The 144,179-nt window shown below is 40.3% G+C and overlaps 1 pseudogene; it reads right to left on the bottom strand.

Annotated features, from left to right (window-relative positions):
* Nucleotides 1-40,817: 40,817 nt before the first annotated feature.
* Nucleotides 40,818-44,959, bottom strand: LOC101097976 (annotated as a pseudogene).
* Nucleotides 44,960-144,179: the final 99,220 nt, after the last annotated feature.

Here is a 144,179-nt window from a genome sequence, read left to right as displayed (position 1 = left end):
ATCTGATAGTTTTTCATCTAGGATGCTCACGTCTCCTTTTTAAGTATGAGAAAAGTATAAGAATTAAATAGGCAACACTTGGACAAATTTGGGATTTATTATTCATAGTCAAATCATTAAGATCTTGTCTGCCCTTTTCTTCTTAAAGAACATTTCATATTTTGCTTAGATTTCTAGATAGTGTATGTGTTGTTTTGCCTCTATTAAACTGATCATGGGGTGCCTGGGTGGCTCAGTCAGTTAAGTGTCTGACTCTTGGTTTTGGCTCAGGTCCTGATCTCACAGTTCCCGAGTTCAAGTCCCGCATCAGGCTGTGCTCTAACAGCGTGGAGGCTGTTTGAGATTCTGCACTCTCTGTCTCTCTCTCAAAGATATATAAAGAAACATTAAAAAAATTAAATGATCATATAACTTTTTAAATCATTAATGTGGTGAATTGCACTAATGGATGTTAACATTAACAGATGGTAACATTAGTTAAACAAACATTGTTCACCTTGGAAAAAAATTCTTATCATAAGGTATTATCTTTTTTATGCATTGCTAGATTAAGATTGTTAATATTTGTTTAGAATTTTTGCTTCAGTTTGCATATGAGAGACTAGTCAATAATTATTTCCTTCTAATATCATCTTTTGTAAAGATTTTGGTAACAAGGTTATCATAGTTTCAAAAAATGTCTTAGGAGACACTTCTTTTAACATGTTCATGGTAGACTTTCCTCTTGAAACAATGTGGGCTAGAATTTCCTTTCTTGGAGACTTTTAATCTCTTTGTTTTTTATGTTTTGCAGTTTCATTATGATCTTTTTAAGTGGTGTGGATTTCTTTGTATTTATTTCCTCTGTCTTGGATCTTAGGGCTTCCTGATTCTGAGGGTTAGTATTTTCTTTATTCCTTATATTCTCTCCCTGCCACACTCCGAGTATATTTTTGTTATTCCTTCTTAAACTATCCTCTGTGTTTCTCACCTGGTCTTTTATATTTTCCAAATTCTTGCCTTTCTGTGCTGTAATTCGAAATTTTTCTTTTAACCTATCTTTCAGTTTTCTGGTTCCCTCTTCAGCTGTGTCTAATCCTCTGCTGATTTTAGTTTCACTCATTGTTTACTGTTTTATTTCTAGAAGTTCTATTTAGTTCTTTTTCAAATAGCCTTGCTTATTTTTCTGTCTTTTGCTGCCGGCACATACTTTCATTTCCATATTTTATTTCGTTAAACATATTAAACATATTCATTTTATATTTTATTTCTGATAACCCCAGCCTCTAAAGTCTTGCTTACAAGAGTCTTATTTGCTTGTGTGCTTAGGTTTTCCACTGTAAGCTCATGACACATGAGAAATGTCCATAATATTTCTCTGAAGGCTAGCTTGCAGGTGGGTTTCCATATAGGATTTGCATCTCTCTCTGTAAAGTTACTGACGGAATCTTCAAATCAGGATTACTGTAAAGTGCATTCCGCACTTGAAGTTTAGAAATGACTGGAAAGTGTGAATTTGGTTGGTAAACGCATCTGATGTCTGATGTTGGTATGGATTTTCAGGGAAAATGTTTTCTTCCCAGTGCCAATTTTCCTGTTGTACCCAGAAAGGCAGTTTTCTTTGCTTCTCCTAGGATATGGATGAATGTTGAAGCGCTAGGTTTTTTCTCATTTGCCTTCACACTTTGTGCTAGGAGATACTCTTATTAGATTCACCATCCTGGGGGAGACTCCCTTAGTCTGTAATTCCTGTTCACCTTGAGATCATAAAGTTCAAGATCAACTTGAGCAAACACCTTCAGGGTAAATGCTGCCTTCAGTAATCAGTTCACATCTCTGGTTCCTTCTTTGAGTAGTTTCTGGTATCTGTGAATTTTTAACATTTCTACTATCTCATACAAGCATTTAAAGTCTTTTAGGGGTGTCTGGGTGGCTCAGTCAGTTAAGCATCTGACTCTTGGTTTTAGCTCAGGTCATGATCTTGCAGTTCATGAGTTTGAGCCCGGCACTGGGATTCATGCTGACAGTGCAGAACCTGCTTGGGATTCTCTCTCTCCCTCTCTCTCTGCCCCTCCCTTGCTTGCTCTCTCTGTTTTTCTGTCTCTCTCTAAATAAATAAATAAGTAAATAAATAAATAAATAAATAAATAAATAAATAAATAAATAAATAAATAAATAAACAACAATAAAAAAACCTTAAAGCCTTTTACAAATTCCATTATTTTCAGTTCTTCTCAGAGACAGTGTCTATTCAGAGTTATAGCCTGTGGTCATCTGTGGTATTTCCAGAAACAAAACCTGGGAGTTCTTTTGAAGATTGGAAAAACCATATCTGGGGTTGATGTTAGTTGTTTAGCCGAGTTGACATATTAAAATAATTATAAGATTCAGAAACAGCAAAGCATATATTTGCTGCTAATGTCATTCTGTGGCTGGGGTCTTAATTATACAAGAATGCCAATTTTGATTTGTAGAAGAATGGGAAATAATGATTATTTGATCATTTAGTTCTTTGGATTTTTAATGAATAGGCTCATTATATAACTTCTTTTCGAAAACCTAAAGCAAGCAAGATTTTAAAGACATTGCCTGTGTCTAATCTGGAACTTGTAGAAACTTAGAAACTAATTAATGGGGAAAATGTTAGAAATTTAAAGACTGGCGTATGTATTTTAAAATGAATTCTTTTTCCTTTCCTAGTATGTAAAAAAAATCAAGAGTTTACTGTGCTTGAAATTTATAAGTTATCACAAACATTCCATTTCCACATGCTGACATAAGAATAAAATAACTAAAAAGCAACAGTCATCTCTTAAGGGGTCACAGGTCTAGCAAGGAAATGGGAAAGAAGACTTTCAGTCTAACATTTAAAAGGCTCATATAAAGGACCTGAGGCTTTGGAGAGTTTTTTTTTTTTTTACTGAGACAATGCCTGTCTCAAGTGGAGGCTTTGGTGTGAAAGATCACAAGACATCATTTCTTCAGTTTAATAATCCATTTAATACTATCTTTCAATCCCATTTCATGCTCAGTAAAGCAAGAATAAGTGAACTTTTTGCTGACATTGGTTTTGTCGAAGAGCTTTTGTTTATAAAGCGATGGTGACACGATCTTATCGTGGTCCATCATTATTGGGTTGCTTCTGTCCCCCATCCAAGTAATGCTTTCCTGTGATGTGTGCAATTGTTTTCATAGCGATAACTCCTGTCTTATGCTAAAGTGCTTTGACAGTGCTTGCTCACTTTTAGAAGAGAGACACATTCCAACTTTCTGCCACGAAAATCTATTTAAGTGTTCACCTTTACTCAACCATCTCTGGATTTTGAGGAGGAAATATGAATTCAACTGCTTGAAAGTGGACAATGGCAAAGAACCTCTGGACTGCTGACCAAAACTGGGGGGGTGTTACGGAGTGGGCACTTCATGACTTTATGCTGAATCTAATTTCTTCTGTGAGCCGTGCTTACCTATAAAACACAGGCTGACAGTTAAATTACTGAGGAAAGGAGTCAGGAGGAGTTGAACAAAGAAAACTCAGCTCTTAGCGTTATGTCTACTTAAGATCTGTGAGTGTTATGTATAGTACTGTATCTCTCTATTTCTCCTGTCTGAGATTTATAATAGTAACCAGAATATGATACGAGTCTAGGCTAAAAGATGTTTACACGGGGTATGTTTTAAAAGACTGATTCAGTATTTGCCAAGGAAATAAATTATGATGGTTTTCATAAAAGTTGTATAGTATTGCAATTTTATCTTAAATATCTATAGCACTTCATGGGCTGCTCTCACACAGTCAGTAACATTGATCTTTCTTTTTCAGATGAAAGAATGGAAATTTAGAGACCAAATGAATGACCTCATCAAAGCCCCACAATACAGTGTTAGCGAAGCTACGTCTAGAACCCAGGTCTTCTGACTCATAAACCAGTGCTTTCTCTGCCACAGCAGCCACGCATCAGCAGGTCCCTGACGTCCCTTTGGTTATCCTCTATCATATCTAGAAGGGCACACAAAAATCACACAAATTGACAGTTGACTTAGGCTCTCACCACGACTCTAATCTCTGGTTTGGGAGAGTCTTTCTACCATACCCCAAAATAAACATCAATTTCCAAGCACAGCCATGATCTATTATGGATTTATTAAAGTTGACAAATGGACAAACACACCACTAAATAACTATAGAGAAAGCTTAGAAAAATATTTATAAATGATAGCTCCCAGAAAGGTTTCACATTGACATCATGAAGAAACACTTACAAAATGCCCACTGTGTGTGGAAACTTCCTGATAACAGCGCTTTCCCAGAAGGGTCTGAAATGAGGTGGAAAGACAGGGCATGTGTCTAAGGGAATATCAGATTCCAGCCACCATCAGCATAAAGGTAGACAGAGTGATGCAGGATGCCTTACTGGCTCTGATGTGTACAGAAACGTTCGGAGAATAAATAGAGACAAATCTTACACGTGGAACTAGGGAGCTGCATTTTCGGGAAAAGAGGTAGAGACTGAAGTCAATGACTGGGGTCAGCCCCCACACTGCCATGAGAAGTGGGAGTCCTGGGGTGAGTTTCCCCGAACCTTGGCGTTCTCTGTCAATGTGAGACAATGACTTATACCCCAAAGCGGTTTAGAGGAGCAAATTAGGTTAAGTGTGAAAGTGCCTTGCAGATCATAAGGCAATGCATGAGGTAGGGAAGTGAGAAGGACAGGTTGTCAATATGGCCGTAAAACTTGGCTGTGGGTTTTGTCCTGGCGGTAACAACCACCTGAACTGCTTTGAACACTTTACAAAGACCTTCCCCCTAGACCCCCAGCCCCCACCCCATGGCCGTTCTTCGACTTGATGCTCCAATTCATGAAGCCTTGTGGCAAATGCCAGAGGTGGCATTTGGGAAATGGTCAAGTACGGTTTGTGCTTCGCTATGGCATCACTGAGTGTTCTTTACGCTTTGGGTAATCCAACGGTAACACACTGCTACGAGCTGTGTTCATGTGATAACTACCATTCACACTTGAGGTGCCATGCTTTGATTTCTAAACATAAATGAAAGAATATATTCATTAAAATTTTTCAGGGAAGCACATCATTCTTCCTTTCCCTCTCCTGGCTCTTTGTTTCCTTTTCTGAATTCCTAGAACTGGGCGTTACACCCCACAAAATTATCATGCCAACCGTGACTGGCTTCAATTTGCTTAGATGCATCTGCCTCAGTCATGGGCGACAAAATGATAAAGGATGGACTTCTATAACACACAGCCCTTCTCACCTCCATTGGCGATACTGTCACAGCAAGTCTAGGTGAGTTTTTAAGTCGTCTGTGAAGTCAACCGGAAATCAAAAGGCACTAAAAACAGAGTCAGTTTGAATTGACCAGGGGGTCAGTAGGAAAAAAATAAATAAATAAGAGGAAGATTTCCTGCATCTAAAGAGTTCAGAGTCATATGCCACGTATTAATCACACTCCCACATAATTAATGTTGTGCTTGTGTTTTGACAGACAGCTTGATACAAATTAGAAACCACCTTAAATCCTATTCAAGATTCTTTTTTTTTAAATGTCAGCATTGCATTTTACACAGCCTAACATAAGAGCATGTGTATAAGATGTAGAAACGGGCTGCAAAGAAGCCCCAGCAGGTATTAAGAACTATGTAAACCAGTCTGGATTTGGGGAGCACTACACGACTGTCTTTGCTCCAACTCTATCAGTATCTGGGGTTGAGACAAAGAAGGGAGCTGATCAAATGCACCAATGAAACAAAGATGGGCAGGATAATGAACAACCATGACAGAATCAAACTTAACAGGGAAAAAATCCAGCGTTTAGAGTCGATTTACAGTAAATCGTTAGTAAGAACTGAAGATCAAACCTGAAGGCTTCAGTTTCACCAGAGGTGATATGGTTGCATTGAATAAAAAGGCTTAAAGATAGTCCGTGTTAATAGAAGGAAATGTTGAAAGACACTTTTTGCATCTAATCATAGGGTACGTCCTTCCTCAAAGGCTGTACATTGGAATCACTGAGGAAGATTTAACATAAATCAGGTTCCCTGGACTTTCCACAATTTGTCTGCCTTCTTTTTCTAGACCTCTGTGGCTACCTCTTCTAGCATGTGTTGTGAATGCTATATTCTTCTAGTTCTAAAATCTTTATTCTATCCTATGATATCTTTGTATACCTAGGTCAGTATCTTCAAAAATTAACTTCGACATTTTGCTGAGATTACCTCCATTCTGTCAAGAGCTGGAAAAACTTGGCTTTATCTAGTATTGGTACTCCTGTAAAACACGACTGTTCTTGGCACAATTCCTCACAACTGCCTCCCTAAGTAGTTTCTCTCATATTTCATGATTTAGTTAAAAACCCAATATGGTTAGGAGAAAGATGTGCATAAGTGAAGCATAATTATATTGATTCATGTTCAGCTGATAAAGATTTATATGTCCTCAAGGCATAATAATGGCCAAGATTTGCCCATGATCAATAGCTCTTGAGCCAATAAATCTTGATATCGGCAACAAAAGCCAATATCTACTTAAACTTTTTTCAAAGTGTTGTTATAATATGCTGATGGCATGAAACGTGTGAACACATAAAACACAATCTCTTGAGCTTTGTGTTGACACTATGTTTGTATTCCCTAAGAGTTAATGTTCTATATTCCAGTGACATAGGAGCAACCTGATGATCGAGGGGGAAGTTAATAATGAGGACTGATAGTTAATAAGTTTTCAGAAGAGCAACTAAGATTCGAGTATGTGTAAACACTTCGTGGAAACATTGAAAACATCGTGGAAACATCGTGGAAATCACTGAAGAGATGTAAAATATAACAGAGTTTGCCTATGGATTCTAAGTTTGCACAACATACAAAAATAAAAACATTTTTTTTTTTTGTAAAGGAGAAGGAATAGAAGCAAGATATGAGAAGGAATGAGGCAAAAGGGACAGTGATAACATTGCATTGGGTCCTTGGCATGTGCCAAGACCTGATGTGTATTTTTCTGTTCCGTTCTCATAATTCTATTAGGTGCGAGGCAAAACTCAAGCACAACTCAAATTGCTACAGAACGGGGGTGCAGGCTAAGGAACTGGCTCCACCGTTTTAATTAGCGGAGCTGGTATTTAAGTCCATGTCTGTCTAAACCCAATGATCCTGTTCTTTCCAGGCTGCTATGAACAGAGAGCTTCAATGGTTACCTTTTCCGTCATTTGGGATTTGTGAGGGGCATGGCAAGTCTTCTCCTTAGACTGGCCAATAGGCCATGCTCTTCTTCCCTTTCTCCTCCAGAATTATTTTCTCTGCTACACTAACCTGCCTCAGATGAACCTATGCCATGATACTAAATATTGGTGGCTGATAATCATAAAAAGACAGGTCATGTAGGTGGTTCCTTGGGAGAGTGAAAAGGCTTGGTGAGACAGAAGGATGCTGGATTGTCTTTGGCCTTCAGGAACACGAAGTGTCCTTCCCCCACCATCTGGTCAGCTGCCATTACACAATGCCATATCCTGGGGGCCTTAAATGATAGAAATTTATTTTCTTACAGATCTGGAGGCTGGGAAGTCTAAGATCAAGGTGTCAGCTGACTTGGTTCCTGGTGGGAGCTCTCCTCCTAGCTTATACATGTCCACTGTGTCCTCATATGGCAGAGAGAGAGAGAGAGAGAGAGAGAGAGAGAGAGAGAGAGAGAGAGAGAGATGGAGAGAGATTTTGATCTTCCTCTTTATATAAGGACACCAGGTCAATCAGATCAGGGCTCCACCCTTATGACCTTCTTTAACCTTAATCACCTCCCTAAAGACTTTGTCTACAACATAGTCACAGGGGGGTGGGGTGGGGTGGGGTAGGACTTCAATATACGAATGTTGGGGGAACACATTCAATCCATAGCAACAAGTACAGCCCATTGAACCTGTACCCACAGAAGTGCTCGTGCGATGGCCGTGTGAACTTGGGCAAATTTCTTATAAACGTTCTTGAGTTTCAGTGTCATGACTAATAACACGGAAATCATTACGCTTGCCCAGTGAACACTGCTGGGTTGTGAGGAGGATGAAACTTCACAACGTGTGGGTAGTTTTTGTGCATAAGTTTTCCTGAGAAAATGTAAGTGGGACTAACACCCCAAAGATAGACTAGAGTGTTAGAAGGGACTTCTATTTTCTGGACTATAAAAAGTGTTCTAAAATCTCCAAACATCACCTGGTAGGTAGAAATTTTGGCAATATACATCAAGCTTTTTATATGTTCGCTTTTAGTCATTTACTGATTACTGTTTTTTAAATTTCCCAACATACAAATACATATTGCAAAAATACAGATGGTATTGAAATAAAAAGCAAAAATCTCTCTCTACCTTTTTTTATTTTTCATAAATCCCACTCCAAGCCCCAAAGATAACCACTATTGTCAGTCTGGTGTGTTCCAGTCCATGTATTGACAAGGATGTATGTATATTTCCATATATGTTTACATACACATGTAGAGACACTGACTTTTGTGGAAGGTTGTTTAAAATATGAAAATAGCCTGTTTCCATGTTTGTTCTTTTCCTTCTCATTGAAGGCGTATTTGTCTTACGTTCAACAATTATTTTGTTTTTGAGCTAAGGATTTGCTATTTCAGAATGTGTTGAGATTTCTGCCCTTGTCTGGATTATAGGTTGAAAAGACTATACTTTTTGCGATATCAAACCAGTAATTTTCTCCAATTTTCTACTAATTTTTAGAAAACAATGAAGCAAAACATGCAATTATTTCAATATCTTGGTGCAAATAAACATTGCTGTGCAGACAAAGAGGAAAACACGACTGAAGCAGAACTTCCAGCTATAAGGCAGTTTAAAATATTTACTCGCTGGAGACATCGAACTCCGGTAGAGCAAAGGTAGCTTAAGGATGTACATGTATATTTCATAAAAGTGCAAGTTGTTTTAAATTCAACCTTATAAAATTTGAGCTTACATGCGAAAGTCATTTGTGTGGCCATACAAGTGTGTTTGTGCCAAGGAAGAAAGGGCGGTCTCATTTTGTTAAAAGGCCCTTCTTCTAAAAGTACTTAGAAATTTTCTCATATTCAGCCCTGTGTGTGTGTGTGTGTGTGTGTGTGTGTGTGTGTCAGCTTTTGTCATCTGCCTGAAAGCCTTGTCTCTCTTGCATTTAATAAACAAGTCTTATTTTACAATTCATTACAATTTCACTTAGTCTCTATGCTTCGCATTAGTCTTTCTAAAGCAACTTGTGCATTTACTCTTAGAAAAGATAATAGGCTTGAGATGATTTTTTTTTTTTAAAGTCACCAACAAAACACCAAAGGTAGTCCAACGCAGCTAACAATTTAACTCTGTCCTACATACCCAGAGCAATACCGGCCGGTGAAAGGCAATGTCTTGATGGATCATTCATGGAAAACTAAACTAATTACCATCATTCTAATATTCCTATTTAAATGCATGAAAAACTGATTAGCTGAAGGCAGCCCTATATATAGCAGAATGGCATCTTCTTAATATTTATGCTAATGTAAAAGACATTTTACACAAAGGTTAGAGGTGACAAATGGGTAAGAAATGATCTGAACGTACACATTTGTTTACTTACAAGAATGCATGACATGACTATTACTCCTTGAGAGGGATTTAATTGGCACAGAGGACAAGGTGTGGAGAAATAGATCAGTGTGAAAATACATACACGTTCGCGGGCACATATAGACGTACACACTTATAAGACGCATTTACACAGAATCACCAACCACTAACAGAGAAGTAGAACACCCACACCTCCAAGCTAGTTTTACAAGTAGATTTCAGTTCACATTCACCCCGAGGTTGTCACATTTTTTTTTAGTCCAAAGAGAATTTTAATGGAAATGAGAAAAGGTTTAATAATTTAGCTGACTCTGAGCATTATATACTTGTGATATAAAAAAAAAAAACACGAAAACATGTTAAAATGATGGCATTTCCAATTGCAGTTACTATCTTCAGCGAGGAATGGAGAAGTGGGCTTATAAATTCAATTTGATTTTTACACTGTCATTTCCACATGACTAATCCACAGACTGAGTTCTGTCTCCTGCCAGCTCTCTAAGCACGCTCCAAGGTGAGACTCCCCAGAAACGGTGCATAACAATGAGCACATCACACAAGCAGTGCATGAAGAACAAATAAAACATGAAATTACACATGAACTCGAGAGGCACATAAGCAGGCTAAGAATGGGTTACTGTCAATAACGGATTTCAAATAAGCCTCTGATTTAATGACAACAGAAAGCCAGAGTCTGATTGAGGGCAATCAAACACTTCTCTTTTTCCCCCACTTCTAACTCGCGTTTTATATGGAAAGAAAAACTGTGCCATTACAACATCAGCAATGGAAAGCTACACAAAAATCCGAAAATAGAAGGGCTGTTTCCACCAGCAATTATAATACAACACACATCCGCGTCTACAGTGTGGTCAAGTGAACAAGCGACCAAGAGCAACTTTTTTTTTTTTTTAATTTTTTTCAACGTTTATTTATTTTTGGGACAGAGAGAGACAGAGCATGAACGGGGGAGGGGCAGAGAGAGAGGGAGACACAGAATCGGAAACAGGCTCCAGGCTCCTCCGAGCCATCAGCCCAGAGCCCGACGCGGGGCTCGAACTCACGGACCGCGAGATCGTGACCTGGCTGAAGTCGGACGCCTAACCGACTGCGCCACCCAGGCGCCCCAAGAGCAACTTCTTACTCAGCATATTGGTGGACATTCCCTGGAAAGCGTGTATCTGCTTTTCCCTTAAGCTTTCTAATTATGATTGTCATTGCCAGCACAATATGGCTGAGGAGGAACATGGCTTCCACACTTCAAAACTGAACATGCCGCCAGGTGACTGACCAGGGGGAAAGGAAGCCACGTGGGAAACTACCCCTACTTTGGTCCCTAAGACAGGTACATCTTTTTAGAGCTTACAGGGGAGAACGCGTTACCCTCCCTGATTATCTCCTCCTAATCGCACCCCCGAATCCCAGCCCCCACAACACTACCTGAAACTTTTATTTGTACACATGAATGTATTCCTTGGCATTTTCACTATTCACTATCTAGTAGAGTTTTCTAGATTTTCGAGTCTAAATGTTTCTGAGATGCTTTCTGTCTTTTCCCCAAAGCAGTCTAGTTCTTGCCAGGGAGGTCCTGGTATGACAAAACCTTGTGGAATTAATATTGTACCGGAAATGGGAAGGAAGTGAAGAAGTTATTGACCAGAGTCAAAAGAGTCTAATTTCTAGATAAGAGACTAACCAATTGCAGATCAAGAGTTTGGAACCCAAAACTTTTTTTCTCCCTAACACACAGATTTGGATATTTTCACTATGTGCCCTCTACACATTATTGTAGAGACTGGGGTTTTCGCATTTGGAAAACGCTTGCAGTCAGATAATACGAGCTGCATATGGAAAAAAACTGGGTTGCATGGTTGAATGCAGTGTGTGTGTGTGTGTGTGCGTGTGTGTGTGTGTGTGTGTGTTTATGTGACTTGGAACCAGAGGTAGGCTGTAGAACTTTGATCCATGCTGATCCACTTCCAACTTGCCTGGAAGGACCTTGTCTGTCCAGTCCATTTCATAGCTGGGAGTGGAAATCAAAGTAAAGAAATGCACCCATCTTTTGTGTACCCCAATTCCCACAAGGGGAGGGAGCAAAATGGTCTTGACCCTTGGTGATACCCTGAAGCTAGATCTGGGGCGGTAGCTGTTGTCCTTTGACCCTACCCCTCTTCTCCAGCCTTCCGGATCTCCCCATGACACTAACCTTTCTCACAGAGAGGACCCCACTTCAATGTCAAGAATATGCATTTGCAAGAAACACGTTAGAACCCTGTTTCCTTGGTAACTTGGGCAGGAAAGGAATATTTGAGAAGATGGGAAATGTTCCTTCTGATCAGAATATATCCATTCTCCTCATCCTAAGGCTTCATCTGCAACACAAGGCAGGTCCCAAGTTGCTCTGTGCAGCTGTACATTTAAAGTTAAATGGAAAGTGAAGTCTGCCGCTAAGTTTAGCTCTCCTGCTGAAATCCTTGGGAGAGTATTACTTCCTTCTGGCTATATCAGCACCACCCCCCCCCTTCTCCCATACCTATCAAACAGCTTTGAAGTTTCACTTCATTTGAAATATTCTACAGTACACGCACACAGTGTGCTAACGGGCTGCCTGGATTAACGGAGCAAATAGTTGCTTAAATTTAATTTAAAAGTAGTTCAGATAAAGACCTAGAGAATTAGGACTGGGGTTAAGGTTGGATCCTAGTGAGGGATGCCTGGCTGGAGGGGAAAATCCAGGGAGGAGGGGTGGCTTCCCCCTGCCCCTCCACCTCCTATGAGGAGAGGATTTTGTTTAGTGCCTTTGTGCAGTCAAAGGGGCTCCTGGTTGAAGGATGAATATGTATGAGTGACTCTCAGATGAATCGGGTTTAGCCCTAACAGGTTGATGTGGAGCAGTGGCTACCCTCTGCTCTTGATTCTGTGTTGTGAGGTGGGCAATGGCTGCTCAGAAAACCAATGGACTTCTATTACAAACAAAGAAAAACGTTATCAAAGCTATGCCATGAGTCTTGGAAAAAGCTCACATTTTTTTTTCTTTTTTTCTTTTTTTTTTTTTTTTGCCATACACAGATGTATCTATCAACTGTTCCTTACTTAGCCCTGTCACTGGATTTCAGTGACCCACCTGCAACTCATTACCCTTTTTACAACACTCTGCAGCAAATTCTTATTCATAATCAGACATCTTATCCAATTCTAGTCGCAAAAATCACTTAAGCAGTCTTAATGAATACGGCATCCTCGGGATTTATGGTTAGTAAAAATTGAGAGAAAAATATTTCTAAAAAGAGACAGCCAGCCTAACATTCCCATCCATAATGCAAGTCTATAAAACCATAGCTAAGACAGTGCGGCCCCACTGGATTTTTTTCTTTCCTCTGCTCTTTTTCTGCTGTGTTTAGGCTCCTACAGTGGTTCTAGTGAAATCAGATTTCCCCCAGTATACATAAGTATACTTTTCTCCATTCATAAGTAGAAGTGAAGGCTGCAGTATCTTGAACGATTTTCCACCCTAGTGTCCAGAATGAATGTGACAAGAATGAATCTAAAATCGAATTCTAATTTAGATTTAGAACAATGAAGGAAGAGGACAGAGTAGTGCATTCTTTTTTCTTTCCTTTCCTTTCCTTTCCTTTCCTTTCCTTTCCTTTCCTTTCCTTTCCTTTCCTTTCCTTTCCTTTCCTTTCACATTTATTTATTTTTGAGAGAGACAGAGACAGAATGCAAGTGGGTTGGGGCAGAGAGGGATGGAGGCACAGAAGCTGAAGCAGGCTCCAGGCTCCGAGCTGTCAGCACAGAGCCCGAAGCGGGGCTCGAACTCACGAACCGCGAGATCATGACCTGAACCGAAGTCAGACGCCCAACCGACTGAGACACCCAGGCGCCCCAGTGCATTATTTTCTTAAGAAACAAGGAGTCACTGTAGAGTAAGAGCTCTCCCATCACTGCTTCGCTTCTACTCCCAGGGTGATGGAGCTTGCGGAATAATGAGGGAGGCATGTCTGGGAGCGCACAAAGCAACAAAAGGGAAGACCTCACTCTCCCCATACTCTCCCTTCTTCTAGATGAACTGGAGGCAGTTGATATACTGAAACACAGTGCAAAGTGAGACATGGCTGTGGGGAATCCACCAGAAGGGAACAGAAGAAGATGCTTCCAGACTCTTGCATTGAGATTCTCAAATAGCTATCATTGCTAGATGGTCCTTACGGCACTACAATGTCCTTTTTGAGTTTGTTTTCTACTAACCAAAGCCAACCAGACCAATCAAACCCAACTAAACCAACCAACCAGCCAACTGACCACCCGACCGACCGACCAACCATAACCATTTCCACCATAATTTAGGAAAACAATTTTTTCTTGGACTGTACTCATGCAGAGAATTATTGCATAGTCCTTATTAAAGGGCATGTGGGGTATCAGAAGAGTGTGACCTCTGCTTTCCTCCCTTCTGGAATTCTGTATCTAGAGCAGCGCCTGGCCCATGGTAGGTACTCAATAAATGTTTGTTGAGTGGAGGAATGAGAAAGGAATAACAAATTTAGTTAAATAATTCAACTTGAGTTTTATAAAAAAGACATGCGTTTTAACTGGCAATCCTCATATGGAGAAATAGATCATTCCCTATAATAGCAAGAACCACAGGATAAATTGTAATTTCTATTTGATTTGATTATGGAACACTACAACTATGGAATAAAAGGAAAACAAATTGAGGCTCTGTTCATTTTGATTTTCTGTTATTTCTGTGGCTCGCTAATAAGCCAATCAATAATATGAATAAATCCCTGCAGTCATTAGTGACTCTCTTTGGTGAATTTACCAATTTCTTTTTAAGGAAAGCAATTACAGCATATAAAACCCATTCCGTCTTTCACAGAATTCCCCCCTACTATATTGAAAATCTAAATGGTCCATGCAAGTAGAGGTGACTGCATTTTGAGTGTTAGTAGCATTTTTTTCAGTTACAATTTTATTTTTAGATAATGGTAGATTCAGATGCAGTTGTGAGAAATAATACAGGGAAATGCTGGCTATCCTTTACCCAGTTTTTCCCCAATGGTAACAACCTGTAAAACCACATGTAGTACAATATCACAACTTAGATATTGACAGTGATACAGGCAAGACCCACAGCATGTCTATACCGCAGGGATAATCAGGTTGCCCTTTTTATAGTCACACCCACCTCCCTCCCACTTCCAGTCTACCTTAACTCCAGAGATCAGTAATATACTCTCCATTTCTGTAATTTTGTCATTTCAGTGATGTTACCTACATACATCATACAGTATGTAATCTTTTAGGATTGACTTTTTTCCCCTCAGCCTAAGTCCCTGGAGATTTACCCATATTATTGTTTTTACCAGTAGGTTGCTCCTTTTTATTTTTAGGAATTACTTCATGGTATGCATGGACTGCCGTTTCTTTTTTTTTTTCATGTTTATTTTATTTTGACGGATGGACAGAGAGAGAGAGTGCGCGCAAGCGAGTGCGAACAGGGGAGGGGCAGAGAGAGAAGGAGAGAGAAAATCCCAAGCAGGCTCCACGCTGTCAGCGCAGAGCCTGACATGGGGCTCCATCGCACAAACCGTGAGATCACGACCTAAGCCAAAATCAAGAGTCGGTCGCTTAACCAACTGGGCCATCCAAGAGCCCTTGCAGTTTGTTTTACTTTTTGCCTGGTGATGGACATTTGGTTGCTTCCAGCTTTGGGTTATTCTGAATAAAGTTGCTATAATCACTCACGTACAGGTTTTTGTGTGAATATAAGTTTTTAGTTCTCTGGAATAAAATTCCCAGGAGGTCGATTCCCAGGAATGGGAGTGTAGTTGTGTGTTTAGCTTTTTAAGACCCTTGCAAAAATATTTCTAGAGTGACTGTAATATTATGCATTCTCTCCAGCAGTTTATGAGTGATCTAGTTTCTCTGCATCCTTGCCAGCATTTGGGGTTTTCACTAGTTGTGTTTGTTTGTTTGTTTGTGTTAGCCTTTCTGCTAATGTGTATAGATAGCCCAATGTAGTTTTAATTTGCACTTACCTAATGGTGGTCAACATCATTTCATGTGCATATGTGGCATCTGGATATCCTCTTGGAGGGAAATGTCTCTCCCTGTCCTTGACCATTTTCTAGTTGAGTTGTTTTTCATGTTGATTTTTTCAGGATCCTTTTTTTTTTAATTTTTTTTTAATGTTTATTTATTTTTGAGACAGAGAGAGACAGAGCATGAACGGGGGAGGGTCAGAGAGAGGGAGACACAGAATCTGAAACAGGCTTCAGGCTCTGAGCTGTCAGCACAGAGCCCGACACGGGGCTCGAACTCACGGACCGCGAGATCATGACCTGAGCCGAAGTCAGCCGCTTAACTGACTGAGCCACCCAGGCGCCCCAGGATTCTTTATATATTCTAGGTAGTAATCCTTTCTTGTATATATGGTTTGTAAATATTGTCTCCCACTCTAGCTTATTTTTCCATCTCATTAACAAGGTCTCTCACAGAACATAAGTTGTTTATGTTGATGAGGCCCAATTTATCCATTTTTCCTTTTAAATATTCTATCTGCTATTAGAGTTTCCTATGTGAGAGTTTTATTTTTCTGCTCCCTGGGGCTAATGACACAGACACAATATCAGGGTTTTTGAACCAGTTTTAAGGTAAAGTCTGTTGAACTCTATCCATTTTTCCACCCAAGGAAATGAGGAGAGAGCTGTAAACATTTCTGCCTGTCAATATGCTTTTTTAAAAGATTCAGTATCTTTCTTCTCCTTGGCTTTATTGAGATATAATTGACATATGCTATCATGTCAACTTTAAGGTATACAATATGATGATTGGAAACCATTTATATTGTGAATGATTACCAAAATTGGGCTAGTTAACACTTCTAACACCTCCCATAATTACCATTGGTTTTCCAATGATGATAATATTTAAAATCTACCTACCAACTTCCAAGTATATAATACAGTAATCGCTAACTACAGCCACCATACTGTACATTATATATCCCAAACTTATTTATCTTTTAACTCTTAAGTTTGTACACTTTGGCCACTGTCTCTTCATTTTCCCTACCTCCCAAGGCCTGGCAGCCACCATTCTACTCTATTTCTATGAGGTTGGCTTTTTTAGATTCCACGTATAAGTGATATCGTGCAGTATTTGTCTTTCTCTGTCTGACTTATTTCACTTAACCCTCAAGGTCCAACCACATTATTGCAAGAGAGCAGAATTTCTTTCTTTCTTAGAGCTGAATAATATTCCAGTGTGTGTCAGTGTGTGTGTGTGTGTGTGTGTGTGTGTGTATGTGTGTGTGTGTCTGTGTGTGTATGTGTGTGTGTGTCTGTGTGTGTGTGTGTGTGTATCACTGGACACTTAGGTTGTTTTCATATCTTGACTATTGTGAACAATGTTCCAATGAACACGGTGGGGGGTGCAGATATTTCTTTGGGATACTGATTTCATGTACCAAAAAGTGGGATTGCTCAATCATATGTTAGTTCTATGTTTAAATTTTTGAAGAATGTCCATACTGTTTTCCCTAGTGGCTGGACCACTATGCATTCCTACCAAAAGCGCACAAATGTTCTTCTTTCTCCACATCCTCAAGAATACTTGTTATCTCTTGTCTTTTTGATATAGCCATCCTAGGAGGTATGAGTTGATATCTCATTGTAATTTTGATTTGATTTCCCCAATGATTAGCTGCACACCTATTTGTGTACCTGTTGGCCATTTGTATGTCTTCTTTGGCAAAGTGTCTTTTCAGGTCCTCTGCCCATTTTTAATCAAATTATTTGTTTTTACTATTGAATTATATAAATTCCTTATATATTTATGATGTTAACTTTCTATCAGATATATGGTTTATAAATATTTTCTCCCATTCTGTAGGTAGCTTTTTAATTTTGTCAGTTGTTCCTTTTGCTGTGCAGAAGCTTTTTAGTTTGGTATGGTCTCCCTGATTAATTTTTACTTTTGTTGCTTGTGCTTTTAGTGACACATGCAGAAAATTGTTGCCAAGACCAAGGAGGTTTTACCTTATGTATTCTACTAGGAGTTTTATTGTTTTAAGTCTTACATTTAAATCTATTCTGAGTTAATTTTTGTGTGTGGTGTAAGATAGGGGTCCAATTTCATTCTTTTGCATGTGATTATTTTGTTTTCCCTGGACCATTTATTAAAGAGACTATCCTGTCTCTATTGAGTATTCTTGGGTCCCTTGTCAAATATTAGTTGACTGCATATATGTGGGTTTATTTCTGGGCTCTCAATTTTGGTCTATTGATCTATATATCTGATTATCTTCCAGTATCATATTGTTTTATTATAGGATTGTAATAGGGGTTGAAACCAGTAAGTATGATGACTCCAGCTTAGTTATTCTTTCTCAGGGTTTCTTTGGCTATTCAGGATCTTTTGTGGTTCCATATACAACTTAGGATTGTTTGTTCTATGTCATTACAAAGTGCCATTGGGGTTTTGATAGGGATTGCTTTAATGCTATAGATCACTTTGGGTAGTATGAACATTTAAATAATCAATTCTTCTAATCCATGGACATGGGATACATTTCCATATATTTGTGTTTTCTTTATTTTCTTTCATCGATATCCTGTAATTTTCAGTGTATGGATATTTCTCTTTCCTGGTTAAATTTATTCCTAAGCATTTTATTGTTTTGATGCTATTATAAATGGGATTATTTTCTTTATTTCTTTTACAGATAGTTTGTTGTTAGTGTATGAAAATGCAATGGATTTTTGTATGTTGATTTTGTATCCTGCATCATAACTGAATTTGTTTATTAGTTCTAATAGACTTTTGGTGGAATCTCTAGGATTTTCTATATATTAGGTCATCATCTGAAAACTTCTTCCTTTCCAATTTGGATGTCATTTATTTCTTTTCTTGCTTAATTGCTTTGGTTAGGACTTCCAGCACTATGCCAAATAGGAATAGTGAGAGTGGGCACTCTTATCTTATTCCTGATCTCATAGGGAAAGCTTTCAACCTTTCACTATTAAGTAATATGATGTTAACTGTGGACTTTTCATATGTGGCCTTTTTTAATGTTATGGTACATTCCTTCTATGCCCAGTTTGTTTAGAATTTTTGTAATCATAAAAGGAAGCTGAATTTTGTCAAATGCTTTTTGGCCATCTATATCATATAATTTTTATCTTTCATTACATTAATGTGGTATATTACATTTATTGATATGTGTATGTCAAATTATCTTTGCATTCCAGGGATAAATCCCATTTGATCATAGTGTATGATCCTTCTAATGTACTGTTGGATTTGGTTTGCTAGTATATTGTCGGGAATTTTTGCACTTATATTCATTAGGGATTTTGGCTTGTAGTATTATTTTCTTGGGGTGTCCTTTTTTGGCTTTGATATAAAGGTAATTCTGGCCTCACAAAATGAGTTTGGGGGTGTCCCATTCTCTTAAATGTTTTTTTCAGAATAAGAGAAGTATTGGTGTTAATTCTTCTTTAAACGTTTGGTAGAATTCACTAGTAAAAAGTAGTGAATTTCTTTTTCTTCCTCAAGGAGCTATAAAAAGAACAAACTAAGCCCAAGTTAGTAAAAGAAGGGAATAGCAAATATCAGAGTGGAAATAAATGAAATAGAGACTAAATGAGTGTGAAGCAAATGAAGCAAGAGCTGGTGTTTTGAAAATACAAACAAAATAGACAAAATTTTAGCTAGACTTATCAAGAAAAAAGGAGAGAGAACTCAAGTAAATAAAATCATAAATGAAAGAGGAGGCATTATAACTGAGACCACAGAAAAAGACCACAAGAGATCACTATCAAAAATTATTACCAACAAATTAGACAACCTATAAACCCTAAGGTGGGCAGTTCTGATGCCTGGATCCAGAGGGGTGGGCCAGCAGCCTACGTTCATTGGGGTGGGCCTGGCACTTGAATATGTGCTGGTGGCCATTCACAAAAATAAACTCAAAATGGATGAAGGACCTGAATGTGAGACAGGAAACCATCAAAACCCTAGAGGAAAAAGCAGGAAAAAACCTCTCTGACCTTAGCTGCAGCAATTTCTTATTTGACACATCTCCAAAGGCAAGGGAATTAAAAGCAAAAATGAACTATTGGGACCTCATCAAGATAAAAAGCTTCTGCACTGCAAAGGAAACAATCAACAAAACTAAAAGGCAACCGATGGAATGGGAAAAGATATTTGCAAAGGACATATCAGATAAAGGGCTAGCATCCAAAATCTATAAAGAACTCACCAAATTCCACACCCAAAAAACAAATAATCCAGTGAAGAAATGGGCAGAAGACATGAATAGACACTTTTCTAAAGAAGACATCCAGATGGTCAACAGGCACATGAAAAGATGCTCAATGTCACTCCTCATCAGGGAAATACAAATCAAAACCACACTCAGATACCACCTCATGCCGGTCAGAGTAGCTAAGATGAACAAATCAGGAGACTATAGATGCTGGAGAAGATGTAGAGAAACATGAACCCTCTTGTACTGTTGGTGGGAATGCAAACTGGTATAGCTGCTCTGGAAAACAGTGTGGAGGTTCCTCAAAAAATTAAGAATAGATCTACCCTTTCACTTAGCATAACACTCTCCAGTTCCATCCACGTTGCTACAAAAGGTCATATTTCATTCTTTCTCACTGTCAAGTAGTATTCCATTTTGTATATAAACCACAGTTTCTTCATCCATTCATCACTTGATGGACATTCAGGCTCTTTCCATAATTTGGACAGATACCATGTTTTCATCCTTATGTGGATCCTGAGAAACTTAACAGAAGACCATGTGGAGGGGAAGGAAAAAAAAGTTAGAGAGAGAGTGAGCCAAACCATAAGAGACTCTTAAAAACTGAGAATAAACTAACTGAGGGTTGATGGGGGGGTGGGAGGGAGGGGATGGGGGGGTGATGGGCATTGAGGAGGGCACCTGTTGGGATGAGCACTGGGTGTTGTATGGAAACCAATTTGACAATAAATTTCATATTAAAAAAATAGATCTACCCTATGACCCAGCAATAGCACTGCTAGGAATTTATCCAAGTGATACAGGAGTGCTGATGCATAGGGGCACTTGTACCCCAATGTTCATAGCAGCACTTTCAACAATAGCCAAATTATGGAAAGAGCCTAAATGTCCATCAACTGATGAATGGATAAAGAAATTGTGGTTTATATACACAATGGAATACTACTTGGCAATGAGAAAGAATGAAATATGGCCTTTTGTAGCAACGTGGATGGAACTGGAGAGTGTTATGCTAAGTGAAATAAGTCACACAGAGAAAGACAGATACCATATGTTTTCACTCATATGTGGATCCTGAGAAACTTAACAGAAGACCAGTGGGGAGGGGAAGCGGGCGGGAGAAAGAAAGTTACATAGAGGGAAGGAGGCAAACCATAAGAGACTCTTAAATACTGAGAACAAACTGAGGGTTGATGGGGGATGGGAGAGAGGGGAAAATGGGTGATGAGCATTGAGGAGGGCACCTGTTGGGATGGCCACTGGGTGTTGTATGGAAACCAATTTGACAATAAATTTTATATATATATATATATAGATATATATATATATAGACTAGATTTCAAGGCATCCTGAAAATAAAAAACCTAAAACCAAGTACCAAAAAAACCCCAAACAAAACAAAAAACAAAACAACAACAAAACCAGATACAAATAAAATATCTGAAAAGGTACACAAGAAACTGGCGGTAATGGTAGTTGCTTCAGGGAAATGGAAGTGCCTCAATAAAATAAATAATTACTTAAAAAAAATGAATATGTGCTGGTGGGCCTGGGACCTGGGTGCATGTGTTTGGGCCTGGATCCAGGGTCCATGGGAGATAACTCAATGGTGGGGCAGGATGGGAGTCTCAATTCACAAGACTCAGCCTGGAGCCTGGGGCTTTGGGAGGACTGCCTGAAGGTTGAGTTTGTGGGAGCCAGCCTGGAGGCTAAGACCACTACGGTCAGCCTGGAATTAGGCAGACCAGAAACCTTGGTCTACAGGATCCCTACTGCCTGGAAGCGAAGGAGCTGGAAGCCTGGGCTCTAGAGGCTGCACCCATGGATAATGGCCTGGCACTAGGGAGGCCAGGGGCTTGGATTCATGGGATTGGTGCTGGTGTGGGACTCATGTAGGGTCAATAGTGAAGTAAGATGCTCACTTCAGTCTCCTTCCCCCATAGAAGGGTGGTTCTCTCCATGCTGAGCTGCCTGGGCTTGGAGAAATGACAGGGATAATATGTCTTTTTATTTCTATGCTCCACTCAAGTGCTATAATTCCTACCTCTTATGGAGGTATTTTTGTGCATAGATATTGTTCAAATTGATATTTCATGGAGGAGATATATACTAGAAGTTCCTATACTGTCATCTTGCTGATATCACTTTCCCCTATTTTTCCTTTTACAGATTGTACTTTTGGTGTCAAATCTAAGAATTTTTGCCTAGATTTGGTTGTCAAAGATATATCTCCTTTTTTTTTCTACTTAAAAATTTAGTTACATTTTACATTTAAGTTGTAATGTATTTTGAGTTAACTTTTTATAAGGTGTGAGTCTTCAGTCTAGGTTCACTTTGTTGCCGATGGATATCCACTTGCCCAGCACCATTTCTTGAAAGGGCTGCCCTTCCTGTGTTGAAATGCCTTTTTATCTTGTCAAAATCAGTGGGGCATATTTGTGTGAGTCCTATTTCTGGATTCTCAGTTCTGATCCATTGATCTACGTGTCTGTGAAAAGACATCTTTGCCTTATTCCTGATCTTATGAGAAAAATATTCAGTTTTTCACCAGTAAGTAAAATTTTAGCAATAAGTTTTTTTGTAGGTGTTTTTGATCAAGTTGGGGAAACTGTGGAAGTTTCTTTCTATTCCTCTTTATCCTCCTTTTTTCTAATCATGAATAGGTGTTCAATTTTGTCGAATGCTTTTTTGTATTAATGACAGTTTTTATTTTCATGCAAATTTTCCTCTTTAACCTGCTGATATGATGGATTATATTGAACTAGTCTGATATCTATGGAATAAACCCTAATTCACCATGGAGTATAATTAGTTTATATTGCTAAATTCTTTTTGTTAATATTTTGTTATTTTTTTACATCTATATTTATGATTAATATTGGTCTGTAATTTTCTTTCTTGAATTATCTTAGTCTGTTTTGGGTATCAAGATAATACTAGGTTCATAAAGTTAATTGAGAAATGTTCCTCCTCTTATATTCTCTGGAAGAGATTGTGAGGAATTAATGTCTGGTATATTCCCCACTTAACCCCCTGGACCTGGGCTGGCTCATGCCAGCCTGCCTTCCTTCTTTCCTTCCTTCCTTCCTTCCTTCCTTCCTTCCTTCCTTCCTTCCTTGGAGGAAGAGTTGGCCTATTTTGTCTAAATTGTCATTTTTAGGTGTACAGAGTCTTTGGAGACATTTCCTTGTTGTCCTTTTGTTGTCGGCAGGGTGCTACAGCTTGAATTGTCTCATAGAATCCATTTGTTGAAGTCCTACCTCCAGTACCTCAGAAAGTGACCTGGTTGGAGACAGGGCCTTTAAACAGGTAATAAAGTGAAGTCATTAGGCTAACCTTAATCCAATATGACTGGTATCCTTATAAAAAGGAGGTTTAGACACAGAGGTATGCACAGAGGGAAGACAGCTATCTATAAGCACGGAAAGAAGCCTGGAACAGATTTTTCCTTCCAAGCCTTCAGAAAGAATCAATCATGCCAACACCTTGATTTTGGACTTCCAGCCACCAGCGCCATGAGGCAATGTCTCTAATGCTTAAGCCCCTCAGTCTGTGGTACTTTGTTATAGTAGCCCTAGCAAACGAATACACAGGGTCTTTATTGATATCCACATTTTCATTCCTGATACTAATCATTCATGCACTCTTTTTTCTTTGTCAATTTTTATCAATTTTATGTTTGCAAAGAATAGCTCTTTATTTTATTGATTTTTTATGCTGGGTTTCTGCTTTCAACTTCATTGGCTTTTGGCTTTATTCTTTTCTTCTATTTGCTTTGAATTTATTTTGCTCTTTTTTTCTCCCTAATAGAGAGGGGGAGGGATTCTTGAGGAGGGATTCTAGAATACAGATTTAAAACTTTTCTTCTTTTGTATTGTATACATTTAGTGGTATACGTTTGCCTTTTAGTACTGCTTTAGCTGCTTTCCACAAATTTTGATATATTGCATTTTCATTTTCATTCAGTTCAGTGTATTTTTTAAAATTTCCTTCTTTCATTCAGATTTACAAGTATATTGTTAAGTTTCCAAGTGTTTGGGGATTTTCCTATTTTCTGTATGCCATCTACTTCTAGTTTGACTTCAGTGTGGTCAGAGAAAACACTGTATAATTTGAATTATTTTAAGTTTGTTGAGGTTTCTTTTGTGGTCCATGATAAGATCTATCTTGGTATCTATCTTGGTTCTGTGGACACATGAAAAGAATGGTTATTCTGCTATTCTGAGTGGAATGTCCTATAAATATAAATTAGATTATGTTAACTGCTGGTGTTGTTGAGTTCTTTTATATCCTTGCTAATTTTCCTTTTTTAAAATATTTATTTATTTATTTTGACAGGGAGTGTGCATGTGAGTAGGGGAGGGGCAAAGAGAGCGGGAGAGAGAAGATCCCAAGCAGGTTCCTCTGTGTCGGTGCAGAACCCAACGCAGGGCTTGATCCTATGAACCGTGAGATCATGATGTGAGCTGAAACCAAGAGTCGGAGGCTTAACTGACTGAGCCACCATGGTGCCCCTTTGCTAATTTTCTTTCTAGCTCTTCTAGCATTTGTTAAGAGAATGGTGGTAAAGTCTCCAAATCTAACCATAGCTTTGTTGATTTCTCCTTTCGGTTCTATCAGTTTTATCTCCACATATTTTGCATCTTGCGGATCTTTTAGCTGTAAGCTACTGTTATTATACTCGCTGTTATTACACCCTGTTGGGGTGGTGGTAAGGTATGGGGAAGAGTAAGTTTTCTATAACCTTATGATTAAATCTCGGTCTTTCGGTGGGCCAGTGTCCCTGGGCTGTGACTCTCACAAGTGTTTCTCATCTCCCCTCTTCCCCAAGCCTTAGGTGAGATAGGAAGTAGAGGAGGCTGCTCTTGTCTGATACACCCGAGAACAGAATAGAGCAACTGTTTTCTGAAAGAGTTTTGTCCCTTTCTTAGTCCTTTGGCAACAAAGAGCAGGCTTTTGGGGGGCTGCTTTTATCTGCACCCGCTGGTGTTTCTCGATTGCTGGCTTCTTCAACAATAAATCTTGGACGTGTGGGGAGGGGGAATTCAGCAAACTCATTGCTACATTGTTCCTCTGGGTCCCCAAATCCATGGCTGTGTTTTGGTTTGGTTTTTCTACCTTTCAGACTCTTCTCGTGTTTGTTTTATACACGTGTCTGGAGTTCTTAGTTGCATTTAGCAGAAGGAAAAAGGAAAAGTACATCTATTTCATCTTTCCATATATGGAACTCCTCCTATCGTTAATTTTTTTTTAAGATCTTAAATATCCATGCCCTGCCTGAAAACAGATTAGATGTCTCTTCTGGTACTTTAATATTATGATGAAGAGCCTATTTGGGAAAATGAAAGTTTTAAAGTTTATTTTTTTATACAATAATATCACCGTCCTCCTAATTGACTTGTTTATTTAGTAGCCTATTGCTTAAAGTAAGGCACACTTCTATTGTAGAGTAATTCTCTACCTTTTAAGTTAGCATGTAAGTTAATTTCAACTTGACCATTCCCCTCCCCAAGAAGTTGATAGTACTGTACACAGTTCATATTTCATTATGTTTTATAATGTTATCAATACACAAATTTGGAAAGGCATTTAACCAATAAAGACCTAATTACAGCTTATTTTGATCCTTAAGAAATAAGGAAATATATAAACTATAGAGAAGGTAGTTCTTGAACTTACCATATAGACTGCATCTAGTACAGTGCCTGGCATACAATATACGCTGAATAAATGAGTGAATTAATGAATAAATGAAGATGGCACTGGGAAGTTAATAAAGGTATCCTTTCCTCTGAAATACCAAAATATTCGTAACGAAGATGTATCTATAAGATCTAAAAGCATTTAAGGGGAATTTATAATTGCATGTAGAGATGTAGTTTATGCACCCACACATAAAGTATTTTGATTATTCTTTCAACGATAGATATACAGAAATTTTGAAGTTTTTTTTTTAAAGAATCTTTTCTTCTTTTAATAGCATCCAAAACTTGAGAAAATCAACAATCACAAAGCTAGCTCTCCTCTACCTACAATAAAAGTTAGTTAATGGTTAAACTTCCTGAGCTCCCTGAGAATGCTTTTATTTCAAAAGATGTTCAAGGGTATGGCCATTGTCGGAAAACTTGCTTTTTCAAGTAAACAAATGGCTTTTCTCCTGTTCTGCTTTCCAGGTCTCAGGATAAAGTGTTTCCAAGTGCTGCAGATCTCAAGCTGGGCTTCATCTGAGCCCTGTGGATTAAGCCTAATTGATGGGCAGAGAAAAAGTAGAAAAGCAGGCCTTGGCCCAGTCGATCCAAATCCAGTTTTTCTTGCCCAGCTCTCAATTTACATTCTTCATGGGCAGAGCCATAGTTGCTAAAATCTCTTACCTCTAGATGTGCAACATAAAAGAAACCCCTCTGATTGCTGCCAACGTTCTGGATAAAAGAAAGAACTCTGACTTGAGGATGTTCATCTGGTTGAGTTGACCACTTACAGAAGATGAAGGAGAGATGTATGGAAACTCTTGGCTTTCTTCCCTATGGACAAAGTCAAGATTTTTCAGTCATGCAGGAAGTGGATGGCAATGGCTCTCTACTGACTTCCACCTTTGATCTCTTTTTTTCTGTGGATATCTTTTCTGGCTACACTGCCTAAGATTTTAGCCATCATTTCCCCCTAAACACAATAATATGAATTAATTGCAAGTTTCTTTCCCTGTCTAAGTTTTGTTCATAACACTTATCATTATTTTGCATGCTACACGTTTTGCCCATTTATAATGTTTATCATCTGTCTCACTCCACTGGAATGCTGACCCTCTGAAGGCAGGGTTCTGTTTTCTTTGTCTGCTGCTGTGTCCTCAACAGTCCACATGCATAGTAGGCACCCAATCAATATCATAAAATAATGGTTGGATGAATTATCAAGGAAAACGACAAGGTCGCAAATCGTTTAACCATCAAAATGATGACTGCCAATTGTACAGCAATGTGGTTTTAATCACAAAGGAAGCTTAGACAGAGAGAAGGAGCACTAGATTTAGGATGAGGCAAATCTAGGATGTCACTCTGTTATCTGAGCAGGTCACCTGGCCTCTCTGGGTATCAGTTTCTCATCTTTAAGCAAGGAGACCAGGATAGAAGATCTCTAAAGCACCTTCCAACTCTATCATTCAGGCATTCATTTTTTTTTTTTTATCTCATGCTCTGGGAGAGACCCTAAGTCCAGAGTCTCAGTGAAAATAAATATGGTTTCATTAAGGTATTTTGTACCTATCATACATCATAGAGTATGGTGACACAAGTTAAATCACAAAAGATAGCCCCCCCCCCAAAAAAAAAGCATAAGGTAGTTTAAGATAAAGCCAAAAATAAAATAGAGGAACAAAATAGAGCAAAGAAAAAACAGAAAAGAAAAGTGGAGGTGGGACTATTCTGTTGCATAAAAGGAACCACATAGAAAGGACTATATCGTCAAGGAAGACAGATTTCTAACAGTGTATGTTGGTCACAATCATATAATGAGTCATGATTTACAACATGAGTTTTGTAAATAGGCTTGGTGCATTGAAGTGTTCTAACAGGTCGAGTTTAAAAAAAATTTTTTTTAATGTTTATTTATTTTTGAGAGAGAGAGAGAGAGCAAGGGAGGGGCAGAGAGAGACAGAAATACAGAATCCGATGCAGGCTCCAGGCTCTGTGCTGTCAGCACAGAGCCCTACGTGGGGCTCGAACTCATGAGCCGTGAGATCATGCCCTGAGCCAATGCTCGACCCTCAACTGACTGAGCCACCCAGGCGCCCCCTAACAGGTCATATTTTTAAATGACTTCTGCATCTTTAATAATAATAATTAAAAAAAAAAACTTAACATGTGGACCTTGAGATTACTGCTTTGCCATAAAACAAGGTGATTTCACTTCCTTAAAATGAGTTATTCTCTGGGAGCCACTGCAAGGCCTATGGAGCACTGTTCACACCAATTCTTTCTCTTTACACACTTTTTGCTCTTCTCCAATCAGAAGTCATTGCACCAATGGAATTCCCACTTGCATATAAAGTGACTGGTGCCATGGACATATTTATTGTCACTTTTTATAAAAAGACTATATGTTTTCAGCCATGACAAGAGACCAGCTGGCTAATTTAGAGTGCCGGCTGAACATTTGAGGAAAAGTAATCATTTTATTTTTCACTGGCATATTTAGAAGGCACATGCTGAATATGAATGATTGGAAATACAAAAATTGTACAGATGTATGGGGGGGTATCCAAATGTTTTAATAGGAAATGCACAGCAACCCTCTTCATGACTGTGTGGTGTTTTTGACTAATGCAAGGCAGAATACTTATTTTTTAAGCAACAGATAAAGATTGGTTGAAACTGATTATATGGTATTTTACATTTTTAAAGGACGGTTTTACCGTCAATAATTCATTGTGTCTTCCGAAAAATTGTATTAATTGGTATGCGTTCTAAATGTAATAGTTTATTTATTAGTAAACATGGTCCCTCTATTGATTATTCAGCAATCCAATGTGTGAAATTTCATTATTTAACAGTCACCCACCAGCGTTTAATTTCAGAATCCAATTTAAAACCTAAGAATCCTATATCATGTCTCCAAGTACAAAATCACAATAGGATTTCAGTGCAAAATGAAAATATTACATTTTATTTAAATTTACTTTTTTTCACTCTGTTTTCAATTTCTATTTTTAATGTCATAAGTAAAAGATAGTACTGCAGTGACATATGCATATACTCTGTCAATAAACAAATATCCAGACATCGGAGAGCACATGATCAAAAGTATACAGCAGTAAAAAAGCAAGTCTACTGCTCTAGAAAATAGTAAGTCTGAAACACTGTCGTTTCTCTTTGCTGCCAAATCACCAAAACATATGTAATTTACCAAGTACTTTTTATGAGACAGGCATTATGCTAGACATACTGTAAAGAATTACTAATGGTAAAATAGATGCCTGGAATTTAACAAACTATACTCCATAAAACGAACTCAAATGAAATAATACACTACAGGAACTAGCGTGTCACTTCTCCAGAGATCCTATTATGTGGCTGTCTGAAATATATGAGAATCTTAAAGCCAGCAAAATCAGGCTGCTCTGTTGCCAAAATAGATGCCTTCAATCCCCATGCATTTTAAAATAGCTTTCTCTTAGATTCTGGTGCATAATGTCTTCTAATGAGCTTGATTGTCTAGCTTCCCAGAATACTAGAGAAGTCAGAAGAGGTTAGAGGATATAAAAAATATAATACGAGGAAGTAGTGACAGCTGAAAAGTAAAGGAAAATTTAAAAATAAACCCCAACTGTCATCTCACATCATATTAAAAAATTAACTAGAAATAGAGCATATCTGTATGTGAAAGCTAAAACTATAAAAGCTTTAGATGAAAACATAAGACAAAAAGTTTTTGCACCCTTGGTATACGCAACTATTTTTTAGATGTGACACAAAAGCATGAACCATAAAAGAAAACTTTGATATGTTAGACTTAATCAAAATGTAAAACGTTGCTCTTTGAAAGACATCATTAAGAAAATGAAAAAGCAAACCCCAGGAGAGAAAATTCATCACACGTATATTTAAAACGTTATTAGTTATTAAAAAACTCTCATAGCTCAATAATAAGAAGGCAAAACCCAGCGAAAATGACAAAAGATTTGAGCAGACACTTTACAATAGAAGATACAGGAATGGCCAATAAGCACATGAAAAGCTGCTCAATATCATTTGTTATCAGGAGAGTACAAATGAAAACTGCCATGATATATTAATGCACGTCCGCAGAATGGCCAGACTTTTTTTTTAAAAAAAAGACTAATCATACCAAGTGTTGGGGAGGATGTGGAACAACCAGAACTCTCATCAGTGCTAGTGGGAATGTGAAATGGTACAGCTATTTAAACAAAAGTTAAACGTACAATTACCGGACAATCCAGCAATTCCACTCCTAGATGTTTGCCCCAAAGGAATAAATGACATGTCCATTCCAACTCAGTTAGAAGTTCCATGAAGCAAGGTGTACAAGCAACATGGAACTGTTAGGACCTGACAGGAGTCATGAAGGAGTGTCAGGAAACCGGGCAACTCACAAGGGAAACGGAAAGACTGATGAGAGAATGAATTACATATGGGGCAAGGGGGCAAATCCTGGGTACATGGAATGAGGTTTGATGGAAGAGGGTTTTCCAAACATACGTCTTGACTTCCTGCTTCATCTTTAGGTATTATTCCTACCCCCCTAAAAATTCCCCCTAGCACTTCTCTGAGCCCTCTGACTCTACCAAGAAGAGGAAATTTATGCTGATTTCATGCTTTCATGGCACTACTGTCCTTCATCAAAGCAAAAAAAAATGTCATAAATTGTAAGACACACCATTATTTTATTTTGTTTTATGCAGCACTAAAAAAAAAATGTTGCTAATTAAGGTATGGCATACTTCTCTCTTGTCACTTAGAATTCTTATTTTAACTTACCAAATGAGCTCTTCTAGGGTCATTTATACATAGTAGACCTGTGACTGGTGATCATGATTTTGACCTCTTTAATGTCTTTAGCACTGAAAACTTATTTCAAGACCACCACGGTTTAATTAACATAACATCCTAGTTTCATCTTTTCCCCCGATTGAATCTCACGTTGCAGGAAGTTAGATGGCTTCTGTTCAGAGTCTGCTGGAAGTCCGATGGAAGTCCAATGCTTTAACGCTAAGTCCTACAACAATTGAATCAGCAATGCCAGCCTCTTGTTGCTTTGACATTTCTTCCATCTTGTCACAGATTGCATTTTTCAAATACAGCTGCAACAGTGTCTCCCAGCCCATATGCTCTTCTAGGATTTTGCTCCCCCATCAAAGGTAAAGTTAACACCCCTCCCCTTGAGTCTGGGCAGTCTTCTGACTTGCTTGTAGCCAACAGAATGCCTCAGAAGTGATGCCACACAACTTCTGAAGCGAGGTTGTGAGGGTGACTCCGATTTTATCTTGCTCACCGGACTATCTCTGAAAGCCTCCAGCTGCCATGTAAACAATCCAACCGCCTCAGGGCCATCAAAACATTTCAAAGGCCGAAGCAGCCCACATAGACACAGGGAGAGGTTCTGAGACCAGGTGAAGGAAGATGCCTGACCAGCCTCCAGGTGTTTCCGCCCCCTGCTAGCCCAGCTCTAGTTTCCTTCTGACTGCAACTGCCTGCCAGACCTTGAGCCAGACCACCCAGGCAAACCCTTTCAGAATTCCTGTCCCACTGAGACTGTGAGAGATAATAAAGTGATCAGTGTTGTTTTAAGCCACTTGGTTAGGGGAATGATTTGCTATACAGCAAGAGATGACTAGAATACATCTATTCCTAGGAATCTGGCAATTTCTCCTGCCCTTAGTTGAATTGCTTGATTTGTGCTCTGCATTCCTTTTTTAGGTAGCTCAGTAACAAAACATAAGTAGCTGCGTCTACTGGTGGGTATAGTTTACGTAAAGCCACTTGAGCTACTGCCTTACAAAAAAGTATGGACTTGTGGTCATATTGATTTTATTAACATAAATATTTGCGTCACTAACATATATGCCTCCTGACACTATATCCATGCTTCTAGGTGTATGGTTGTTAAATATATATATACGCACAATATACATATTTGCAAAATGATAGGGTACTTTTTTTAGAAGATACTTTAAATGGCATATACAAATCACTATCTGTAGTATCCACAATGAACACAACCCAGCTGAAGTGAAGGCAATTTGAATCCCCCTGACCAAGTTCAAGATTGTGCAATCACAACCAAATCATGACAACTACTTGGTCGTAGGTGAAAAAATGTCACTCATTTTAAGATACATCTGAATTTTAAGATGTTGAAAGGTGAAATTTTGGAATGAAAATAAATGAAGCATGGCATTCTCTGTTCCTCTTCCATGGCAGGTGACATAGATAATCGTTTTGTTTTGTATTCGAAGTATTTTTGTATACCAGTGTTATGGATCAGTCCATTTACCTCCATATCTCTAACAGCTCCAAACTTCATGTCATATATACTGCTTTGCTATAGCGAATCAAATAATCATCCAGAAAGACTCTATTTTAATATCACAGTTTGGGACTTCAAGTCCTCATATCTGGTTCTGAGGCTTGCTGGACAATTTTTGCTTATTTCTGTCTGGCTGTGAGTTTCACTTCCCACCATGACTCTTACAAATATGTCCCTGTTCTTAATTTCCCAAGCTCATTCCCCACCAACTTGAGAAATGAGAAGTAACATGGCACGGGAGAAAGAACCAAGATTTGTTGGCAAACAGTGTTGAGTTTGCAGACTGTGTGGCCTTTGCTAAGCAACTTAACTTCTCAAATCTCTAGATGGTTTATTATTATTATTATTATTATTATTATTATATGGGAGTAATATTGTCTTCTTGGAAGGGCTATAGCTAGGGAAAAGTTTTATGTAAGTACCTAATATCAGAGTACCAAACCATAATAACCTTAGTTCTGTCTTTGATCCATTGTATCACCATCTCCCCTGATTGCCTTTTATTTTGTAGAGAAGAGAAACATCATTTTTTCAATTGCCCTCCACTTCATTAAGAAAAATTACCTATATCTTTACCCCACCTGTCTTCATGGCTCTTATCTCATTGAGAATATCCCTATTCCTTCAGAGAATGTGAACATAAAACATGGTAGTATCTCAGTTTCTTCACAGATAGATAAGGGATAATAAAAGTGGCCACTCACAGGGTTGTTTATTAGGATTTAATCAATCAATGCATCTTAAAACCTTAGGTCATTTCCTGGCACATAGTAAGTGCTATAACAATTAGTCTTGGTATCTTGATTTTCTCATACCTTGCCTGTGGCAGTGAGCATCCAAATGACTTGAGGTGGAGAATCAGAAGGGAGATGATGAGCTAAGCTCGAGTACGTGTATTAGAAAGAACTAGAAATGGTTATCAAAGAGGCTAAAATGACTTCTCTGTCACAAAGTTATTGCCAGATCTTTCCTTCAGTCGGTTAGCCCGATCATTGTTGTTCTTCCCTAGTCTCTGTCTTGTAAAACCGAATGAAAATTGTGTTTGTAATGAACATTCAATAGATATTTGTTGTTGAACTGAATATAACTCTTGTTTTCAAGTAAGAGTCAATGAAAAATGTAATTTACATACAGAATTTTACTTTAATCAACTTCGACAGGTACATTTTTTAAACTTATAGAACCTACTTCATGCACAGCAGGACTTGGCCCATTTTGGCCAAGACTATGTGCATCCATTGGCCTAGAGACACCCAACATCACTTGGTGTTAATTCTAGGGCAAACCATCAACTGTACCTGCTCTAGTGACTATATATATTGCTAAAGTTTTTAAGGTACCACCTTCACCTCGAAGGATACAAAATGCAAAGGTTAGATTTTATTTTATTCCAAATAATGATGAACTTTATAAAAGTTTTTTAAAAAAGATCTTTCACTATTGAATTTTGCAATTCATTAGCACTGTTTATTCATTTCTCCTATAACTTTAGACTTGACTAACATGGGTTTAAACCCATTGTTACTACCTTGTAGAAGTTATTTTGCCTAACTTTATAATTGCTTTCTTCATATATAAAATATTATTGAGGAGGTAGTTCTGAAGATTACATGAGATAAGGCTGAAGTCAGGTAAAAGGGCACCTTGAGTATAAGAGGTGATTTAACAAAGCCAAATTTCATGGCCGACCTTTCCCATTCCCCTGACCTTTTTTCTCCCCTTAAAGTACATGGGCAGGACTGTAGGGAGAATTTTAGAATGCTGTCAACAGTGCATTTTACCTTCTTCTTTCTGAGCTTTAGAGCATTAAAAGTAAAAAAAAAAAATTGCTGACATTTCTTGGATCAGATTTGAACCCCTTATCTATTTAATCTTTAACAATCCATATATGTGTATAAATACTTCTCTCCTTCTTTTTTGCACAGAATTTTCCTCAGGTTACTCACCATTAAAAGATATGCTTTGGATGATATTCTCTGATAATCTAAGAAGGAATATAGAAACCATACCCAAGCCTATATAAACTTGATTAACAAAGCCTTTGAGATTATTATAAAGTACTCTCTAAATTTATATCCTAAGCTCCTGAGGTATCTAAGGCATAATCTACATTTATTTTAAATAAAAACCCTTCTGGGTCTATGTAAGAAAATGAGTACATTTATTAACAAAACACAACCCAAGGCCTCCAAGATGACAGTGGAGGGATAATACCCACACTGTGAAGACCAAAGGCAGTGTAGACAATAGTCCCAAATGTTATCTCCAAAATTCACCAGTGCCTTGACCATCTCTTTTTCTTTCTTTTTTTTTCGATATAAGAAATTTATTATCAAATTGGTTTCCATACAACACCCAGTGCTCATCCCAAAAGGTGCCCTCCTCAATACCCATCTGACCATCTCTTTTTCATCACTCTTGCCATCTTTCTGCTGACTCCCAGGGAGTGAAACTCTGCATCTCACTTAAAATGCTAGCCCAGGTGAGGCCAGTAGTACAGTAGTAACTTCCTTCCTGCCCTATGGCTCAGTTCAGACTTTTTTCTGGACCTCATTAGCTATAGAATAACAAAAGCCTATACACTAAACACACACATGCGCGCGCACACACACACACACACACACACACACACCAGGATAAATGTATGAAATATCTATCTCCTGATGTTGGATGTACCACCTAGGGACAAAGTTAAGGCTCCCCAATTTCCTGAGTTCTATATCCAAGAGTTCTATATCCAAGAAGTTCTATATCCAAGAATACAAACTCCATCTCCTTCACATAAGGCCCATTTTCTCTGCTCATCAATTCATCTGTGTCTACCTCTTCTTCACTATTGACACTAGAACCTTTACCTACTGTGTGCCCAGAATAAATTCTGAACACAGTCTATGAGCTCTATCTTCTGGGTCACATTTATTCCTATTCTCATTTGTTCTGCGGCTCAAGGAATTAACTAACTCCATGGTTAATATATTTAAGAGTCATTAATATATACTTATCATATTCATACAGAAGAGTATTCAGCTTTAAAAAATCCAGCTACCGTGACATCCTTCTGTGTGCAACAAGAGTAAAAAAATTGTCTCTAAACAGAGAAAATGTGATTTAAATAAAATTCCTGGAATCCACAGTTAGGCACGCCAATAAACAAATCGCCAATGGCACCAAAAAGGCACTGACTTTAAGCACTGGTCTTGTCACTATGCAGCCCACAGGTGTGGAATAAGTCATGCAACCTCACTAGAAATTAATTTCTTCATATGTAATGTAACAGGTTCGCTACATGACCTCTCTGGACTTCACTCTAAAATTTGATTCTGCCATGTATCTCATTGCTAAATATGTTTTGCTGTTTATCCTGTAAAATAAGAGATGATAGTTTTAGAGATAGCAATTGGCTGCTGAGCCAGTAGGTCACATTTATCAATCTCATGCTATATGCTTCACATAGAGTTCAACACTAGTGGGGATTAGCATGTGCCTTAGTTTGGGTTCCCCAGAGAAAGACTCCAAGCGAGGATCTGTGTTCAAGTCATCTGTTAAGGAAGTGCTCCCAGCAGAAATGGGGAAGTGAGTAGGACATGTTGGATAAGGAATGGAAGAAGCCCAGCAAAGGAAAAGATCCCAAACCATGCTATGAAGAAAGAATATGCCTCAGGGTTTGTCCAACTCCAGGCAAGGAAACTGGGCTTCATGCTCACGTACTTGGAGGTGGCCTGCCCTGGGGAGGATACAAATCTAAGGCACTTCTGGCCCTCTGAGCAAATAGCAAAGCAGCTCCAGTAGCCTGAGAACAGTCTTCTGAGGAGTGTCATAGATACAGGCCATTGGATGCAAATGGAGCATGTGCAATGGTGGGGTGGGGGAGGGATGGGGAGGAGGATGGAAATGGAATCCCAAGGCTCTTAGCAGAGCACTGACTATGTCCACTGCAGAGTCTATCCGTTAGGATGCTTTCAGTTACATGCAAGAGAAAACCCAATTCCAACGTACTAATCAATAAAAGGAATTTACCCACTTCATTCAGAGGTAGGGTAGCTTTCACATATGGCATATTCTGGGCCCCAGCACCCCTTTCCTGCAGTTTTTCAAGGTCTTGTATCCTCTGGAAGTTGATTTGTTCAGGGACAGTCCATATTAATATTTTTACTTCATATTTTCCCTTTCCCAACCATAAATCAAAAGTCCAGAGCTTTCCTCTCATTGGAACATATTAGGTCAAATGTCCTCTTCTGAATCAATGTCTGTAGCAAGGTATGTGTGTTCCCATGACCGACTAAAGCCAGAATGAGGCCAATCAAGGCTCTTACTCAAAAAGAGAGGAGTAAAATGACTTGCGGAACGAGCGAGAAGATCCACTGCAATTTCTGCTACCCTGGCATCCATACATCTTCCTCCCCACGTCTAGGTTGCCCAAATCTCCACCACTAAATGGAAGCACTTGTTCTCAACCAAGCTGCATCTTGGGCCACTTGATAGCCTGTTTCTCCCCTAGAGACTCTGATTCAATTAATCTAGGTGCGACTTGGCCACAGGAAGTTCCTAGTGGTTCTGAGTAGCAACCAAAGTTAAGAACCACCAGTCTAAAGGAAGACAATGAAGTCTCTTCCAGTTACTCGCATCTCCAGGGCAGGATTTCTAGGTGAAGTCCTTTTAAAAAAAAAAATTAAATAAAATACTGATATAACTTGTAATGGTCAGTAATAAGTCAACAAACCTAAATTACACATCCCCTGCACTCCCCAGCATACATATGATGGAGAGAAGGTGGTAAGCTACAATAGAGATTTCATTTGTAAAAAGAAAAGGAAGCAGCATGGAGTGGTTATCGGTTCATATCCTCCTGGACAGGAACACTGAGAAATCCTTGCCTTGTATGAGGAGTGAATGATTTAGTTGCTTATCTTGTAGAACCTACTCCTATTCTCTGGGACTATCTTACCTATCCTTTGTCTTTTGGGTTATGACAAAGATGGACAGTGGGGACAACTCTCTTTTGGGGCCTGTATCACCTTGGGAGCCTATCTCTGATATTAGAAGAGCCTAGAGATTGCCCCAGGTTTGAATAAGAGCCCAACCTTTGGCTTGGGGCTTATTTGGAAATTCTGGTTACTGGGAGAGGGTTAAGGATTAGGTTTCCCTCAGATATCAGCTTTGTCTCCAGTGATGGCTTCTCCATTCTGCATCCTACCCTAGGGCAGAGAATTTGATTTTTAAAAATCTGATCAGTGTTTTTTTTTAATACTTTTTTTAAAATGTTTATTTACTTTTGAGAGAGAGAGGAGAGAGAGTGTGAGTGGGGGAAGGGCAGAGAGGGAGACACAGAATCTGAAGCAGGCTCCAGGCTCCGAGCTGTCAGCACAGAGCCTGATGCAGAGCTCAAACTCATGAACCTTGAGTTCATGACCTGAGCCGAAGTTGGATGCTTAACCAACTGAGCCACCCAGGCGCCCCCCAATCTCCTCAGTCTTAATCAGGCTTTTACCAGTCTAGGAAGGAAAACCACTTACAGAGAGGGTTTCTTTTCAAAAAAGCTATATTTCTTAAATTTTGTTTTTTCAGATTGGTTAATTTTAGGCCAATCTTGTCTCTCTCCTGAGGGACTTTAATGAAAGTTGAACATTTCCTACTAAATCACTGAATATTGCAATTTTGGTTAGCACTTGAACTCTGCTGTAAGCTACAACAGGCAATCATTTAACCAGCTATTTTGAGACTCTATAATAAGATTTACCAACTTCAGCCGTAGAAAAATGAGATTTTTTCCTCATCGCTCTGCTTTCCCAGATGCAGTTCGTTCACTATTTTAGGACCTATCATGTATATGGCACCACTCCTAGCACTAAATTCTGTATCTGGTAGGATGCTTTTGGTTACAAATAATAGAATATCACTACAGTCTGGCTTAAATCATGATGGGAATAGATTGGCTCAGGTCACTGAGAGTGAAGAGGTGGGGCTTCGGGGGCAGTTCAGCTAGACGTCTCGCTTGGTCTTGTAGTTCTTCTTGTCCCTTCATCCTTATGGATCAGCCTCATGCTCGGGCTGGCTTCCCTTGTGGCCATAAGGTGGCTGCAGCTAAAACTCAATATGCACACGCCTGTCTCCAGGTCACGTGTGCTGGGATTAGGACAGTGGGCAGATTTTTCCCTTTATCGTTACACGAAATTCAGAGTTTCGCTCCAAGGGGATAGAATTAGATCACATAATCACCTCTGGTTAATAACTGTGGTTTGAAGGGTGGGTCTGTCTTGACAGACCCCGGCCAATGGTTTCTCACCCAGTAGCTGGGGCAGAATAACCCCAACGGACGCCGCCCGGCTGCTTGTCAATGCCTGAAGAGGTGGCCAGAAAAGAATACATTCCATAAAGAGAAAAATAATAATTGGCATTGATTCATATTTTAGATGTAGCTGAAATTACATACGATGTAAATGAAGCCCTTCTATTTTCAAGGGATTCCAAATGAAAATAAAAAATGTATGAAAGTGATAATCTCCCCCCAACCCCGCCCCGTCCCGCCCCTTTCAGGTCTTAGTGAGTATTTTTGTTTGTTTAAGCACGTAATAGTGTTAAAATGCGTGAATCTGATTTTTTGAGCTTTTCTGGTCTCCAGTAGGTAAACAAATAACACTTTCAACTTTACAGATGTTGCTGTTTAACAGTATTTCTATACTTTTAAAAATAGCCGACAATCCGAGTAGTGAATTCACACAACTGCTAAATCCCTAAGACCTTAGCGAGCACATCATTCTTGTATGATTGCATTACTGTACTAGTGCTCATGCTGTCGTCACAACACGTGGCAAAATCCTGGGAACCAAAAGGTTAACTCTGGGGAATGAAAGTGCCTTTGACAGCTCCGTATTCACCAGAGCGATCTTGGGTTACCATTTTCAATGCTTCCCCTCTCTCTGCTTCTTTTTATTCCTAAATGATACAGCCTCAGCATGATAATCTACATAAAGCCCCCCCCCCATAATCATATTAAGATTAAGGAAAATAGGTATGAAACGTTTTATTTACGGTTAGCGACGGTGAGCAAAGAGGAAATAGGCAGGAGAATTTTTGTGACAGTTTACATGCCAACAAATAATCACACGGTTTAAAGTGTACTCCCAAAGCAGATTATACATTTTACGCATTTAATTATAATCATACTTTCCTCTTATCTGATATGAATATCTCCAATTTAAATATCAGCTTAATTGATGCCTATCACTTAATAATCATACTATGATCCAGGCCAATTATAACAATTCTTTCCTGTGAAACTACAGTTAGAAGAATGTCGAGTAGGAAAATGTTTAAATCCTGACATAAAAATGGCTGTGATAAAACCAGGGGCTTTGAATTTCATGGTCCTTTAATACTGCCTTTGAAGTAATGAAAAACCCATTTTCCACCACTTGCTTCAAGGACTTCACTAATAACATCTTCCACAAAAGGCCGATCTTTTTTAAAGAAGGATATTGTGACGTTATTTTAAAGCATTTAAAATTATATAACAAACTTTTAGTGGAATTTCTTAGTCTACCTTTTTCATTCAGCCTAATGAAATACTTGTTAAACAGGTTACTCCATCTTAACCTTATGGAAATGCTGATGACAGAGCATCCATTATTCAATTCAGTTCCAGAACTAAAGGATAACAAGTAGGGAGGAAGAATGTTATAAATAATCTAAAGAACTAGGAAAAAGGCTTTTCTTTTGGTCTAAACCTCAGGTTCACCTTAGGTGGCAGATTAATGGGGAGTTGATAGCCTGGTCGTCATCGCTGGTGGACACGTGACCTTCACACCGACCTCCCCTGTAGTGTGGCTGGCTGTGAACTCAGAAAGAGACCCGGTGGCGGGGAAATCACCAGGGCTTAAATGGGTCAACAGAATTGGCAGCAATCTTTGCAGACGTCTCTGCGTTAAGCTCTGTGCGTCCTGAATAAAGTCAGCCACATCAAGAAGTGGGATTTCGGAGCCTCCTGGAACAGGGCTGTCTAATTAAAAAATGGTTCAAGATGAAGTTTCCCAGGAGCACGGAAATCCAAGGAGAAAATGAGCTTCTTCTTTTAACTTCAGATGAGATCTTTGGCTAGGAAACTGCAAAGGGTAATTATGCAAAATACACATGAGGACGCCACAGACTGTCTGGGCTGAGGGAAAAGTGACTTGTGACAGGCTTTGGGTCTGGGTGGCTCCTTTTCCTGGGAGGATCAGGTGCTGGAATGGGGTGTGATTCTAGTAAGTAACCAGTGGGGAATCAGGGGGCACCTACCCAGTCAGTGCTATGGATGAATGAATGAATGAATGAATGAACTAAGTAAAATTCCATCTCTAACAAAAGACTTTCCTGTAGTAATGGCGGAGGGCAGAGCTATCTCCCCCTTTATCACACACGCTTCTCTCCCGGTTCCCTTCCTTTTCATGGGAAGAAGAATAATACCCAGTTGTGAACCACACGGTCAGGACCTCAGAATAGTGCCTGGAAGATTCTTAGGCTAGCTAACCTCCTTATTGTTAGAACCTGATTTTATCCATGTACAGATGCTGATGGTATTTTTTTTTTAACATTTTCATTTATTTTTGAGAGACAGACAGAGACAGAGCACGAGCGGGGGAGGGGCAGAGAGAGAGGGAGACACAGAATCCAAAGCAGGCTCCAGGCTCCGAGCTGTCAGCACAGAGCCCGACGTGGGGCTCGAACCCACAAACTGTGAGATCATGATCTGAGCTGAAGTTGGACACTCAACCGACTGAGCCACCCAGGCGCCCCCGATGGTATTTCTTAGAATGTCCAAATGGGGCGCCTGGGTGGCTCAGTTAAGCGTCTGACTCTTGATTTTGGCTCAGGTCATGATCTCACAATCTGTGGGACTGAGCCCCAGGTTGGGCTCTGTGCTGACAGTGTGGAGCCTGCCTCGGATTCTCTCTGTCCCTCTCTCCCCCTGCCCCTCCCCTACTCATACACGCACTTGTGCTCACACGCTCTCTCTCTTAAAATAAACTTAAAAAAATGTCCAAATGGATGAACCAGCATAATATTTGTATCAATATAAGTGTTAAGAACTGTTTCCTAAATATTTCATGGCATTATTATTTCCTTGGAATCATTACATTACACAAGACTGCCTTGGTCAGACCTAGTTTTATAATAAAATATAGAGTCTTATGTTCTAGACCAAACTAGATGAAACTTCAGCTTGAACCATTTTTTAAATTAGCTGGCATGTAGCATTTCATGGCACAACAAATGACATAAAATGAGTCTTTGGAAAATGCCTCACATCTCTTCAAGGCAGGAATGTCTTTGAAAAGTCATTCTCTTCGGCTGAAATTTGACTTGATTTCGTACTATGGTCTTCATTTTGCGACATTTGTAAAAGACGAACTACCTACAAACTATTTTAGACTTTTCCTGTTGGGAGTGAGGGAGTGGTTACATCTGAGTTAGCAGGTGGGCACATATAAAAGACAAGATGGCCAGTTCATCTCGTGGAACACAAAATCATAAAATTTTAGGGCTGAAATGGGCCTCACAGAACATCTAACCCAAGTACCTCATTTAAAACATGAGAACAAAGAAGCCACCTAGGCCATATGCTTGTGAATTAGAAATGTGGTCATTAATAGAATACAGTAATAGACACTATTTATATAGCTATATAACATATAAAGCTTATATATAGCTAAAATAGTGGATACTATTTCAGTACCTATGATGTAGAAGAGGCATTGAGCTGGCAATCTTGGCTGGTGACTTCCTGCTCAATTACACTAAGAATTGGAACCACGATGTTTTCCAAGTGTTAGCCACTCTTTTCACAAACATATGAAGGATCTAATCTTAGCTGCAATCACCCCATTTAATTTAAAGGGGGGAGGAATTCTGAAAATATTTTTTAAGTCAGAGAGTTTCTTTGAAGTTATATTCAAGACACAATTTTTTTTCCAAGGCACATTTAATTTACTATCAGGAAGGCGATACAAAAGGCCCAAACACAACGGAAGGAAACACACTCCCCCATTAACACCAAGCAGTGTGTGCCTGTTGAATGCCATGGGGACTTAATTTCAGTACCGAAAAAATGCAGTGATTCTCAGCACAGCCAACATCCTTATATAACCTAGTAGTGAAATGAATGTTTATGACACCTCAGTTTCAACCTGAAGTTTCATAGAACACCTTTCTGTCTGCAGTCTTTAATAAGATTATCTACAGCACTAACAACCATTCAAAGAACAAACCATTGATTAAAACCACACTGACTTTAGGCTCAATCAAGTAATATAGAGCTCCAAACTAAATGGCTAAATATATGAACTGCTTATACGGACATCTATTATTTGATTCTCTCATAATATTAAGTTGGTTCTTAGCAAATAAACTCTTTAAAGGCAAAATTCACCTCACTTGGGTTTTGACCCAATAGTTTAACAATCATCATGAAATCCACAGTCTTATGGGCAAAACGGATCTACAGTGTCTCTAGATCACTATGCTCAAGGTTAAGAGCGAGGCATATTCCATTTTTCACATTTTATGGAATTTTATATGTTCAATTCATGATTTTTAATCTAGGTTTACATTCCTCCCAACTGTCTGAAGACACAGGGTGCCGCAGACTTAAGGCTTCTGTTTGTCCGTCTATTTTCTTCAAACAGAAACATTTCTCAAGTGTCCCCATGTTCTAGAAGGGGAATTTTTTGGAGGCGGCCACTTCTTAGGAATAGTCCGACACCGTCAGGCCTCTGAAGCAAACGCTGAAACACAAGGTTCATCTGATAAGTTTTACGTGAACCGTTACAGGCTGGATAGTATAAGAATGCGATTTTTTTTTGGCTCAAAAAGTCTGAGTCGGGGTGTGGAAACGAGTATTTGGCTGTCCTGCCACTGCTTCCTCCCTGGGGGGACTGTCATGGAGGTCTTGACTGGGGAGTATGACTTGTTTACCTACTAGGAGTAAACTTCCAGGCACTCAGTTCATTTGGGGCTTGCTCTGGTTTGCCTTTAGTCTGTTCTGGTTCACCCTTCATTTTTAGGAAAAACAAGCTGATCACTGGGTCCACCATTGTTGATCTCAGTTGGGCAGCACTCTGCTGCTGGACTCGCCCGAGTTAATAGACTTGAGTGCTACATGCTACCTCCTGCTCCTTGCTTGTCAGTCGTATTACAAGGATGTCTTCCCTGTGAGCAGAGTCTTGTTTCTTTAGTTTTTCTTCAGACTCCCTTAACCCCAGTTACCTCACCGGAACTGAGGTCTGTGTGTTCGCCCTCCAGAGCTTGGACATATGCTTCCGATTGGCTCCACTGGAGAATTAACTCATCTCAGGCCGTAACTTTGAAGTGTGTTTCACTCAAACCTTTTTGGGAAGAGATTCCTCGTTGGTCATCTTGAATCCTCTCTAGACAGAGTCCCCACGGGTACCACTGGTCACACAGGCCAAGGCAGCCCTTCCCACTCACCCAGGCCACCAGCCCATGCTACCGCTACCCCTACAATGCCCCTCGCGCCACAGCCCCGGTGCTCCCCTTTATTTGCTAAGATGTAATTGCTGAGAAGGAAGATTATTTATAGTCTTAAGGCTAATAATTGTTATCCTCAAATTTTTCCTGTAGTGGAACTCAAAAATATACTTAGCTATTCTGCTTTTGTCTAAGGATATGGAGAATACAAGGAGTAGAGGAAGCCTGAGTTCACCTAAATAGTATTTGAGGTTCTCTAAGTAAAAATGCTCTGTGGAATATAACTGGCTAAGTTTTCATGACTGGGCTCAGAGGTGGTGGTTGGGGAGGTAACAGGTATTTTAATCAAGAGACATGGTGCCTAGTTTAACACAGTTTACTTCCTTCATCTCATTATTACACTTTGCTTCCTTATAAACTCTTTTGAACACATAGTTTTTGAATGGTGATAACTGATTAAAGCAATTTGGCAATAAATGCTATAATTCAGTGTAATAAGGACATGCATGTCTAGACAAAATAATATCATAAAATGTGTAGAAAAAAAATCATGGCCTTGAATGGGGTTCTGCATAACCAATGCAGCATTTCACACTATCAAACCCTGAATTTTCCACACTGGCAAATGGGAAGTGACATTCATTAAAGTGAATAAAGATTGTCTGGCTAAGTCCTGAAACAACAAGGAAAATTTAGAGGCAATGTCTTGACATGATATGCTGAAACCTGGCTCTATATTTGCAGGTGATTTAAAGCTCTTTCTTTCATAAAGTTCTAACAAAAGTGCTGTCTTTTCTTTTTTCTAGCATGTTCCACAGAGAATATTCCAGTATATAGATTACCAAGGGGAAAAAAATACACACCTGGACTAAATAACAAGACTAATTAAAGGTCAATATACAACCCCAAGCCTCAAATCCTTATTGACCATGTGGACTTGGATATAAACCTTCAACTGCAAATCATAGCAGCTGCTAAGGGAGGAAAAAGCCGGTAAGAATAGAAAAGAAACATACAGGCATACATTTCTGGGAGGCTCTTTCTGGTTTTTAATGCTGGCTGTAGAAAGATCACATGAAGCTACCTGAGTCTGTATGGTGTCTAATTTGTTTTCCTTTCTCTTACAGCTCTGATGAGTCCTTGGGGAATTAGCTCAAATAGCCAATGCCCAAGTGTCTAGAAGATGCTTGGGTAGGACTGCAGTGGTCCAGTCATGCTAGGAAGAGCCCCCTCCCTGGTGAGAAACAGGGGGTTCCATCAGCACTTTGATTCTTGAACTACACGGTAAAGAATTCTCAATAATCAAGGTCATCAGACAGCAGGGGATATGAACTGTCAGACCATTTGAGGAATCCATTCCAATTGATCTGATACCGAAGAGTAAATTTTCCTTCAGAATCAGTTTTCAGTATCTGGGAGTCAGAAAGCAAAGCACTGGGTTTACCCTCTGTAGCATGAGCAGTAAGGGGTATTATTTGTTCAGATCAGCAGACATTCCTATCCATGCAATCTTTCATTCTCCTAACCATTTCTTCTTCTTTTTTTTTTTTAATGTTTATTTATTTTGGGGACAGAGAGAGACAGAGCATGAACGGGGGAGGGGCAGAGAGAGAGGGAGACACAGAATCGGAAACAGGCTCCAGGCTCTGAGCCATCAGCCATCGCGGGGCTCGAACTCACGGACCGTGAGACCGTGACCTGAGCTGAAGTCAGACGCCCAACCGACTGAGCCACCCAGGCGCCCCATCTCCTAACCATTTCTAAAATGGGTATCTACTGTGCCATGAAAAGCATATAGATTAGAAACTGCTTCTTTACATCTTGCAACAGAGAATGATGCAGACTTAGAGTCTTTTTACATCTCTATAGAAACATCAGATAGGTTGAAGCCAAGATGTATTTTTCAAGGGCCACGCTGGGCTCTCTGCACATAGGACAATTCTTTAACACGGCCTCCAGTAAAGCCCCCTGGGTTTCCCCATGAGAAAGATGAACAGGTATGAAGAAAAATCTTAGCAGATTTTTCATGCCATTTGTGAAATTTCAATTTATAAATAAAAATGGACAGTAAATCAAGGAACATCAACAGAAATAAGACACATCCATCAAGTACCTTACCTTACAAGCGTCTAGGGAAAGAGTCAGGGAACACAAACCATGAAAAGCCTGGTAACCATTGATTCAAGGCTTATGTGTTTTTTAGACTCAATTGTATATTGATAAATACAAATATATAAAATCATATATAATAAAATATAAAAATATACAATCTATAAATAAAAATATCTTCCCCTCCAAATAAATATGTAGAGTTCCAGGAAGTAGTCCCAGGAACTCAATCTGCCTTCAGAGCGAGTAGACGTAGGCACCAAATTATATGTATAATTTTCACCTGTGTATCTATGGCATCTATATTCCTCACGGTTATTGCCGGCTACTCCATTCTTCCCTCCTTCCCTTCTCTCCTGCCACCCTTTCTTTCCTTTCTCTCACAGGAGACTCTCCTCATCACCAGAAGAGATGTGTTAGGAAAAACAAAATGGCGAAGAACCAACAGCGCATGTGACAAAACGGAAATGCTTAGTTGCCACCAAATTGCTCTGGGTTAACCCCATCCTCTTTCCACAGGAAACAACTTTTCGGAGTTTGCAAAGGAACAAAATGAAGGGTGTCTAGTCCCATCCTCTCATTTGGGGGACATAGAGAACAAGGGGGTGAAACTGGCTTGCTGAAGTCCCACTGTGCAACTGATGACGAAATCTCCCTGAGAGACAGATTTGATTAAAGGTCTCCAAGAACATTTACTCAATGACAGAAAGTTTAAGAAAAGATGCAATAGTCACGGTCATCATCACATCACCTTTACCTGGAATGAAAAGAAGCAACGGACAAAATATAGATGTTTTCCTGACGTTTTACGTGGAAAGGCCAAAGAGACTAGCTTTATATCACGCGTTAAAACAACAGCAACAATGACCACAAAACAAGAGAGAGTGTAACACTTTTCAGTCTGTGAAAGAGGAGTGTGAAATTACGGTGGGAGGTTTTTCCCTTCCCCCCAAGGACAGACAGCTTGGATTAAGAACTCAGAAAGATTTCTCTTGAAAGATTTTAAGGCCTGAAACACACAAGTGCCAAGGGATGCTGTGAAATTTCTTTTGCTAGCAGCCTTTAAGATTGTATCTTTCAGGGTTGGTTTACATGTAATGTGGCTGTGACCCTGCATTACCCTTCAAAGCCTCTAAGAAGCTACGATTGCATCATTTAGGGTCTGACTTTAAAGCCTGTGCACCTGTGATTACAGTGTATTAAATTCAAAACTTGGAAAGAATTAAGCATTATCCAAGTGTTGAATTTAATGACACCAATTTGCATTTACAAAGCAGCCTCATGATTATTTTGCTTTATATTCAACCTGTCCAGGTGGTAGAAAGGTTCTGCTTCCCTCTTACCCCCCTCCCCGCCCCCCCCCCCCCCCCAATTTGGAAGGGAGGAAAAAAGAGATCCAGGCAGGACAGTGACTCAGTAAAGTCACCTCTGAGTCCCAAGGAGGGGTGGCCTCCAAAGAGTCCCAGTGTGCATACTTTCCACAGTGTATCTGCCTTTGGTTCTTGAGGAATCAGGACTCTAGTCACACCCCTTTATTATAAAAATAAATTATATAGGAAAATGGTTCCTCTTTTATATTTTCTGTAAAGCTTATTTTTATTTCTTTAATTTTTATCTCTTTTAAAGTTATAATTTTTAATAGTGTTTTTCTTTCTGAGGACCACCCAAATCAGAATCTTTTATGCTTGTTGGAAAAAAAAAATAGATTTCCAGGCTCTGCTGATTATGTACCCGATTTGAATCATAGGGGACAGCATCCCCCAAATCTGCATTTTAAACTAATACCCCAGATGCTTCTTATGCATTGTTCTAATTCTTAAGTATTACTTAAATCAATTCTATAGACTTGCCCTAAAAATCACAACTATCTAATTGCTTTCAAAGAGCAACAACGATAACAAAAGTATAAGCTATAATGTTGGAATAAAAACATATCATTAGACAAACAACACGGTAAGCTCTACTAAAAAGAAATTCACAAGAAGAATCCTGCCTAAAATCTTTTTCCTCGTGTGTAAATCCTCTCTTTGCTTCATTTTCACAGGACACATTGATATTTATGAGTCTGTGCGCCATTTCATAGCAAATTAAAGGTAATCATCTGCCTCCTTTCCTGACTCGGTTTTTATGGGATTGACCCTGCATATATTCAATATTCTTCTTATTGTTGGACTCAAATCCTCAAGGAAAATCAACATAAAAGCCTTCACTGTAACCAAGCGAATAACACAAACAACCAGAAAAAAATCCATCAGTGTCTGAGAAAAGTTAAGCTCTGATATGGTTGGTGTATACTTCAAACTTGCCCCACATCCAAATTTCCCAACCTTGACTCAGAAAAGGGGCTTCCGTGCAGTTGCCAACTATTTACAGTTTTCAAATGCTACCTTAAATTTGAGCCTCTCTTTAGTATTCAAGCCCCCTCTTCTCTTTGCAACAAAGCTTAGAACCTGAACAGCCTTGGTGACAGAAGTTTGCCAGCAGAAGTATCATGAATGGGTTTTGACTCCCAGCTGATGAAATTGTGCACAGTATGACCGACAGATGTTTGCTTATGAAGGAGTTACACATGCCTAAAATACCTTTCCATGCATGGTGAGAAAGAAATAGCCATTTCAGATGTACCGTTGCCCCTGGCCACAAGCTCTTTATGTAGAAATGCCATTTTGCACAGCGTAATCTCAAAAGCAGGAACAGGAAGACAGGAGGGTCTCACCAGGGACAGCAAGAGATCTAATGAACAGCAGTCTTGTCTCCTATTAAGTGACAACAAACTTAAAGCTATGCCAGGTAGCCCGGTGCCTGTTTACTTTGTAAGATCAATCTTTCAACATTATCTGTGAGAAATCATAACGCAAGATTATCAGGTGACCAAATCCAAGGAGAATTGGTACCAAAAAGCTATATCTCTTGCCAATTGACATGAGTTACAGGGGACTCACCAGTGGGTCTGTGGACAGACAAGGAGATAACAATAGGAAAATCGTCCGTTCATTTATTGTGGCACTATTTGGTTCTAATTAATTATGAAATACCACAGGCTACTAGTCAGCATGTGACAGCTGGGGTTTTGTCAAAGCAAAGAAATGTCAGTAATTTGAGAAACTGCAATAACTCTGATATTAAATTTTTACAAAGAACCAAAAGGGGAGGGATGCCGGGATATTTTGTAAGATCTTTAAGTAAGCATAATATCGAGTGTGCTTTTAGACTAGAGACGGAGCCAGATGAAAAATCTGATGAAATTATTTTTTTATTAGAGATCAGTCAGAAGATTAGCTCTGAATGTATCACCTTTAACAAGCCAACCGCTGTCGCTGCGCCTCCATGGGCCACTCGTGGGAGGGAATTGGCGTAAGTCCTCTGGACGGCACTAGGGCAACATATACGGAGCCTTCAAAAGATGCATGCCGTAGGACCTCACAATTTAAGTGCTGGAAATTTAATCTAAGCAAATAATTGTAAGTATTAAGTAAAGATGGATTACAGGGTCATTCATAATGGCTCAGTTTGTAAAAGCCAGGAGTGAGAAGCCACACAAGTGTGCTAAAAATGAAACACAGGTCAGACTACGGTACAACCGTTCAAGGGATAATGCACATTTGTAAAGGCAGTGCGGCATGGGACATCCTCAAGATATGTTATTTAATTGTTATTTATGTTATTTAGTGCTTTGGATATATTATTCAAAAAGAAGTCTAACCAAATATTATAATTGGTAGAATCCAAATGCATGTGCAGTAACTGAGCTTTGGTGACTTTCCCAGACCAAGGGTTAATCTTAAGAATGTACCCAGAATGAAGGCTGGGTCTGAGTGTTTCCAGGGAAAAAAAGGCTATATGGGGAAAGTGGTGTCTCTACATGTCCAGGAAGGTTAGGGACAAACTGCTGTTCCAGGGCACTAAATCCCAGCCACAGGAAGCACTATGACAGGTGTCAGAAGTGAGCAAAATGGCTCTGGTATTCCTATACCTATTTCCTTATATTTTATCCTAAATGACAAAGGACATATTATGTTAGGCCAATGATTTCCTAGCTTTTTATTTTAAAAATTTCTTAAAATAAAATAATACATAAACATATACAATATATAGAAATTTATAGAGTTGGTTAAAATGTATGCAGGGGACTTCTAGAAATCTCTAGCAGTGTGGACGACCAAATATCTAGACTGATCATCTTGCTGAAAACAAGTAGAAATTCCTAGACAAAATACTAAAAGTAGTTTATGACTGGAAGGCCAAAACCCAGTGAAAGCAGGAATCTGAAGAGGTAAGGTACATGCTGAAGGCAACAGGGCTTTGAGGGCTTTGATGTCAAAGTGAACTTGAACATGGGCTTTCATGGTCCTATGAAACACACAGGGTGGGAGACAAAGAAAACCAGTGTCCATCCAAGGTCTCTAACATGAGGTCCTATAAAAGGAGGCATGTGAATGGCCTACAGGCTAAGTGTCAGGGAGGACCAGAAATCACATCCCCTCGTGAGACTGAGCGAAAAAAAAAAATCATAAAATAGAGAACATGAAGGGCACAAGTGCTCAGGAAGAAGAGGCAGTAATGAGTAGACTGGCAAGTTTTTTGATGTTATAACTGTCAAGTGCAGCATAAAAAGGCATTATATTTAGTATGTATTTTAAAATGTGGCAAGTGTGAAAACATGAGTAAAATGAGCAACCAACTTACAAAAAAAAAGGCCAAACATTGAAAAAACGCTAAATAAAACTTTCAGGAATTATATGACGTGTCTTCAGAATTAAAAATTTGGTTGCTACGCCTTTTTCCACATAGCTCAGGGAGACTTAGGAAATTTGAAACTAGATCTGTAGAAATTACTGAGAATGAAACACAGAGAGACAGAGAGATGAGAAATATGAAAGATGAGTCATGTAATACGGATAAGAGAGTGAGAGGTCAAACATGTATCTTATTGGAAATCCAGAGGGAGAGGAGAACGGGGGCAGAGGCAACAAGTGGAGATCTAATGGCTATGAGTTTCCCTACTTTTATAGTATTTATGGTATAATTACTCTTTTGTACTTTTTATATCGAATAGCATAAATAAATGAACCTAAAACATGGAAGCAAATTGCTCAACACCAAAGACAAAGAGGTCTTAAAAACATGGGGGTGGGTCCAATTACCTACAAAATGTAACCATTTAACCATGAGTTTACTTCCTCAAATTAACAACAGAAGAGTAACAACAGTGGAGTATCTCCAATGTTCACAGAGAAAGAGATGTCAAACTACATTTGCAGCCTTAATGACATTATCGTTCAAAAACAAACACAAAGGAATATTCAGATAAAGAAAACCTGGAGTCAGCTAGTGAGGCATGGAATTAGAATCTAAGATCAGGGTGCTGGGTGTGCTCATGGCTACCAGGGTATCTTTGCTACCTGACCTTTTCAGTGAATTGCATCCCCACACATATACGTATGCACATGCACATATTACATGCAATATACACATGTATGTGTGTTGTAGAAATAATGAATGTACACTGATAGTCCCAATTCCAATCCATTTCCAGATGATTCTTTCTTGCCCTCTTTCTATAGGTGTATGTCAAACCTGGCTCCCAGCAACACATTTAGTCACTTGTTGGACCCTATCATAGACCTAAATTGTTTCAGAACTGTTTCACCTACATTACAACAAAACCCCAAATTTACTCAAATGGTTCCCAGATTTGTTTATAGTACTTGCCTCACAATCTTGCCCAAGAAAGAGAGTATACAGTCAGATACTGTGTTCATAAATTACTTCAATTAGTGTTTTTTCTCCTTTTGGAATTCATTTAAAATACAATTATGTTCATTTGGTTCAGTCTGCCTTCAGTTTTAGCTTTTCCTATCTTCCCAACCTTGTTGATTTATTTTTTTTGAAACGTAGAACATTAACATGCTTTCAAAAGTAAAACTATATAAAAAGATAAATTCAGAGAAAAGACACTCTTCCCCAAATTTCTTCCTCTTTTTTTTAATGTTTATTTATTTTGAGAGAGAGAGAGAGAGAGAGAGAGAGAGAGAGGGAGAGAGAGCGAGCAGTGCAGGGGCAGAGAGAGAGGAAAAGAGAGAATTCCAAGCAGGTCCTACATTGGCAGTATAGAGCTCCACATGGGGCTCAAACTCACAAATTGTGAGATCATGACTTGAGCTGAAGTCAAGAGTTGGAGGCTTGGCCATCTGAGCCACCCAGGTACCCCTCTTGTTTCCTTTTCTTACACAAGAGTCAGCAGGCTAACTATGGAGGCGTTTTGCTTCTAAAAACTTCAAGACTTAGAGTTAAATAACAGATCAAGATAAAAATTAAAAATATTTATGGAAAAATTGCAATGACGACACTGAATATCATAATATATAGATGCAGCTAAGGTAATACTTAGTGAATGAATTAAGTGTCCATCTTAGGAAGTCAGCATAAGAGCATCAGAATAAAGCAAGCAAGACAGAAGGAAGGAAGTGAGAAGAGATGAGAGGAATAAAACCAACCATACAACGAAGAGTCTTAAGACAGACAAAAGTTATTCTTGAATAGCAAATCAAATTTACAAAACTGTTTAGAAACAAATAGAAAAGAAAAACAGAACATACCATTAAATTATACTCAGAAGGAAAGGATGAAATAAATTCACACATAGCAAAGTAAAAATATAGTAAGAGATGTTATTTTTAGTCACTGTATGCTAATAGACAAATGACTTTTAAAACTTCCCCAAAGGTTGACTCAAGAAGAAATAGAAAGTCTGAAAAGTACTGTATCTATTGAATAGTTGGAATCTTTAAGTAAAAGTATTTCTAAAAGAAAATACTAGGTTGTATTTCTAACAAAAGTTCTAATAAAAATTTTTTTTAAGTTATAAATGTACCCAAATTATACTAAAGGGTAGAAAAACAGAGAATATTTACAAAATAGTTTTGTGTGTGTGTGTGTGTGTGTGTGTGTGTGTGTGTGTGTTTCTTTTGTTTTTGGAAGCTAATTTGATCTTGATGTCAAAACCTGAGACAAGGATTGTACAAAACAGAAAACCACAGTCCACTCTTTCTCATGACCATATGTATTTGGAGACTGTTAATTGCTTCTAGCTTCAAGTCCCCTTTTGCTTCTTTTAGTAACAGATATTCACATTGAACTTCATATAACCTGGGCTCATGGCCACCCAGCCATAGGAAAAATAGTTCTTTTCCCTTGCAGCTATGTGTAGCCATGGGATTAACTTTGGGTGAATGAGATGTGAATGGATCTGAGAAGGGCAATTTCTTGGTCACCTTTCTAAGAGACCTATTCAGGACTCTGTCTGTCTTTCAAGTAGCCTAGAAGGGCTGTAACTTGGAAGCCAAGTACAGAATACATAAATCTGCCCTACCAGCCATGAACACACTAAACTACTCCAGACTATTATCGGAAAGAAAAGTAGATGTCTATCTTATATACGCTGCTGTGTGATGAGTTTCTTTGTTACTGCAGCTTGGTTTCTAGCCTAATAATAGATACAAAATAGATATAAGAATTATAAGTAAACTAGGGCGCCTGGGTGGCTCAGTTGGTTAAGCGTCCGACTTCCACTCAGGTCATGATCTTAAGGTTTGTGAGTCTGAGCCCCACGTCGGGCTCTGTGCTGACAGCTCGGAGCCTGGAGCCTGCTTCAGTTTCTGTGTCTCCTTCTCTCTCTGCCCCTGTCCCGCTCACACTCTCTCAAAAATAAACAAAAAAAAAATTTTTTTTAAATCATTAGTAAACTGAATTCAGCAAAGAATATTAAAAATGACCAAATTGCATTTATCCCATGTGTACAAACAAGGGTGGTTTAACATAAAACAATCTATTAATATGTTATATCACATTAGCAGATCAAAGAAGAAAAACAGCATGATGATCTCCATAATTTCATTAAAAAACATTGGGTAACAATGTTTTGTATAGCTACAAAAATGTAATACCAAACTCAATGTGATACATTAAAAATATTCTTTTTAAGTTAAGAAGGTCACAAAGTGCTCTTAGAACTAACTTCTCTTAAGAGTGGTGTTGGAAGAAGAAGCAGCACAGTAAGGTAAGAAAAGAAATAAAATAATTAGAAAGAAATAAAATTGTCATTATAGACTGATGATAAAATTGTCTATATCAAAAATCCCAAGGAATTACAAATAAAGTATTATAGTTACTAAAAAAGTTTAGGGGCACCTGGGTGGCTCAGTCGGTTAAGTGTCCAACTCTTGATTTTGGTTCAGGTCATGATCTCTCTGGTTCATTGGGGTTGAGCTGTGTTGGGCTCCACGCTGACAGCACAGAGCCTGCTTAGGATTCTCTTTTTCCCTCTCTCTCTTCTCCCCCACTCACTCATGCACACGCATGCTCTTTCTCAAAGAAAAAAAAATATTTAAAAAGATATTACTTTTAATGGTATCAAAATATGTATTTCACAAGAATAAATCTAGCTACTTTCCTACTTTATGGGAAAAATTTTATTAAAAATTTTTAAAGTCTTCCCTACCCACCAAAAGATAAACTCTGTTCAGAGACAGCATGACTTAAAATCATTATGAGGGTAATTCTTAACAAATTGACCTATTGTTTCAATTTCAATCAAAATTCCCATCTAAACCCAATCCGGGATTTCTTTTCATGTATATGGAATAAAATAATAAAATAAACTGATTTTAAAATGTATATGGAGGAACACAGGGTCAAGAATAGCCAATATATTTCTTAAAACAGAGAAAACAAAGAGTGGGGAACTCAAGTTCATGAGGATTCAGGAATTGTTATTAAATATACTAAGACTGGGTGGTTTGAGAGCATACATCTGGGAGACATTGGGTCTATTTCACAGCTGGTGCTGTCGATTAGTGAGTAGAACATGACTTTTTATTAAACGTCATTAGTCATCTAAAAAAAAAACTGAAGTAGATCCTAACCTCACACCATAAACACACATCAATTTGGGGTGGATTAAAAATACAATGGAACACACAATTATAGAACTTTTGGAAGATGACGTAGAAACTATTTTATGACCTGGGGTGGGGAAGGACTTTTTATCCAACACACGATAAACTTCTGCAGACAAATTGGGAGACATTGAAAGGCAACATTTAGGGCTCAGTTTCTGCAAGTAAACACTTCACGTGGGAGAAAGGGATGCCCAATATCTAATTCGGGCAAATTGCAGTATTTGTGGAAAGCATGAGAAATTAACCCACCAACACAGGCTTCTCCTGCATATTTCCTTCTTATACTGCAGTGGACTGACCACACCGCCCGACAGCAGCCAGGCAGTGTTAGTAAGGCAAAGCAATGAAAAATACCATCGACACGCACCAATAGGACACGTAGTTCATTGAAATATCTTGCACAAGCAATAAGATAAATATTAAAGGTTAATATTGAGTCACGAGGGACATACTTTCCTATCAATATTAACAGATGTAGTACATTAGCACCTGAAAGCTACACTTAACATTTTCATCTGTAAAATAGAAAGAAGTAATTCCTAGAGTATATAAAAATGATACATAGCTAGAGACCTTTGCCATGAACTACCCCCAAAATTATTTGGTTATAAGACAATGAATCATGGAAGCACCCCTGAAAGCTGAGGCTATAGAACATAAGACTTTTTCCTCTAGGCCAGTCCTCACAAGCTGGTGACCCTATACTCATTGCTATAAATATTTTAATCCCATTCCCTCCCGTAAGCTACCTGCTCATAGATCTATAAAATCCAGTTAACTGTAAAGAATGTCTTCTCCTTTTCTCCCTTCCTTCTCCCTTCCCTCCCCCCTTTCTTTCTCTCCTTCTCTTCTTTTACCTTCTTCTCCTTCTTCTTCTCCCTTATTTTGTAATAAACAGAAATTACTGACAACTGAAGACAATTGAGGAAAAGATATTTTCTTTATAAAGAGGAGAGAGAGGGCTAAAAACTGAATTTGAGCATATTTTAAACTGATTTTAATAAATGAAAAATATAACCCTAATGTGTTTCCAATATCAGATGCTTATTATATTTTCAGGAGTCTAGGACAATTTTTCTCTGTATGCTAGAAACAGAAGAGAGCCCTATTTTCCTTATCTAAATAATTTCAGGCACATATCAGATCAATAAACTAGAGCTGGCATAAAACAATGATTATTTCATAAGGACAAGTCCTTGTGAAATAGTCATAAATGTCTAGACTTGTAGCTGTGACTTCTTTTACAATGACAGTAGATCTGAAACATGAATTACTTTCCTTCCTACAAAAACAACTTTGTAATACTGGATAGGCAAACACTGAAAAAGCAATTTTAATAACTGTCCTGAGAACACATTGGCCTCTATTTTCAAGTTTCTAATTTATGTACTCAATTCCAGTGAAAGAACGTGGATATTGCACTGTTCCCATCCATGGCTCCCTCTTTTCTTCAGCCTGTGTCTTCAAGCTAACTTGGCTCAATGCTGTCATGCAGCTGAGGGTACTCTGTCCCGCGATTAGTGAGTTCTGAAGATGTGAGTCAAGGTCATCAGCTGGCATTAAGGTTAAAGTGCTCTTTTGGTACTAGGAATTCACCAAGGCTAATTGGGATGTCATATCTGCTGATACTCACTCTGATCTGCATGATATGTTTAATGATATGCATTAAACATAAATATTGCTAAAAAAAAAAATATGTCAAAGACATGTTGAAAAGAAAACCAGAGGCCTAAAATGGTGTCACTTAGGTCAGGTGAGCAAGGTCTTAATACCTAACCTGCTTGCAGTCTCGAATTCCCCCAGAAATGCAATTCAGTCGGGACTATCTTGCTAAGCACCAATGTAGTAATCTGTTACTTGGGCCCCTCTCCCTCCCCCAAAGGAACAGGAGATAATAGACTCTCCCCTTCCACCTCAGGGAAGGTGACCTGGCCTTTTCATTTGCTAATAACTTTCTTGCTCCACCCTCCTTCTTACAAAAACTTTCCATTCTATATGACTTCTCAGAGCTCTTCTCTACTTGCTAGACGGAATGCTGCCTGTTTCATGAATTGCTAAATAAGGCCAATTAGATCTTCAAATTTACTCCGTTGATTCCTTTTTTTTTTTTTTTGAAACGTAGTCTTTATAAACTTGATTTCCCTTCTGGCTGCCCTTCCCTCTCATGTCTTTTGGACTTCCACTCATGTGGTGCTGTCTTTCCATTCCCAGGCTGGCATCAGCAATGAGGCCAGAGCTTGGCATCCTTGGGCTGACTCTTAATGTGCCCTACACACAGCTCATGCTCAAGGGTTTTGCTCTCGGTAGTCCCTGCCACTGCCTTGGCCCTGCTGTGGCCTCTTCAGAAAAGGGATTATGCCATCTTTGGACAATGGCTGGAGGAAAATGGATTTAGGTCACCTAGTCGCCTGAGACGTTACAGTACTTACTCTGTTGAAAACTTTTGCAAGATTCCCGCCTTGGCATGTGTTTTAGGTGTTCTTCATCTTATACCTCTTTGCTTATATCTTCAGGGTTTCCCGCCTAGCTGGGGTTGAAATTGGAGCCACAGGAAAATTAAATTTGTGGTAGTCAGAATTTTGACTCCTGCACCCCTGCTCTCTGGTGACACACCATGGTTATGCTATATTACGTGACAAAAGAACTGCTGATGTAATTAAAGTGATGGGCCTTAAAGTGATGGGCCTTAAACATGGATTATTGGATGGGTCCAATCTCACAGCAGAGACTTTCTCCATTTGCAAGCAGAGAATGGATCAGAAGAGGAAGTAAAGAAATTCAAAATGTGGGAGGGACTAGACCCAGGACTGCTGGCTTTGCAGACGAAGAGGGTCATGAGCTAGGGGATATGAACTGCTTCTAGAAGCTGACAGCAGGGAAGGAAAGGGGAACTATAGCCACATGGAACTGATTTGTGCCCAACAGAGTATATGAGTCTAGGAGCAAACAACCACCCATCCCACCCGCAGGGCTTCCACGTAAGAGCCCAGGATGCCAACACCTTGATTCTGGCCTTGTGAGGCTCAGAGCAGAACCAGCTAAACCCACCAGTACTTCTGACCTACAGATCTGTGAGATACTAAGTTTGTGCTGTTTTAAGCCATTTAGTGTGGGGTGTTTTGTTACAGAAGTAATAGAACACCAAGAAGAGTTACCATTTTTCTCATAATTTCCCATCTCTCTTTTCTCCATTCAAACAGAAAGTTGGTTCTGTGTTCTAGTTTGGGGGAGCCATGAGGTATGGAGTGTGCCCAGAATTAGTTGGCACATTGTCCTGACCGTTGTTTATAGAAATATAAGGCTGAAGGGAAAAACGGGGTCCTGGGCTTGGATAGGAGGACGTCCAAGCAGAGGGAATGGGGGAGAATGTCTGCTGATCCTGAGCTCTCCCTGGGTTTGTGGGCAGGAGACTGGAAAGGAGGATGTGGGGGGATCACCAGAAGTGTCCTCAGGAACTAGTAACCCAAGAAAGGATCCACTGCCTGGCATGACCTCCGTGGCTGGACCAGGTGAAGGGTCACCACTGGGAGCATTGTTGAAAAGCCCACGAATGATGTGAAGCCTGCCCACTGCTGCTAAGCTACTCCTACATCGTGCATGACTCTATGTTCACCTGAAGAGTACGAGGGCCTCCTGAGCCAGGACAACAGTCCCACCCACCATCTTACCACAACAAAACCACGGTTCTCTGCCTTTCGCTACATCCAGGGGGGTTGTAGGGTGTGCTTTTCCAACACCTTTCAGTCACGCCTACCATCACCAGTCTTCTTGGCTCCCCATCCTCCAAGTATGGCGCTACTCCTGGTGCTGCCCCTCCTGGGGCTGCCCCGCCCTCCCAGCCACACCACTCTAGTCCCTGCTGCACCTGTTTCAGGGCTCTGCAGCCGCCTGGGTGTGGAGGGGGTGAGAAAGTTCCTCCATTCCCCCCCCCCCCAGGAGCTATGGTCACATGCTCAAAAAGCAGCCCCACTCCCTGGCTTTCTGCAATCTCCAGAAATCTCGGCACTGAGCAGGTGACCACATACTTCTACATCCAGCCCGGGGCACTTTTGATGGTGAAAGGAAGAGCAATTGACAATTACACAAGGACAGCACGTAAACTGAGATCGCCTCAGACAAATTGGTGGTGGGGTCACCTTAGCAAAAAGGATCTTTCCTTTGTTTTTTGTTTTTTGTTTTTTGTTTTTGGCCACAGTCTCTGTTCTCTGCTGTGCCGGGACAGTCCTAGTATGCACTGGATATGTCAGGGGGAAGGTCATGTTCTAATTGATACACTGTGCTGTGCTCCAGGTCTCTCTGCCTTGTCAACCTTTTATTCCTTGGGCCACACTGAGTTCATTTTCCCTTCTTGTAGGCTCAGCTCTTTGCTGGGAAGTTCCTTGTCCCTCAAGCAGATAGGTTCACGTCAGATTGTCCCTTCGTCCTTCAGGCAGACCTGGGCTTGGACTAAAGGATACACACGGTTCATACGTGAAGCCATCCATTTGCAAGTTAAGGGCTTATGATCACACAGCGAGAAACTATTTGAGCTGGAACCGGATTCCAAGGCTTTCACGTTACATTCCCAAGCTGTTTTTATTTTTTATTTTTTATTATATTAAATACCATGAAGTTCCAGGTAGCTAGACGGTAGGCTCCTTGAGGGCAAAACCTATCATTCTTGGCGGGGCCAGAACTAGGCTCTTAAAGTTTCTTCATCAGGCACTTCACTCCTTTCCTCACGTATCCCAAGAGAACTTTCCAAAAGGTACACATCCAGAAAACTAAAACGTAGCCGCTTTAGAAATTACTGTGAACCAGGAGCACAGAAGGAAAATTTCACCTAAGCTAAAGTTCATCCAATGAGAAACTTTAATAGCAACTGAGCCTGAATACCCATGTCATGGGTCACAGGGGAGGCAACATTCCCTCCATAGCAGGTAGAAGAAAAGAGTTTAGAACCAATACCTTAAGAATTCTTTGTCTGAGTGGTTGTATCTCCATAGAGACTTACTTGGTTCTCACTCCCACAGAGTGTGAGGATTCTAATGTTTGCATAGCCTTCCGAAAGACTCACACATTTAGATTTTATTGCTATAAAATGATCAGGTATAATTTTGTGAGGTGAGGTCAGAAAATATTGTAGCCTCTTACGCTCCCCTTTTAGAGCTAATTTATTAAGTTGAAAAAAAAAAGGGAAGAAATGTGCCTTCAAACAAACAGACTAAATTAGACCTTTCAAAACACTTGTCATTAAAAGATGGTTTGTTGAAACTTCAGACAGGTTAAGCGTACGCCACAATTTGAGTGAAAAAATTAGCTTTCCAGGGTTGCAATTACAATCCTACTTAGTTGCCATGGTGATCACACAGCATATGGATTTTGTCAGATAAAGACATCAGGGGTGGTGAGAAGGGACAGTGTAGTTTTTGAATTACCACATGCCAAGTGTCAACTCTTTTGCAGTCCTCTTGCAAAATATATATATATATATATATATATATATATATATATATATATATATATGTGTGTGTGTGTGTGTGTGTGTGTGTGTGTGTGTGTGTATGTGTGTGTCTTGATTTGGAGGGGGGTTGGGAAGAAGAACAAGGCTTTGGAAAAGCTAACAAGGGAAGATTACTAGAAATGTTTAAAGAATATCTGAATTTAAAATAACTTGAATATTAGGGCACCTGGGTGGCTCAGTCAGTTAAGCGTCCAACTTCGGCTCAGGTCATGATCTTGTAGTTTGTGGGTTTGAGCCCTGTGTCAGGATCTGTGCTGACAGCTCACAGCCTGGAGCCTGCTTTGGATTCTGTGTCTCCCTCTCTCTCTGCCCCTCCCCTGCTCTCTCTCTCTCTCTCTCTCTTGCTCGCTCTCACTCTCTAAAAAATAAACACTAAGAAAAAAATTTAAAAACACAAAATAACTTGAACATTAATGTCAAATTGTATAATAAGTGTTCCTCGGGGTTCCAGAGTTAGAAGCACCTACTATTTAACAAATACATTCCAATAATAGGTGGCCGGTATGTTCTAGTTCCTCCTCTATTATGGTTTCTCTTATATTTATATGCCCTATCATTTGAATGTTCTTTTCCCTGTTTTATCTAGAGTTAGTTTTGTTAATGATCTTGTCGATGTGCTGGGCCAGTATAAACACTGTAATGTAGAATCAGAATGTCCCTGGGTTGAAGACACAGGACTAAAAGATGAGAAGTGACCCCAAATGAATGTCTTCTTGTTATAAGAAGAAGAAAAAAAGAGTAAATACTCTGTGAACTCTAATAAAACTTGGAATCCTTTATAGCTATCTTCACGTGTCATTCGGAACTTATACACTCATGATGATTACATAGTTTCTGCCAGCATGGAAGTGAAATTGAAAGGTTGTGCCACAACCCTGTCTGCTGTGGTGTGGTCGAGAGTCCCAGAAGTTGGCTAGCCTGTGTTTAATTGATGGTACCAACTCATCAGCAACCATAGCAACCATTAGCTGGTGACCTGATGGACTTTACATTTTAGTTGGCAAAGAGGAATAATCAACAAACAATAAATAATACATAGGATATTTGTAGAGTATGATAAAGACTGGCAAGTAGGGAAACCGTGGTTTTGTAATGGAAAGTCCAACGTGGGGGAGGAGGGATGTAGGTGGTGGGACAGGAACCTACCCCAGATGGAGTGTCCTGGGAAGATCACTCAAGGAAGCGATCTATGAGTTGGGATCTGACAAAAGAGACATTGGCAGCCGAGCCAAGATCTGGGAAAAGATCAGAGTAAAACCACAACACAGGTACTTGGCACAGTCAAGAATTTAGCTGAAGCAGAATGAGGAGCAGAGCAGAATACAAGAAGGATCAGACAAGGGCGTTCACGAAGGGTCTGGTGGTCCAGGATATGGAGTTTTGCTTTTACCCGATGTCCTCTATAGAAGTTATAAGACTACATCAAATTGCTTCAGATTTACGAAAATCCTAGTATTAGCCATCTTGGAAGGGGTGCCTAGGAAAAGAAACACATAGGGTTGGATGGAGTGCTTTTAGGATCTTTTGTAGACGTCCAAGCCAGTGTCTGGGGCTGACTTCACTGATGAAGGGATGGAAGTCCTCCCTCCTGGCCCTCCACTCCCCTCAAGATTAAGTGATGCAGTGGTGGTATCCAAGCCTTGACGATCATCATAATAACTTGGGGAGCTTGTTAAAACTGAACCCTCTCCCAGGCTTGCTTAATCAAAATCACATTGTAGGAGCCAGAGAGCTTCTCTGTCCTGATGACTCAGGTCATCAGCCATGTTGAGATGGATCAGAGCAGGCCAATTCTACTGGTGCCAGCAAGATCAGGAAATGCTAGGGGAAATTACTTCTCTACCTTCACAAATCGGGAAGTCAGAAGGGGCTAAGGTCACCTGTGGCCAAGGCAGTCAGGCTGACTCTCTTCCTTTGTCTCTTGTTTACCCAATAAGACTCCTCTGGTGAGAGCTTTTGAATCTAGGCTCCCCTTATAGCCTCAAATTGCCAGTCTGTTTTACTGGCTTGGTGCTTCCCATTGCTGAAATGGAGATGATTTCTCAGAACTGCAAACTTGTCTGGGTATGTAAATAGTGTGTCTGTGTCTTTAAATAGAAAGACATTAGGGGATATTAGCCCAGGCTAATTATACAGATCAGTTATAGCTAATAATTAAAATTTGCCTTAGGCTTTGTGGGAGGGTCGCTCTTAGGGACTAAGGGTTGGTTCTCTCTCCCTTGTTGTTTTATATATTTACAAATTAATTTAAATGTGATAATCTGCAACACTGATAATGATAAATGCTTAACTAAACAGAAATGTGTTAGTCTTGAGACAGGCTCCTTACGAGATGACTGAGACATAATCACTGATCTAAAAAAATCTCCCTACAAATACTCCATTGCAGTCATGGAGGGCTATCTACGCAAGGGGAAAACACAAAAACAAAGCAAAAAAAAATTCCTCTCCGATTTCATTCAGCCTAGTTTCTTGGAAGCCAGTGTGGGGCTCAGAAAATGTCCACTGTGTAGACATGCATTTGAAGCTGGACCCAGATCAACATCCAATTTAATACAGGTCAGCGAACAAGTGTTAAAAAGCAAGGTCACTCGCCTGCTTCCAATCTATACTGGATTAAAAACAATGATTTAGAGGTGAAAGGCTCTGTGTACTGTGCTATGAGCTCAGTGCCACTCAGCACTTTGGCTATTCTTCAGCGCTGAAATCCATGGTGCCATATTTTCCTGAGGTCATCTTCATGAGACAGGACGTTGCTTGGTCTCATCCTGCCAGAGAATTTATTATATCGATTTAGGGAATAAGGTTAATTGAAATGAACTTTGGGTTTTAAAGGTAGGTTTGGTGCAAGCCTTAACAATTAAAATGGAATTCTTCTCCTTTAAATGACTTGGGCTCATTGGACTGCACGGGCGGGACTGTTTAGCACAGAGGCGGGCATAATTTTACAATGTGAAATGCTCATTTACTTTTCTCCTGTTGCTATAACAACTCACTTTTGAACCAGACATGGTGATAGAAAGCCTTGGCTTTGCAATGAATTTCACATTGGTTTTGTTTAGATTTTTCAATCATTTCACTTGGAACTACAGCTGGAAGTACAGGAATAGATTTTACTCTTTCCTTTTTTAGAAACCTTGCTTAGGACTGAGGCTTTGTGTTTCCATCTCGTCTGGAGGCTTGCAAACAAAACAAAACAAAACAAAACATCAAAACAAAAATGAAAACTTACACCCCATGCACAGTTTATGATTTCCCTGGCATAAATCATGTTTCAAATTCAGATTATGTGCTATCTTTCCCTTAAAGGGAACACCTGGGTTGTTGCTGCTTCCGACAGAGAAATACAACTGTCAAGTCATTCTGTCTTTCAATCTTCTTCTGTTCAAATACTACCAGCAAGACCCATGTCTCTGCAGGATTTTGGGACCTGTAAACCTCAAAATCTTGTTAAGCCTCAAACAGCACAGCAACATGCTTTGTTTCTTAATGACTCCAAGAAAAAGGCAAATAGATTTGGCAAAGATCGAATAGACAAATGTTTGCAGAGAAACACAAAAGAGTACATGTGCACCCAACAGGATTCCAATTCTGCTTCCGTCCCCTTCTTAATAATCCCACCCATAACAGATGCTGACATAGGCCTAAAACGTATGCCCTTGCTTTTGGAGCATTAGTCTCTCAAAGGCCAATTTAGATGCAGGTGGAATTAAGCACTGAATTGAGGAGTAATGTCACCACGATGGTGACACAAATCATTCCTGACTTTGCTCCCTCTCGGAAGAACAACTAACATCTATTCAAAAACGAGATGTCACTATGACAGTCCTAAAACACAGGGACAGGAATGAGGCAGAAGCACCCTCTGCACCTCAAGATGAAGACAGGCTGCATTAGAAGGATAAGAGTCTACGCTGACTACGTTGCCCCTCCCCCAGACCAGTGCAGTACCATGCATGGAGGTCTCCCCTGGGCCTCCAGTTCCTCCAGTGAGAAAAGAGAATTCGGGGGCAAGTAACCTCCCCCAGCACTGTGGGTCACTTTTTGGAGCTCCTACTCTGATCATTCCTCATATGGATTGCAGGGGAACCTGCAGGGCCCAGCCCCAGTGGTGGGGGTGAGGGTGTGGGGTAAGGGGAGGAGGGACTTACAGAGATCTTGGCAGATTGAATTCATGCCTCTGGTGCCCAAGTAGTAATTCTAACTGGTGGCTTGCTCATCTGCAGAACCACACTGGGGGTGCACTCTGACCAGAGAACTCAGTGGGGTGCAGATTTGCCTGACTGAGATCCTTTAACAAGGAGTTTTGCTGGTCCTGGAGCCAGTTCGCCCATACCCACGCAAGATGCTGAGTCACAGCCCCACCCACTGTAGATATGCCTTCCAGGCCCATTTGATGAAAAGGGCTGGTGATAACTCCTGGAAGCTGTGTGGCCAAGTAGCACTCTAGACCATAGGTGGATAAGTGGAGCTGACAGTCCCCAGAGGAAAGCCATTACCAGGCTTGGAGTCTTCTTGTGCTGGACACAGGCAGGGATTAATTCATAACCAAGGCTTAGTACACCTCTTAGCCCATCCTAACCAGAGAGTCTGCTTGAGAAATTGAGTAGCCTGCAGCAGCCCAGCCCCCTCCTACCCAGCCAAGGAAGCTGAGACCTAGCCCCATCCACTGTGAAGGTTGTCTTCTGGCCCCACTTAACTAGAAGGGCTGGTGAAAACAACTGAAATCTGTGTAGTCCTTCTCAATACAAGAGAAGGACAGACAGAGCTAACAGTTCTCAGAGAAAAGCTAGTGGCCCTGTTTGGCCAGGGAACTTGGGGTGCAGGTCAACTTGAGATAACAAATAAAGAGCTTTGTTGGTTTTAGATCTGTTTCTCCCACTGCACCCAGGCAGGGAATCTAATTCATAGCCTTACTCATTGCTGAATACTGCCTTCAGCCTGTCTGACCAGGGAATGTAACCAGAGCACATGGAACATTGCATAGTCGATTCAATAGTCCTATGTACAGTGGTGCTTGAACAGGGAGCAGCCCATGGCTTACCTCATTTGCAGGACAAGATTAGTGGCCTTACCTGACCAGAAAATTCAGTTTACACTCAGGCCTGATTCGGGTCCCCAGATAATGAAGCCCTAGTTAAGGCCCTGAGCCCTGGCCTGCTTTCCTGATGGAACAGGGAAACAAATTCATAGCCCTACCCATTACTAAATACAGTATCAGTCCTAGTGATTTAGTAAGCTTACCCAGAGAATTCAGGCAGTCATGGTACCCGTTCTACTGCCACATTTGGGGAAAAGGACCAAGAGCCAGCAGTTCTGTCCAACTGTTAGTGGCAAATCACCCCCCCCCACCCCATCCCTGTTCTCAGAGCTTTGCCTTGTCTAAAAATGGACCATAATAGCAGGCCCCACCTACCCAATGACTGGCAGGTACACCCAGAAACACAAACTGAGCTAACAGGTGAAGAACTGTCTCCACCAAAGCAATCCTATAAAGTCTGGAAGAGAAACCCCATTACTTAAATGCACAGACACCAATGTAAAGAATTAAGGACACACACACACACACAAATCAAGTAAATATGGCACTATTAAAGGAAATGGATAAGGTTCCAATAACTGACCCTAAAGAGCTGGATATCTATACACTATCAAACAATTCAGAATAATTCTCTTAAGAAAGTTTAGTGAACTAAAAGAAAACAGATTACTAAACAAAATTAGGAAAACAATGCTTCAACAAAATGAGAAGTTTGACAAAGAAATACAATCATCAAAAAAACAAAGCAAAACAAAACATAAATCCTAGAGTTGAAAAATAAATAACTAAACAGAAGAATTCAACAGAGAATTTCAAAAGTATATTTGACCATGCAGAAAAAAGAATCAGAGACATGGAGAATAGGACACAGGACATTAGAAATTACCAAGAGGATCAAAAAGATATTTTTTAAAAAATGAGAAAGAGTAAAGAAAGACTATAGGAATTATAGAACATAATAAAGAGAAACAATATTCACCTTATGGGAATTCTAGAAAGAAAGAGAAAGAGAAAGAGAAAAAAAAGTATATTTAAAGCAATAATGGCTGAAAACTTCCCTAACCTGGGGAGGTGAATGGACCTCAAGATCCAAGAGGCCCAAAGGATCCCAAACAAGTTGAACCCCAAAAGGGCTACATTGAGACACATTATAATTAAATTGTCAAAGTAAAACACAAAAAATTTAAGAGCAAATAGCAAGAGAAAAGCGAGAAGTTATATACAAGGGAAGCCCCATAAGACTATCAGTGATTTCTGAACAGAAACTTTTCAGGCCAGGAGAGAATGGGATCACATATTCAAAATATTAAAAGAAAACAGTAGTCAACCAAGAATTCTATAGCTTGTGAAGGTATCCTTCAGAAACAAAGGAGGGATAAATACTTTCCTTTACAAACAAAAGCTGAGGGAGGTTATGACCACCAGACCTGCCTTACATAAAAAGCTAAAAGGAATTCTTGGAGTGGAGGTAAAAGAACATTAATTAACATCATAAAAACACAAAAAGATAGCATAAATCTCACTGGTAATGGTAACTATATAGTCTTAGTTATTTTCTGCAATATAGTAATAGTGATGCGTAACTTACAACTCTAGTTTAGAAGTTAAAAAAATGAATGTAGCAAAAATAACCACAAATATAATGTTATTAGTTGGGTAATATAAAATACATGTAAATTATAACAGCAATTACCTAAAATATTAGGGGGAGAAGAAATAAAAATATAAAATATATGACTTCTACTGAAGTTATGTTGCTATTGGTTTAAAATACAGTGTTAATAAATTCAAAGTATTTTATATGACTCCTATGGTAACCACTAGGGAAAATCTTGTAGTAATCACACAAAAAAACTCGATACAGCAAAGCATAAGGATACCAAAAGGCATCAAAACACAAGGACAGCAGGATAAGAAACAAAGAATCATGGATTTACAAAACAACCAAAAAAAAAAAAAAAACAAATAAAATGGCAATAGTAAGTCCTTACTTATTAATACTTTAAATGTAAATGGATTAAATTCTCCAGTCAAAAGATTAGAATGGCTAAATGGAAACAACCAAGGTCCAACAATATGCTGCCGACAAGAAATTCACTTTAGCCTTAAAGACACACATAGACTGGGAGTGAAGGGATGGAAAAAGACATTTCAAATAAATGGCAACAACAACAACAAAAAGGCAGGGGGAGCTATACTTATATCAGAGAAAAGACTTTAAACTAAAAATGGTAATAAGAGATAAGGAAGATCATGTAATGATAAAGGGGCTAATACCTCAAGAAGATACCCCTGTAAATATGTATGTGCTCAACATTAGAGCACCTAAATATATAAAGCAAAAACTAACAGAGCCAAAAGGAGAAATAAGCAGTAATGAATAATAGTTGGGGACTTTAATACGCCCACTCTCCGCAATGAACAGATAATCCAGACAGAAGATCAAAAAAGAAACAGTTTTAAAAACACTACAGATCAGGGGCGCCTGGGTGCCTCAGTCAGTTAATTGTCTGACTTTTGATTTCAGTTCAGGTCATGATCTCACAGTTTGTGAGATTGAACCCTGCGCTGGGCTCTGCACTGACAGTGTGGAGCTTGCTTGGGATTCTCTCTCTCTCTCTTTCTCTCTTTGCCCTTCCCTCCCTTCTTTCTCTCAAAATAAATAAACAAATAAATATTAAAACAACAACAACAAAACCCTACAGACCAAATGAGCCTAACAGACACATACAGAACATTCTATCTGATAACAGCAGACTACACATTCTTCTCAAGTACACATGGAACATTTTTTAAGATAGACCACATGTTAGGCCACAAAGTGTGGCTTAGCAAACTAAAAAATACTGAAATCAACCCAAATATCTTCTCTTATACCAATGGCATTAAAGTAGAAATCAATAACAAGAGGGAAACTGAAAAATTCAAGAACACAAGGAAATTAAACAACACTGTTCTGAAAAACCAATGGATCAAAGAAGAAATTAAAGGGGAAATTTAAAAAGTTTCTTAAGACAAACAAAAATGGAAATACAACATACCAGAACTTAGGTAACGCAGCAAAAGCAGTTCTAAGGACATTTATAGCAATAAACACCTACATTAAGAAGCAAAATAGATTCCAAATAAACAACCTAACTCTATGGCTTATGTAACTAGAAAAAGAAGAAGAAACTGAGCCCAAAGTTAACAGAAGAAGGAAAATAATAAAGATTAGAGCAGGAATAAGTGAAATAAAGTACAGGAAAACAAGAGAATAAATTAACCAAACTAAGAGTCAGTTATTTTGGAAGGATAAACAAAATTGACCAACCCTCAGATAGATTAACAAAGGAAAACAGAAAAAAATGAACCAAATCAACAAAATTATAAATGAAAAAGGAGACATTACAACATATATCACAGAAATATAAAGGATCAAAAGAGGCTACTATGAACAGCTCTATGCCAACAAACCGGGTCGCCTAAAAGAAAAGGAAAAATTCTTAGAAACATGTTATTTACCAGAACTGAATCAGGAGAAACCAGAAAATTTGTATAAATCAATTAAAAACATGGAGATTAAATCAATAATCAAAAGTCTCCCTATGAAAACAAGCCCAGGACTGGATGGATTTTATCAAACATTTAAGGCAGAATCAACACCAATCCTTCTCAAACTTGTCCAGAATAACTGAATAGGAGGGAGCACTTCCAAACTCATTTTATGAGGCCAGAATTATCCTGACAGAAAAACCAGAAAAAAGACATTACCATAAAACAAAAACAAAAATAGAAACAGAAACTGCAGGCCAATATTCCTGATGCGTATAGATGCAAAAATTCTCGATAAAATACCAGCAAACTGAATTCAGCAGCACATTAAAAGGGTCAGTCACCATGATCAAGTGGGATTTATCCCTGGAATGCAAGCACGACTAAACATACACAAATCATTCAACATGATACATCACATTAATAGAATAAAAGAAAAAAGTCATCTGATCATCTCAATAGATTCAGAAAAGGCACTTGACAAAATTCAAACATCCACTCATGATTAAAGTCTTAACAAGTTAGGCAAAGAAGAACTATCTCAACCCAGTAAAGGCCATATATGATAGGCTCTCAGCTAACATTATACTCAATGGTAAAGGATGAAAGCTTTTCCTTTAAAATCAGGAACAAGACAAGGGTGACCACTCTCAACACTTCTATTCAACATAATATTGGAAATCCTAAGTTAGAGCAATCAGGCAAGAAAAATAAATAAAAAAAGTATCAGAATTGGAAAAGAAGAAGTAAAATTGTCTCCATTTGCAGACAATGTGATTTTATATAGAGACAATCCTAGACCCCACCCAAAAAGCATCTGATCTAACCAATGGATTCAGGAAAGTTGTGGGATTTTATAGAGACAATCCTAGACTCAACCCAAAAAGTGTCTGATCTAATCAATGGATTCACTAATGGATCAACTTATTCACTAAAGTTGCGGGATATAAAGTTAACATACAAAAATCAGCAGCATTTCCAAACACTAACAACAAAATTTCTGAAAAAAATAAATTATCCCATTTATAATAACGTTGAAAACAATAAAACGCTTAGCAAATTTAACTAAGTGAAAGATCTCTATGCTAAAAACTATAAGACATTGATGAAATAAATGGAAGAAGACAGAAATAAATGGAAAACTATCCTGTGTTCATGGATTGGAAGAATTAATATTGTTAAAATGTCAATACTCCCCAAAACGATCTATAGATTTAGTACAATCCCTATCAAGATTCCAAAAGCATTTTTTACAGACACTGAAAAAATGCTCTTAAAATTTATGTTGAATGATCAAAGACCTCCAACAGCCAAAAAATACTGAGAAAGAAGAATAAAGCAGGAGGTATCACACTTTCTGATTTCAAGCTATACTGTAAAACAATGAGCATCAAAACAGTGTGGTGTTGGCATAAAAACAGACAAATAGACAAATGGAACAAAATCAAGAGCCCAGAAATAAACACAAGCATATATGGTCAACTAATTTGACAAGAGAGCTGAGAACACTCAATGGAAAAAAGATAATCCTGTCAATGCACGCTGCTGGTATAATCGGATATTCACGTGTAAAAGAACGAAACTGGACCCATATCTTATGCCACTCACAAAAATTATTTCAAAATTGATTAAAGACTTACATGTAAGTCTTTTTTTCTCCTAGAAGAAAACAGGAACAAAATTCCTTGACATGGGTCTTGATAATAATTTTCTGGATGACATGTAAAGGGCAAGTAACGATATCAAAGAGAAACAAGTTGGGGGAGCCCGGATGGCTCAGTCAGTTGAGTGTCTGACTCTTGATTTTAGCTCAGATCATGATCTCACAGTTGTGAGATCAAGCCCGCACTGGGCTCAGTGCTGATGGCACAGAGCCTGGCCGGGATTCTCTCTCTCTTCCTCTTCCTCTGCCCCTCCCCCCTCAAAATAAACAAGTAAACATTAAGAAAAAAAGAAAGAAGTGAGACTACATTAAACTAAAATGTTTCTGCACAGCAAAGAAGCCATCAACAAAGTGAAAAGACAACCTGCAGAATGGGAAAAATATTTGAAAACCATTCATCTGACAAGATATTAATTCCAAACCAGAGAAGAGCTCAGACTATTCAAAGCAAAAAACCCCAAATAATGCAATTAGAAAATGGTCAAAGGACCTGACTAGACATTTCTCCAAAAGATGTATGAAAGGCAACTGGCACATGAAAAGATGCTTAAAGTCACTAGTCCTTAGGTAAGTGCAACTTAAACCCATCATTAGCTATTGCCTCATGCCTCTTAGAATGGCCAGCATCAAAAAGACAAGAGATAAATGCTGGTGAGCCTGTAGAGAAAAGGGAACCCTCATGCACTGCTGGTGGGAATGCAAACTGGTGCAGCCACTATGGAAAACAGTATGGAGGGTCCTCAAAAAACTAAAAATGGAACTACCCTACGATCCAACAATTCCATTTCTGGGAATATATCCAAAAGTAACAAAAACGCTAACTCAGAAAGGTATCTGCACATCCATGTTCATAGCAGCATTATTTACAATAGCCAAGACATGGAAACAGCCTAAGCATTCATCAATGGATGAACGGGTAAGGAAGATGTGAGATATGCACACGCGCGTGCGCACACACACACACACACACACACACACACAGGAATATTATACTGACATCAAAAATGAGGAGATCCTACCATTTGCAACAACATGGATGGACCTTGAAGGCATTATGCTAAGTGAAATAAGTCAGATAGAAAAAGACAAATACTGCATGATTTCACTTGTATGTAGAATCTAAAGAAGAAAAGCAAAATACTCAACAACATAGAAAAAGAGATCAGACTTGTGGTTACCAGAGTGGAGGGTGGGGGATGGGGATTGGAGGAAGGTGATGAAAAGGTACAGACTTTCAGTTATAAGTAAGCATTAGGGATGTAATGTATAACATGATGACTATAGCTAACACTGGTGGATGACATATAGGAAAATTATCAAGAGAGTAACTCCTGAGAGTTCTCATCACAAAAATTTCCCTCCTCCATTCTTTTCTTTCTTTTCTTTTTATAAGAAAAAAGGAAGTTAGCTGAACCTATTGTAATCATTTCACAGTCTATGTAAATCAAACCATCGCGCTCTGTACCTTAAGTATGCACAGTAATATATGTCAACTATTTCTCAATAAGACTGGGGGGGGGGAAAGAAGTGAATTGAAAACTGGACTCAAATGTTTGGAATGAAACAAATGCTTTCTGGTCAATATCTATACCTTCCCTGTTGGGGAAGATAAACTACAGAATGGTTTTCATGTCTTGATAAAACTTTTAAAAACCAGATTTCTGCAGGCTAAGAAATAAGACGTGAACAACAATGTCAGGAAATAGAACTGCCCTCTCCCTCATCTCTAGTAAGATGAGAAGTGGCTATTTGCGGTTCTGGCCCCTTAGACATTGTTACCTCTTCTTGTCTGTAGGTCTTATCAGGAAGTAGAGCTGGAATGATGGGCTAAGAATTGTTCATCAATAGCCTCTATTCCTTAAATATTAAGCTAAATATACAGAGATCAACATGGTACAAGTGTTCAAAATGTCAAGGTATCATGTGAATGTCAACAAAATAGTGCCACATGGAACCATGACAGCATTTTGGTCCATTTTTCATAGTCTGTTTTTCTCTTGATCATCCAGTTAATTCCATGACCCATGATCACAAACATGGTTAGAAGCTATGTTTTGTGGCAGAAATGTAGACAATACATTTGTTCCCTATGGCATTACAAAAAGTGTGACCTATTTGGAAACATAATAATGATGACCTTTAGGTAAGGATATTTGTTTTCAATTCTGGTGGATCTATTAAAAGTAATCTTCAAGCACAGAATTAAAAAGGACAAACCTAGTAATGGGCCTGACTTCCTCCTCTCCCCTCCCTCTTTCACCTACCAGTAGGGTGAGAAATGTCAAAGTCAATCGTAGGGGCTTGAAATCCACAGGGAGAATGTGAATTTCTGTTCTGCAGAAACTGAGCAGAACCCAGGGTGCAGCCCAGCCTCTTTGCCAGGCAGGCTGTCTGGAGTCTGTCTGATAACCAGCTATTCATGAGTATAAATTTGGAGGCATCTAAACTTGCAGCTTCTAGTTAACTTTATAAATGCTGTGCAGAAGAAGGAGAATCAGTATTTGGGGACCTTGAAATGCTAGGTGCTCATTTTATTTAAAATAAATCACATCCTAAGCAGTTTTTTAATCGCCTATGTGAAAATTGGGTTAAATCAATTTAGGAAAGCCTATGGACATGTTATTTGGCCAACGCCAAGAGCCCCTATCAGTCCATATATTCACTAGCCCTGATTTTCAAGCCTGGTTTGACAAACAAGTAATTTTTAAATATTTTTATATTGTATTTATCTATTTGATTCAAAAAATTTTTAATTTATTTTTGAGGCAGGGGCGGGGCAGAGAGACAGGGAGAGAGACAGAATCCCAAGCAGGCTCTGCATGGTCAGAGCCCGACTCTGGGGGCTCGAACTCACAAACCCTGAGATCGTGACCTGAGCCGAAATCGGGAGTTGAACACTTAACCAACGGAGCCACACGGGTGCCCCGATATTTTTATATTTTAGAGTTATGAGAGGAGGGCAAGATACATGATCATAACATTAGCAAGTATCTTCATTCTTTCTCCATCATTTCCTTATAATGAATGACATATCTGTTTCCCACGAGGACTGAAGAAGCCCTGTTTCCTTCTTCTTGATGTACATGGACTAAAAATTGCCTGGATACGTTCGCAGTTCAGAGGGAAACAGGTCACGGGAGAACGCTCTTAAAGAACATGATTAATATTTTAATAGCAACCCAAGCGGACATAGCTGGGCTGGCACTGAGCCCTCCGAGGCCTTCCTTAATCACCTGAGCACTGCCTTCTCTTCCACATGACTTGGGCAAGGTTCCCTACCACCTTGACCGCTAGAGAAGTTGTCACAAGTAACTTGCCCCTAACAGAGTCACGTGTGCGGGGCCCAGGATGCGAGCCCCTAACACTAGGCCCGTGCCCTGAAATACGACGAGACCCTACCTCCTAAACAGCTTTGCTCAGAAATGAACAACTTTACAAAAGGACGTTTTGAGAGAGGAAGAGCAGAAACAAATGCAAGGTGTTTTGAAAGAACTACCTGGCCAGGTGCAGGGAGCCTGAAAACCACCTTGAGTGAAAAACGCACCTACTGTTCCCTACCACACACAGCTGCGAGGAAAGTGCTGGGGAGAAATGAGACCAGAATAGGGTGAAGACATTCATCTGCTCGCCGGATCCTTTTTTAAAAACGTACTTTGAGCGTTTATTGCATGCCCGTCACTGTGCCAACCGCTTGGGAAACACAGGTGAATAAACGGCACCTTGCTTTCACATAACTGAGAGGCTAGTGAGCAGAGATGTAAATGAACACAGTCATCACATAATACTAAGCGCTGAAATAAAGCACACGGGCAGAGGACCCGGGCAGGGTACAGCAAAGGACGTGACGTGTGAACCAGGGCTTGAAGGAAAGAGGAATTTTCCAGATACGGATAAGGAAACGGCAGGGAGAGAGAAAAGATCGGGCGTTGGGATCATGATTATTACGTGTGTGTTTATTCACTAGCGAAAGGTCTTAAAGGTCAAGCTCGAGGTTTGAGGCTACACCACATCACGCCGGATTTTTTTTTTTTTTTTTTTTTTTTTTTTAGCAGGGTCATAGGTCTGTGTTTAGGTCTGTGTTTGGGGAAGGGCTCCCACAGCAGGTGCAGTGAACGGCAGAAGGTTGCAGACACCCAGAGGTGGGTCAGCATTTCAGGAGACAAAGGCATCATCTAGGGAGTCGCAGCTGAAGCCTGAATTAAGTCAGGGAACAGGGTCCTGAAAGCGTATTCCGAGCATCCTAATTTGCATCACGATTTCCTAACCGAGTACAGCCCTGCATAGCTGTATGGTAGAAAGAAAAAAAAAAATTGCCAAAGAAAGAGGTTTAAGCTGACATGCTTGCGTGTTTTTAGATCCCAGATACAGTTTCTCAGTGCTGTTCCGAGAAGCATGCATTCCTTCTTTCCTTTCTACTGTACTTTTCTGAGCTCAAGCTCTCATCTGCAAAATGGTGGTAATCACAGCATCTTCCTGATGAGAAAGCAACGGCATAATGCCTTCAGGGGCTAAAGCGCTTAGCACTGTGGAAGGCACACCTCAGCCACTCAATAAATGTCAGCTGTGGTTGTGTTACCTGCACATTTACTGTGTATGTGTGTCTGTGTGGTGGGAGTGAGTACCGTGCTATGCGTGTGCACATGCACATGTGTGTGCTGGGCTTCCAGAATGTCTTGTTCTTAACTCCATTCATTGCATTCCTTATTTTCAAAAATTTTCTACAGCATCTTTTATTGGACCATTTCTACTAGCCAAGCCACTTAACGGATGAAATCTTGACTTCCTGCAGGACTAAATTAAAAAAATAAAGAACAGCTACAAAAAAGGGGAGAATGCCATATTCCAACGGCACCGAAGAATCATTTTGCCTTTAACTTGGATCCTCCTTTGTCCGTGGACCTGATTGCTGATGTTGAATGTACATTCTTGCCATCATCCTTGAAAAAATTTGTATAGGTGTAAATACTTTCTCTGTTTAGGGGAAATAATCCCAATCCACTGCCCCACGAAGAAAAAGAATCCAAAAGTCAAAGGGAACTGTAAAAGACACAATGACTTTCAATCCTCGATGGGGAAGTTTTACGACAACACCAAACTTTTATTTGCTATTTTTCTAAGGTATTCTTAGAAGCAATAGTGAAATTACTCTGCTGTTCAATTCCTTTATCAAAATATCTCCATCTTCAGTTTGAAATGAGGGGAATGAATGATAAGCATCTTATATGTTAATCCTACCTCCCTTGAGCATCTTATTTCATTAAAAGGGTTTATTGAACTCTGAATAGGCCAGCAGTTGAACAGGTACATTGAGTATGCTATTAGCAACTGCCTTTCTAGGAGGTGCCTGGGGGGCTCAGTCAGTTAAGCGTCAGACTTTGACTCAGCTCATGATCTCATGGTTTGTGAGTTCAAGCCCTGAGTTGGGCTCTGTGCTGACCACTCAGAGCCTGGATTCTGCTTTAGATTCTGTCTCCCTTTCTCTGCCCCTCTCCCACTGGTGCTGTGTGTGTGTGTGTGTGTGTGTGTGAAACACATGTTTAGCATATGCCATTTTTTAGCACTGGTTCATTTCCCATTAAGGCTGCCTCGAGTCATGGAGAGAGAGAGGGAGTTCTGGTGTCAGGAAGGTCCAGGTTCAAATGGTAGCTTTGCTTCTTGGGAGGTGTTTGATCCTGGACAAATGACTTCCCCATTATTTGCATGGTGAAATGTAGCAATACTACCTACGTAAGCTACTTTTCGGAGGTTCCCAAGCCAACATGTAAACCATCTATCACATTACCTGGTACAGTAGAAGTTCTGTCATTGTAGCCATAAGTGACCCACAATCTCGTCAAGGTTTCACGTGGTAGAGAAGGGCTGTCTCTTCAGAAGTTCACATAGCTCATGGATTGTGTTTATGGTGACGCACAAGGTGCCGTCCAACTACCTTAATTTACTGTGATTCTTGATTACACACCAAACAAGTATTTAGAGACATTCCTTCCTACGACTTCATAAGGTAGGCATCCAGTAACAGCCTCAGCTGTACCACTTGGGTCCTGCCGGGTGTCATGCAGAAATGAGAAAGAGAGGTATATACAGAGATGGCCTCAGCGGAAGGGAGGTGCTACTAGAAGAAATGGAAAACTGTGGCCGTCTTCAGGGTTCAAACAACATAAAAATACGCAACCACAACATTCATAGCAACTAACATGCTACTTGCCTTATTTAGGCAACAGACGGGGATCCACTCTACCCTAGAAGCAGCACTCTTAGGAAGGCACCAGGCACTTTTAATCACGATGCCAACATTTCTTTAGTGAAAGGCACTTGACTTTGGAAATGATTCTTCCAGGCAGGAAAAACAATCCATGTGTGATTGGAACCTTCACACAGAAGGGCCGGTGTTTCCCACCCCCCAGCCAATTTCTGTTTTGGTTTATGCTTCGATCAAACAGCTCAAGTTCGGTGATCCCTTCTGAGTAGTGTTTGGGCCGGCCAGCACATTTCCTATAAAAGCCTGCTTAAAAAAAACCGGAAGCCATAGACTCCCTCCACCCACCCTTTCCTGCCACAAATCAAAGAATAAAATAAATACAACTACATAATAAACCAACCATCAGCTTCGTTCGGGGGAGCTCGGAAGGGGAGAAAAAAGGATATTTTAATAAAGACCTTTAGTTCAGGGCAGGGGACCAGGCTTCCCCCTAGCCGGGCTTTGGGTTTTCTGAACGCTTACTCCAAATAAACAAGAAACGTCTAATCTTCCCGTGGAGTGAACACGCCCAGCAAGCAACAAGGGCACAATGAGATGAAGACATTCTTCGGGCTACCTCCCTTATACACGCTCTTAGGTCTATAATCCGCAAATCAAACCCTTCTTTCTCATGTGTGCCTCCCCGGGCAGCCGTAAAGACAGCAGACAGAGCCCCGGGACTCCTTTCAAGGTCACTGTGGGACACTGGGTGAGGCCGGCCTCACAGAGAATCTAAACCATCCCGAGCAGCGGACTATGTCAATGGACTTTCCCTGGTCTGCGTACCCCCCGCCGACACCGACAAGTCGAATTCGTGAAATCAAGCCGCTGCTTCCCAGATGGTAGCTGAAACTGGAATACAGAACTCCCATTTACCACGGCTTTGCCTCACAAAGGAGCAAGCATCCCCTTGCTCTCAACCCCTTCCTTGCATCTCCTCTATGGCCGAAGCGGGTCTGAGGGTGAGACAGGGCGAAACGTTCTTATCTTTTGAATCCAACGTCGCCCACGGCCTCAAACACTGTTCTTTCTTCATAGCTTCTGCCCGCTGAGCAGGAAGGTTAGAACCACCCCCAGGCTCCTCTCTGTTAATTTCCAGGCAGTCACTTGAAAGAGGTCTCATCCTAATTAACTCAAAACCCCTTCATCAAGGTAGTTGTCCTTGACCGAGCCAGCCCGAAGCGGACGCCGTAGGCTGCCGAGGCCTTTCCTGGAAACTGTGTCTTAAAAGGAAGCCTCTTAGAGGTACAGAGGACTTCCCTTTTGTCTCTCAAATTGACTTATTATTTCGGCGCTGAGCAGAGTGATTGCACAAAGCGGTAGGGATCGCGCAAACAACATGCCGTTTGGAAAAAGTTGGACAGCCTTTAAAAGTGTTATTTGAAGAAGAAACGTTGGAGGCAAATATTTAAATAGCCCTTGGGTTTCCACATGATCTGTGGTTCTTCAGCATCCTACGAATTATTTGCATTTCATAAATGAAGAGCTTGAGGAGGCCGACTAAACCTGCTTCTGTGTCAGCAGTGCTGGGTTGGAAATATGTCCTTTGCCACCGTAAGAAGACTAGCGGCTGTCACTTGAATCTGGTGGCAGGCTCAGCGAGACTCCGTTCCACCCTGGGGCTGCCTGCTTAAGCAAGGCTTCCTTGCCCTCCTGTCCTTAGCCACCCCTCTGCCCCGCCCCCACCCCACAGAACAGGTTTTCTGAGAAATCTGATACCCAATCCAAGGGAGCATCCCCATGGGAAAAAATCAAGGCTTCAGATGCCACAATTCGAGCCGCGGGGATACAAAGCCAGTCAATAATTTCCAGCGGCTGTGTAGACATGTGATGTCAAATTGGTAGCTTAAAATTGGCCACCTTGAGAGTATTTACACAATGGAAATTGGTAGACACTATGAATTAGAGCCTCTCTTTTACCCCCAAAGCCAGATGTTCAGCAGTTAACAACACACCATGGACAGAAAGCTATTCAACAAGACAAAGCCAAAGAGAGTGATCCGTCAGCCTCAGACGGTGCCACGGCTGCTTGAGGGAAGACCAGAAAGTTCCCTTACAACACAACAAACAAAAGAGACAGAGTTGACCAGCTCAGCCCACTTTTTATTCCTGGCCTCACGTGCATTTAGGCTTTCTTGCTAGCCATCCGGCTACCTATCTATCTATCGTCACATAAACCATCGATGAATACACTGTCATTGCAAACATTTGAAATCACGCAATGCAGTAGTATAAGGTGCAAAAAAGCAAAAGATCCTTCTCAACCACCCCGCCTCACTTACACTGTTCTGAAGAGAAGTATTCATTAGTTTTATGTACCTTTTCTATTTTTTTTAATGTTTCTTTTTGAGGGAGAGAGAGAGCAAGCAGGGGAGGGGGAGAGAGACAGAGACAGAGACAGAGAGAGAGAGAGAGAGAGAGAGAGAGAGAGAGAGAGAGAGAGAGAATCTGAAGCAGGTTCCGGACTCTGAGCTGGCAGCACAGAGCCTGACCCAGGGCTTGAACCCAAGAACCATGACATCATGACCTGAGCTGAAGTCGGCCGCTTAACTGACTCAGCCACCCAGGCGCCCTATACCTTTTCTATTTTTTACACACATACACGTATATATGAATGTAAACGTATTTTCACACACACACATATGTATACACTATACATATGTATTTATATAAACTTTTCCGCATTTTGTATTTTCATAAAATCTAGTCTGGCGAAGGTATTCAAAGCCCCTGTTCCAATTGCAGATTACCAGACCTCTGCCCAATAACCGAAGCTCATCCTCAGTGGGGCTGAGATGCCTTCTCCTCACTGTACCCTTACTCTACTGCCATTAATTCTTCAGAATGTGCTTCAAAAATTTGTAGAGCGACAAATACAGGCCAGTATTTGTGGTCACACCCAACAACGTCTACCATACTGCGGTTGATAAACCTCTTCATCTTTCCAAATGTAAATTGGAAACAAATAACCTGAAAATAGTGATAGGCACCTGGGTGGCTCAGTTGCTTAAGGGACTGACTCTTGGTTTTAGCTCACGTCATAATCTTACGGTTCGTGGAATCGAGCCCTGTGTCGGGCTCCTTGCGGAGCCTGCTTGGGATTCTCTTTCTCCCTCTCTCGCCGCCCCTCCCTTGCTCATGCTCTCTCTCTCAAAATAAATAAATACTTTTCTGAAAAAAAAGAAAATATAAGGATAGAGACGATAGATTTAATACATCAAAATTATTTTGAAATATTTGAGGCTGATTTTATATAAATAGCTCATAAAGTTGGTTTTGTTTATTGATGTTTCAGAAAAACAACGGTATATTTGAAATGTCAATTATGTTATTGAAAAATATAATTACCTGGATTAAAATAGGATTATTATCTCACATGATATAGCTCATGGAAAGTCCTTTAAAAACTGTAATGTGCACTACAAACAGTAGCTATTGATGTCATGCATAAAAAGAGACATTTGTTCTCTCTTCTTTGCATAAAAATTTTATTAAATGGGCTATATATCAAGCACATATTCCTTATGCTTTGACACATGTTTCACATGATTTTCTCCATGTAAATGTTTATTCCTAACTCACTGAGCAATTGTTATGCATTATGCATAAGCCTCCAATTTTCAATATTCAGTTAATTTAGAATTTCTGTATATAATTTAAATCCTCTGCATGTAAATGACTATCAACATATCTCAGTTAAATACTGCTAATTCTCAGATTACTAGATGGCAAGGAATTGGCGTGGCAAGAACAATCCAGAATGACTGATAATGCCCAGCACATAGGGACTTTGCAGGATATGCCATGTTTTTCCATTATGAATCTGAATACTCAAGATTATGCTAAGACTGATAATTTCCCTAGTGGCCATGTGAAGTCCCTGGCAGGCACATATCTTCATTTCCTTTAGGCTCTTCTGTGTTTGGCATAATACAACCCACTAAACACAATTAAATGAATACCTGCAAAGGTAAGGAAAACGATAACCAAACCATTCAATACACTGCAGTCCATTCAAACACGTAGGTACGCTTGACATTTCTTTTATTCAGAGGCTGCTTCCTAAATGTCTAAATGACCATTGAGCATTTGTCACACATCAGCATGTTGCTAGTGGCATCCACATTTAATGTCAAAATAGCCACTTCTTAATCTTCAAACAGTGTGGCAGGTGTAGCTGCAAATCTCATAGCCTTAGGAGGTTGAAGCAAGCGTTGATTTGATAGACTGAAGTTTATGCCTTTTCTCCTTTTAACTAAGCTCACTCTTTTGGTAGCAGGCACTTAGGGGATTCCCAAAATATTTGCAAACATTTCTGTCAGATAGCATCACCGTCACCATATGATTTAAACAAGCATGTATTCATCACACTTAAACCAGATGTCATCTGAGTAGATGAGAAATGAATCATTTGCTTCTGACAGCTTGTTTATTTCTGGCAACACTTTCCAGCAGGGATTGTCTCAATGCACAACACACTTTCCTTCATATCTAGATGCAGGAATGAAAATCCAAATACTAGAGGAAAAGCCTTTGTTCGAGGTGGTGCTTTTTTTTTTTTTTTAATTTTTTTTTTTCAACGTTTATTTATTTTTGGGACAGAGAGAGACAGAGCATGAACGGGGGAGGGGCAGAGAGAGAGGGAGACACAGAATCGGAAACAGGCTCCAGGCTCCGAGCCATCAGCCCAGAGCCCGACACGGGGCTCGAACTCCCGGACCGCGAGATCGTGACCTGGCTGAAGTCGACGCTCAACCGACTGCGCCACCCAGGCGCCCCGAGGTGGTGCTTTTTAAAAACAGACTCCCTTTCCACTCAGATCAAGGAATGTGTGGCAAGAAAAGAGACGGGGTCTTAGAGATCGATGCTCTCTTTGTGGCATAAGAATGATGATAATTCTGTTATTATTACCACCTCCAACTCCAACCTGAAGGATCCTTCCTGTTAAAGAAAGAGCAGCACCCAGTAACTCAAGTGTGCTGAGAACGGTGCTAAGCATTTTGCCAACAGGATCTCATTGAATCCTCATGACTGTAGACTTTGGTATCTTCTCTCTGAACATAGAAAACCAAGGTACGGGGAAGACCTGGGTAAACTGCTCAGGGACTCCCAGGGATTAAGTGAGAGGTAAATCAGTGATCTAGCAAAGCCTCTGCTAGGCTGTTGGCATCTCAGGTTTGGGGCCAATGAGCTAAAGCTTTCAGAACTTCCTCTTCCTGATTTGTGGGACTAGGGTTTGGGTGTGGAATAACTAAGGGTCTTTCTAGTTCTAGAGTTACAAAAAAAAAAAAAAAAGAAAAGAAAAAAGAAAAAGATAAAAGGAAAAAAAAAAAAAAGGAAACGCTTCCCAACACCTTAAAGCAATTCCTACAATATCTGTGATTATTCAAACATTTGTACCCTACCTACTGTAAGTGGGCAGGAAGTTAGCTTCTCCATAAATACCATTTTCCAGTTTATTTATAACTCTTAGGTAAGAAAAAGGATTGCAAAAGCCCTTTGATGCAAAAGCCCTGAAGAATAAAAGGCATTTGTAAATTTCCTTTTGGGGGAAGGTTAGGCCAAATGATCAGAGAAAGGTTGTGTACATATATATGCCATAGAGAATTCTCACTAGGGGCACTTTACAGTTCCTAAGGCAACTGAGTAGTTTGAAAATAATGACTGTTCTAATAAAGAGGAGAAAGAGGAGGAGGACGATGGTGAAGAAATGATTGGGTAGCACTGACATTCTGCAAGATTTAGACCTTTATGATAAATCCTACAGATCTAGGCCAGCTCCCAGGTCAGAGGCCATGATTCAAATGGCTCGAGGAACTGCTGTGTCAACCTTAAATGATATCTCTCCCTGCCACAGGCCTAGTAGGAGGTGGCATTTAAAGAAAAATATCAACTCTCACGGATGCCCTCTGTACTTACATCACCGGCTTCTCTCTTTCGAGGGTAAGGACATGTGCAGCTTGGGCTGTACAAAGTTGGCTGGCGGATGAGAATACCTCCGAAGAGCTACACCAGAGATCAGGGAAATGTGCCTTTTTCGGAGGAGGCTTGAAATTTAATTCATTTCCGTCCCACTATGACGTGATGGGTTTTAGAATGTTCCTCCTTTTTCACATTCAGCCAAGATTGTACCCTCCTCTCCACTTTTGGGGGGATATCCCCTTATGGGAATAAACTGCTGATATTCAGAAAATCTTTTCTAAGAGTGTCAATGTCATAGAATGTATATAGACAGAGACTGGGGAAATAGCATTTGTATTAGGGTGGTGAGATTATAGGAGAATTTGTTTTTATATTTTATGTTTCCATGTAGATGGCTATAATGCTGTTTTAACCATGTATGCGGAAGTTGAGAGGGGAAAGACAGTTTGGTATAACATTCATTGATTTGCAACAACATAATCCCCACACATGGCTCTCCGTAAGCAAAAGCAGGTCTCTATTATATGTGTTCTCTGGGATCACCCATGGGAAGGATCTGAATTTCTGACAGTCTTAAATGTGACAGCAGCCTTTTAGCATGTAGACGAGTACAGTAATTCGGCAGCAAACTCAAGACTCATGCTCACCAGACTGGTAGATCGGAAATAAATCACGGATGTCAGACACATGCTCTCTTAGAAAGGAGAGAATTGATAAGGTGCCAAACTCCATCACACCCACACCGTTCTTGTTCCAATTGATAGAACCTCTCACCCTTGAAATTCTGACAAGTACTATTAGGAGAAGAGACTCTAACTCATATCTCTTCCTGACTCTTTATCCATCTTTCCAAACAGTTTCTATCTGAGCTCAGTCTCAGGCTCATTTAATTATGACATCTGAATCAATACTCCATACTAGACCCAGCCTGCACGAGCTTGCTCGGCAGTTTCCAGTATCTGTGACAGCCTTTCTAAAAATGTCCATCTCCTCATTTTGAAGAGAAAGTATCCAGTTTCACATTAGGTACCTTTATTTATTTTCAGTTTTTGAAATCCATTGTTACTCACAGGACTAACAAGATTTAGCACACATTTCCAAAAAATATATTGCGTCTTCTGAACTCAGATTTACTTTCTGTCCCGGGAATGCTAAGCTAAGGACTACAAAAATGGAAATGAAGCCAATAGCAATTTAAATAAATTACGAGTTGACAATAACCTGCCTTGGTGATATTTTAAATGAAATGTATTAACTGCAAAAATATCAGAATGCTTTAGGATATCTTAAGAGACCCCGTTTTTTCATTTTTTTTTTTTTTTACCGTAGTGGTTTTAGATATTTGAATGTAAAGCAACACATCATGAGGGAGGTTTAAAAAAAAAAAAAGACTGCGCAAAAATTATGTGCTAAATTTGGAGCCTGAATTGTTGAAGTAAACAGAATCAGTTAACCTGAATCAATGCTCTATAAACACAGAATATACATCCAAAGAGGATTTTGGTTGAACAACTCTCTTAATATGAAATATAATATATAATTATAGCTATGGTTATGCACCAAGAGAATATATAATGGCCTCGAATCAGAATACTTAGAGTCTTGTCCCTGTGGATCAAATCTGTGAGCCTAGCACAAATTATCCAAAGTCATGGCGTCCTTGTCCATCAAATGCTCATAAGGAAGAGAACACCCAGGATGATAAACCTTAAAGTCTGAAAATTCTGTGATTATAAGACACCTCAATTGTGTGTACATAGGCATTTAAAATGGAATTTTTGCTCACTATCTATAAGATCTAGGCCTCTGTGTGTCTATGGACTATACAGGCCTATATCGGTATATGAAATTAAAGTCCTGTACATGTCTATAAGGTATAGGCCTCTATAAGGCCATATAGTTTTAGGCCTATATGTATCTATATAGCATAGGCTTCTAAGAGTATGAAGAAATGTAAGCCATGTGTGTCCACAGAGGGTACGTCTATTTGTGTCCATTAGGTAAGGAGCTCTGTGTTTAGAAGATAGGTGCGTCTTTGTGTCTATAATATACAGAACTGCTTGCATCTAGAAGGTATGAGACAGTGCATGTCGCTAAGGTTTAGGCTTCTATGTATCTGTATGAGATATAGGCCTCAAATGTCTTGAAAATGTCTGTGTGGAGTCAAGGAACTAGTTACATTTCCTTGATAAGATACCTTCTAGTTTTCCGAATAAAGTGTAATTTGGCCACAAGGAACAAAAGAGACACACAGGCCCAGACATACTCGCATACATATGTAAAATTATTTTTTGGAAGTCTCAGGGAGAAGGCTGTATAAAATATACACATAAGTCATAGGTAAGTTCTTTTTATCATGAGGAATTTAAACAAGATTATAGAAAATCGTTTTAATGACCCTTTGGAAGCTGTCAAATCAAAGTCAATTGTTTGGTGACTATTTTTACTGCTCTGAACAAAAGGGGGAAAAAAAAAGACCCTCTATATCTTTCCCCTGAGAGCAGTTAGTTTTACAGCCACTGGGAGGACTTTAAGCTTGGCATTGCCCTAAAGGTGAAACAGCCATGAAGATTGGTTGCCTTTGGGGATGATAAGTGATTGATGAGTGCTCAGATGTTCTTAGGAAGGAAATCTGAGGCCTAATACAACTTGACAGATGCCCCAAACAATAATATTAATAGTTTACATTTATTATTGTCACTGTCCCTTCAAACTCCTTGATTAGACCACTATTGCATTTATGTACCAATACATTATTTCTCGTTCAACCCATTATGGCCATCTCAGAGAGACAACCAAAACACAAAGGTCTTTTTCACAAAACACACGAAATAATCTTCTAAGTGTTTTCTGGACTGCTGAATATTTTTACAACTTCTAGTAACCAGGTTCTGGCAGTTAGCAAAGTGTGTGTCACTAGATAAGCACTTATGAATGACCACAGAGTAAAACTTCCTCTTGTTTCCCATACCTGCACATGATCATGTTTTCTGAATCCTAAATATATCCTTTAAAATACTTCCTGAAAGAATCTATATATTTTTGGGGCGCCTGGGTGGCGCAGTCGGTTAAGCGTCCGACTTCAGCCAGGTCACGATCTCGCTGACCGTGCGGCTCTGGGCTGATGGCTCAGAGCCTGGAGCCTGTTTCCGATTCCGTGTCTCCCTCTCTCTCTGCCCCTCCCCCGTTCATGCTCTGTCTCTCTCTGTCCCAAAAATAAATAAACGTTGAAAAAAAAAATTAAAAAAAAAAAGAATCTATATATTTTTTGTTTTCTAGGAGAGAATGGAGAGACGATGGCAGAATTCCATTTTCCTACTTCTAAACTAATTTCCTGTCATTCACAGAGCACTGCACTTGTACCTTCTCACATACGGGAAGATTTAGAGTTATCTAGGTCTGGCTTTTTAAACCTTTGACTTTACCATGACTCCAAGTATCTTCTAGGAGCATAAGAACTATTGTTAGATCTTCCTTTCAAAATCTGATGGGTTAGAAGTGTTTTGTCTACCTAGAGTTCTACAGAGAGGGACATTTTTGATCAGACATGGCAACAGTGAAAACCAGTCAAGACACATTTATTTGGATGGGGACTGTTTTCTGATGCCGGAATCTATGAAGGAAATCTGTATAATCCTGGTTCTCTGAATTTCCTGTATGACTATCACATACAGAACAAAAGGGGACAGGCTTAGCATAAGAAACAGCCAGTGTAATTTGGCAGAAAGAACCCTTACTTAAGGCAATCATTTAAATTATTTTCCAAACTGAGACATTTATTACTTTCTAGAAAAAAAGTTTCATTAACTATGTCACTAGGACAGCCGGCATAAACTGTGACTGTTCCAGGCAAATTGGGACATACAGTCACAATGCCATTATTGACTGGGCACACATTTGCCCATAATTCAATGCCTCTAGGCCTCAGTTTTCTTATTTTTATTGTATTAAAACATATGTTGCTCATCAAATTTCTTTTAGTTCTACAGGACTGCCAAATTATGGATAATTCTCACTAGTAGATAACTGGAAAAATATGCATATCCTAAAAGCAATATGGTATATTTAGGTAACTATTGTCCAAACATTCTATAAATTCCTTTCAACACATAACAAGAAAATCATCAGTTCATTGGGAGATCTGCTTTCTGTTGGTTGCAAGTTTCGTTCGTGCCAACAGTGACCTTGTGCCGCCAAAAAAGTACAGTCTTACGTTTCATTCGTGGAAGTCAAGCCTTAAAAGCATTGGAGAAAAGAGGTCCTCTGTATTCACCCTAACCAGTCCACATCTGGAAGAGTGCATCCAGAATGATCCGGAGCAATTCCAGATATGAGGAATGGAAACTACGTCATTTGTGGAGAGGTGGAAATAAGTAGGTATACTTAGACTAGAAAAAGAAGACAGTACACCTATCTTTCCAAAACTGAAGGGCTGTGATATGGAAAAGAGATTTAGAGTTCTGAAGACTAAGACAGTAGCCAACAAATTGAAGTCATAGGGACAAAATTTGCAACAGTGTACGGAATTCCTTTCTAATATTCTGATATGTCCACAAACAGAAAAAGATGCCTATGGAGGAGGGGGGTCCTTAGCGCTTACACTGTTCAAGCAGCAGCTGGATTCTTCCATGGGGGAGAAAGGGCAATGAACGAGAGCAGGGACTTCCATGTTGTGTTCCGTATCATCTGAGGAGGGTCCATGGAAGTGGCCCTGGGCACAGTATAGAATGAGGATGGTGAGGGCTGCTCAGTGTCAGGGCTCCAAACCTCCGGCCCTGGCTTAACCAGAGAAGCTCTGCTTCTGTTTGTTTTTGAGTTGTTCCGGTCGTTGCTCCCCAGTTTGCTTGATATGAGGGCTCCACACAGAATGGCTTTTGGATAAAAATGGGTGGGAGAGGTTTCTATTAAAAAATCTGTTTGAAAGCCACAGACACAAAAGTTTCCTTGCAACTGTAGGTCTGTGGGGGGGTCTATGACTTTAAATTCAAGGAAGGTGCCCTCCGTGAACATCTTCATGTTCATTCAGCTTTCCTATAGTCTGGCTCTCGGATTAACTCTTGGTTGGTATCTTCTCAAAAACAGACTGAAAAAAAAAAAGATGTCACTGGAACCGGCTGGTCTTCAAATTTTATGCTCTAGGTGTAAAAATAGGAACAAGCCAAGGGGTGTAAAACACTCAAACATTTGATTAAGAACAGTAGTTAATATCTGAAGCCATATTTATTGAGGAGGAAATACAATTCAGATAACAAAGATGTGTTGGTATGTGTTTTCTTTTTATTCACCTCTAGAAACCCACTTCTCAGTTAAGTCTGAAAAATACAGACTAAATTAAAAAACTAAAATGAAATTTGATCATAAGACATCATTTTGTTGTATGAAGTTTCAAAATTTCATTAAAATGTTCTTTCAGGGGAACTTGATTGGCCGAATATCCTTCTTCACCTTTATCTCCTGACACATCACTCTAAACTTACTTGGGTTCCATATAATATTTGGTGGTTTTAATGTTTTTCAGCAAATGTTTTTAAAACAATCAGATGACTCATACTCTGAGACTCTGGGACTCAATGAAAACTGGAAGTGAATGTGAATTAACAATGCGGGCTACTAAATACCTTTAAGACAAGAGGAGGAATCATTTGAACATAAAAGTTTACCCCAGTTCCACGAGGATGGCAATAATTTTAAAATTGAAAGGAAAATAACAAGTGTTGGTAAGAAATTGCAACCCTCATACCTTGCTTGTATGAATGCACACGATGTAACTACTGTGGAAAACAATTTGGTGTTTCCTCAAAAAGTCAAACATTGAATTACCATAAGACCCAGAAATTCTACTCCTAGATATATATGCAATAGAATTAAAAACAGGGACTTGAAAAACTACATATCACAGCAGCATTATTCATAATAGCTAAAGGGTGGAAACAGTCTCTTTTTTTTTTAATTTTTAAAATGTTTATTAGAGAGAGAGAGAGAGAAAGAGAGAGAGAGTGGGAGAGGGGCAGAGAGAGAGGAAGACACAGAATCTGAAGCAGGCTCCAGGCTCTGAGCTGTCAGCACAGAGCCCAACAGGGGGCTTGAACTCATGAACTGCAAGATCATGACCTGAACCCGAGTTGGACGCTTAACTGACTAAGCCACCCAGGCACCCCAAGGTGGAAACAATCTAAGGGTCCATCAATGGATGAATAGATAAACCAATTATGGTATGTCCATACAGTGGAACATTATTCAGCCACAAAAGGAGTAGAGTACTGATACATGCTATAACATGGACAAACCTTGACAACATTATGCTATGTGAAAAAACCTAGACATAAAAGGTTATATATTCTTTGATTCTGTTTATATGAAATATATAGAATAGGTAAGCTCATAGAGACAGAAAACAGATTCGTGGTTGCCAGGGACTTGGGGGTGGGGAGGGAAACAGGCACTCACTGTTTAATGGTGTGGGTTTCCTTTTTGTTTGGTGAAGATGTTTTGGAACTAGATGGAGGTGTTGACTACAGGACATTGTCAGTGTTCTAGGTTTCAAAATGTTATGTACATGAATTTCACCTTAATTAAAAAAAAACATGTAGTATAAATCAATTTTGCGAATCCCCTCTGGGGATAAAACATCAAATGTCCTTAACTCTCAAGAGCGCAATAAACAAAGAAACAAACAAAAAGTTGACCTCAGTTTCATGCTCAGTGATGGCTGCTGCTGCCTGGTTTTTAAATTAGGTTGTTCAGAAAGATGGCTATGCTCCATCAATACCCATCCATCAACAACTCAGCCACGGAGTCAGTACCCATTCCTTAGAACCATGGTAAAGGCCAGACCGTATTCCTTCAAGGAGCTGGCAGTCTGGTTAGGAGGACCAGACCCAGCCACACAACTTGGTATGTGTTACTTTGCTATAGACCTGAAGTGTCTTGTCACTTCAAAGATCAGTGAAGGATGGCCAAGTCTGGGCAGGATTTGTGGAGGTGATAGAATTGAAGTCCAATCTCGAAACACAGGAGAGACTTTTTCAGTGTTCCATATACCCCTATAGCATTTATCACTGGATTTTATCTGTTAACATGTCTGTCAGCCCTCAAAGACTGTAAGATACTTGAGGCTAACAACCATGTCTTTATATTCCAAATGCCTCAGGAGAGGACTTGTTCCGAGTTGTTAGAGAAAAAAAAAAATCTCTCTCACAACCATTCTTGTCCCATCGAAATTAGAGGTAAATTGCTATAATTTTTGTACGTTTGGGGGCCCGTTATTTGCATGGTCCTCTTTCAAGTCCCTGATACTAATTTGGTATGGCTGATTTTGTATTTTTTTCCCCTCAGAGAGGACTTCCCAGATTGTATAAGCTTGGGGTCTACAAAATCTAGATTCACTCTCGAATAAAAAGAACTCAATTGGTTTAACTCAGAGAAAATCAAGGGCTTTTGTATGGAGGATAGCCTGTACTGCTTAAGAAAGATGGGCTCTGGAGTCACATTGCCTGAGCTGGAAATCCGATCTGTGTCACTTAAAAGCTGCACGACCTTGGGTCTGCTACTTAACTTCTTGAAGCCATGATTTCCTCACTAATTATAAAGAACGTTAGCACCCACGTCACGAGCGTTCATTTTTTCATTCAACGTTATTTCCTGGGTACAAACTAAGCGCCGGGCCAAGGAAAGTGAATCAACAAATGCCATCGCCACAGTAGTAGGAGAAAACGTGGGTTGGAAAGCATACGTTTCATTCAAGCTTCCAGATGACAGTGTGAAATGTAGAAATCTGCGTTCTAGTTGGTTAGACTCGTGCGTATACTAAAGGGAAGAGAAAAAAGATCAGACATCTGGATACACTTGAGACACGGCAGTGAACCAAGTGTCCAGTGTGGCGTCTCAAAATGAGACCCCCAAGCTGGAGATTTAAAATCTTACCTCTGTCTCGTGGCCCTCATACCGGGAGCCTATTTTGGGTGAAATTCTACAAGGACGTCTTTGATACGTGAAAGCAGTGTTGTTCAGCAACTATACATGGAGAAAAATGCATTCCCTCCCAAGCTTCTCATCATGGCCAAGAACGTGCATTGCTGGCAGCGAGGTACTTTTGGTAGAAAAAGCCTATTGCCTACAGAATTCACTCCGTCTGGTGGTTCAGCAGAGTGAGTTTGGCAAGTAGACTGCACCAGGCCTGGTGCAGACGCATGTGTTTCCGTAACCTTTTAATTAAGGTTTTATCTGGAGCTTTTATTTGAATTTTTATACGGCACAGAGGCAGCTTCTTGTGTGCTAACAGCCTCACTGCTGTGCAGCAGAAGCAAGGGCCCCGCATATGCCAATAAAGCTATCCTTGCAGGTATATATCTTCAAACCATGTGAGGAAGAAGCCAAGTTTAATGGCAAGAGGGACTCAGTGATTCTGAAGAATTAGGAGACAGGTCACATTTGTGAATTGGGGATCATACGCCTACCCATACGAATAGAAATGATTTTCTCAAAGTTCTGTTCAAAATCTTTGTTGGATACCTACTTTTTTCTTTTTTCTTTTTAAATCTGGGATTTAATCCAGAACAAAGACTGTCAACAGAAATACCAAGTAATTCAGGCTAAAAGTTCTACTTCCAGCACGGAGTTGTTCGCATTGGCAGCCTATGTTACACAAATTAACTTAATGATGGGGCATAATCAGGACTTCATTACACTTGACATAAGCACAGTCTAAGTTTCCCTTTTCCATTCTCTCCTTTTTTATTAACATAACAGAACGAAAATTTTCTTTGCTTTATTTCGGATGCAACAAACCACTGATCTAAAAATAAAGGGAAAGTTAATCTTCCTCATTTTCAAGTACCGGGTAACCCTGGGCAGCACATAAGCTTCCATAAAAGGCAAAGAAGGCTGTAAATAACAATTATTTCCCATTCACAAAAGCTGCCTTGACAGTCCAAAAAATAACAAATTACAAGTAAATAGTTCCCAAGAGGTTTTAAAGCACTTTACTCATTCTGAACCTGTTGTGTTGTCGTTTCCTTAGAGTGGAATAATGAACTCCTTTGATGAACTACAACCAAGCTTGTGATTTCTGGGTGTTCTACCTAAGCAGAGGTGGAGGCAGAAAAATCCACCGTCAAGGACTTTGGGGTTTTTTTTTTTTTTTTTTTTTGGAAAAATGAAGACAGCTAAGATTTTTTTTTTTTTTTTTTAGTTTGAAAATCTTAATTTTATTTTGTTACGGGTAAATTAAAATGAGCATCAGTCCATTTCCCTTTGCTGGCCTCCTGTGATCTGAAACCGGCCAGAATTCTTATTTTACTAGCCCTTAATCTGCTGAATAGGTCCACTTAGGTATTCATCAGCTACTAGCCAGATTGTACTGAGAGTAGAGAAGTAACCTGTGGAAACGTTAGGGGGTTGGTTCATACGTATGGATGCAATGAATTCATAAATTCAGCTAGTAGTAAGAGGTAAGTGGTCTAATTGCTATGCTACTGTCTTTCTTATGTTTGTTTTTTTTTTTTTTTTTAGTATAGTTGACACATGATGTTACATTAGTTTCAGGTGTACAAGAAAGTGATTCATCAGCTCCATAGGTTATGCTGTGCTCACCACAAATGTAACTACCATCCGTCACCATGCAATGCTATTACAATACTATTGACTATATTCCCTATGCTGTACCTTTTATTCCTGTGACTTATTCATTCCATAACTGGAAGCCTGTATCTCCCACCCCTCCTCGCTTACATGTGGAATCTAAAAAACGAAACAAATGAATAACCAAACAAAAAGCAACTAAGATATTTTGAGCGCCTTAAATTCAGGAATATATTCGACTTCCCCTTTATGTTTTCACTATAAAAAGATAATAAAGAAGCCTAATATATATTCCCTGTTCTTGGGAAACTTATCTAATGGGGAGTGTGAATATATTAATTCTTTTGATTCATTTGCTTTCTTTTACTATTTCTACTGAATTCCTATAGTGTTGGTATAGGAGTAGAAATATGGCATTGGTATAGGCATTTCTATACAGTTCATCTTTGATGAATGAGCCAAAACGTACATGCATGTGAGGCAGGGAACGAAGGTAGAGTAGAAGGAGCTCTTATCAGGTCAGAAAGTGGCTGTGTGACGGGCTGTGACCCTCTGAGCGTCCTCTGTCCTCACTGTAAGAGACTCTTCCCAATTACATAATTCTCTGCTTACGGTCCTGGTAACACACTGCTCATGCAACTGGAACTGTGGTTCCAGTCACTTCCAGGCAGATGCTCTCCAAGGATACTAAAGTAAGAGTAGGTGCTAGAAATGAATCAAGGATTAGTCAGATGAGTGGTTCGCACAATGCACAATCAAAGAGCACCCAATTGTGAAAACTCTTGAACTATATAAGTAGACTTTTATTCTGTTTTGATATAATAGCAGAGTCCCTGAATGGAATTATACTTAAGACTGAGAAGAGGCAGCTGGTGGTAATGTAGGTATAATTCTATCAAGAAATTCAGCCGGAGCCATAATGAAGAATTAGATGGTCAGGTGATTTGATTTGCACACATATCTACTATTTCCAGAAAATGGCAATTTCTTCAATTACTTAAAAAATAATTCCCATAGATTCTTTTTACGAACGTATTTTTTTTTATCCCAAATGACTGCATGACCCCACTATTATTTTGTGATGCATACCTTATCACAGAAATGGATACCTTGAAACCATTTTTGCTTTCAAGCACTGCAGCTCGAATTACAGATTTACAGGCGGAAAATGCTTTGTGCTAGCATGACGATTCTTCTAACAGTAAAACAGGAGTTTTACCTGCTCAAAACCAGAGCCGTTTCTGCCTAAGGCATTGAAGAGAATCTGATAGTGAATAATTAGGGACACTTCATTCTTATCCTTCAACAAAGGCAATTATTTCAGTTTCAAATATTGGGGTCACATCTTTATGTTGCAGTTATCAAATATCAAAGAGATATCTGTAAGACATGTAAAATCCAGAAGGCCTTTAATTTCCTCTTGGATTATTCCAAAATGCTAAACTAGCACTTTATCTATCCATCCATCCATCCATCCATCCATCCATCCATCTATCCATCCATCCATTGGAACTTTATCATACACATGCTGCAGAGAACTACAAATTATCACTGTTTCGTCTTCCACTAATAAGAGACTAGCATTTTAGACGCGGGGATTTGGGACTGGGGCACAATTAAAAGAAAGGCTGACATTGACAACAATGTTCTGATGCCATATTCTCCCCCAGGAAGCAAATATAAAGAATATGCATAATCACTATTAATCAAATCATAGTCTGGCAGTTATTACTCTTTAAGATTTAAACAGTAGTTACCACCCTGAAAGAAAATTCAACTAGACAGTCCTAGACAGTACATCTGCCAATTATTAGGTTAACCATGTGCAATCTCTGTTTTTGCAGATCAAAAACAGTTGAATATTGGCATTTGCCTCTGATTCACCACCCTAGTTGAATTTAGATGACCCATTTTACATTTCATATGGATTTTATAACTTTATACATCATAACTGCAGCCGCTGTAATTTAATTCCTAATTAAATGGTGTATTTATCTAGTGTATTAAGGACTCTTCCCCCAAAGGACAAGACTTAGCACTGAACTCTTCAATAAGTAAGTTATTGCAGATGCTGGATAGTTTTTGCATGACTGCCCATTTGTGATTATGCTTTGGTTTTTGTCCTGGGGCTAGAGAAGGCTCACAGATTTAACATCACCTGGGTTGTTTCTGAGATTTCTGTCAGTGGGGTGAAGTCCTGGCAACAGGGTTGTTTTGTTTATTAAGTTTATTTATTCATTTTGAGGGAGGGAGGGAGAGGGGGAGAGAGAGAGAGAGAGAGAGAGAGAGAGAGAGAAAGAGAGAATGCACTTGAATGTGTGTGTGTGTGTGTGTGTGTGTGTGTGTGTGTGTGTGTGTGGGAGGGGAAGTAGAGAGAGAGAATCCCAAGCAGGCTGTCAATGCAGAGCCCAACGCAGGGCTTAATCCCACGAACCGCGTGGTCATGACCCGAGCCAAAATCAAGAGTCAGACGCTGAATCAACTGAACCACTCAGGCACCCCAACGGAGTTGTTTTTATTGTTGGATCAACAATAGTCATCAAACCGTGTAATAGCTAGCGTTCCTGATATTTAATAAACTTAAATCTATGAAACAATTATTGAACACCTCCTGCTGACATGTTCTAAGATCTTGTGTCCTTCTCAGTATTCATCGTGCGCAGCACTACTCCTAGTTCATTGCAAATGCTAAACTTAAGCAATGGGAATATTCCTTGAGCAAAATGTAAATAAATGCCCGCAGTGGAACCCAATTAGATTAAATCTGCTGTTCCTTGGTACAGTAGTGGGGGAGCGGTGATGCCTGAAAGCACAATCATGTGGCCCCTGACTTGGAACAAGTCCACCATGCTTTGCCCTTGGAAACTACAAAAGAGGAGGGCACGCTTTGTGAATGAGTTTGTATTGCAGCAGAAAGAACCAAAGGAAAACTTGGCCTTCATCCCTCAGCACTTCCACAAAGGCACTAAATGTGCATTGAAGGGCACAGATGGGGGAAACCTTTCCAATTTAAGCTCCAGGGAGAAAGTCTGCTTTGCCTTCCTTGGAAACTCACAAAGATACCAGTGTGGAGTTTAAGGGTTGTCAAATCCCCCTTCAATCTGGAGCAGGCTAAGTGCCCCAGACATCCGTAGCCCTTTATGGGTCACAGAAAAAGAAAAGCTGTGCTGGAGAGTCCATGGGAAGGACGTAGGCATTTCCCCATTTCCAGGATAGCCACAGAGTGGCGGATGGAAGAAGGGAGAGGGCAGGAAGGTGAACCACACGTCTTCTCCTAGCATTCAGGTGCGTTTCAGCTTTTCTCTAAAATTCTTAACAGAAAGGAGGATTACTTCTGCATTGCATATTGTGAAAAAGGACATTTCCTCAAAGAAAACTATTAAAATCTCAAATACAAAAACAACCACCTGTGGTTCTTTCTATTTTAAGCGTCTACGTGGATTTTCACGTGAAGTTCTCGTTATTTCTTTATGACGGGGAAAAGTATATATTTTCCTTTTTGGTGGAAACACGCATCCCCGGACAATATTTCCTGTAACCTGCTCGATGGTGGCACTCAGGAATCGACTAAATGACAGGAACAGCGGCAGATAACTTGATAATTGAAGGGCTTTGCATTTTGAACATCAAATGCAGCTGAATCTTCTTGTATTATAGGTTAAGAAAGAGGAGGAGGCTGGGGTAGGTAAAGACGAAATCCCCATCCACTAACAATGCAGCTGCACAGGGACAACACTGGACCGTAGGAGTTGGAGGAGTTGGGGTTGGCTGCAAAATTAAATGCCGTCACCTGCAGAAGTGGAATGATGCTTTGTTAGGTACTTTCAGTTGACTTAAAGAGTATATTGTCCTCAAAGGAGAAGGAGAGGGGCGCCTGGGTGGCTCAGTTGGTTAAACGTGGACTTCGGCTCAGGTCATGATCTCATAGGTTCGTGGGTGTGAGCCCCGCATTAGGCTCTGTGCTGGCAGCTCGGAGCCTGGAACCTGCTTCAGATTCTGTGTCTCCCTCTCTCTCTGCCCCTCCCCCACTCACACTCTGTCTCTGTCTCTCTCTCAAAAATAAATAAACATTAAAGAAGAAGGAGGAGGAGGAGGAGGAGAGGGAGAAGGAGGAGGAGAATCTCTTCAGTGGTGCAGAGGTATCTAGAATAAAATTCTCAGAAATAACTGTACAAATGCCATATCACTGATTGTAAAACAAAAATATTATACATGACTTTTTAATATCTCCTAGGAGGGACATAATAAGGAAAATATATTTGCTTTCCAAGAAAACACATCAAATAAGGTAAATGATTCAATATGTAAGAAAAAATTTCCATTAATATTCTTCATAAAATTGTTTCATAAAAAAGCTTACATATGAAAATAATTTTTCACTTAAATAGATTTCCTCTTTGATGTTAATAGACTTAGCTACTCAAATTAATTTTGAATTTTGCAAAAAACAATATAAAACATTGGCTTTGTTATGATATACGAAATTATTTTTTAATATTTCTTTGTACCCTTGAGCAATTTAAAATCTATGAAGTAATACATTCTTCCACAGGAAACAACGGCTCTGGTGATTCTGAAATCTTAATTTTTATATTAAACAAAAGCATTAGGTTTTAGAGTTTATCGAGGCAACAAAATGAGATACACAACTGCCTTGAAATAGTATCTGCAAGTAATAAAATGTTAGGGATGACTTAATTGTTTTTATATAAAAAATGTGGACTTTTAATCGATTATAGTTGAGGTGTGAATAATGTAAATTAATGCAGGTAAATACTTCAGCTAAGTGCTCTCGGGTGAATTGCAATCAAATTTAAGACCTATAATTTAACAAGATAAAGTCACCTCTAACTTACTCTTTGTTAATTTCAAACAAGGGGAATTAAATGTCATTACTGAAATTAGGCATTGTGGAATTATAACATTCTATTTGCAAAAATTTTCAGTCCCTATCAGTTTAGTGGGTGTCATATTAAAGTTATAGAATTTGCCATTGTGAGTTCTATTGAATAATTCCAGGATTTCCTAACATTTTCTCCATAAATGGAAAAACTCATAGCAAACCTCTCCAATTGTGAATATGCCCAAAATGAAGACGGTATTGAATATTTAATTACTAAATTGGTTTTTCAACCTGATGTCTGAAAATGGGTTTTGATCACTTTCAAACTTCCCTTCCTAAATTTAATTGCAAAGGTACAGAATATTTCACTTGCCAAATGCAATTCAATACAATTCAAACCGAAAACATTAAGGTGATACAACAATAACTTTACATATTGAATAAAAATACTTCAGTGAATATAAAAGGAAACAAGAATTGACCACATTCATACTTTCAAAGTATAGTGTAAGTTATGTTGGTATAAAGATATGACCCATTCTGAGATGTCTCTTTTTTTTTTTTTAATTTTTTTTTTAACATTTATTTATTTTTGAGACAGAGAGAGACAGAGCATGAACAGGGGAGGGTCGGAGAGAGAGGGAGACACACAATCTGAAACAGGCTCCAGGCTCTGAGCTGTCAGCACAGAGCCCGACGCGAGGCTCGAACTCACCGACCGCGAGTCACGGACCGCGAGGTCATGACCTGAGCCGAAGTCAGATGCTTAACCGACTGAGCCACCCAGGCGCCCCCTGAGATGTCTCTTTGGCGGCTTAACCCTGTCACAACCTGATGTTAAGTTTTTTTTTTTTTTTCTGCGAAATGTCCAAAATGATTTATCTATAAAAATAAAATTATGTATCCTTTTGGGCTTTTCTATGATAAAAATTTTGACAATTCCAACTTTTTCTAGCAAATGAAGATAATTCATTGCATTAGAAAGTCTAAACTTCATCATGATTATAATCCATTCCTTGGCACATCAACTAACAAAATATATTGCACTCAAAATCAAAGACGTATTTGTCTTTGGATAAATAAACCATGGAATATATCGTGGCCCATATTTGGGGAATTTTAGGCATTATACATATAAATATTTCCATTGCAAATAGTGCGCTTACCTATAACATATAACTGCATGAGCTCACTGACGGAAGGTTCTGATGTGGGGCATAAACAGAGCCCACCTATGCTATATATTTTGGCTGATTTTAACATAATCAAAAATAAGCAGAATTGGAAATTGCCATAGGTAATCCTCATCTGTTATTCAAATGCCTAGTTTTAAATTTCTTTAAAACTCTGTTTGATGCTGGTTCTAGAGCCAAAAGGCAGGGTGAACTTGGACAAGTCCTTTGGCCTTCCTAATACTTGTTTCTCACTGTGCCCATCTATAACTGAAGCACCAGGCTGGATGTTCTCAAAGGGCCTCTTCTGGCGTGACATTTCACAGTCCTTTTAGTCTGTCCCTGAAAAACATTACCCTCAAATATCATATCCATTTATATTTCCTGATAGGATTTCTGACAGTCAAATGGCTGAAATGGCCAAAGGAAAGAAGGGAGGAAGGAAGGAAGAGAGGGAAGGAGAGGGGGAGGAAAAAAAACCCAAAGAAGTCATACTTGAATAAACAATCTTTGATAAAGCAAGGATCTGTAGGACTTGATGTTCTACAAAGACTTAAAAATATGCAATTATTTAAAAAATGTGCTACCTTAAAAAAAAAAAAAAAGAAGACATAGTGATTATTGACAAATGCCCTTGAATGAATTTGAGATCTTGAGCCTTAGTACTACTGACATCAGCTGTAGGATGCGTTGAATATGCGAGGGTGCTCCGTGAAGACAAAAGCACATAAAAAGAAGAATACTATATGAAGAAAGAAGAAAGAAATTAAAAATTAAACATAAAATTGGTCAAGCCATAAAAAATATAATTAAAAAAGTCCTTTGAGGCATTCTATCATGATTAACATAAAAAGTTGTAACATTTTCAATTAAAATGGGAGATAATTCATTATAAAATGAAATGTAGGCCCCTCCAAGTATTATTTCATATAGGTCCTTTCAGAGATCACCAAAAAGGCTTGGTTTAAACACTATTACTATGAAAGAATATTTTGAAATAGCTTGATGTTATGTTTAAAATGTCAGCTATAATTGATATTCATCACCGTTACTATATCATGTCTACCCAGCCAAGGACAGTAACCGTTTACTACAAGCAATTATTTTCAGGAAGGTCTGGAAGGTCTTCTGTGATTATCTCGATATTCCAAACAAAAGCTGATTGTTTTACTTGCACGGGATAGCAGACTGACTGTAAGTATCTGACATCTTGCATTTCTTGAAGAGAAAGGCAGTAATTTTGAGAAACTCTAAGTCGTGAAGGATTGACTGGGCACTCATATTTGTGGGCTGATTGATCATAGTGTGCCTTATATATATTAATTCCTCAGTAAAAATGGAATGAGATGCCTACAGCCCTGCTTTCCTTACATTAGTTCCCACTGAAAATTCTTCCCAGCCTTATCGATGTGCCTTAGCAGCAGTTCTCAAAGTGAACTCTCTGGATTGTTAATCGGTATTGCATGGAGATGGCCCGCGTGGGTCAAATGGTGTTACATATGTTCCAACATGGCAGGAAGAATCTGAAATATTAATATGCTAATACACGTTATGAATCTCCAAGGGGAACATACGGTATGTCACAACCCCAAATGGGCCTTTGTTCTGTATCTCTCGGAACAGTTAATGGGACTATAGCTTTGCCAAAATCACTTTGGGGATGTGGTGCTGTATGACGAACTCCTTGGCCAATCATCCAAAGTCTCCTTCGTTCTATCCCCAGTCCTGGATGCCCTCAACTCAAGCCATCAAATATAATAAATGCTGTCTCTTTTGTTGACCAGACACACGATCCTCATGAACCTGCACTGATCTCCTTGAAGGGGTGCAGTATTGTAGATACATTCTAATGGGCTTTCCTCTTTTGCATTTCTGTGTATATAGGTTGCTTTCTAGTGAGCCCACGACATCCCCTGCCTAGTGCATGGAAGGCATTAGATCTGTGCTAGTAGGAGTGAAAGAAAGCAAGTAAAGAAGGGCAGTAGGGAGATTCCGAGTTAACAGTCATGAAGGTCAGGACTGATAGACTTTAAACTCATAAAGTCCTATTTGCTCTCGTATAGCACGTTAAGAGCTCAGTTTGTCTACAGATTTTAGAAGTTACTCTATACCAGAAGTAGAGAGAACTCAGGATACAATGCAAGAAAAGCAGAACACCATTCCAGAAGAGCTGTGAGGGGAGAAAGTGGAGGCAAAGGAAGCAGAGAACGGTATCTTGACCCTCCCCTCTCTATTTTGAAATCCTGGTAGACAGATGTGTGAGAGTGGCTGAGAGTAATGCCGAGGGCAAAGAGGCTTTTATCCTTCATCCTGTTTAGATTTAGGGGAACAGACTGTTTCAAAGAGTGCGGAGAACAACTTGAAAAGTCCAAATGTTTGGATGCAGCGAGGGAACCTGAGGACCATAATGCATCGAGCTGGCTAGAAGATATTCCCAAATCCCACTGTGCCCTGTCCAGAAAGCAAAGAAGGTACCCGGTGGGTGGTGCTGGCTGTGAACTCTCCAGCACAAACTGTCCCTGCACCCTGATGACAGGATGATCATACCAGCTGGGGCCTAACTGTGAGCTACCCAGACCTCAGGACAAGCCAAGCCTGGAGAGACAAACAGCCTGTATGCCACGCACAGACCTTGACACAACTCGGTGGGCCCCGGCCAGTGCACACGTGCGAACCAACACAATACCGAGCGGCAATGCCCCGAGCCCTCCTCATGCATCCAGCTGTGATGCATGGCATCCCCGTGGCAGTTGGGACAGACAGAGCAGAGCTTATCTGAGCCAGAACCTGTGGGGAGTTGAACTTCACCTACTTATTTGCAACTGTTTAAATCAGACGAGACTGAGATGTGTTAACTAGCAAGTCCAAATTTTCCCCTCTGGTATGATGAGAACTCAGAAAGAACTGATCAGTCCTAGAAAAATAAACTACATTTTTTTCTGCACAGCTAACTGCATTCAAATTGTCAATGCTCCCCATTCTTCTGAGACACTTGTTTTCTCTACCATGCTTCCTATTCCATCCATCTCTTTCTTTCTTTTCCTTCCTTCCTTCCTTCCTTCCTTCCTTCCTTCCTTCCTTCCTTCCTTCCGTTCTTTCTTTCCTCCTTTCCTTTCCTTTCCTTCCTTCCTTCCTTCCTTCCTTCCTTCCTCCCTACTTTCCCTTCCTTCCTTCCTTCCTTCCTTCCTTCCTTCCTTCCGTTCTTTCTTTCCTCCTCTCTCCCCCCTCCCTTCCTTCTCTCCTTTCTGTCTTTCTTTCCCTTCTTTCCTTCCTCCATTCCTCTGTTCCTCCCTTCCTCCCATCCTCCCTTTCTCACTCTCTTTCTTTCTTTTGGTCCTGGTATGTCTTACAGCCCTCCACCCCTCCCCTCCCCCAATAGCGTGGCTTTATGAAGACAAGAATGCATTGTATTTCTCATTATCAGCACAGTGCTAACATAAATCACTGAAGCAAAGAGATGAATGGCAATGCCTTCCACAATTCAGTCCAATTCTATAATATATTTGATCATATTTGGATTATAAAATAAATACTATATCACAGAATGCACCTAGTATAACTAAACATTTAATGTTGAACAAGCGTAGTATCGCTTTGCTAACAGCACGGCCAAAGAATCTTCAAACACTGTGGAAATGAAAGCGAGGCAATTATCGCTCATATAATCACACTGTTACTTTTACCCAGCAGTGGGAAGTCAGTATGGCCATTAGACGGCATAGAGAGCTAGACTGGCATTCTTTAATAAGAAAAATAATGATATTTTAGATCCGTTCACAGGCAGAAACTCTGGCACATCTGATTTCAAAGTGGAAGGTGTTCACAATAGAAGCAGCAGAACACAAATCATGAAGCCTAAGGTAAAAACAAGACTTCATCTCAAATAAGGTATTTTCAAGTCCTCTTTACAGTGAAAGTCAAACTCCACCACTTCTTCAGATTTGATCTTTCTGGGTGGCTTGCCCGAATAAAGTGAACAGAATTTAAAAATAACAAAGAAGATCTCACGCCAAAATGGGGTTACAGATTGAAACCAAAGGGTCTTTCTGTTTACTGCTGCCTGGGTTAAGGCATAGAGTTAAACATACTCCATTTGTTCACTCTTGCTTTTTTTCTTTCTCCATCCTATGAGGGGTATAAATAAGTAGCCCCTGGCCTTTTCAAACCTACACCACCATGTTTCATTTATGGCATCCAAAAAGGTCAAGAGGCAAAGGATAAAAAACTCCCAGCACGGGCCAACTTTGTCAATTTAAAGCGTGGTTCCCTATTCAGCCCATTGTTAGGCAACCTGTTCAAACAACATCTCGGTTCACATAGGCTTCAAAGTCTGGGGAGCAGCCTATGCAAGGTTGAAATCTAACCTTCTTCACCCTCCTGTCTTTCTGTCTCCTGTTTTCTGATCTTTTTAATCCAGAATCTTTAATAGAAAAATTCTGTTGCAGGACTGAAAACAGCATGGGGTCAAAATCCCATGTAGGTTATTTTAAGCAACATCTACAGTCTTTTGAATGTTTCAAGAGCAATTTAATTGACCTCCGGGGACTCCTCTTCAAATATGTTCCATTAAAGACACATAAACACAAGTAAAACATATTTTAAGGTCATATTATTAAAAGCCAAAAACCCAGATAAATCTGAGTGTTTAAACAAAAGGCCCTTCAAGCAACAAACCACATATATCTCAGGTAAATTAATTAACGTGAAGGTGAATTTTTAAAGAGGAAATGTGAATATAGCTAAACCAAATCAGATCTTTTTAAAGAACAAATTCTTCTCACAAAACCAATAACCTGGACTAAAAACCAATAAGATAAGCAAGTACATATTAGACACAGGGAGATTTCATTTCTATAGTTCATGCAAAAGACAATGTGGTCCAGCATTTTCTGTATCAGCTCAAAGTGGAAGTCGACTATCATAAAAAAATAAAATGAAATAATCAGATGTTGTATATATTATATTATGAAATTTGATTCACAGGTCAAAGGATTCTTGTTTGTTTGTTTGTTTTCCTGCTATTCATTTCCCTTCTGGATTACCTCTCCCCCGTTCTTTCAAATGAGAAATTTTTGCATCAACAACATACCTAGAAAAACAGCTACTCTCAGTCACTAATCCACAGAAGGAAATTTGTAAAATAATGTTGGTGTGTCAGTCTTACTAGAAAAGGTAGGGACATACCAGCTTCAGGAACTTTAGTAAAAAATGTTATTGTCAGTAAATTCTACTCCTGAAACCAATATTGCACTATAGGTTAACTAACTAGTCTTTAGCTAATTATTTAAAAAAGAAAAAAGTGTTATTGTGGAGTAGGACTTAACCACCATACTGTGCAGAAGACCAATGGACCATGTCATACTCTCCAGATGAAGTCACTGTCATACTGGGGGAGCCAGGAGATTAATGAGGTTCCTGGTAACAGGATACCCAAAGGCTGGAACAACACAACCAGAGTAGCAAAAACGTAAGCAAAATGTCTCCAGGAGTTTCATAGTTTATCAAAATTTGAATGGAGGGCATTAAAAAAAAAAAAAGTTCCAATACAGGCAGGGAGAAGTGACCAAAAGAAAGGAAAAGAAAGAAAAGACCCCCATCAAAAGAATTTGTGAAAGGCAACTTTTCATCAACACTTCATCAACACGTGGGCCCGTTTCCAAACTTGAGAACAAAGTATGTTATGCTAGAAATCCAAAGTAAGATCTTAGAGAAAAAAAAAAAAATTTAATCTGAAAAAGATTTAACACACAGCAGCCTTTTCAATATAAAGCATATCTAAAGCCCACATGTGCTTTCATTGGGTTCCCTCAGGCCATTTTGAAGCAACACCACCTACCACAATAAAATGAACACTTACCAGACAAATCAACACTCCCTGAAGCGAAGAAGAGAAAACACCACTTACCTAGGAAAAGAAAGGAATACAATGATTAAGATGCTATCGTGTAAAAAACAATTACAACAGTTCTTAGATTATCCCATCCCCTCTACTACTGGTATTTCTCAATGAATGCCATTAAGTTTTTAGAAGAAGACCAAGTTTTAATTTATTTATGGCATGAAGGAAGTTGGGTGAGGGGTAAGCAAGACTTCCATAAGACAGTGCCATGTTGCAAAATCCCCTGCGAGCTAATTTTGCCCTAACTCACTATAATGTATAACCATAGGCAGGCAAGAGAGGAAAAGGTAACAGGAATCCAAAAGGAATAAAAACACACTCTTCTGTTGTTGTTTCTAAGGAGAACAAAATTGGGGCACCTGGGGGGGCTCAGTTGGCTCCGGCGTCGGCTCAGATCATGATCTCGGGGTTCGTGAGTTCGAGCCCCGCATTGGGCTCTGTGCTCACAGCTCCCAGCCTGAAGCTTGCTTCAGATTCTGTGTCCCCCTCTCTCTGCCCCTCCCCCACTCATGCTCTGTCTCTCTTTCTACCCCAAAATAAATACACATTAAAACAAATTGTAAGAACAAAATACAAAATATTGCCGGCGAATCAAGCATTGAGAATGCTTTGCAAGAAATGTGCATCAGATCAAGGAAGGAAGGAAGGAAGGATAGGTCCTAAACCAGGGCTTTCCCATCCCTGGATTTAGCCTGTTGGTTTTTAGAGTAGTGTTCAAAGCTTTCTAGAAAGAAGCAATAGCCGTAAGTCATCAGCCCTCAAATCTCATATTAGTGTTCATGAAACGTAGGTACTGATGACTTCAGGTTAACTCTGATTTCACATATTTTTAGTTGCCAATTTTTTCAAGTGCAGAATGCTTATAATCTGCACAAACCTTCTAATTTCAGTAGCCTATTAGTCATAAAGCGAAAAATCTTGGCTCTGCGTCTGGGCTGTGCACCACAAAATGGAAGAAAATTCACAGACACTGTGCATTAGAAATCAAACTGCATTTAAAATTCATTACAGCTACAGTCTCCAGTATATAAATACTTTCAATTTCAGTGGTCTTATTTCTGAAATGCAAAATGGTCTTTCTTTTGAATTCTTGAGTCTTGTGAAGGGTAAGAATCTATAGAGAAATAACGGGACACGAAATATAGCGGAAAGTAAGTAACGAAGATGAAATGAAAATGTCCTTAGTCATTCCATTCATTTACTTATTCAAGAGATGTTTATTAAATGTCTACTGGGTATAAAAGAATATTCTAAGCATTGTAGGGAAATCAGATATTTACAAAAAGCACCACTGATGTCCCAAGGAGCTCTTAGTCTCAGAGAAAAGGGGCGTGTCCCCACACAGTCAAGATGGTAGAGGGGAACAGTGGTTACAGAGAGGTATACATAGATGCTGTCAGGAGGGTGTGCTGACTTGGGTGAGGGTGGCCAGAGAGGTTGCACCGAGAAAAGCTACAGCACATTTAAGGATGGGCAAAGATACGGGAGAGAGATGTGTGAAGTCATTCCCAGGTCGTATCTGATACGAGTTAGGCAAAGTGAGATCCGACAGATAATGTATTCAGCATCTAATTGGTAGCCAATCTTAATTCAAGAGTCTCTCATAAGAAAGTGGTGGGAGAGACAGCAGAAGGGGCAGAAAGAAGAGGGCCATGATTTGGTGGTCCTTAAAGGCCAGCCTGCCCACTTTCTTCTCTGGCCTCCTAATCGTAGGCCAGCCAAGACACCAAAATGCATCTTACCATCTACACTAGCAAGTGAGGCAGTTTTGACCACATCTTACTTTTTTTTTTTTCCCTGCTTACCCATGGTGCCTAGCAGCAGGGTGGGTACTCTAGAAACAGAATTGCATTTATGTGTAGGGACATGATAGATTCGGCATACATTTGCCCACTCTCTCTCACTCAGAACCAGGAGGGCGGTGGGCATACATGCCCTTCACTGGGTCACTGCAGAGGAACAGAAGCCTGGCCTGAGCGATGATTTCATAGGGGAGCCTTGGCATCGTCTGTCAATCAAGAGATCCAGGAGGTACCTTCTCATGGCCTCCAGGCAGTCAGAAAACTCCAGGCAGGCAGGGAAAGGAGCCAAACCAACTAGGGTGTGAGCCACCGTGAGTAGGAGGATGGCGTACATCAAGATGAGTTCAGTTTTTAACGTATATAGACGGTTAAGCACCAGGAGTACATTCAGGGATGGAAAGGGGGCCCGGGGTATGGCTAGAGGCTGAGGGTGAGAGTTTGGGAGTCCCCTGAAAACTGGCTGTAGTTCTGGGAGTGTGGATGAGATAGTGAGGGGCCAGGGTACAGCCAGAGAAAGGGGGAGACCCTTGGGAAAGCCATCAGCATGACAAAGGGGGAGGAGGCACCCACACTTACGAAGGTTTTGGAGGAGAATGCGAGAGGCAGGAGGCCAGCTGGGCTGGGGCAGCCATGTTTGGGTCCAGGAAGGAGGTTTTCTGGGAGGTGCAGGAACTGTCAGAGTGAGACATGCAAAGTGGTGGAGGTGGGGGTGACCATGAGTGAAGCAGGGGGCTTTGGTGATTAGTGGAACGGAAGTGAGGTGGAAATCTGAGTTGTGGGAGGTCAGGACATGAATCAGCAAGTGCAGACACTGTGTTTAGTGTTTTCCTCGCAAAGAGCGAGAGAAGGACAGGAGTTAAAGGGGAAAGAGCAACTGATCCTCTGAGGAACAGTATTTGGCACTCAAGTAGGACATCTGAAAACTTACCAGCAGATAAAACGAGGTTCTAGCAAACACAAACTAGCAAACTACCGGATAGAACAATGTTTTCCAGCTCCGGAATTGTCTACAAAACATCACAGTGTCTGTTTTGGGATTCATATCCATACTCTTTTTTCTTTTTAATGTTTATTTATTTTTGGGACAGAGAGAGACAGAGCATGAACGGGGGAGGGGCAGAGAGAGAGGGAGACACAGAATCGGAAACAGGCTCCAGGCTCTGAGCGGTCAGCACGGAGCCCGACGCGGGGCTCGAACTCACCGACCGCGAGATCGTGACCTGGCTGAAGTCGGACGCTTAACCGACTGCGCCACCCAGGCGCCCACCTTTTTTTTTTTTTTTTTAATTTTTTTTTCAACTTTTATTTATTTTTGGGACAGAGAGAGACAGAGCATGAACGGGGGAGGGGCAGAGAGAGGGAGACACAGAATCGGAAACAAGCTCCAGGCTCTGAGCCATCAGCCCAGAGCCCGACGCGGGGCTCGAACTCACAGACCGCGAGATCGTGACCTGGCTGAAGTTGGACGCTTAACCGACGGCGCCACCCAGGCGCCCCTTTTTTTAAACTCATGCCATTTACAATGACAATGCCTCTTTCTTTCACCAGACAAGGGGATTTTTATCTCCAAATGACTGTCCTCAGAAAGAAAGATAAATTCACTGTCTCTTCATTCTTCCGTCTAAGCGGGGACCCTCTCCACAAACCGCTTACCATATGCCCCGGTTGCGAGCTCACAGCTGTGGCTGCACCCTTTCCGAGGGAGCTCTTGGTCAACAACCGAGCGGTCAGAACGAACCCACTGAGGAAGACACAGTGTCCCCACAGCCACCACACAGAACTACTCAGATGCTCCCCACTTGAGGGGCTCCCCTGCACTCCCAAGCCCCCTGCTCTAACCTTGCCGATTGCAGAAAGGTTGCCGAGAAGTTAAGCAACGCATTTAGTCACACACGTGCCATGATGTTTAAAGATCAAGGCAAGTAGGACATCTTTTCATGTCTTCTTGAGTGTGCTTTTATTTTGCACACTTTCAGGGAATCTGACGGTCAGAGTTAAACTGAGACCCAGGAAATAGTCTATCTCCCTAACCCGGAAGGCTTGTGAGTGCCAGAACCGAAGGCGATCTCTTTGCTATTCTTTTTCTTGCCCTGCGCTACCCAAAGCGGAAGTCAATCCTATCTACTGGCAAATACGCCCACTTTTAAAAACTACACACACACACATACACACAAAATCAATCAATCAGTGTTAATCTGAAATACCTTATTTTTTTCAAATTTTTAAAACACGTTTGTTTATTTTTGAGCAAGAACAAGCCGGGGAGGGGCAGAGAGAGGGGGACAGAGGATCCAAAGTGGGCTCTGTGCGGACAGGCCGACTGCAGTGGGCCTGACGTGCGGCTAGAACCCACGAATCGCGAGAGCATGACCTGAACCTAAGTTAGACGCTCGACTGACTGAGCTACCCAGGCACCCCACTGGAATACTTTAAATTGGTTTCCAAAGCACCCCAATGAGTTGCTTTGTAATTAATGCGAGGTGAAATAACTGAAGAACAACCACAGGAAGGAGAAACCCTCATACGCAGGTTGTTTTGATGCTTTATCATTTTGGTGTTCATCCTTTTTTTCCCTGTTCATAAATCATTTTGCACGAAGCCAATAGATGCAATACATCTAAAATAAGCAGACTGTATTTTGGTAGGAGTTATGAGACTGCTTTGGGCCGTGAACTGAAATGGATGCTGACCAAGGCTTCAATATTAACTACCACTCATTGTTACAAATGCAGGCATGGCTGGAATTTCAGGGCCAGTGAGAGTTCCAGCTACATAGTGCCAAGCCCTCCAGAGGGGGAATCTGCCAAAGCCCCTTTAACCACACGCCTGTAGGAATTTGCGAACTTAATTAAATGCACATACTAAGTAGTTAAACAGCAGAGTCACTGTTTATTCACATACATATCACTGAATCACCAGATGGCATGGATTAGAGACCTAAACTCCCTGATGGCGTGTTACACATCATACAAAACACACTAAACCACAGGTAGGCACTGCCTCTCACAATCGTATTCAATATAAGCTATACAAGTAGAATAAAGAGGAAAACAACATACAAAATAGCAAGTTAGAGAAAAAAAGGCTTCAAGATGTCTCAATCAGCAAATATTTAAGAAATGCATCACGTAAGTTGACTGAGCATTTGTTTTTTGAAGTCCTCTAGATATGTGAGGATATAATTTAATTCATCAAACACCTTCTGAATCACGAAGTTGCCTTTGACCACAAGATAATGCAGCAGACGCGATATTTGTGGCAAAGCAGAACACATATTTGCTGATACCACATAAATATTTCCTAAGTAGGCTTTGGTCTTTAGAATTTTACCAAGATCGTAGTTCCTCCAAAATGGAACAATGGATTGCGCCTGAGAAGATGCTTTGCAGCCCACCTTCTCATTCACAACTGGACGAAGCAGGAACACCCAGCAGCGTGGGTGTGCTGAACACTTTGAGTTTGCTTACCCCGGTGTTCATGCCCTGGTCTAATGGCCTCCTCCTGAATGTGGGTGGGATCTGTGATTGGCTTCTAATCAACAGAATGTGGCAGAGGTGAATGTCACTCCCTTGATTATACTGTATTATGTAAGACTCTGTCTTGCCAACAGAGTCTCTCCTCTCTCTCTCCTCTCTCTCTCTCTCTCTCTCTCTCTCTCTCTCTCTCTCTCTTTCTTGCTAGTTTTGAAGAAGTAAGCTGCCACAAACCCCACAACTACAAGGAAATGGATTCTCCCAATACCTCAGAGAGCTTGGAGTGGATCCTTCCCCAAACCCCTGATGAGAACTTAGCCCTGCTGGAAATCTTAACTGCAGCCTTATGAGATAGTAAAGGTATATTGTATTAAGCCTTTAAGCTTGTGGTAATTTGTTATCCAGCAATAAATAACTAATACAGTTGCTTAACCAAACCATATTGGGAAGGTAATCCAATCTGCTGCAAGAGAGAACTTTCTAAAGTTAAGTCTCAAAATATCACCTATGTTTAAACACCTCAATAATTCTGTAAATTTTAGGAAAGGGCAACTTTATTTACATGCCATTCAAGTCCCTTTGGAGCCCAGGTTTTAGCCCACATCTCTCTTACCACACTTCCCTCTTCTCTGGCCATATTCAACTACTCAACAATGGCGGTTACAGGCCCTTCTCTTCCTTAGTTCCATACTTCACTTCACGCGTCTTTGTCGTCCTTCAGGACTCAATTTAGGCATCATCTCCAGCCTGGGCTGTCCTATTGCCCTGGTGCATGTTTCTGTCAGGGCATACTTCTTGCAATGGTCACTGAGGGGGTTTTTTAAGGACCAAGAAAGCTTGTCCATTTTATTCTTTAAATTCTCAATACCTCACACAGTGGAAATAAATATTGAATCAGTTAGTTAATATTATGGTATAATCACAGTTTTCTTTAAGCCATTACTCATACTAACAATTATTGTTATTCACAATGTAACTACTAACGGGATCCCATCTAATAAACTGATGAACTCTTTGTACCCCCCTCACTATAAATACATGTAAATGCAGGTTAACCTTCCAAAATAAATTAATGAGATTATTTACAGGAAAATTCTAAGTATTATTTACTGACTGTTGTGTCCCTTACTACTCAGAAGAGCCCTCCCAGCTCCCAAACTCCCACAAGGTGGGCCGGGGCAACTGCCCTGTGGGTCAACGTCTCCCTCCGTCCGATCTTGCCTTCCTTCTGAGAGCAATTCTCAAGGAAACCTTCTGTACTCAACTCTGGTCTAAGAATTTGTTTTCAGGAAATCCAACTGAAGACAATGACCATGGCTGAGAAAGTAATTGTGAAAATCATTAAGCAATTGTTATACATTATTCTCAAGGTGATGCTATATCGCCCGTAGCAAATCTGAATCCATCCATGGGCACGAGTTTTCAATGTTTATTACGTTCTTTCCAGGACCAGGAATGGGATGAAGGGAGTGAGGCATTCACTTCCAGTGTAAAATTTAAGAGAGGACCAAAACAGTAGTAATCAAGATAAATTATATTTGAATGCGTATTTTAAAAAGTTGAAGTTAATGCCAAAAAACACATGGACGAAATACCAATGTTTTAAATAAAAACAGAATGAATATTCGTGATCTTTTCTTATGCCTCAAGTTCCAATACGACTTGGCATGGTGCTGCTTCTACCCAAACCAAACAGAATTAGCTTTCCGAAAGAAGTTTTTTTCTGTTCAAATTCCAATGTGTACAAGGTATGTGACTTAACAGGGCCTTCTGTGATGTGGTCCCTGTTTACCTCTCAAGCCTTATATCTTGCCACTAATCCTCTCTTCCCACAAGCACACATGCTGCCCTACGTGTGCACCTACAGAGAACCTTTTGTAGCTCCTAAAATGTGCCATGCTATCTGTCCTCTGGGCCCTGCACATGCTGTTCCCTCTGCCTGTCCCCCACCTGATCTCTACCTGGCTGATTTCTACTCATCCTTTAGGCTTCATATCAGATAGAACTTCACTTGGAAACCCTTCCAGGTTCCCAAAAGACTGAGTTAGTTCCTTCCAAGTGACCCCACTAACATCATATTCTTACCGCTATAGGAATATGTCTTAGGCCACACACTTTGGGTAATAACTAATAGAACCCCATTTTAAACAAGGCAAGCTAACAAGGTTTTGGAAAAAAAATGTGCTGGGATATCTCATGGAACCTGAACCAAAGTTGAACAACTATGTCTCAGGAAAGGTGGGAACCAACTGGATGACAGGGAAGCCATTAAGAAATAAAGCTCCTGATTGCCCAGTCTCCCTCTCTTCCTCTTTTTGGAGTCTTGAAGGCTCTCACTCTCTCTTTTTTTTTTTTTTTTTTTAAATGTTTATGTATTTTTGAAAGAATGCCAGCGGGGGAGGGACAGAGAGAGACAGGAACACAGGATCCGAAGGAGGCTTCATGCTGATCCTGATGCTGGGCTCGAACTCACAAATTGTGAGATCATCACCTGAGTGGAAGTAGGACACACAACCAACTGAGCCACCCAGATGCCCCAACAGAGTCTTGCAGTCTCTTTTGGCCGTTACTCTTACATATCTCTTGAAGGCCAGATTTCTCTGTGGCACACAGCCATGCTAGGTCAACTACCTCGCCTCTTCTGACCCCAGCTCCTATTTTCCCAGTTCCAGCAATGCACTCTGTTACACTAGTTGGACATACTTCTCAATCCTGAGCCTAAAGGACAAGAGATTCTGACTGACCAGTTAGAACTGAGTACTCATTCCTGAAACAATCAGGAGACAGAATCCGGCATTGTATTTTAACATGGCTGTTAAGGCGCCCTTTGTGGGCAGGGGGCTGTTAGACAAGGAAACACAGATTACCGGTCATCACACTGGATTGCAATTGTCTGTTTATTAGTCGATCTCCTCTACCAGTCTACAAGCTCCATGAGCATCAAGTCTGTCTAAATTCCCACTATTATGTCACAGGGTAGTTTATACAAAGGAGGTGCTCAGTAAATACTAGTTGAATAAGTGAAAGTGATTATATCTCTTTATTTTGATGAATACTATTGTCAGTAATACAAGTTATTTGATTTAGTAATGAAAGTATTAATGAAAAAATGATTATCTTCCGTAGTCTCCGAAACGATGAGAGAACGGAGAGACAGAAGCTTTGCTTTAGCATAGATTGGTGGTGTGACTGATTCACTCCTCCCCATCTACATACTCCTTCCTTAACAGACTAATCTTCTTTAAGCCAGCATTACCTAGAGGTCGAACACAAGGCACAGGTTCATTGAAGACTCAATCACCTCTTGAATTACAAAGAATTTTTACTTCACTTGAAGCTCTGCTATTATTCAGAAGTGACTCAGCTTAACCAGCCGTGAATTTTCCCACTGAAAAATTCCCAACTGTTAAAGTGTCTTGGGGAACTTGAAATACTAGTCCCTAGGAGGGCTGTGTATGTTTGGGTATGTGCGCACACATTTTAAATCTTAGTTTAAAGTCTTCCTAAATCCATGATACGAATTCGTATTCTTCTATAAATACCTGACTCACAGAATTCTGCAATCAGGATAGTTTAGCTCTCTGGTTATTAATAGTATCACCTGACGCTTGCCTGGGGAACTTCCTAAGGCCATGCAGACTTTGGTTTGAACCACTCTGCTGGGTTGCAAGTTTCTTTCCTACTGAGTCCTGCCTCTTGATTACAAAATAATGATCAACTCTTCCTGCTCCTAAGTCTAAGGAAATAACATCTCCCTACATCTTTTCTTGACAGATAAAGCAGACTCTTAGGACATCCACAGCTCAAGACAATGCTACCTAGGGAAAGTGCCTAAAAATCCTTGTCTAGTGACTTAGTAGTCTGTTTATCCCAGTGAGCCTAGACCAGAAACCTACTGGTAGCCCTATTTTAAGGATGGGTTAGACTTAACACTGTTATAGATAAGGTAAGCTTGTCTTGCCTAAGGATCTGAATTTTTTTTTTCTACATGATCTCTGGTCAATGAGATTCTTCTCCCAGAACGTGGCTGATTGAGCTTCAAAATAAAAGACATCTGGTGGTTTACCCTAAGGTTTTAAATATTATTGCCTGCAATAAGTCTTGATTCCTTTTTCTTTGTCTGCAAGGGGTAAATGGGAGAGACAAAGGTGGGTCGATGGTATTATCTCTGGGAGTTGCCGAGGGTCAATTATGGAGTCCTAGGATCATATGACTGGTAATTCCATCTTCTGGTTTTTATTCACGTCTCTGGCAAGTTGGGTCCAGTTTTTGTTCACTCTATATGTCTCTTTTCCTTTCTCTCCTCCCCACGCCTCCCATCAACACACATTCATATAGGCGCATAGTCTCTATCAATGCCCACGACACTGCTTTGAAGACTCAAGCATCAGGACTCGTGGTGAGTTTAATAAAGGTAAAGTACTTTCCTAGGGCCCCAGGAATATATTAACTTAAATGAAAAATTCCTTCCAAACTTATTTTGGCATGTTATCAGGTAATGCTAAATGGAAGGTAGAGGGATAAATCAGAGGACAATGGATTGCTTTTCTACCCTGGAGGTTGGAGATTTCCTGCCTTGGCTTATGTTGACTCTGCTAGAAAATCATCTCGTTCCCCTCATTTAACCTTTGCTTTGATGGTTACACCAGACCAAGGAGGCTAGAGGGCTAAGCAGGGTAACACAATGGCTCAAGGGCCTTTCAAACCCTGCCTTGGATATCTTGAGGAAAGGTTCATCTTCTCCTACTGTATAGACAGACTTGTGTGACTGTCTTCTATCTATATCCTCTCCCAGTATTGGTGGGACTGACTCTGCGGTGCCCAATTTGACAAGGACTGTTGGTTAGCAAGGCAACTACAACACCAAGCAGATCTGTGTGAGAAAGAAACATGGAACATTCTTGTTGGTTCTCACTCCCGACTCCTTCTAGCTTCATCAAGTCTGTGGGAAGATCTGGATTTAGCCCCCTCAAATTGCTAATGTGGTCAGACTGTGAGAGATAATTATCTAGGGTAGGACTCTGGCATAGAACCAGGTAGACATCTGGGCAGTTTGCTTTCCCCTAGTTTACAAAGGACAACCAAGGACACAAGATCCAGGAACAATTTGCCAAAGTTGCCCTACTGGCACTGCAGTCCATTTCCAAACCACGATCGTGTAGTTTCTAATCCAATATTCATTCCTTCTCCTTTTAAGACACAATTTCACAAAAGGAGAACGGCTTTCTGTGCATTATTTTTTTTCTTAAACCACTTATTCATGAGGATGAAGATATTTAAAAATTCTGCTTTGAGAGACATAGCATCAAGACACCAATTCATATAATGTTAAGTATGAATTGTACTTTATAAGATATGACCTTGACTATGAAACACGTTAGTTATTTACTTCTCTACTTCTACTTCACATCACTAGTAATAGCTATCATGGCAAAGGCAAGGTTGCTATGCAGCACCATACTTACTACAGGGGTCACCTGACATATATTGTATGTTTATTTAGTGACAGAATGGATCCATTCAGATGGAGCTGCTTAGCATTTGGGTGCGTCTGGGTTGCATTCTCAATTATTTCCAAGGAAGTGGATCTCAGGTTGTTCCCTCACATGGATGGAGGATAAGAGGAGGCTGCCTTTAGCCCATACTCTTATTAGACATAAGACATAGTTATTGTCTTGCTAAATACTAACCTCAGGGTAGTAGTTTGAAGAGTGGTCCCCAAAAAGATATGTCCAGGTCTTAACCCCTGGTACCAGGGGCCTTATTTGGAAATATGTAGACTTTTAAGACCTTGAGATCGTCCTGAATGTGGAGTGGGCCCTAATTCATTACCTGGTGTCTTTACAATGGAAAGGATAGGGATATGTGAGTCACAAAGACGCAGTGACGAAGAGAGAAAACCATGTGAAGCAAGCCAAGGTTAGCGGGAGCCATCAGAGCCTAGTAAAGAGGGGTGGAGCACATTCTCTCTCAGAGCTTCCCTAAGGAACCAACCGTACCGACACCTTGATTTTGGACATCTAACCTCCTGAACTAGGAGAGAATAAATTTTGGTTGTTTGGAGCACCAAGTTATAATTTACTCTGAGTAACTAACACACGTACGAATTGATATCAGTGCTTCTATTGATTTTTAGCTCGGCTCACTTCTCCTCTCTTTGCCTCTCATTACTCTTGAGAAAAGCTCTTTCCTTAGTCTTTCAACAAATATTTACTGAAAGAATATTTTTATATCTTCATAATGAGCTGACTGCCCCAGGTCCCCTCTCTCCATAATTGGGACAGAACCCATCCAGGGCTGCAGGACTCCCATCCTATGGGGCTCTTCAGGAACTCTAATCCAGTGATTTGGCATTAGGACAGTCTACTGGGGACTCTGCTCTGGCCAAACTTGTTTTTCCCCCCCAGACTACTGTTGGGCTGTTCCCAGGTACCCCTCACTTCAATGTTCCCAGTCACAGAGTCCTAGCCCATTTCATGAGAGAATCAGAACCCAGTATAACTTGGCCTAAGACTAGCACCTTGAACCAGAAAAACTTGAAGAGAGGGCCTACCTCCAGCTGAACACACCCTACTAGTCCCTGGCAAACAAATCCCATATGTGCTTTTACAGAAGGGAGAAAAAGGCTTCCCCGCAGCACCAGTGGGGTCTGCTTTGACTTCCCTGATCAGCATAGGTTACAAAGGTTTTGCAATGAAATGTTCTTCTTCCTTCCTCCTCTTCCACCAATATCTTTAAATGCAATATGCCTACAATGCATAGGGAAACGTGTTTCCCACCAGACTCTGAGGGGGGGGGGGGGCATGCTTCATTATAAAATATATTTTACGGGGGAGAAGTAAATCAGAGGCATATATTAGGAAGCACCCAGGGGCACTCCAAGGCAATGACCTTTAAAGGGCAGTAGTAAGTTACTTGACAATATAACCAGCAAGTGAATGATCTCACTATGAAAGGTCACCTGCAACTAGAACAATATTTCCTATTTCAGCACATCATCTGGTACCTTTTGACACATTTCCTTTCCTTAGGATGATCTGATTTCGGCGGAAGGGACCAGATGCACTTCCTTTGCTTTGTGATGAATATGCTCCATTTGGGCGCTTGGTGATACTGACGCCCGTGGGCGGTCGTTGCTATTTCTGTTGTTTTTAATGCTGGCTATTAAAAAGCAGCATTTGTATCACTCTATGGTTTGTTTTGTTTTTTGTTTTTGTTTTTTTTTTTTTTTTTTTGAGATGGCACCGAATTTTAGATCGTTTAGAATTAAAAGGGGCCTCTGTAACACTCAGGCTAATTCAGGCCTTTTACAAAGGAGGGCACTGAGCTGGGAAGGAACAAAGACACTTGGCCAAGGTTGCACCCTAAGGTAGACCTTGGCTCCCTACTCTCTAGCCTGCTGCAATTTCCACCCTGATGCCACATTCACAGGTATGTCGGCGAGCGTTTAGCAGAGTGCGTTAGCAGTGCCGGAGGTTTACATTTTTGTGAAATTCCTTCGTAGGCGTCTCTCTCCTCTAATCCGATTATCTCATATCTCTTTCTTACTTTGTTGCCTTTCCAGTGGATCCTCAGCACCCTTGCTTTGTCCCCATGCAGGTGCCATGTGCCGTGTGCGGTGGGCCATCACATTTATTCTCTGATCCCGTTCCATGACCTGATGTTCACAATCTCTACTCATTGTTCTGGTGTGTTAGACCATGACCACAGCTTGTCAAATCTCCTATCGAGGGTGATCCTTGATGCTTCTCAGTCTTCACTCTTGTGATGGGATTTTATCCACGCGCATGGAAGGGAGGAAGTTATCTGAGGCAAATGCATAAACCGTCGAGCTGCTCCGTGTTTGGTCAAAGATCCTAAGTTAAACTGAAAGGCTTAATAGCATCATGCTGGCTGGGTGGTTTTTTGCTTGCCTTTTCCCTCAATGGAAATGTTTAAACAAAATGGATTTCATTTTTCTTTTAATATGTAGTTTAGGATAGTGATGTTTACACAATGACAACGATTTTGCTACATAAGTCAATTTATTGCAGTACGAGAAGCATACCAGTCTCTGCATAGCTATTCAGATAATATTCAATTGGCAAATCACTCCGTTCCCTTCTGCCGGTGACTGCCTGGGTGTGCACAGTGAGCTCTGAAGTGAAGACGGAACATTCTCTCTCTGCGACTCTTCAGTCGGTTGTAAGTTCAGCTGGTGCAAACGTGGCCGGCTTCCCTCCCTCTGAGATTTAGCGACACCTCGATTCCAATGCCTCGACCCAACATACACACAGGCACATGCTTTATTCTCAAAGATGTGATACGGCTTTATATTTCCTTCAAGAAGGAAGAAAAAGAGGGGAGGAGGAGGAGGAGGAAAGACAATAATCTTACTATTTGCCCGGGTTAAAGTATCACCCTTGAGATCATTTGCCAAGAAAAAGTAAATTATCCTTAAATGACTTTTAATGGCATGCCTGCACGCCATTGTGTGAGGTGTTTGAGTATATTGAAGTCCAGCTGAGTCCCCCGGGCACTCCAAACCATAGTTGGGCCTCCTCGTATGTGAGTGAGGTTCAGGGTAATTAGTAGGGACTCCTGGCTTTCCCTCCCCAGTTACTTTAGGACTTCGCTCCCTGCAAAGGTCTCTCTTCCAAGAAGGACTTTCGTACAGGCCTTTGCTCTGGTCTAATAATGCCTCTGTACTTCAGTTTGCTTGCTTGTAAAACAATGCTTGCCTTGTCCTGTTCCACAACTTTACTGTAGATAATGGTAAAAAGAGGAGGCAGAAAAGTTCTCTTAGCATTCCCGAACAAAGAGGCGAGCTTAATGCTATGACACAAGAAAATATTGCGTTGTGACATTTCTCTACTTCTCTCAGTAAAATAGAAGTGAAAGATAGATGTGAGGGATTTCTTGGGAAAACATTTAGAATTCAGGACAAAGTAATGCTTTAAGGTTCCTTTTCACTCAAAAATGCTAAGAAGAACACTGTGATTATTGAACTGTGTATTTCCATGGGATATATCAGTACATCATGGCAGTTTTTTGATATGCAAATCTCTATAAAACCGAAGCAGATTTGCCTCTCGTCGATTGCCATGGGCTCTTGTGTAATAAAGATAAATACACAGTAAAATTGCAATTCAAGGAAGCACTTTCTTATCGGAAAGGACAGACAGGCAACATGCTTCCTTGTGCCACAGCACAACAAACATTTTTATGACATTCTGCAAGTTCAATATGCATTTATTGATTTTTGTCATTTCCTGTTCAGAACCACATGGCATCAAAGAGGGAAATGCGTTTGTCACTATGATTCAAATGGCCCACGTGTTAATTCTCAGAATGTTCCTTTTGAAACCTAACTATGTGGCTTAGAAGGTAACTAGAGAATTACTCATAGGGACAAGATCGTTAGGCAAAGCCCGAGTTTCGATCTGTATCCTACTGGAACGAGGTTCTGCAAAGAGAAGACAGAGATGTAGGAAATAGCTCAAAAAATAAGGACAACAGAAGTGAAACACAAGGTAAGTGTGCTGAAATGTGTGTTTGAGGCATGGGGGCTAATCGAAGAAGAGACATTATGTTGGCTGAGAAATAAGAGAATTATCAGACCCTCTGCTTGTCATCCCAGCTCACACTCTGTGTCAACATCTGCATCATCATTAACGCCACACAACATATTTTAAAAGGAGAAGAAAGAATGGAGAACTTAGCATCACACAATCTCACAAAAGAAACTCCTTTGCGCCAGGAAGGTCAAAACTTCTCTCCAAAAATCTCCATTTAGAATGTTTTTCTGTTCTTGTAGCCACGGGAGGCAATAAGGCCTTAGATCAGAGAGTCTTGAAGAGAGCTGACGCCACCCCCTAAGGGAGTTTTTGGAAATTGTGGGGGCACTGTTTTTACTTGTCAAAATGATAGGCGGTTTTTGACATTCAGTGGGCAGATGCCCAGAATGCAGTGTGCGGGAGAGTTCCATACAATAAAGAGTTGTTTCTTACATGGCTTTTGAATGTTCTACTGGACATTTATGGAGGTAAAAGCCAGCTTATAATTACCTGAGGCCAGAATCCAGCTCTGTTTCAAACACAAACATAAATTATTTTTTGGCGTAGTTAAAACCATTCAGCTACACTGAATTTTCTAGGAATTCAAGTACTGTGTGTAACAAAGGAGGATTGTACTTTTTCTTCCTATTTTTTTCCTAAGATTTTTTTCACCAATTCAGAAAATCACATCAACAGGACTAACCCCATTAGTAGTACAGTAAACTTTTTTAGGTTGGTTCTAAAAATATATGTGTATGAGTAAATTATATCATCTCTGATTTACATTTCAGGGTAGGAAAGGGAAAATTAGAAAATGTTTACGTTAGGGGCGCCTGGGTGGCGCAGTCGGTTAAGCGTCCGACTTCAGCCAGGTCACGATCTCGCGGTCCGGGAGTTCGAGCCCCGCGTCAGGCTCTGGGCTGATGGCTCAGAGCCTGGAGCCTGTTTCCGATTCTGTGTCTCCCTCTCTCTCTGCCCCTCGCCCGTTCATGCTCTGTCTCTCTCTGTCCCAAAAATAAATAAACGTTGACAAAAAAAAAAAAATTTAAAAAGAAAATGTTTACGTTAAAGAGGAGCGATGTATATAACAGTGTTGAGACCCAAAGGCATAAATGAGATAGCATATTAGCCAATCTAATCTGCCATCTTGGTCGACCGTTGTGCGGTCTTAGAGAAGTCACATTATCACCTGAGTCCGCTCACCGGGAAATAATGGGCTGTGCTAGATCTCTTCCAGTTTTAAATCTCAACTCCCTGACTTTGACATTAGTGTCGGTTTGAGGATATTTAAGTCCTCTAAAAAATGAAAGCCGCGGAGCTAACTGGGTAAAGTAAATATTTTGGAACTTATGCAGTATGCTGAATGCAGCTGTGTGACTGCTCTAGAGAAGGACAACCACGGTTATCTGGAAAGTTTGACAATGCTTAGGCAGGATTCGGTGGATGAACAGTGGAACATATATACTCTTTGTGTATCCATTACAGTTATGCAACCATTGAAATCTTAGGAGAGGATTTTGAAAACACGGGAAATGCTAATATGTTAAAAATCAGGAATCAAAATTTTGAATTTGGTAGGAAAATTATGCCTATAGGAACATAGAAGGCAATTTGAGTATCAGAACTCCTGGATCTAAAAAGTAATAAGTATTATTTTCTCAATTTTATATAGATCCTATAACAAATATTTATTACTTATTCAGGGGAAGCTAGCTGGGCTGCTATAACAAAATATCATCCACTGGATCATTACGGCATTTTGTCTCTTCCTAGGTTTCTTGGGTCTTTTCTTATGAGGCACTAACCCCGCTGATGAGGACCCGTTCTTATTACTTCCCAAAGACACTACCTCCTAATGACATCCCATTGAGCGTTAGGATTTCAATATATGAATTTTGCAGAGACATATAACACTTTGTTCCATGTTAAGTGGTATTCAACCAAAAAGTTTCACTTTCTGTTTTTTTAATTAAAAAAAAAATTGCCTAAGTAAGTACAAGAAATTAAGTAGAACCTCTCTTGATGGTTAGTCAATCACAATGTCTCAAGGTCACAATTTTAAACACTACAGACTACCCAGAATTACAGATTTGAAAGGAATAGGAAATAGGATTGAACCTGAATTTACCACAGCTCAAGTTTTAGCAGTTTGGTTAAAAAACAAGGACAATAACAAAATAAACAAAAAAAAACCCAGCCTCACGTTGGGTTTTATGGATTTGTTTTCGTTTTCGTTTAGTTTGGTTTGTTTCTATATATTGGATTTGTCTATTTCTCATGAAGAGTGAGTGCCGGAGTAGAATCTGGGCTCAAGTTAATAAAGGATTTAGCTGGCTGGTTGTTTGAGCCAACTTAGATTTTAATTTTTCAGATCAGATTTATGTTCCGAAAAGCACATGTCACAGACAGGATTACAGACCATAAATGTCAAATAATGATAATATGCAGTATCTTCATGACTTGGTTAAATTACATTAAATTTTTAGCACCAGGGTACCCTATAAACCTGCTCATTGCTGATGAACTAAAAATGCAGTAGCCATACTCTGATTATATACTGAGATTCTCTTAGGCCAAACAGAAGCCAAGAAGAGGTTCCCTCTGCTGAACTAGCAGTGTTGGCTATGATTGGTTCCCTAGTGGGAGTATCCTAGGGCCCAGCCTCTGGATCTAAGGCCAAGTAAGCAAACTCTTTCCCCTCCTATCTCCTAGTCCCTACTGCCCCGCCCCTGCCTCTGCCCCCATATACCCTGAAACTGCCTTGGGGGCAGGAAGTCACCAAATATCACAGGTGTATGGGGAAGGGGAGCAACCAGCCCTTGAACTTTTGACCAGCCTTACTGACCAGGATGAGAGGTATCTGTTCTGCATCTCTGCTCTAGGTACCTCGCCAGTTCCTTAACCGCCTAGTAGTAAAGACTGGGGCCAGCCCGACCATCTCCCAGGTTAAGCCAGAATAAAGCCTTGTGGGAGAGGGAGATGTCTAAAACAATATGCCTAGCCCTGTGGCTTCTCTTGCTCCTGCCTGGGACAAGTGTCCCTGAATGTTCTCCAGCCCCTCCTGCCAGTATTCCAGGTGGCACCTGCATTATCATATAAACCTAGAGCTTGACTGAGCTATCTAACTTCCAAATGTAACTATGTAACCACGTTACATACTGACATAGGGTTCTACCTATATAACTATTTCCAGAGGTGAGATCGTGAGATCGTTACTTCTGTGAAAGCATCCTGAAAAGTAACTAGCTATAGACCCAGAGGAGATTTCTTAACCTCTCTGAAGCTGCTTCCTCTGCTGCAGAATGGTATTTATATTTTGCCCCAATTTATGGCTTTAAAAAACCTAGACCAAAAGCACTTCGTAAATTCTGAAGTGCTAAATTAACGTAAATTTATATTATTTCGTCCGTATTCATCCGAGCGCATAAGGCAGAACGAGGCCATGCCACATTCTCACGGATTACCTTCATATAATTACGATAATTACTGGTCTTTTGTATTGCCAAGCCCATCACTGCCTAAAATCGACAGGCGGGGACGTGGTATTTACAAAAAAAACATCTAGTCCCATGCTAAAGCTCACGGGCACCCCAATATGATTGTAGAGATGATTTGTTCAGCACGTTAAGTACAGAATTATAAATTCACTGTCTTCAGAGGTGCACTGGTTGTAAATGCACATTCTGGAGCTTCCTATTAGATCCAGTTATTTAACTTCGCATGTTGTTTGCCTTTAGTGTGAACACGGGTGGCCCCATAAAAAAATTTGAGACAGACGGTAACCTCCGGTTGCTTCTTCACTGGTTTGTTTGCATGTTGGAATTTTTTTTTTTTTATCACAGTTACTCTGCGATTTAACAGTAGGTGGCTAATGGAAATGTTATTTGCTGCAGTGGCAGACTAAATCAGTGGGAAATAAGGGGGTGAAGGGGGAGAGTTGGGGGAAAGAAATGTGTTTACACTTGAAGATGTCACATGGAACAGCTGGAGGCCCGAGCCCTTGATGCTGGAACTGGCATGTTCTTTAAAGAACTCATCTACATTATTACACGCTCCTTCACACTTAGAAATCTATTAATTTACAATTAGTTGTATTGATTTGCTAGTAGATTTGTAATTTCTGTAATAATTTACAGAGTACTGAAGAAATTAACTATGCCCCTTGGAAAGATAAGCATTACTGAAAAAAAAATAGATCCCAGCACGAGTTATTGAACACATCACTGAACGTCTGGATTTTTAGCTTTTAAATTCTTTGTTAATCATAGCAGAACTGATTGGGGAATCCCATTGGACGATCCAAAAAATATCCTTCTTCATTCTATCCCTACCTCATGCCCATAGTATTTAAATAAGAATTCTAACCTAGAGATACAGGTAAGGATATATTTTTTCCCATTTTTTTTTTTTTTTTTGGAAGGAGAGAGGCAGATTCACCTTAAGGTTTAAAACAACAGGAGAGGGGCACCTGGGTGGCTCAGTCATTTAAGTGTCTGACTTCGGCTCAGGACATGATCTCCTGGTTTGTGAGTCCGAGCCCCGGGTTGAGCTCTGTGCTGACAGCTCAGAGCCTGGAGCCTGCTTCAGATTCTGTGTCTCCCTCTCTGCCCCTCTGCCCATTCATGCTCTCTCTCTCTCTCTCTCTCTCTGTCTCAAAAACAAACAAACATTAAAAAAATTTTAAAACAACAGGAGAAATTTTCCCTAACAATCCATGTATGCTCTAAGATGTCTTTTTTCCCCACAAGATGTAGCAATCATGGGTCAAAATGCATGAAAATGCTTGCGACTGCTTTAAATTATTTTAGTTTCCTGAAAAGTTCCAGTGGGTTCCAGAGGTGCCAGGCGTTGTTAGCCCTTCTGACATACACTGGAAATTGCAGTGTGGGTTTGAAGAGGGTTCAGTCTTCTGAGGAAGGAAGGAGGGCTGACGTTATCCTGAGAGCAGGGATGTGCAGAAAGGACCAGGGACTCAGGGACAGGAACTCAGTCCGGTCAGGAGAATGATGGGTGTATGGGGAAGGGATCTAGGAGGAGGTGATTCTAGATTTAAAAGAAAAAGAGAATTGAACTGTTAGGATTCTTTTTTTTTTTTTTTTTAATTTTTTTTTTCAATGTTTATTTATTTTTGGGACAGAGAGAGACACAGCATGAACGGGGGAGGGGCAGAGAGAGAGGGAGACACAGAATCGGAAACAGGCTCCAGGCTCCGAGCCATCAGCCCAGAGCCCGACGCGGGGCTCGAACTCACGGACCGCGAGATCGTGACCTGGCTGAAGTCGGACGCTTAACCGACTGCGCCACCCAGGCGCCCCTGTTAGGATTCTTTTAAGAGCAAACGCAACTGAGTTTTTAAATATGTTTTCCGTTGTGAGACCCATCATCATTTCAGGATCATATCTGACCATTTATATAAAATATTTCAATCCTGTGCTGCGTGACTTCACATTGTATTATTTTTCTGTAATTTAATACGTTTCAAAATGCTTTCCCCTTTTTAAGAGTTAAAGGAAGTATCATTACATGTTCCAAGAAGAGTAAATCTGAGATCTCAGTTCACTCTGGGTCAAAACGCGACAACACTATGGGCAAAAGGCCTGGGAGATGTAGGCCTCTGGCCTCAGAAATAGTTGCCCTTTGATCCAGCATCACTCCTATCCAATCCAATCTCTCAGTGCACCGAGGTCTGGAATCAAATGAGACAAGGCCACTCCATGGGAAGTGGTGAGCCAGACTAGGTCTCTACGGTATCTTCCAAGTTTAAACCTCAACTCCATGATTTTAATACCAGTTTAGGCTTGAGAATATTTAAGCCTTTTAAGAAGGAAAAACAGCTGAGTTCACTGTGAGGGTGCTGTGGTGATACCAACCTGTCATGGATTCCTACAAAATGGCTACGTTCCAACACCGACTCATTTCTGGCACTTTCCTTTAGGGAGACTTACATACTTCCTGTTGTTCTGGTTTTGATGTTGTTGGCTTCTTTGGTGTGTGTGTTTGTGCTTTATTATCCTTCCCTTTTATTTAAAATAAAGTGATCCCAGTATAGTAGTTGAACCAGATTTATAAAGACCCAGGAGAGGAGACTTTCTCACTTGACTGCAATTTCTTGCTAGCCCGGTTTTGCTTCCCGTCTCAAAGTTCCACGAGAGCAATGGCGGTCCGACAGCATCTTATTTTGGACCAATGCCTAGCTCAGAACATCCACTCAATAAATATGTGGTTAGTGATTAGTATGTGAATGAATTGAAGAAATGTGGGCACGTCTAAAGGCCTGAGTTGAAGCAACTCAGGTTAGAGATGTTTAAGAATGCATTATTTCCCCCCGTCTTTGAAAAAAAATGGTAACAGATAATAACACAGTAGAGATTACAGTTTTGGGAAATCTAAGATGTATTCTAGTTCTGAACAATTTTGTTCTCTCTCATGTCATTGTCTAACACGTTCCTAACCACCTACGGCACTTTTGTATGTTCCTAAGAATTCTCTTCAGAGACTCAGACTGAATGCCATTGCACACCGGAATATTCTCCTCCCGGATGTTGTAAAACGAGACACACTTCCGATTCAAGTGCCCTTTGCTCATCTTCCATGTTATTACCAGCATTAGCTCTTTGAGCTATTGGCTCCCAGTCATTATAATGGAAATATGGAGAAAACAGTGGAGCTTGACTGTCTTTTCAGTTATATGGTATTACATAATTCGCCTAAAGTAATTTTTAAGTTTAGTCAAGTAGATGTTAAAAATTAAATAAAATTGCAAGCAACTAAAGAATTAGTATAAAAAGGGATTTCATAAAAATCATATGATTAGAAATAGCACTGGACAAGAGGCAGGTTCCTGGATTCTTAGTGTGTCTATGACGTTCGCCAACCATGAAGGCACGTGACCTCTCCAGGCTTCGGGGGAGGACTGATGAAATAATTCCTTAAATTTTCTTTAAATTTAGATTCCTTAATTTTTTTTTTTGGTTGCATTTTTATGATTTTATATTCCTTGGAGGGTACTTATGAAGATGGGGAAGAGGGGACACCAGAACGTATGAGGCAGCACCATGATAAAGGTCAACACCTAAAACTCAATTTCAAAATGGGAATCGGTACTCCGCACGTATTCAGACAATCAGTCGTTATAGTCAGGCGTTTCCAAAGAAAACTGTTGTTGTTTTCTCCCCCAAAGAGCTAAAAGCAGATATTTAGTATAAAAGAGCAGGAACGCATGAATATTCTGAATGCTAGAGCCAATAAATATTCGCCGTGTGCCAGGCTTCTAAATCCCGCCCTCCTTCCCTACCATAAATCAGTGGGGCATGTTGATGCTTACTGTCTTCCGGTGTTTGTTTCTGCTAAGTCCCAGAGAATTCAAATGCTGATGCTGGTTACTCACTTCAAATTTTAAGTAACATCATGGCTCCAAAGTTAGAACTCACGTCCCGAAGAACAAGTGGACCTCACTGTGACAAAAAGATCCACGTGATGAACATGGCTCTTAGCCTTCCCTCCCACGTGAAGCCTCTGGATTTTGGGTGGGAAAGCGACAGCTCGGTCGATACTAATCAGTTCCTAGTAGGCTCCTTCCCGTCCACCAATGGGACAATGTAGTGATACGTGAGCAGCACATGTTATTCTCCCAAGAGACAGTCATGGCACTAAACTGAGTCATTCCCCACCTCTGGTCTGCATGGAACTATTTCAGCTCAATTCTTGGCCCACTATGTGCCAACTCTCTGAAGCTATAAAACACGTTATTGCCTCGTAAAGCTTTCAAATTTCTTTCAAATCGAGGATATTCACCAGGAAAGCAGCTAAGTATGATAAAAGACAACCAGAGTATGATTAAATGTGAACACAAAAGCTGCCAATTGTGGAATGACTGCTGTACAGGGCCAGGAGCTTTCCAGTCATGTGGAGAATACTGAATAACTCACGTACACTGCCTTATCCTCAAGAAAACACAAAAAGGTAGTATTTTCGTCTAAGTGAGAGAACTGAAGATCAGACAGGTAATGAGTCCTAGGTTACACAACCAGTTGGTGGTGGACCAGTAATCAAACTAAGTTGTCTTTATTTTTTTTTTTAATAATGACTTTTAAACTTTTTTTAATTTTGATTTTACTTTTCACTTTTATTTCATTTTAGCGAGACAGAGAGTGGGCAGGGGAGGGAGGCAGGGGGAGAGACAGAGAATCTCAAGCAGACTCCACACTCAACACAGAGCCCGATGTGGGACTTGATTCCACGACCTTGAGATCATGACCTGGGCCAAAATCGAGCGTTGGACGCTGAACCGACTGAGTCACCCAGGCACCATGACTTTTAAACTTTAAAACTGGAAACAATTTCAAATTTATAGGAAAGCTGCAAAAATAAGATTCACCTAGAATTTACTCCATTTGCTTTATCTTTTGTCGACCGTGTCTTTCTATAAATATAGACATTAAGTATCATTACATTTTTTTGAAACATTTGAGGGTATGCCTTAAACCATGGCTCTTTCCCCTAAACACACAGGCACGTATGTCATGAATATAGGGATATTTTCTTACATAACTACAGAAGAGTCTTCAACTTCAATATATTTAACATTGCTGCCATACTCTTGTTCTACATTCCAATTTTATCTGTTGACCCAATAACGTCCTTTATGGCATTTCTTTCCCTCCATTCAGGATCTAGTCTATGGTCAGGCATTAGATTTAGTTGTCACGTCTCTTGATCTGGAACAGTTCCTCAGCATTTCTTTGCCCTTTATGAGATGGAAATATTTGAAAAATATAGACCCCTCACTTTCATTTTTTAACATAAAAACCCACCCCATCATGCCGTTTGTCTGACATGCCCTCACGATTAGCATCCCCATCTGGAAATACTACACAGGTGATGTTATGGCATCACATCTGAATGAACACATCTCACTGTCAGCATTAATTTTCATCACGTGGTCAAAGTGTGGCCTGATTACTCCACTATTTACTTACTGGTTCCCTCCTTGCCATTAAAAAATAGTGAGACAAACTTATAAGGCCATGTTCCTCCTCACAATTTTCCCCTAAACTTAGCAATTCTTGATGATTTTGTCTCCTCTGATGTTTACTATGACTAAAAGGCTACAAAAAGGCTGACTTTCCAATTCAGCACTCCTTCCGCTCAGCATTCACTAGATGCAAGCGCCCTTTTCTGCTGTTGCTTTATCGATTTACTATTGGTCTGCAAGAATGAATTCCTTTTTTAAATGATGTATAACTAAGCACCGTACTGAATTATTACGGTACTCAAATTGCCCCAGATCTACCCACCAGAATTCCCTTAATTGCTGGCCTCTATGTCCTTGTGGCTATCTTCCCTCCCCTCTCCTCCCCTCCCCTCCCCTCCCCTTCCCTTCTATACCTGGTTAATTTCTAGCGTACCTGGTTAATTTCTAGCGTGACAAGATATTCCAGTCTCATTCTTTCCTGCCCTACCCTGTAATCACTCATTCCCCCAAGGGACCCTTGTTCCTTCAAGTGGGGAATGGTATGGAAAATCAAGATCTGGGCACTATCTGTGCTCACTGCTTATGAGGTGTCTCCCAGTGGTGCCTGAGCTGGAGACATGTGCATGCGTGTATACACACAACACACTCCTACGTATGTACATAAATACATCATAAATGCACCCGTGCATGTATAGGTGCACATATACACACATACACGTATATATGTACATAATTATATATATAATATCAATATCCACATATAAATGTAAAATATTGTCAAAGAAATTGTGAGCTCATGTAAACATATCTAATTTCCCTCCATTACTACAACCATTATTACAAAGGTTGTTTTCTTCCCCATGTCATATTTGCATGACCCTTCCGTCTCATTTACTCATTTGAGCCATCTCATAATATATTTAAAATGGATTCAAAATTGCTTCACCCACACCACTACAAAAACATGAACACCAAACCTATTAAAGAGTTAAGGATCTGCTTATAAACCCTGTCCCTACAGCCATCTGCTCAGTGCTGGGGATACACAGTCAAATACTGTGTTCATAAGTTGTTGCTTAGATCCAGTCTTCCTTTTTTTCCCTTTTCAGCGTGGTTGAAAAATTCATCTGAAATATAATTGGGTTTATTTGTTTCAACTGCTTTCATTTTCAGTTTTTTTTAATCCTTGTCATCCTTAAGGATTTAATTTTATTATCTGAATGCATAGAACCGTAGCATGCTTCCAAAGGTTAAGACGATACAACAAGGTATATACTCAGAGGAGGTTATACTTTGCTACATCATCTGTCCTGCGCAGTTCTCTCCCACCCTTTGAGGCTAACCAACTTCTTTTTTTTCTGATCCATCCTTCCTCAGTTTCATTTTGTAAAGATAAGAAGATACGTGGATGTTTTTTCAATTTATTTTTAAATGTTTTTATTTATATTTGAGAGAGACACACACACAGAGTGTGAGCAAGGGAGTAGCAGAGAGAGAGAGACACAGAATCTGAAGCAGGCTCCAGGCTCTGAGCTGTCGGCACAGAGCCTGACGCGGGGCTCGAACCCATGAGCTGGGAAGACCTGAGCCGAAGTCGGACGCCAAACCGACTGAGCCACCCAGGCCCCCCTGTGGGTTTGTTTTTTTTATTATAATTTCCCTTATTTTTTAATATAAAACATAGCATATGCTTTTTCATACGGAACTGTTTTTCACTTAAAAATCTTTACTGGAGGGGCGCCTGGGTGGCTCGGGCGGTTAAACGTCCAACTTTTGATTTCAGCTCAGGTCATGATTTCACAGTTCTTGAGTTTGAGCCCCAGGTCGGGCTCTGTGCTGACAGTGCGTGGCCTGCTTGAGATTATCTGTCTTCCTCTCTCTCTGCCCTTCTCTCTCTCTCTCTCTCTCTCTCTCTCTCTCTCTCTCTCTCAAAAATCAGTCAATCTCTTTCCTTGAGATCACTGTATATATCAGTTCCTAGAGTCTTTCTCATTTTTTTTCCAGCTGCATAGTAATCCTGTGTGTGGATGTGTCATAATTTATTCAGTCACTCTCTGTGCTCGGATATTTAGGTAGTTACCAGGTGCCGACCAACCCCATAGCTAACAGCTGACGTGTGGCTAGCCCCCTGAGAACAGCTGAGCCTGACCCAGATCAGCGACTCACCTGACCCACAGATGCATAAACAACAACACATGATCTCGTGATAGGCCATTAAGGTATTTAAGCAATAGATAACTGGCACAAGAAAGTCATGGAATCACCTTAAAGATAGCTCTACCTAGATACCCTAGGAAAAAGGGTGATCTTGGCCAAAGAAAAAGGTGTTTCCAAGAAAGCTGCTATTGGATTAGACGGAAGGGTCTGGCCAGAGGCTGCTTAGGTATTTGCCCCATTGGTCACAATGGGTCCAAAATTTGGGTCCCCGTGTTGGCTTTGCACTAAGCAGTGATATGCCAGTAACGAAGTCCTAAACGGCTGTGTTCTTATACGCGAAACAGGGACGCGGATTGAATCCTCAAAAAGCCCTCTCCACACTGAGTTGTGAACTGATGGGTTAATTTTCTCTGGTCAAAGTCTGAAGTTCTGAGAAGCCGACCAATGAATTCCGACTTTTGGAGGCCATGGATAGCAGTGAGATAAGGGATCAGGCCGGGAAAGTTCTCCAAGCAATAAACATTTCTGCTAAAAACAAAACCAAAACCAAACCGAAACAAAAACAAACAAAAAAAAACCCGTGTTGTTGCTGACTCTTTATAGTCAACCAGATAAGTCAAGTCCACAGGGAGCTTCCTGCTCATTCTCTACAGGTATTTCGAGGAAAACAGGTCACAGGAAACCATTTCATGATTCTCTCCCTTTGTAAGCATTTCTGTTCAGTTACATGCAGGCCTTTAAAGAATAATTTTGCCCGGAGGTAACAGGCTTAAGTCAAGGATGGATAATGTTCCCCTGACTTGAGGAAGCTCATGTAGGTATTTGACAGAACGTTCAATGTCAGAGAAAACATCACAAAGAAATTTATCCTGTTTTTGAAAATGTGACTAGCAATCACCACCTAGTACTGTCTGTCAAGAGGCACGCACACACACGAAAAACCCCCAGGTTCGGTAATATTTTCTACCGGGGAGCAGCCAGTGTCGCAGGGGAAATGGCTGGGGTGTCCAGAGGGCACGGGCGCACTTGACCTGAGCGGCCATGAGTGGCCATGGCTCGGGCAGAGCTACGTTCCTAGTTCCTCTCTCTCTCTCTCTCTCTCTCTCTCTCTCTCTCTCTCTCTCTCTCCCCCCCCCCCCCGCGTTCTCCCCTTCCCACTTCTCCCCCATCCTCCTCCTTGCACCAAAGATGAGCAGCTATTTTGGAGAGCAGGCGGAGTATGACCTCGGGAGGCATCTCCTCTCAGGACGGCCGCCTGTCAGACATGCTATCCGCTGGCTCTCCGGGGCAAGGTGGCCACAGGAGCACCAAACACCGCCTGGGGACAGAGTGCCACGTGGGTACCATTCGTTTTGGTGAGCAAGTGGTTCCTGTTACTCGAGGCGTTTATGTGTTACTTAAACAGGCTAAGTGTGCTAACTGAGCACTTAGAACAACATTGATCAAACTGTTCTTTACCAGACGGGGAAATAGTCCTTAAAGGCTTGGATGATATTTTCCTGAAGTTCTATCAATCCAAAAAAAAAAAAAAAAAAAATCTCCAAAATACTCTTCTTTGCTTTTCCACCAAACTGTCACCACACAATAGAACATTTATGAGCTAAATACATTTAGATGGGGATAATCAATGTCATCAACATTGCACGCTGGGGCCACAGGGACACTTGCATGAAGTTCCTCTGATGTAACACGAACTGCTTCATCACCTTACTCTAAAAGGGCATTCCTGAGGGACCCCCGCCCCAGCTCCGCATTGGCAAGCTTTTTACGTAAGGAGCCAGATGGTAAATGTGTCAGGCCGTTTTAGGACCATAAGGTGTCTGTCACAACGACTCAACTTAGCCATTGTCGTGTGAAAGCAGCCATAGATGAGATCTAAATGGGTGTGACTATTCCACCCCAAGGTTTCCAATAAAACTTTATTTATAAGCACAGATGGAAAAACAGAAAAAGGTAAACAGCCACATTTTGCTGATGTCTGTTCTCGCTCATGTCCCACTAAGTAATTATATATTATTTCGTTTCTTGGAATCTGTCTCCCCACATGTCACGTGAGGACATTACCAAATTTTCTATCCCACACATTTCCACAGAGACCACGGAAACATTTTCAAAGGCATGAAGGACCATACAAATGTCAGGGGCTTTTGTTATCAGTGAGATCAATAATCCTTGGCTCTAGTTCAGATTCTTCTAGGACTCTGGCATACAAAAGCCATCTCCAGGGTTCAAATAAACACATCCACGAATTATTGGTTCCTGCCCCATCCACATCAAGACCCATTTAGATGGATGACGACCGCAGGCCTAGTCTGCCTTTGGTATTGGAATTGTACGCTTTCACTCTCGGGGCTGTGGTAGACGTATTATGCAGTCATAACAAATATATTTCTCACGCACAGTATGGGGCTTCGAATTAGGTAAACAAGTCCCAGGACCCCCTTCATGGGCCTTCCTGTCAATGACCCATTTCCTATGATTTTCCCCTTTTTTTTCAGAGTCTGTCTCTGTTGATTTCTCTCAAGACGTACACGCGGATGTGTAGCTGTATAAATCTGTGCGAGTATGTATGCGACATATAGTTTTTCTCCTTCCCTGCCACAACGTGGCGAAAGCCCACACAGAGACCCAATGATCCAGCTCATGACAGATTAACTTAACGGGCAATGAATCAGGAGAGGATAACACAGTCATACATGGACGCCATATCAGCTTCATTATTTGAGTCCTACCAATTGAAGAAAAAGCAATAAAAAGAATCCCATTTGCTTCCACCGTCATAAAATCACAGTTCACAAGCAGCAATGCGTGTAGCATGAGATTTCCACAGTCTCTGCACAAACACACACTCATTCTTGCAATCCTGTCCCACAACTGCTGGAGCCTGGCCTTTCATAGTAGTAGCCCAGGATACGGAGCCCATCCTAGGAAAAATTGATAACCAGAAACTTTGAAACAAGTAGCTGTTACGTAGGGGTACGATAATCGAGTCAAACCCAGCTGTCACCTGCTGCTCTGTTTTGCACTGGAAATGTAGGAATATAGAAACATTTTAAGCAGCTTAGGGGCAGAAATAATGGAAAACTAGCGATTTGGGTAATTTACATATTTATAGAGGCTGTGGAGATTTTAGTTAGGAAACAATGAAGAAAACAGAGTTGTCAATGATCAAACGCTACCTGCCACGAGGAGGTAAAACCAGTAATTTTCAGCTAAGCTCAGTTACACCTTTGAAATTACAGCAAAAAAAGAAAAATAAAACACCAAAAATGTGCATTCTGGTTCAGGTTATCAGCTTTAAAGCTCTATAAAATGAATGCATCTGAGCATGTGACACTTCCTACAGGTAAAAAATATCATTACAGAGAATAATAGCACAACTAAAAAAGGAACCGTGCAAATGGGTGATAAGGTTTCACGTGCCGCTCTCGTGGGAATATCTGAATTTTTTTATGGTAACAAAGGCCTTCAGTCAAAGGACTAACTCTCTGATAGTATAACCCAAGGTATCACCGGCAGTGGGAAAGGTTCCTCCCACCATATCCCATCCCTGCTGGGTTCTAGCCAGTGCCCTCAATCTGCCTCCGATCCATCAGTGGCCACTTGCCATTTGTAGGATCCATTCTCCCCATATTACCTACCCCTAAAGATGAATTAAAGCCCAGCACGGTGCCCGTGTGAACACAGAAAGAATTTCAAGGAGCGCTTTTCTTTCCTACCCTGTAACCCAGGTGCAGGGCATCCCTTTATACTCGAGAGCCATTGCCTAACCTGGATAAAGCAAAGAAGGGAGGGGATAATATTTATTGAGCACTTACTATGAGACTTTATTCCTCCCAACAGCATTATGAGATGGATATTATTATGTCCATTTTGCTGAGAAGGAAACTGGAAAGGAACCTGCCCATGAAGCCACAGTGATGAGTGGTGATGCTGGTCAATGGCGTCCAGGTCTCATTCTCAAGGTCATACTCGCTCCCACTCTCTGCAGACTGGGCCTGTGAGTTTTTAGCAACGTACAGGCTATCATCAAATTGGACTGCAGATCTATTTGCTAGGTCCCAGGGTTTGACCTCTATATCTCTCTACATGAGAGGGTGAATTGAAGGTCTGTGGGAGGAGAAATAGCAGTGACCAAATTAAGAACGGAAGACAATACCCGCAGATCTTCATTGACTGACCAGTCGGCCAAAGAACTAAACCAGGATTATGTTTTCGCTTTTGTTGCAAAATAGGAGGAGGGGATGATGACATCCAGACTGAGGAGGAAGAAAACAGAGAAGTGGAGAAAAGGTTAAGGTAAGAGAACAGTGGAGAAGTGGCCACAGAACCGGAGGTGATCTGGTGCTCAGGGTGCCGTGGGTATGCTTACCCACGTCCCGACACAGCAGCAGTCTGCAAAGGCTTGGGTGCAGACTGAGCCAAGAACTGAGGGAAGGTGCCGTGGGTGGGCGGTGCACAGATGCGGAGCCTCACTTTCAGCCAGTTCTCTTTCATTGGATCCACTTTTTTCATCTGTAATTTTCTACCTGGCCATATACACGAGGGACTGCAAATCTCTTTCTCACAGTCCGTTTGCTCTGTATCCTCAGCAGACCCGTGAGCTTCTGCGCCCCCTAAGGAAGGATGGAAAACCTCTTGGAGAGATCCAAGCAGGTCTTTTCAAGCCTCATAGTGGTCAAGCCTCCTCTCCCATTTTCCACCCACTCCCTACAAATTCCAGCAACGTTTAAGGATATTTTTCAATGGGAAACTTTAAAAGGCTCAGCTTGAGGAAAAGCCACAGGCCCGGAGATGTTAAGCAGGTTGATTTCAAGCTGTTTCAGAATTTTAATTGCTCATGGGGCTCAGTCGGTGGAGTGTCCGACTTCAGCTCAGGTCACGATCTCACGGTTCATGAGTTGGAACCCCGCGACGGGCTCTGTGCTGACAGCTCGGAGCCTGGAGCCTGCTTTGGATTCTGTGTCTCCTCTCTCTCTGCCCCTCCCGTATTCACACTCTCTCTCTCTCTCTCAAAAATAAGTAAACAAAAAGAAAAAAAAATTCAATTGCTTAAGAGTAGATTAAGACTGGTTGGGCCCTGGATCTGAAACGTAAACCAGTTCAGCCGCAAGAGTGGAGACTGACCCAGACTTTCCAACTGGAAGTGATTTCTGGACACCTGAAGCATCAGGCCGCTGCTGAATGTGCAGCATGGTCTGGGCAGGAGTCTGGAGGAAGGCAGAGCAGAAGGCTCTATTCGTTCTATCCTCTGCATTTCTGGGAAGTCAGTCGCCAGTTTCGAGGTAAAAGGAAGATTCATCAGACACAGGCAAAACCTCACGCATCAGAAGTTTCTGTGAAGGCAGAGAGAAGCAGCCACCGTGCTGGCTATTACAAGCAGATAATTTTGAAAAAAACTATTGGATAAAGTCACCTAGATACTCAAATTTCAGCTGACAGCCTAAAGTATCAGCGTTTTACAATTATTTCAGCCGAAGTTAAGGCTGTGTCTCCTAAGGGAAGTCAAAAGAAATCTGTTGCACTGATGATAGGACAAAGGCTTGAAACGCTACCTACAGCAAGATTTTTCTGGAAGTTTGCACTGCATGTGGTTTGATCTATTCCTAAGGCAGTTCAAAGATTTTATGTAAGGAGGTAAGATCATCTTGCACCTGATTGAGAGCACTGCTTCCCAAAAGCCTACCAAAACTGACCTACAAAGTATTCTGTAAAGGCCTTTTCTAGTATCGGTCTTTGTAACGGTCCCGTGTATCACTGACAGGACAGAACGTTCTTCAAGAACGACTGATTGCTCCAGGCACTTGTCCGTGACAGTCACCAGATGGATTCGTTGTTCTGCCCCGGCCCCTTTCTTCCCCGAGAATCTTTAAAAAACGTCCTGTTGGCTAGAGCAAGAATCTGTAGAATCCTGGAGTGTCAAAGCCGGAAGGAAGGAAGGCACAACAAAGGCTACAGAGCCAAACCCTCTCATTTCACCGATGAAGAATATAATGTCCAGAGGCAGGTAAGGAAGTAGAGATATCTTCACGAGAGCCAGTAAAAATCCATTTTACATGTTTCTTTCCGTGGATGGGCTCTAGGCTCTGCTGATGTTGCCGAAAGGCAGAAAAGAAGTTAAAGATAATGAAAGGTTTCAAAAAGTGTCAGCAGGGGCGCCTGGGTGGCTCAGTCAGTTAAGGGTCTGACTCTTGATTTCGGCTCAGGTCTTGATCTCATGGTTCATGGGATCGAGCCCCACATCAGGCTCTGCGCCGACAGTGAGGAGTTTGCCTGGGATTCTCTCCCTCTCCCTTTCTCCCTGCCCCTCCCCTGCTCACGTTCACTCTTACGTTCTCAAAATAAATAAAATAAACATCGAAGAAGAAGAAGAAGAAGAAGAAGAAGAAATCAGCAGAGAAGCAAGTAGAATCATCGTGGAAATTTTCTAGAAATTATTTTTCCTTTCTTCATTAAAAGCATTCTCAAATCTCAGGCATTCTAGTATAGGATGCTGTATTCGTATTTGCTCAAGAAATTCTTGATGCCAAAATTTATAAACTGTCTAGGGCCAAACTAATTTACATTTGTTTTCACACACCCAAAACATATTTCCTGAGATCTCAGTGGGTGCCACGCTCTAGAATGTAAAATGAGAAAAGGCCATACATTGCCCTCAAATTGTTCATCTTCTTTTGAGTTTCACAGAAATGGGGCTTTGCAAGAGAACTGAAGTAACTCTGCATTTTTTTTTAGCCTAATGAGAGGATGGGGGGCTCACTGTGTGGCCAGCCCTAGTGAAAACTTATAAGGAAATTATCTTGTGGGCCCATACAGTTTTGGAATTCATCTAAAAGTTGATATTTACCCTTCTTTAAAATCAGTTAACTTCCTGGCATTCTCTGGTATATTTCATTCATAAGAAAATTATAAGACCTGTGGTTTTAAAAAGGCATCAGCTCTCATTTTAAATGTCAGCATTTTATATATAACCAGTAAGCTATATACTAAAACACGAACAATGATTATCGCTGGGTGATGACTGTAGGGGCAATTTTGTTTTCTCATTTTTATTTATCTATATTTTTTAAACCTTCTAAGATGAACATATGTTTCATTCAAAATGTAACAAACTTGGGCGCCTGGTGGTTCAGGTGGTTAGGCAATGACTTTGGCTCAGGTCATGATCTCACAGTTTGTGAGTTCAAGCCCTGCATCAGGCTCTGTGCTGACAGCTCAGCCTGGAGCCTACTTCAGATTCTGTGTCTTCCCCTCTCTGCCCCTCCCCTGCTCACGCTCTGTGTCTCTCTCCCAATAATAAATAAACACTAAAAAAAATAAAAAAAAAACCCAAATGTAACAAACTCTATATTAAAGTCATTGTGTTGGTTTTGAGTTAGGTGCTAATGGAGGGAAAATATATATAAATGGCCAAAAGATGGGCCAAAAGAAAAGAATTTCTTTTAAACTCAGAGTATCTGATGGGAGAAAAATATGGTAATCAGAAGCAAAAAAAAAAAAAAAAAAAAAAAAAAAAAAGCCACTCAGAGCCCTGAGCTCTTTAGTTGAGGCGATTTGCAAGGTGATCATGAGAAAGGAAGATCAATCCAGGAAACCAGGTATGAGATGAGTCATAGAATTTTGTGGCAAAAGAATATGACTTGGGGAAGAGAAACCAGTAACATACTATTAGTTAGGGTAGACAAACAGCTATAACAAATAGATCCAAAATGTAATGGCTCCAATACAACAGGATGTTTTTCTTTCCTCCTAACAGTCCAGTGGAAGTGTCTTAGAATGGCCCGGGCTCTGCTCCCCTCAGTTTTTCAGAGATCCAGGGTGGGCATTAGCTGTGCTGCAACATGTAGCCTCCAACGTATCTCTGGTAGCTGCTGTTCCAGCCACAGAAAATGGGAAGAACATGGAGGGGCACCTCTAGGAGGTTTTCTGGGCCAGGCTTGTAAGTTATGGACATCATTTCCATGCACAATCCCAATGGAGATACTAGTCCTATGGCCACAGATGTCGTTAGGCAGCCATATAAATGACACAGATGTAGTTAGGCAGCTACTATTGGAGGAGGGAGGGGCCAATGGTGAATAGCTAGCAGTCACTGCCACAGAAAGAATGAACCACAAGAATGAGACAACTAGTTGAAGTTGGTTAAGAGGCTTCTCCCGGGAACACAGTGATAACATGCAATGTGGAGAGTATATAGCTGTATTTCATGAAATGAGCTTCATAGGCAGAAATCTGGAAAGACTCCATACTATAGCACTATCTTGAAAATTCATAATGCCTGTTAGTACATAAAATGATCTTAGAACTTTTGTCAAAAACAAATTGATATTTACATAAATATCTTCTTAAGCTTTACACATATAGGACAGTAAATGACATTCCATTTGTGGATCAGTCCACCATCTTGAAATGACTGTTGCTAGGAAATGCTGTTGGCTGCACGCTTTCTGAATCTGTACTGGATACAGTGCATATTTAGCAAAGACATCCTTAGTCCGCAATGTTATAGCCAGACCTGTTTAGTGTGTTAGCGACTGACCAGGATGCAGTTTTATTTTGTTCCATCACAACCATAAAGAGTAACCTTGAAGTAATCAATCACATCAACTTTTTATGTCTTCCTTCCCCATCCATATAATGAGGGCCAGGATACTGACCTATCTTGTAATGCATTTTACAAAATCAACATAAAGGCTTATATTAATGTTATTAATCAAATTAGCAATGAAATGGCTAATAAGTAATTAGCCATGGACCAGTGACTCCACTATAATTGCATGAGCAAAGATTTGCTACCCCTCTTGAAGGCCTGACCTCGTGGAGGACATAATTACCACTACTCCTTATCTTTTGATATTATGGATGGCAAAAATAAAGGCTGGCTTTAAAAAATCATTTCTGGCAAATGAATCTTGAGAAAGCTTACAAAAACTGATGCCTCACAATTTAGCCAAAAATATTTACTGGGCTCCTGTTTTCAACGAGGTTTATGGAGAGTCTAAAAAGGAATTTTGTACTGTTCTGATTTCTAATAACACACAGGGATAGACATCATTATGATAAAAATCAGGATATAATAGGAGGGCTGCCGTAAATTGCTTATGAGAGCATACAGAGAGAGGATCAGAAGCAGTTTCAAGAAAAAAGATCGTATTTAAGCTGCCCTTTGAAGAATGGTTAGAAATTCAGGGGATGAGGTAGGGATGGTGATAAGAAATGCAAGATGACAGGATCGTTCTCACAATTAGAATTGTATTAAGAGGAAAATTAAATCTTTATTAGCATTAACCATAGGTGACCGCTACAAACAGCCAACTCTTTAGATCAGTTTTCCTTAAGTGTTTGCAGATCATTTGTTTGGTGACAGGTTAATGTGAGTTCTGAGAAAAACAAGCCTCCCATGCTCAAAAAATAAGTTAGAGAAATATTAGGTTAACTGAGGTTAAACCTATTTCATTACTGCGTGCTACTCTGAGCACAGGATATGCAAATGAGCCCTGTGACTCTCCAAGAGGAGGATGTGGAACAAAGGATTTTCCAAGTGGAAATCAAGGCCTAAACTTTCTCAGTGCATGTACATTCACATCACACCTTAGGGACAGTTTAAACCTTAGCTGGATTTTGTAATGTTGCTTTGATATTTACGTGTTTTTAAATGCAACATATGTCACAGGAACATAGCTATAACAAGTATTTAGGGCCATCTCTGAGAGATGCTGGAGGTCATTCTGACCAAAAATGATGGATTTCACTCTGGATGCTACACTATCTGAGGCTTAAATGGAAAGTCTCCATTATGAAAGCCATGTAAGACCCGAAAATATTCAGGCCTTATGTCACAAGAGGAGACTATTGATTTCTGAACTAGAAACACCATCTGGGCCAGTGAAGAAAGTGACAGGGATATTTTGGACATAAAATATATCAAGTACAAAAAAAAAAAAGTCAAATACCATGTAGGGGCCAAGAGAGTTAGAGTCTTTACCAACTCAGAAGTGGATTTGCCCAAGGGAGCTGAGGAAATGGTCAGGGATAGGGATCCTGATAATGGATAAGGAAATAAACAGGAATAAATAAATATGAAGACTAGTTATTAATATTCTACCTATAAAAGGCACAGCACGAAATCTTAGCAATGCCTCCCAGTAATGTTTAGAAAATAAATGCTAGGGGAGCCTGGGTGGCGCAGTTGGTTAAGCGTCCGACTTCAGCCAGGTCACGATCTCGCGGTCCATGAGTTCGAGCCCCGCGTCGGGCTCTGGGTTGATGGCTCGGAGCCTGGAGCCTGTTTCCGATTCTGTGTCTCCCTCTCTCTCTGCCCCTCCCCCGTTCATGCTCTGTCTCTCTCTGTCCCCAAAATAAATAAACGCTGAAAAAAAAAATTAAAAAAAAAAAGAAAAGAAATGCTAAATAAATGAACAACCATAGCAAAGCTTCCCTTACTGTGGTAGAGTTTCTGATTCTTTCTTTCCTACTCTTTCCGATGTAGATGCCAATCCTCATACTTTAAATTCCAGAAACTTGAAGATCTCTCCCTCCCCAGAGTGTAATAGAAATTGTCATATCAGAATGTAAAAATAATCTACATGGAATTTATTGAATCTAGCATGAAAAAACTACTTTATTTTTGAAAAATATTTATTTATTTTTAAGAGAGAGAGAGAGAGAGAGAGAGAGAGAGAGAGAGAGAGAGAGAGAACAAGTTGGAGAGGAGCAGAGAGAGAGAGGGAAACACAGAATCTGAAGCAGGCTCTGGGCTCTGAGCTGGCAGTGTATAGCCTGACTCAGGGCTTGAACCCACAAAGTGTGAGATCATGACTTGCACCTAAATCAGACACTTAACCAACTGAGCCACCCAAGCACCCTGAAAAAAACTACTTTAGAAAGAGCATATAGTCCCTTAACACATTATAATGAATGAAAGCAGAATGAACATAAACAAAAGAGACAATAACAAGTTGTTATGTAACTACATCAACTAGTCATTTTTGTGTTCTTTGAGAATGACACCCGATGAACTCTCATTTGCACAAAAATTTCCACTTACTCATAATTAAGATAAATGTGCTCTGAATAATTTTCTGTTCCAAATAACTATCATACTTTTATATGAACACACAAGTGTCGAAAGATGTATAAATCGTAAGTTGGCTGACGTTTACTAAGTATTATCAGGAAGGCACATAAACCTATTTAATCTTCACTACATCCCTATAATGCTGGAACTGTCATCCCATTTTATAGATGGGGAAACTGAGGCACAGAGATGTTAAGTGACTTGCTCAGAGTGATGGGGCTAATAGTTGGTTAAGCGAGGATTTGATTCCCAATCATGTGCCCTCAGCTCGTACATTTCTTAAACTATTGAAGTTATTTCTTCCATATGTATACGAATATGATCCCTTCAAAAAATTAGATTCTGAACATTTAGGCCCTACCCAGGTGTTTAAATAAATTTAGTCATGTTTATGAGAATCCTGTTTTATCTCTTATAATAGAGATAACTAGATTAGGCAAAACATTCATAATAACTTCCCAAGGGACAGCCTAATAAAATTTTTTCCTCTTGAAAATAAGGAAAACGTGACATATGGCATTTACATTGGAATCTGGGGAGTCATCTGGCCTCCTTCCTTCTTAGATCTGCCAGCAATGGGTCCACTTGCCATGTTTGAGTAGGCGAGCTGCCTACGTTCAAAATGACATAGACAACTGGCACAATTAGAGAAAAAATTGAGAGGGTTTCTGTTTCTCCAGAATTATCGAGGTAATTCTTCATCTCCCTTTGGCAGATGACCTCCTGGCCAAGCACCCATTAGCTTCCTTTCTCATATCTCACCTGCTTCAACATCACGGTCCAGGGCAACGCTATTCATTACAACGACTGGTTTTACTACCGCAGCACTGCTCATTATGAATGACCCGTGTGTACACTTTTGCATCTCCAGCAAAATGACAAAAGACAAAATAGCAGAACTGGCTTGTTTCCCAGTGAGCTCTTGCAAATTCCTTGCATGTTTCAGAGACCGCATCAGGGCTGATAAAACGTTATCAGGTTGACATCAGGGAAATAAACATAATCACGGTTTCACGCCAGCCATTTTGGTATATGTAAGCAATGTGTCACCAGCCTTCCCTCTCCCCTGATCCACCCTGTCAGGCCCTGACAGGTGGTGTCCAAGCTCTCTTTGGGCTCCCACTACGGCTGTTATCACTCTTCCCTAGCCACGACTGTGCTGGTTCAAAAAGGACAGCACGTTCCTGCTGGCGGGACTCCTGGGGACTCAGTCTGTCCCAGAAGAGATGAAGTCCAACAGAATTACCAAATAGATGCAGGTTTGCTTTTGACATCACCTGACTACCCTCTTACTTCTCCCTCTGGACCCCTTCCCTGGTCTGCTTCCCACGGGCTCAGCACAACCGTCTCTCTCCCGACGCGTCAAAAACTCCCACCCAGGATGGGGTCCAAATCAACAGCTTTACACCTTAATGTGAATAATTTACTTTCTCCATGGTGCATAAGCTCTTCTCCCTAACGTAGAATAGAAGCCTTTCGTCTCTATAAATTAATGTCAACTCTCAGGCAGTGAACAGAAAAGGTTTTTGAAAGAGGAAATGTTCTCAGAAGCCCGGAGATCATCTGTGGATGATCGCAGGGGTCACAACTCAAATGCCTACAGATGCCGGTCCGGTATGTAAACGAGCAGAGAGGGCGGGGGTAAGACAATCTGGAGAACTTACAATTTCTCCAGACACGTTGCCATTGTTGTCATACACAAATGCAACCCTAGCCTATTAGAGATTCTATTTTACTTCAATAGAAGTGAACGTTATGTCCTTTTATGTGGCTTATTCTAATTTCTACACGTTTCCAATCAATTGGAAATCTAAAAACCCTCCGTAGGCCTACTAAAAATACACCAGGGGCCTGAGCTATTCCAAGGGCACGCAGCTTGAGACATATACCTTGGACACCTGGTCTTTAGCCCCCAAATCCCATCATCCCTGCATATTTATGTATGGTGGTGCCCCCAAATCTGATCTGGTCCAAGAACTGGTCATTAAAATCTTTCACGAGGAAAATCCTTTACGGTTTTCATGGCACAGTTAATGCAAAATGGTATTATTTGATTTTCAAAACCATCCATCTGTATAATCTTATTATTATCTATATGTTAATAAGTTATTCTGTGCTTGACTGTGATTAAATACATGTATATATGTGTATATTACATTATACATGTATGATAGCGTATGATTGTCTGCTATGAGATGATGTGTAGACAGTAAAGTTCTCTCCAAATTCTTGAAGGTAAACTAAATAATTTACATACAATAAATAAGACCAGATTATGCAAAAAGGGAGCTTGAAAGTAAACTACTTCCTAGGTCATAAATTAAAAGAGCAAAAAGTTAGTTGTAATCTAATAGCATAAAAAATCCTACTAAGATTCTGATCTCTTGGTAGTGGGGTTATTGGTAAGTTTGGTGAAAAGAGTCTAATGACAGAGAGGAAGTATCCATTGTCTCTAGGGGAGAGGACACTCTGACTCAAACACATAACCCAGCTGGTCCTGTCATAGGAATAATAAATGATCAATAAATTATCAGAAAAAGAACCCCATGGTTTCTTAGAGCCCAGACTCTCCTTTTGTAATGATTAAGTGTTCACTGAGTGGCTTTCTGATCCTAATTTGGCATTTATTTAGATTTTTAAAGAGAGTCGCTGTATTCAACAAACAACCCAATCCTAAATAATCCAATTAAAAAAATGGGCAGAAGATGTGAACAGATATTCTCCAACGAAGATAGACAGGAGACCTAAGAAAAGATATTCAACATCACTTATCATCAGGGAAATGCAAATCAAAACCACAGTGAGATATCACTTCACACCTGTCAGAACAGTTAAAATAAACAACACAAGAAACAACAAGCATTGGCGAGGATGTGGAGGAAAGGAATCCTCGTGCGCTGTTGGTGGGAATGCAAACTGGGGCAGCCACTGTGGAAAGCCGTATTAAGGTTCTTCAAAGAATTAAAAGTAGAACTACTCTATGATCCAGCAATTCCACTACTGAGTATTGACCCCAAGAATATGGAAATGCTAACTCAAAAAGATAAAATGCAACCCTATGTGTACAGTAGCATTATTTACAACCGTCAAATTATGGAAGCAGTCCAAGTGTCCACCAATAGATAAATGCATGAAGAAGTCACACACACACACACACACACACACACACACACACTGGAATATTACTTAGCCATAAAAAGGAATGAAATCTTGCCACTTGCAACATCATGGATGGCTCTAGAGGGTATTATGCTAAGCAAAATAAGTCAGAGAAGACAAACACCATATGATTTCACTTATATGTGGAATTTAAGGAACAAAGCAAACAAACAAAGAC

Source organism: Felis catus, chromosome B2, assembly GCF_018350175.1.
Source record: "Felis catus isolate Fca126 chromosome B2, F.catus_Fca126_mat1.0, whole genome shotgun sequence".
NCBI lineage: Eukaryota > Metazoa > Chordata > Mammalia > Carnivora > Felidae > Felis > Felis catus.
The sequence above is the reverse complement of the archived record's forward strand: the minus strand, read 5'-3'. Positions and strand labels throughout refer to the sequence as shown.